The sequence below is a fragment of the Somniosus microcephalus genome, chromosome 8 (genome assembly GCF_052327205.1).
Source record: "Somniosus microcephalus isolate GS21.2 chromosome 8, FLI_Smic_1.0, whole genome shotgun sequence".
NCBI classification, from domain to species: Eukaryota; Metazoa; Chordata; class Chondrichthyes; order Squaliformes; family Somniosidae; genus Somniosus; species Somniosus microcephalus.
Window position 1 is genome coordinate 180,330,142 of NC_140994.1, and position 144,179 is coordinate 180,474,320.

The 144,179-nt window shown below is 46.7% G+C and overlaps 1 protein-coding gene across 3 annotated transcripts; it reads right to left on the bottom strand.

The window, feature by feature from the left end:
• Positions 1-8,478: 8,478 nt before the first annotated feature.
• LOC147113959 (alpha-1A adrenergic receptor-like) lies at positions 8,479-64,645 on the bottom strand. 3 transcript variants are annotated; one of them, XM_085995417.1, is made up of 2 exons: positions 63,424-64,645; positions 8,479-9,356 (listed from the first exon to the last, which is right to left on the bottom strand). In XM_085995417.1, exons 1-2 carry the CDS (start codon positions 64,388-64,390, stop codon positions 8,782-8,784), a joined length of 1,542 nt encoding a protein of 513 aa, XP_085851543.1. In that variant the 5' UTR covers positions 64,391-64,645; the 3' UTR covers positions 8,479-8,781. The 3 variants fall into 3 exon arrangements, 1 of the variants encoding a protein (XP_085851543.1); XR_015079322.1 differs by lacking the exon at positions 63,424-64,645 and adding an exon at positions 9,463-11,308 and having other exon boundaries at positions 9,234-9,356; XR_015079323.1 differs by lacking the exon at positions 63,424-64,645 and adding an exon at positions 9,740-11,308 and having other exon boundaries at positions 9,270-9,356.
• Positions 64,646-144,179: the final 79,534 nt, after the last annotated feature.

Consider the following 144,179-nt stretch of genomic DNA (forward strand, 5'->3'; position numbering starts at 1 on the left):
CTCTTCCCCCCCACTCACTCTCTCTCTTCCCCCCCACTCGCTCTCTCTCTTCCCCCCCACTCGCCCTCTCTCTTCCCCCCCACTCGCCCTCTCTCTTCCCCCCCACTCGCTCTCTCTCTTCCCCCCCACTCGCTCTCTCTCTTCCCCCCCACTCGCTCTCTCTCTTCCCCCCCACTCGCTCTCTCTCTTCCCCCCCACTCGCTCTCTCTCTTCCCCCCCACTCGCTCTCTCTCTTCCCCCCCACTCGCTCTCTCTCTTCCCCCCCACTCGCTCTCTCTCTTCCCCCCCACTCGCTCTCTCTCTTCCCCCCCACTCGCTCTCTCTCTTCCCCCCCACTCGCTCTCTCTCTTCCCCCCACTCGCTCTCTCTCTTCCCCCCACTCGCTCTCTCTCTTCCCCCCCACTCGCTCTCTCTCTTCCCCCCCACTCGCTCTCTTCCCCCCCACTCGCTCTCTCTCTTCCCCCCACTCGCTCTCTCTCTTCCCCCCCCACTCGCTCTCTCTTCCCCCCCACTCGCTCTCTCTCTTCCCCCCCACTCGCTCTCTCTCTTCCCCCCACTCGCTCTCTCTCTTCCCACCCACTCGCTCTCTCTCTTCCCCCCTCGCTCTCTCTCTTCCCCCCCTCGCTCTCTCTCTTCCCCCCGCTCGCTCTCTCTCTTCCCCCCGCTCGCCCTCTCTCTTCCCCCCCAGTCGCTCTCTCTCTTCCCCCCCCCAGTCGCTCTCTCTCTTCCCCCCCAGTCGCTCTCTCTCTTCCCCCCCAGTCGCTCTCTCTCTTCCCCCCCCAGTCGCTCTCTCTCTTCCCCCCCAGTCGCTCGCTCTCTTCCCCCCCCCAGTCGCTCGCTCTCTTCCCCCCCAGTCGCTCGCTCTCTTCCTCCCCAGTCGGCCTCTCTCTTCCCCCCAGTCGCTCTCTCTTCCCCCCCCAATCGCTCTCTCTCTCTCACACTCCCAATCTCTCTTCCCCCCCCAGTCGCTCTCTCTCTCTCACACTCCCAATCTCTCTCTCACTCACACTCCCAATCTCTCTCTCTCTCTCTCTCTCTCTCACTCCCAATCTCTCTCTCTCACACTCCCAATCTCTCTCTCTCTCACTCCCAATCTCTCTCTCTCTCTCCCAGTTTCTCTCTCACACTCCCAATCTCTCTCTCTCTCACACTCCCAATCTCTCTCTCGCTCACACTCCCAATCTCTTTCTCTCACACTCCCAGTCTTTCTCTCTCTCACACTCCCAGTCTCTCTCTCACTCCCAGTCTCTCTCTCTCTCTCACACTCCCAGTCTCTCTCTCTCTCACTCCCAGTCTCTCTCTCTCTCTCTCTCACACTCCCAGTCTCTCTCTCTCTCACTCCCAGTCTCTCTCTCTCACTCCCAGTCTCTCTCTCTCTCTCTCTCTCACTCCCAATCTCTCTCTCTCTCACTCCCAATCTCTCTCTCTCTCACACTCCCAGTCTCTCTCTCAGACTCCCAATCTCTCTCTCTCACACTCCCAATCTCTCTCTCTCACACACTCCCAATCTCTCTCTCTCTCACACTCCCAATCTCTCTCTCTCTCACACTCCCAATCTCTCTCTCTCTCACACTCCCAATCTCTCTCTCTCTCGCACTCCCAATCTCTCTCTCTCTTGCACTCCCAATCTCTCTCTTACACTGCCAGTCTCTCTTTCTCACACACTCCCAGTCTCTCTCTCTCTCTCCCTCACATTCCCAATCTCTCTCTCTCTCACTCCCAATCTCTCTCTCACACTCCCAGCCTCTCTCTCTCTCTCACTCCCAATCTCTCTCTCTCACTCCCAATCTCTCTCTCTCACTCCCAATCTCTCTCTCTCTCACTCCCAATCTCTCTCTCTCTCACACTCCCAATCTCTCTCTCTCACACTCCCAATCTCTCTCTCTCTCCTTCCCCCTCTCTCTCTCTCTCTCTCTCTCATTCCCTCTCTCTCTCTGTCTCTCTCTCCTTCCCTCTCTTTCTCTCTCCTTCCCTCTCGCTCCTTCCCTCTCTCTCTCTCCTTCCATCTCTCTCTCTTTCCTTCCATCTCTCTCTCTCTCCCTCCTTCCCCCTCTCTCTCTCCCCTTCCCTCTCTCTCTCCTTCCCGCTCTCTCTCCTTCCCTCTCTCTCTCTCTGCTTCCCTCTCTCTCATTCCCTCTCTCTCTCTCTCTCTCCTTCCCTCCTTCCCTCTCTCTCTTCCCCCCAATCGCTCCCTCTCTCTCTTCCAACAACAACATGCCCTCAAAAAGCCTCGGCACCGCCGGGCTCCCCCAGCTAGTCTATATATATAAAAGAGCTCTTCTGTCTGTCCCGATGTCTGTCTGTCCCGATGTCTGTCTGTCTGTTCTCTATACGTTTGAAAGTTATAGAGCGTACCGACGCGCGCGTCGCCTCAAAAGAAAGCTTGTGATTCCAGACCGGTCATAGGCGTATTCACGTTTCGGCCGGACAAAAAACGCGCATGCGGTATCCGAAAAACGTTCAGCCTTCCGCTCATTAGCATCTCATTAGCGACTGTGTGACGTCGAGGTCGACCAATCGGACGGCGGGTTCCTTCCTACAGTTGAGTGTCGAGTGACTCGACGATTGACCAATCCTACGCTTCGGTGACCTGACCGGTCGACCAATCGGTGCGTGTGTGGGCGGGCCTTATCCTTCTGAACCGAGGTGAGTGGCTGCCATCTTGATTTTTCACAATTTTTTCCCCCACACTTTCTGTGTGTTAGGGAACTAAGGTAAATATTTTATGATGTGTTAGGGAATTAATAACAATTTAATAGGGGGGGGAGAGCCTCGGGAAATCGCGGGGGGGGGAGAGCCCGGGAAATCGCGGGGGGGGGGAGAGCCTCGGAATACGCGGGGGGGAGAGCCTCGGGAAATCGCTGGGGGGGTGGGGGAGAGCCTCGGGAAATCACGGGGGGGGAGAGCCTCGGAAACCGCGGGGGGGGGCGAGCCTCGGGAAATTGCGGGGGGCTCGCGCCGCCCGCGCTGACCGCGCATGCGCCGCCGCACTGACCGCGCATGCGCCTCCCGCACTGACCGCGCATGCGCCGCCCGCACTGACCGCAGCATGCGCCGCCCGCCCGCCCACAGTGGCCCGTCCATCAAGCCCCCGCGATACGCGGGGGACCTCAGCTCCGGACCTCAGGCACTAGGCAGGGGGAGGGGCCGGAGAGAGGGACGCGGGGGAGTGGGGGAGGGGAGGGGTGGGGGAGGGGCGGGTGGGGGTGGGCGAGGGGAGGGAGGACAGGGGAAGGGAGGGAGGGAGACAGGGGAAGGGAGGGAGACAGGGGAAGGGAGGGAGGGAGACGGGGAAGGGAGGGAGGGAGATGGGAAGGGAGGGAGGGAGACGGGAGGGAGGGAGACAGGGGAGGGGAGGGAGGGAGAGGAGGGGAGGGAGAGGAGGGGAGGGGAGGGAGGGATAGGACAGGGAGAGGACATGACAGGGAGAGGGGGGACACACAGGGGCAGGGAGACCAAGCGCCCCAAAATTGCCCTCGCAACGCGGGGCTCCCCAGCTAGTATAATAATATAAGAAAGGTCTTGTTGACTGCTTTGCACTCTGTAGCTACTGGTTTCGGACTGGTATAACCTCAGCCGAAAAGAAAGCATGTGGAATAAATGATATGAGGAGCAGAGCTACATGGAATGGTGCACCACTTATGATTTGATTGACCTCATAGTTCACTTGTACCTCAGCCTGTAGCATTTGAGTAATTGAGCACACTGTCACTCAGAGGGATATTTTTCATGCACCACTGCTCCCAGATGTGCTCATACTATAAACTTTACCGACATATAGGGCGTGATTTTCCCATTGGAGGTGGGTTTCGGTTTGGTTGGGTTCCAAACCCGCCTCCACTGTCGGAGGGAAAAATTTGCGATTTTCCCCTAATTGGGCAGTTACTTTCAGAGGTGTGGGTTCCCCTGGGCCAATTAGCTTTTGGGACTGAAACTCGCCTTTGCTGACGTCACTTATCCAGCTTCATTTAAGGGCTGCTTGCTGCCTTGGCTCATTCCACTGGTTTTTGGTCGATGCTGCACCTCCTCCAAACTTTCATCACAGAGACGAATGGCCAGCTCCAAGGCAAGGGCCTCCCCGAGGTTCTCGGATGAAGTGCTGGGTATGCTGGTTGAGGGGGTGAGAGCTAGCAGGGAGGTGCCCTTCCCCTGATCTGGGAGGAAGAGGCCGCCCAAAGAAACCAAGGCTGTGTGGGCCCAGCTGGCAAGGGCTATAACCTCCAGATCTGTGTGCAGATTGGGTGATTGTTTCTGTTTATTGATGAAATGCCATCCCTGTGTGAATGTATTAAAATTAGGTGATGGCAAACTGTTGGTGTGATGGCACCTGTTATTTCGGCTTAGGCAGCTCCACATTGTGAGCTCCGCGACACTTGCGTGATCATGTTGGTGGTCAGAGTGAAAGGAGGCCAGAGAGTCATGTCCATTGTCTATCATGTGTTAAGAAGGAGCCAAGCACATGTGCCACAATGGGTAACCTATGCAAATCTGGCCTGGATGGGTGCATCCCTTGCATCATGGGCAGCCATGTGCTCGCGTGCTGCCGCTGCTGCTGGTAGATGCGCCGCCGCTCAGTCCTCCTCTTCCTCCTCCTCATCTGAGGAGGCTCTGAACTGAGCCGCTTTCTCATCAGGAAGCTGCAAGCCATGACACTGTGCCATGTTGTGCAGTGCACAGCAGACGACGACCATTCTGGAGACCCTGGCTGCTGAATACTGCAGGGCTCCACCTGATCTGTCAAGGCATCGGAATCGCATCTTCAGCAAGCCAATGGTTTGTTCGATGGTGGACCTGGCTGAAGTGTGGCTGGCGTTGTAGCGCTCCTCAGCCTTGTTAGCTGGCCTCCTGATCGGCGTCATTAGCCATTTCTTCAGTGGGTAGCCCTTGTCACCAAGAAGCCATCCGTTAAGTTGGTTTGGCAGATTGAAGAGCGGAGGAACACTAGAGTTCTGCAGGATGAACGAGTCATGGCAACTACCACAGAACTTGGTGCAAACATGCAAAATCTCCTTCTTGTGGTTACACACCAGCTGTACATTGAGGGAGTGGAAGCCCTTGTGGTTGACAAAAATAGCTGGGTTTTGATGGGGTGCCCTAAGGGCCACATGTGTGCAGTTTATGACACCCTGCACCATTGGCAAGCCTGCCATATTTGAAAAGCCAACTGAACGCGTGGTTATACTTGCTTGATCCCTTGAGAAGTGGATGTAATTGTGGACCATTGCAAAAAGGGCATCGGTAACCTGCATGATGCAACTGTGGGCGGCCGACTGGGAGATGCCGCTGATGTTCCCTGGAAGGAGCCTGAGGCAAAAAAGTTGAGTTTGGTCGTGACTTTGACAGCCACTGGTAAGGGGTGTCCACCCGCTCCTCTGGGCCCCAGGTCTTGCTGCAGCATTGCGCAGATGTCTCCGACAACCTCTCACGAAAGTCTCAGCCTCCTTTGGCACTGCTGCTCAGTCATGTTGAGGTAGCTCATCCTCTGTAAACCTTGAGAGGGGGGTATCTCCTGCAGCAACATGCTTCCATGCGCTGGCGCCTTTTGCCCTGTACAGCATCAGATGGATGAACATGAGGTTGGCGCTCCTGCTGCTGAGCTGCCTGGTTCTGCTGTTGCTGGTCCTCATCCGAATCTGAGGTCCATGATGAAAGGAAATGAATGGTTCCCATGCTGCTGGCAGATACCTCCATTGGGGAAGCGCTCAGTCCAAGCGGGGAGAGGGTCTTCCAAGGAGGTTCCACAGTTGAGAGATAGAAGCTGCAGCACCTCTGACTTCGGTAGGCCTGCTAAAAGTGCTGAAAGACCTGTAGAACAAAAGTTCTGTCACCTGCAACTGCTCCCTGATGAAAGCTCTGTTTTAATGGTGGAGCTGCAGCTGTGAGGAGGCCACCCACTTGTCAACCCGCCAGGATTAGCTGGCATGGTTTAGGAGGGTCGTGCAACACGCACAAAATGTGGCAAAATAACAAAGGCCTGTCAAAATAGGATTATAGAGGCCTTTAACGACTATTTAAAGGTCTTAACTACCTCTCCCGACTGATGGAGGCGGGACCGAATCGCACCTATTAAACCCGCCTCCGGCAAAATTGCGTCCTCGGGTTTGGGAAAATCGCCCCCATACATGCAAATCCTTTCGCTTTTGCAAGCTATATGGGGATTTGCCAAACAATTTGTGGATTATAAAAGTCTCCTTCTTGCCAACTTACTTCTTTCTTCATTGATCTTCTTGTCTCGATAACTGGATAGTAACAGTTGACAGAGCATGTCTAACGTAAGTGGGTGACAGTTAAATCAAATAAAGTTGATCATTCATTTTGGAGGAACACTACTTTTTAAAGTATTTCTTTAAAGATTTTCAGACAAAAAGTGATGCATCATAAACACAGCTTGCCATATTTTATTATTATGATGAGTCTCCTGTAAAATTAATGGTAAAAAAAACTTTATTATTGTTCTCATTTTTAAGCTATTTTGAATCCTCCCTTTCCTTGGTTCTCCACTCCCTGATCAAAATGATGGGACAGGTAAGCTGTCTTCTCTCTCCAGCCTCTGCTATTAACAATCAGCAGCCAACTACTGGGAACTGTGGCTGGAGGTGATCCAGTGCCTTTCCCTCCCTTCTGGCCTGGTCTCCATTCACCACCATCTGCTATACAAACATACGAATTAGGAGCAGGAGTAGGCCACTCGGCCCTTCGAGCCTGCTCCGCCATTCAATAAGATCATGGCTGATCTGATTACTCCACATTCCCGCCTACCCCCGATAACTTTTCACCCCCTTGCTCACCAAGAATCTATCTACCTCTGCCTTAAAAATATTCAAAGACTCTGCTTCCACCGTCCTCTGAAGAAGAGTTCCAAAGACTCATGACCCTCTGTGAGAAAAAAATTCTCATCTCTGTCTTAAATGGGCGACCCCTTATTTTTAAACATAAGTTTTTTAAACCCTGGTTCTAGATTCTCCCACAAGAGGAAACATCCTCTCCAAATCCACCCTGTCCAGACCCCTTAGGATCTTATATGTTTCAATCAAGTCACCTCTTACTCTTCTAAACTCCATCGGATACAAGCCTAGCCTGTCCAACCTTTCCTCATAAGACAACCTGCCCATTCCAGGTATTAGTCTAGTAAACCTTTTCTGAACTGCTTCCAATGCATTTACATTCTTCTTTAAATAAGGAGACCAATACTGTACACAGTACTCCAGATGTGGTCTCACCAATGCCCTGTATAACTGAAGCATAACCTCCCTACTTTTGTATTCAATTCCCCTCGCAATAAATGATAACATTCTATTAGCTTTCATAATTACTTGCTGTACCTGCATAGTAACCTTTTGCGATTCATGCACTAGCACACCCAGATCCCTCTGCATCTCAGAGCTCCGCAATCTCTGACCATTTAGATAATATGCTTCTTTTTTATTCTTCCTGCCAAAATGGACAACTTCACATTTTCCCACATTATACTCCATTTACCAGATCTTTGCCCACTCACTTAACCTACCTATATCCCTTTGTAGCCTCCTTTTGTCCTCTTCACAATTTATTTTCCTATCTACAGGAAACTTTGTGCTATCCGGCACCGACGGGACCGAGCTGTTGCCGTCCCATCAAAACTGCCGGACAAACCAGCGCTAATGTTGAAACATACGGAGATTTTGAGCTCCGTATCTGGCAACAAACCCTGTTGCTTAGCAACAGCTTCTAAACAGTCGGCCGTACCTTGCAAGCATCTCTGTAGCGTCTCTGTAGCTTAGCAACAGCTTCAGCGAGACCTTGCAGAGCTTGACTGTTGAGAGAAAAAAGCAACGAAAAGAAAAAAAACCTAACGAAACGGCTCCTGATTTTTGCCGGTGGCTTGAGCTTGCCGGACATTTAGCCTCTGGATAACACAAAGTTTCCTGTATCTTTGTGTCATCAGCAAATTTAGCAACCATACCTTCGGTCCCTTCATCCAAGTCATTTATATAAATTGTAAAAAGTTGTGGCCCCAGCACTGATCCCTGTGGCACAGCACTCCTTACATCTTGCCAATCAGAAAATGACCCATTTATGCCTACTCTCTGTTTCCTGTTAGCTAGCCAATCTTCTATCCATGCCAATATGTTACCCCCTACACCATGAGCTGTTATTTTCCGCAATAACCTTTGATGTGGCACCTTATCAAATGCCTTCTTGAAATCTAAGTACAGTACATCCACCAGTTCCCCTTTATCCACAGCACATGTCAATTCCTCAAAGAACTATAATACAGTGCTGCTCCTGGAGAAATTCAAACTGATTTGATGGAAGGAGGGCACGTGAAAATGAAACAGGCCATTCCACTTCATGGTCCAATACAATCTTGCTACACAGAAGTATTTTTTTTTGAGGTAGAACACTGGTTAGTCACCTCTCTTCAAAAGCCTTTTTTTCATCCCAATTGCATCCATTCCCAAATGGTTAAGTTTCTTTTTCTATTTTTAAGGAAACAAATTATTTTATGTGAAACACTGTTTTATTTAACATGGAGTGAAACAGTTGTCAAATCACTGACCCTTTAAATGCAAACAAAACATTTTAGTTGAAGTGTGAACTGCATTGTAGCCAGTAGACATCTTCCTGAGGATATAACATAATATACATCTGAAACAATAAATTATTACACATACAGAAATGAGAGTAAAACATTTATGTAGCAATTATAATATTACATGCATTTATACTTTTGTAAACAATATAGCATACACCAACACAGCATTTTCACAGGTCTTTACAATTAGAAGTCTTGGTTCTTGTTTAAATATTTGTTTCTGGTACATTATGAGTCATTTTAAGAGGAACATTCTGTTGAAATTCCTCAGACATTTCTTGATGTCCAAAAGTCATGGTTCTCTTTGTATGGATGGTTGAACGAGTACAGATTCCGTACTCTCCGTTGATGATCTTTCCAGGAAACTCGCATTTTTCTTTTGGACCATTGGCCTGGAAGGAAGAGCGGCGAAAGGAAGAGAACAGCCTCCAGCCCCGCAGGCTGCACATTTCCATGCTCTGCGGCCCAGTCTTGTCACCGAGACAGGGATTGGGGCTCAATGGCGACCTCCTGTCGCTGCCATTGAACATGACGGAGCCTCCATCCGCCGAGTCTTTTCTCTGCTGATCGAGAGAATTCATTTTCCAGTTGTAATTGTAAACCCGCCAGACCGGTCGCTTTCTGCGGTGACACTGGCATTTCAGAATCCGGATAAAAGCTCTTTTGAATTCTTTACTGGAGCAAGAGTAAATAATGGGGTTTACGCAACTGTTAGAGTAACCCAGCCAAAACATTACCTTGAAGACAGTTTCTGTTGGTCTCAAAGAGGGAAACAATGAACCTGCGAAGGAAAAAGTTCATAGAAGTTATGTTCCCATATTTGTAAATAAACAGATTAATAAAAAATATGCTTTACTCAAATCTTAATATTTAGAGTACAGTGGTACCTGAAATTGTTATCCGCTTTTAATATTGCATCCCCTTTCAGTCTAATGCTAATAATTTTTTTTTTCAATATGGTGCATTTTTTGGTGAAACCTATTAAATTTATTCACTTTTGGCTCCCATTTGCTGAAAGAGTCTAAAGCTTTCCACTTTTTTTGTGCTATCTTGGGGTGGAACTTGCAAATCTGTTCATATATGTATACCAACTTAAATGCATTGAAAACGCTGATATCAGACTTTTGCCAATGTGAAAACCCATTTTAAAATGTTGAGATGTACCTGCAGTACCTGTTACGCCTGTAGGTGGCACTGCAACGGGCATGGACAGTGTTTATTAATCTGTCACGGTAATGGTAGGTGTAAAGCCCGTCTCTGGTATTTTGGCCCAGAAATTCGGGTCTCCACGGGTGAGTACGCGCTGGGTACTCACCCGTAAGCCCAATGGAAGTGCCGGTTTCCTGCATGCACTGCGCATGTGCGGGAAACCGGCACTTCCGTTCCCCTGAATGAAGGGGTTCAGAGTTCGAACACGTGCATGGGAGAGGCTGCGCGTGCGCATCGAACTTAGGTTTTTTTTGCAGGTTTTCCCGGGAGGGTAAGTCTGCAGAATTTACACATAAAAAGCAGGCATAAGGCCTGCTTTTTACAAGGTAAGTGCTGAATTAATTAAAATTAAAACATTTTTTCCACAGGTTTATTATTTTTAAATACTTTAAAGCAAGGTAAGTTTATTTTTAGCCCCGTTAGAAAATAAAATTATTTTTTTCAAAAATTTAAATTATTGTTTAAAATAGTTATTTTATGTAATTTATAGTTTATTTAAAAAATGTGATGTTTTTTTAAAATTTATTTGAAGATTTAGTGATGTTTTGGGGCCGTAGTATTTATAAGTTTTGACAGCTCTTCCTGTCAATCGTATGAATGGAGCATTCCCTGCTCCGATTGACTACCCATGGCCCACGTGATCCCAGGGGCCGCATCGAACTAACTGCGCCCCTGGGATACGCAAGCACTGCGCGCCGGCAGCTGGAGCAAGCCCAGGATCGGAATTCCATGTGGGCCCACAGCTCAACGGCCGGCGCGCAAGCCGGGGGCTTGCACCCACGGGAAGCCACCGACCTGAATTTCTGGGCCATTGTGTTTTGGGCTTGAAAGTCATCTTGCAATTCCACAACAAAGCCACTGGGTGTCAGCGCATAAATGTGATTGTGAGTAAGACAGGACATCAACATGTGGCTGAAAGATAATAATTTCATGCAAAAAAAAAACCTGAAATCTAAATATGTATTACTGAAATGGGACTCAATTCTGCTAGAATTAGAAACAAACTGACCCACCTATCAATCAGCTTATTGAAAAGGTTACCCTTACTCCCACATTCTCCACAGTTGCTTAATCTGCAGCTCAGCTGTCTTTGAATGAAAACATGTTCCCTACATATCACACACACACAGACCATTTGTGTATGAAGTGTACTGTTTTGCCAGTCATGTGCTATCCACCGATTTCCTCCTGTATTGTATAACTGTCCTGATCTGGCTGATTCATTTTGCTGGAGCTGAAGGATAGATTTGCTGTGGACATCATTGATTGAAGTTCTCTCTCTCTCTACTCTCTCCCCAAAAAGATGGTTTTGGGCCATGATTTTCCTTCATCATAACAGATTGTTGTTTCCTCTCCCGCCCCTCCTGTGGGATCTCGATACTTACTCCCCCGCCATCCTCGCTCTGCCCTTGTTAGCAGCTACTGTGCAATCTGAAATTGTTATCCGCTTTTAATATTGCACCCCCTGGAAAATGTAACCCAGGAGCTGAAGAATCACATGCTTCCCGAGCATGTCACCACACATTCTCATGGATTCTGGTTCCCCCCCCCTCCCCTCGCCCAACTTCCCACTCCCCACCACCCACAGTCCTGAGATGAAAATCGAGGCCTGCGAGAGTGAAAGGGAAGTTACTCCCTGCTGATCTGATAATCCTGCCCTGGAAGAAGAAAGAGTAGCTTTCCAGAATGTCCTCCTTTCCCCCACTGGCAGGGTTTGCTGCCCCCCACCGCCCCTCCCCCTCTGCTGAGGTAGCTACCTTGTCTTTCATACTCCCACCTCACCCACAATTCATCTGTCTCCTCCACCTCCTCTTCCTCCCTGTCCTCCTACACTTCTTCCCTTCCGTCTCTCCCTTTCCCCTCTCCCATTTTCACTTTCCCCTTCCCCTCCACTCTGCCTCTCCCCCACCCTTCCTGCCTCTCATCTGCCTCCTCCTTCTCGATCACCTGGGTCTAGTTATCTTCCTGATCTCTAAGTTTGCCTGACCTGAATATTGCATTCAGCCTTAACTCTAGGAGATAGTACTGGGGGCGAAATTCCCCTTGTTTGTGTCTCTGGTGGGAGGAGCTTTTTGCCCACCCCTCCCGAGGTGATAACCGCGCCTCCCGCAGGAGGTTAGCGGTGGCGCTACCGGGTATCGCCCCGAGCTTCAGCGCCTGGAGATTATGATGTCATCTCCAGGTGCAGCGCCCTGGTAGAAAATTTTGCACTCGCACCCCACAGCAGCGCCGGGCGATGTTGCTGACTGCTGCAGGGGTCGCGAATAGTGAGGCCGGCCGATCGCGGGGCGCAACTTACAGACGCGGTGGGCGGCCAGACAAAGGAAAATGCCGATTTTTACATTTTTTTATTTTCGGCCACTGGTCGCGGTGTCAGTGCCGCGATTGCTCAGCCCGGCACTCCCGCTCCCTGGTAGCCCAGAAATCTACAATGAAACCTGCGGAGCTCGCAGCGTGGGACCCTTCACTTTAATGCAGGGAAGAGCCCCTGCAATGTGGCAGCATGGCCACTTGTGGTGCTGCTGAGCACATCGCCCAGGATCGGGACATTCCCCGCCTCTTGTGCTCTAAGAGGCAAGTGGAGTGCTTGATTTAGTGCTCCACTTCCCTCTTGGAGCAAAAAGAGGGGATTTAACAAATGTTTGAAACGTTAGTGCCTGGCGCTAACTTTCCAAACATTTTTCACTTAGCGCCCCAAACGGCCCTCTTGGGGAATTTTTCCCCCATTGTCTTTTAGCTATGTTTGTTGTAACAGGTCAAAATGGTGGGCAGACCTGGGTGACTAATGGCAGCATATCACGAGGGCTAGGAAAAATAGAAACCCTACAGTGTTACCCGTTAAAAGTAATTCAAGTAGCCATTATCATTACACTTTAGCCATCACTTGTAGGCATTTCCCATGTCACAAAATCATTATCAACAGGAAATAAATGTAACCAATAGGTAGGGCTGGATTTTCTCAATGGGGATGCATTGGGGACGGGACTGCTGGTTGTCAGGTTTCAGTCCCGCCCCCAACGACGGCCAACCAACCCACGCTATTTTCCCTTGATTGACCTTGTTAAGCCCGCCCTGCAGGCTTAGCCGGCCAATTAAGGGAAAGCCGGTGACAGAGGACGTCATTTTTAACAGATGAAATGTCAGCATTTGACAGCTTTGAGAAGCTGTCAAACACTGACAATCTCTGTTCTATGGTGAGCCCTTGTACTGAAAACTCATCAAACCTCTTCCTTTAGCAGAAATCAGATGGCTGCTGCATCTGAGAATGCAGCAGCCATTCTGTCATCTCTGCCATTGAGATGAGGAGCCTCCGGATCCCCAAGGCTTGAAGCCTGCAGGAAAGAGCAAAGGTTAGTAAACTTTTTTCTAACACTTTACACTCACCTCCCATACTTACCTCTCCACACTTGCACCCATCACTCACCTCCACAGCGAACGTTTCGACCCCTCTCACCCCCGCAGACCCACTGCTCACCTCGCTGACCCTGGTGAGGTTCGCAGCCGTCGGGAAACCCGCACTTGTGTGGGTAAAATGGGGATAAACCTCTTAACTGTCTGTTAACTACCTGTTACCAGGCAGTTAATTGGCTGTAATTCCCTTCACGCCTCGAGGAGATGGGTCCCTGCGCGAGTCGGGGACCCACCTCCCGGGAAGATGGCACGGAGGCGGGTTTCTGCCATTTTCCCGGCAGTCCCGCCTCCATACCCGCCTCCCCAGGGCTGGCAAAATTCCCCCCGTAATCTCAAGAATTTAATATATATCTGTAAATAATATATTATGAACAGTCCATCGGCACTCCAGATGTCACACACTGTCAAATGCAAATTTCTGTATCACAGTTAATATTGGTGCCAGAATGCCTGTAGATTCTTAATTGTTTTTTACACGAACAAAGCTATGTTTCTAATTTGCACACTGATCTGTAATTGACCTGAGCGTTCATTTCAAGAATGCAGAGCAATTCTACCTTGTAGCCTTAATGGGACAAAAACCTACCCATTAGCAGTGTACAGTTCTGATCTCCTTACCTAAGGAGAGATGTACTTGCCTTGGAGGGAGTGCACGAAGGTTCACCAGACTGGTTCCTGGGATGAGGGGATTGTCCTATGAGGAGAGATTGAGTAGACTAGGCCTATATTCCCTAGAGTTTAGAGGAATGAGAGGTGATCTCATTGAAACACACAAAATTCTTAAGGGGCTTGACAGGGTTAATGCTGAGAAAATGTTTCCCCTGGATGGGGAATCTAGAACACGGGGTCACAGTCTCAGAATAAGTGGTCGGCCATTTAAGACTGAGATGAGGAGAAATTTCTTCACTCAAAGGGTTGTGAATCTTTGGAATTCTCTACCACAGAGAGCTGTGGATGCTCAGTTGTTGAGTATATGCAAGACAGAGGTTGATACATGTTTGGGAACTCAGGAAATTAAGGGATATGGAGATAGTTCGGGAAGGTGGAGTTGAGGTAGAAGATCAGCCATGATCTTGTTGAATGGCGGAGCAGGCTCGAAGGGCCAAATGGCCTACTCCTGCTCCTATTTCTTATGTTCTTATAATTATAATTATGGTTTACCTAGTGTAATATTCCTGTCCTTATAAAACAGTGCATCTTCTGATTTATCTTGTGCAACTCCATAGGAGCAGTGAGCTTTGGGCTAAGTGGTAGCAGTCCTGCTTCTGAGTCATGAGCTGAAAGGTTCAAGCCCCACTTCAGACAGCCCTAGTGAGGGGAGACTGGAATATGGTCTGTAAATACTGGGTTGACATCCAGTGGGGTAATCACATCCAGACGGAGAGACCACTGGTTCAGTGTCAATATTCCTACCTCTGAATTAGAAGGGTTGGATTTGGGCCCTACTCCAGCAAGCGTAGACTGGAACATCGGCTCTGAACACTGGATTGATGTTCAACAGGGGTACTTGCGTTCGGTGTGGGTGCCCCCCCGCCCCACCCCATTGTAAATGGTAGGTGAGGCCTTGGTTGTAGTCCTTCCTAGGAGAAGGTATGCCGAACAATTAAAAAAACCATGAAGTAGGAATCAATAAACCACCTCAGCTATTCTTCCCTAGTAAGGTGGCTCAAGAATCTCATTTACGAGACTTGAGTTAAGACTTGCCTTAGGGCAGAACACAATGCCTGGATGGACAGACATCATGGGTATCTGGGAGAAATCTGTATGTGTGTATATATAAGTTTTCATGCTTGTCCATCATACTTCAGGATCACACCTTGTTACAAATGCAAATTTTTGTGTCACAGTTTAAAAAGTATAAAAAAGAGAAAGAAAGCCAGTTTTCAGTCATTTCTTGCTGGTTTCTTTTGGCCACATGGAGAAGATAGGATTTACAAACATAAAAATATTTGGCACAATTAGTCTCTAATTGACCTCAGGGTGTACCCAATAGCAATTATCCTCCAATCGATCTTAGAAAATATCTGTTCACAGTAAGTAGACCTGTAGCATTAAAGGGAGATGGCAATTACACACAGCTCTACCTTAGCACAAGAATAATCCATAATGCATTACATAATGCTCCTATAAGAACATAAGAACATAAGAAATAGGAGCAGGAATAGGCCAGTTGGCCCCTCGAGCCTGCTCCGCCATTCAATAAGATCATGGCTGATCTTGGGCTCAAAGCCACTTCCCTGCCCACTCCCCATAACCCTTCACTTCCTTATCTTGCAAAAATCTGTCTATCTCCACCTTAAATGTATTTTATGACCCAGCCTCCACGGCTCTCTGGGGCAGAGAATTCCACAGATTTACGACCCTCTGAGGGAAGAAATTCCTCCTAATGTCAGTTCTAAAAGGGCGACCCTTTATTCTAAAACTGTGCCCCCGAGTTCTAGATATCCCCACGAGTGCAAACATCCTCTCTGCATCTACCTTGTCGAGCCCCCTCAGTATCTTATATGTTTCAATAAGATCACCTCTCATTCTTCTAAATTCCAATGAGTATAGGCCCAGCCTGCTCAACCTTTCTTCATAAGTCAACCCCCTCATCTCAGGAATCAACCAAGTGAATCGTCTCTGAACTGTCTCCAATGCAAGTATATCCTTCCTTAAATAAGGAGACCAAAACTGTACGCAGTACTTAAGGTGTGGTCTCACCAATATCCCGTACAGTTGTAGCAGGACTTCCCTGCTTTTATATTCCAACCCCCTTGCAATAAAGGCCAACATGCCATTTGTCTTTTTGATTACTTGCTGTACCTGCATGCTAACTTTTTGTGTTTCATGCACAAGGACCCCCAGGTACCTCTGAACTGTAGCATTTTGTAGTCTCTCTCCATTTAAATAATAATTAGCTTTTTTATTTTTCCTGCCAAAGTGGATAACCTCGCACTTTCCCACATTATATTCCATCTGCCAAATGTTTGCCCACTCACTTAATAAAATAATATATCTGCTGACTTAATGTGAAATCTGCTAGTGTACATAAAAAATTGTAACTCTGTAACTAATGGAGGTGGGATATGCAAAATAACTCACCCAATGTTACGGGAGCCTAAGGATCACATGCTTCATAATGTTCATAAACTCATTACATTCCACATCCCACCGCACTCAAAGTAACTGTTAAATCTATAACAAAGGCTGTGGTCCAATAATAAAATCAAATAATTTCCATTTAGTAATACCGGTGCTTGTTACATAAAGTCATGTGATGGTATCAGTGTTAATATAACCTACTGACTTTCATGCTGCACATGCGATACTAAAACAGGACTTAGCAAAATATGTAGTGCTTCTGATACCCCTCTCTTCTGCCTCCTACATGTGCCGAGAAAGGCAATTAGACCTGCTGTCTGCCTGTGTGTGCAGTATGAGGCGAGTATAAGTAGGCAGTATAAGCCACAAATTGAAACTGACATTTATACTGTACATTGGTTTTGATGAAATATGCTGAAGTATGTAAGGTTTGTGTGAAGCCCACTGATTTGTCTTTGAGTTTACAATAAAGGTTCCGTGTTATGCCATCAGCTGGTTGGAGTGTTCTACTGGAATGTGGAGCAGCTGTTTACAGTCACAATGTATCTAAATAATATCATAGACAGCAGTACAAACACAAGCAGGCAGCCCACTGCAAGAGAACAATGGAAACTGTTGTACAATGTAGTTGCAATTTTTGCCTCTCGCCCAATTTAAATGTGAGTAGAACATCAGGGCCTGGAATTTGCAGTCAGGATGACGGCGAACTGGCAGCGTTCGGGATTTGGCACGTATGCAGCCGCATGTGGAAATCCTGAAGCTGCGGTCTGTCATTCACTGTCCGACACTGGCTGCACTGTGCTGTGCCCCCACCTCCCCCTGCCACAGAACTGGCAATCAGTGGAATCACTCAAATCAAGGAAACTGACAAAAACTTTAGCTCTTCCACAGTAAGTACGTTGTTAAATTTCCCACTGAAAGTTAGACCCAAAGGGATTGGGTGTAACTGGGGTTTTAACAGCTTATTGATTGCTAAACAAAGGCTATGGGCCTGAAAAATGAATTTTAATTTTGTGCAGTGTGAAATTTATCCATTTTAATAAAAATTTAAAATGTTTAAAGTTTGTTTATCGTTATTTCAGGTTTGTCGTTCCCCCATATGAGAGCTGCAATCTTTGTTTTGCTCTCTCTAACATTTTTTAAAAGTTTGAATTTTAAGACCTTACCCCACTTCCTTGTTCGCTGTCTGTGAGAATTCTGCATTTTGATTGGCTGCTTAGACAGCTTGTTGACTTCACAGCAGCTCACACAAGGGGATCCCCACTAAACTCCTTGATTTGAATTGAACATCAGAAAACCCAAACTTCTCGACACAGAGATCATGAGATCTTTGTGCGAAGCGTACTGCGGGGCCAGTGGCGAACGCCTTTACTTCGCCGCTGACAGCAAATTCCGGGCCAAGATATTTGAAGATAATACATCCAAAAATAGAGGGGAACAAAATCAAATCTTCTATCATGATTAATTAGTAGACAGCCATAATTCACAGCTTTGCTTCTGTATGATTCAATACACGATCACTTCTAATGTTGTAATAATAAATTGTAATACATGGTCATCGGCAGATAGACAACTAAATGATGTCATATGCTCAATTATGTTATGCTGGCCTGTTTGCTCTAAGCAAGAAAATAATTGAAGTAATCGGTTCAAGTATGTGTTAAACATATTGCGCGCAAAATTCGGTAACGCCCCATTTGGGGCGCTAACTTTTAACTTTTTGAAAAGTTAGTGTCTGGCGAAATCCATTGAAAAATGTTGCAAAATTGGGCATTTTTCACCCCGGGAGTGAAGCGGGGCAGTAAATGAGGCGCTAATGGTCTGAGTGGAGCGCTGCAGGGGCGCTATTCCCAGAGCGCTACCCAATTTCAGCTGACTTGTGTTCAGCAATCAGCCTTCAAGCCTTGACTACAGCTTATTCCAGCTCTTAAAGGGGAGGTAATTTTAAGCTGCAGCTGCTCATTCTCAGCATTGCTGCACTTGAGTGCGACCTCTCAGCTACTGAGACAGCTCTGTGCCATGGCTGCTGCCAGGGAGAGGGAGAGGGCTACTCGATTCAGCGATGTGGAATTGGATATGTTCAGCAGCTTGTCTGACAATGTCTCAGCAGAGTTATGGTCGACAAGAAAGTTTCCCCAAGATGGCGCCTTTAAATAGCGTGCGCGGAGCCAACTCCTGACTGCAACTCGATAACTGATGCTGTTGTTGTTAGCGCCAGGCTGTAAGTGAGGGGGTGTGGCCGAATTTTGCTTTGGGGCGCTAACGGGGTGCTGCGCACGGCGATGATGTCATCATTGTCGGGCGCGGCCGAGTGGGGCGGCACCTACAGGAGCAGGGCTGTCCCAATTTGGTGCTAATATCGCCACGCCTGGGCAAAAGCTCATTAGCGCCCTATAGATGCGTTAACGGTAGGCGCAAAGTAGCCGAATTTTGCACCCATTGATTTCCAGTGGTGGGTGTTGTGTCTGTGTATAATAAGACAGACTGCAGGAGAAACGGTACAACAGGTGTTTACTCAACGTGGCTCACAGTGGAACTGACTGTACAGATTACTACTCAGTGCTATATACAGGTGTGGTCACTGCCGGTACTACAGTATACATGAGCTGTAAAAAGTAGTTCCCCCCTTAAAGGTCTATACATTACAATTCCTCCCCTTTTAGATTAACAGTACCATAACACTCATTTAACAATTAAATATCAAACTAATTACAATTAACACTTTTAACATGCAACATTAGCTGAAAATAGTCTATTTATATATACAGTCTTTGGGGAGGCTTCCTGATCCTTTCTGGATAGCGCCTTTCCCGAGTGTCTTGCTCTTGGTGCGGAGGCGATTCTGGCCCCCTGTCGTCGGTTGGTTCATCAGCTTCCGATGCTACTGTTTCTGGGGTAGATGCGACCTGTACGTCGGGTTCATCACCAGGTACGTATGGGCGAGGCATGGGATTGAGTTGTTCCTGTGACTCTAGGATCTGGTCAGCATGGCGTCTCACGAAGCTCTCCCCAACGTCCACTGTATACATTAGTGGGCCCTGCCGTGTGCATATCATTCCTGGCTGCCATTTTTCTGTTCGGTAGTCGCGGGTCAAGACTGGTTGCCTTACATTGAAGCTCCTTGTTGGCTTCTCGTGGATGTGCTGGAATTGCTTACTCTCAACATCTCTTCGTACGTTTGGTCTGAGCAAATCCAGGCGAGATCTTAACCTTCGGTTAAAGAACATCGTGGCTGGGGCCTGGTTGGTGACTGCATGTGTCGCATTCCGGTAGGCGAACAGGAAATTGTCCACCTTGTGCTGCAGCGGAATGTTGTCATTGTACATAGCCTTTATTGCCTTCTTAAAGGTTTGTACGAACCTCTCAGCCAATCCATTTGTGGCTGGATGATATGGGGCGGATGTGTAATGCCTTACCCCATTCTTTTTCAAGAACCTCCGGAACTCTTCGGACACAAACTGTGGTCCGTTGTCGGAGCAAATCTGTTCTGGCAAGCCATTCCTGGCAAAAATGGTCCGTAGGACTGCAATAGATTTCTCCGTGGTGGTGGAGGACATTTTGATGACTTCAGGCCATTTTGAGTGCGCATCCACGGCTATTAAAAACATTGAGTCCATGAATGGACCAGCAAAATCAATATGCACCCGTTGCCATGGAGATGAGGGCCTCTCCCATGGGTGTAGAGGGGCCTGTGGTGGTGCATTTTGGACTTTCTGGCATCCTGAGCAGCTCTTGGTCAGGTCCTCGATTTGTTTATCGATTCCCGGCCACCACACATAAGCCCTGGCTAGGCTTTTCATTTTTACCCCTCCCAGCTGATCCTCATGAAGCTCATTGAGCACTCTATCCCTTAACTTGGGTGGAATTACCACTTGGGATCCACACATCAAGGTCCCCCGGCACACTGACAGCTGTTCTCTCCTTGTCGAGAATGCTGGCAACAGTGAGTCGCCATGTGCTGGCCATCCCTTCACCGTCAAATCATATACCCGAGACAGTGTCGGGTCATTTCGGGTTTCCTTTTCGATACAAGCATTAGTTACCGGTAGGTATTCAACTATAGTCGAATGGAATATTTCAACAGGATCCACTGCTGGTGCTTCCTCCGCAGTAGGCAGTGGCAGGCGTGATAGCCCATCAGCATTTCCATTCTGTTTCGTGCCCTTATATTCAATCTGATAGTGGTGCGCCCCTAGAAAAAGTGACCATCTTTGTAGTCGTTGCGCAGTCATCACCGGAACGCCCTTCTTCAGATTAAAAATGGAGACAAGAGGCTGGTGATCAGTCAGCAAGGTGAATTTCTGCCCGTGCAGGTAGTGATTGAACTTTTTCACTCCCCACACTAGGCTGAGGGCCTCCCTGTCAATCTGGGCATAGTTACGCTCGGCTGAGGTTAGTGACCATGACGCAAAGGCTATTGGCCTCTCTGAGCCGTCCAAGAATTTGTGCGACAGCACCGCTCCAATGCCGTAGGGTGACGCATCACATGCCAACCGAATTGGTAATGCTGGGTTGTAATGGGCCAATACCTCTTTCGATGTGATTAGTGTTTTGCTCTTCTGGAAAGCTCGTCTACATTCGTCACTCCACTTCCATGGCACCCCAGTTTGCAGTAGGTTGTTCAGTGGGTGTAGTATTGTAGACAAATTTGGCAAGAACTTATGGTAGTAGTTTACCAGCCCGAGGAACGACTTCAGTTGTGACACATTTTCCGGTGCTGGAGCCTTGACTACTGCCTCAATCTTCTCTGGGGACTTATGTAACCCCTCATTATCGATAACGTGGCCACAGTACGAGATCTGTTTTCTAAAAAACTCGCATTTGGGGCGGTTAGCTCGGAGCCCATATTCCTGCAATCTAGTGAGCACCTGCTCCAGGTTGGCAAGGTGATCACTGTCATTTTCGCCCGTGACCAGGATGTCGTCCAAATAACACTGGGTCCCTGGGATCCCTTGCAGGACTTGTTCCATTGCCCTCTGCCAAATAGCCGGAGCTGATGCTACCCCGAATACCAGCCAGTTGTATTGGTAGAGACCTTTATGGGTGTTGATTGTGAGGTATTTTTTTGATGCTTCTTCTACCTCCATTTGCAGATACGCCTGGGCCAGATCAATCTTAGTGAAGCATTTGCCTCCAGATAGCGAGGTGAAAATATCTTCAATCCGCGGAAGTGGATATTGTACGATGTGAAGGACCGGGTTCACTGTTACCTTAAAGTCCCCACAGATGCGAACCTTCCTTGGTTCCCCAGGCGTGCTGCTCAACGACTTTTGCATCACAGGGGCAATGGGTGTAGCCTACTCGCTCCAGTCTACCTTGGACAGTACACCTGAACGTTCCAGACTCTCCAGCTCTGCTTCGACGGCTGGGCGGATGGCATGAGGTAACGGCCTGGCCTTAAAAAATTTTGGACTTGCATTTTCTTCAATTTTAATCATCGCTGTCATGCCTTTTAGTGTTCCGAGTCCTTGCTGGAACACTTCTTTCGCGTCAGTTAGGATCTTTGACAGTTGCCCAGGTGTGACGTCGTCATCCTTTTTGTCAGCCACAGTCAGTGCCTGTATGGAATGCCAATCCAGTTGTATTTTCCGGATCCATTCACGTCCCAGTAATGGTGGTCCTCCATCTTGCAATACATACAGGTCTAGTTTGGTGTTTCCTTACCACTATATATAACGGTCACCCTTATTTTTCCTTTAGGGTAGACTTTTTGCCTCGTGTACGTCTTCAAAATAATTTTTGTGTCTCTCAAGGGTATGTGTGAGAATAGCCGCTTGTAGTCCCGTCGGTTTATGACTGTTAGGACTGATCCTGTGTCCAATTCCATCTTTACCTGGACTCCAGCTACTTTGAGAGTGACCCAAATGGTTCGGTGATCCTCCGTTGTGATCACATTATGTAGTTTCAGACAACTCAGTTCCCTGCTTTCGGAGTCGTTATCACTCTTTTGTTCATCTGAACTATTCTCCGTCATCTTATGTACCTTCTTGTACTTTCCTTTGGTAGGTTTCTTATTGCTGGTTTTCTTTCCCGACCTGCAAACTCGTGCTATGTGTCCTACTTTTCCACACTGTCTGCACACTTTGGGCTGGATTTTGCTAGGGCCGGGGAGGCGGGATTGGAGGCGTGTGGGGGATAAAAATCGCAAAACTGGCGTGCGGGCCCAAACCCGCCTCCATCCCGCCTCCACGCAATTTTTCTAAATTCGTGTCTGCTGGTCCCGACTCCGTCCCGCCTCCAGGAGGCGGGATAGGCCCTTAAGGCCCTTAACAAGCCCTCAATTGGCTCTATAATCCCATTTTCCTAACCACTTGCAAGTTTACTTGTTTTCCCACGTGAAACACGCCTGGTGGGAAACACACATCTGAAACCTGGCGGGAGCACAACTGGTTTGCGGAGTAGCAGCTGCAGCTCAACCATTAAATGGCAGATTTGAACAGGCTTTAATTGCAGGTGGCATAACTTTGCTCTCTCAGGTCTGGGGGATCTTTCAGAAGGCATACCCACAGCTCTGGAAGTTTGCAGCCTGACAACCATCTCCAGTGTGACCTCCTGGGAAACCCCTCTCGCCACCTTCACTGAGCGCTTCCTCAACTGAGGCATCTACCAGAAGCATGGGAGCCATTTTTGTCCTGCCCTTCTGGATATTACATGAGGCCGCCCAACAGCAGCAGCAACAACAGTTGCGCCAAGCTGCTGCTGCCCCACATGAGGATGCACAGGCCAGAAGGGGCCAGCGCATGGAAGGCCGTCGGCGCAGGAGAGACCCCCCAAACAGGGTCGACAGACGCAGGGTCAGCTACCTCAACATGTCTGAGCAGCAGTGCCAGCGACGGACTCCTCCATTCGCTCCACACTCGCAGCAACCCTGGAGACAAAACCTGCCAGAGACTCCTGCATATTTTCCTGGAGTGCCATCACCGCTGATACTGTGGATGGACCCAGAGGCAGAGGGTCGACATGCAGCTGAGCCGAGCTGGGAGAGTGCTGCGCCCTCCGACTAGGACTCTCCACTGCTGTCCCTGTCTCCACCATCTGCTGAGGCTCACTTGTGAGCTGTGATAGACCAGGTGACAACACTACTCTATGTCCCGAAGGTCCCACCGAGGTGTGAGTGTCTGCGCTGGTGCTGGGTGCGTTGCCTTCTGCTGACGCTGTGCCCTCAGAGGTTGCAGCTTCCTCTGAGGAGTCTGGATGCTGAGGCTGAACCTCCTCCTGCGTCCTGGAGACGGGAGCTTGCGATGGTCCTGTGGGGGAGTAAAGGAAAGTGTCAGAGATGAGAGGCCAGGGTTACCTGCACAGTGCTTATTGCAGATGATCAGAGGTCCATCTACTAGAGCTTCCAAGTCATTATCAGCGAGTCATGCAATGCAATTGAGAGAGTTGGAAAACTCTTCTGTCACCGGCTTGCTCTGCTGCACCGATCTCTCCGTCCCCCACTTGTGTGTCGTCCTGGATGCCGACGATCTCCAGGATCGCCTCCTCCCATGGGGTCAGCTGGGCTAAGGAGGCTGCCCCTCCACCTGTCCTGGCTCGCTCTCTTCGGTTGTGAGCTCTCTTTTCCTGCAATGGGGGAGACAAGTGGAGTTTGAGCGAGAATGAAGGAGTGAGTGTAGAGAATCGATGGCATAGATGCTTAGGAGAGAAAGATGGAGTGAGATGGCAAGACCAAGGGCCCTCCCTATGTGATGTAAGTTGTTTTCATAGCATGACAGTGATAGGGAGTGTGAGGGCTGCATAGTCCATTAGTTAGGTGAATGTGACCATAGAGAGAGAGGGAGTGGGAAAGGGTGCATGGATGTCAGTGTCAAGTGGGATGTGGAGGAAGAGATTGGTAAAGCTGAGAGCTGGTGAGGAAAGGCAATAGGGATCAGATTAAGAGTGATGGGAACATCATACTCACTTTTCCAGTGCGCAGAAGGTCATGGAAGCGTTTCCGACACTGGATCCATGTTCTGCTGGTATTCGAGCTGGCGTTCACCTGCTCTGCCACCCTCAGCCACACAGCCTTGGTTTGCTGGGGTGGCTTCTTCCTCCCCGAGGAGGGGAAGAGCACCTCCCTGCTCTCTGTCGCTCCCTCCACCAATGCCTGGAGGGCTGCCTCGTCAAATCTGGGGGATGCCTTACTCCGATGTGTCGCCATGATTGATGATGGTAGCAGCAGCTGCCAGGGCCAGAAGCTTGGCAGTCTGCTGAAGTGAGCAAGGCTTGTGGAAGCCCTTAAATGAAGCAGCAGTGATGATGTCATCGGAGGCGAGCTTCCCACCTGAAAAGCTCACTGGCTAGGGGTTCCCACACGTGGGGAATCAATTGGGCTATAAAATCAAAATTGCATCAATTTCCCACATCGTTCAGGATTCGTGTGGGAAACACGAAATGTGGGGAACACGACCCCAACCCGCCCCCGTAGCAAAATCCAGCCCTTTGTCTTTGAACCAGCAATCATTCTGGTCGTGTGTTGTTCTGCCTCAGTGATAGCACTTCTCTGTTCCATATGACATTTCGTTTGTGCCATATTCTTGCGGTCTCTGTTGTATCTCTGCAGCGCCCCGTGCTGCTGCTTCATATGATACCGCAATGCTGAAAGCCTTTTTCAGCGTAAGGTCCTTTTCAGATAAAAGCCGTTTCTGGGTTCCTTCACTTTGAAGCCCACACACAAACTTGTCCCTTAAGGTATCTGCCAGTCCCGCTCCAAACTGTCAGTGTTTCGATAGTTTGCGCAGTTCTGTTAAATAATCAGCATTGCTTTCATCCTTATGCTGGTTCCGTTTGTGAAACTGGAATCTTTCTGCGATCAGCAGCGGTGTGGGGTTTAAATGTCCCTGTAGTATCGTTACTATGTCTTCAAAACTCTTTTCCATTGGCTTCGTTGGGGTTACTAGATTTCATAATAAACTATACGTCTTTGCACCCATTAAATTTAACAATACCGACACTTTCTTGTCATCTGACACCTCATTTGCCTTGCAGTACACCTCTATTCGTTCGACATATGTAGTCCAATCTTCGACTTCATTGTCAAATGCGGTGATACTGCCACTCTTTGGCATTTTGGGTGTGGTTTAAAATGGCGTCTCCCTATGGCTTAAAATGGCATCTCCCACGCTTTCCTTCCTCCCCCGCTGCTGCCAACGCCGCTCCCGGCGGTTCTCGTGGCAATGGCGGCGCCCTGTAGGTTTCGCGCGCTTCTCCTGCGCTGCTGCCAACGCCGCTCTCGTCGGACCTCGTGGCAATGGCGGCGCCTCGCGGGTTTCTGCGCGTCTCTCTCTCCCTCTCTTCGACGCTGCTCGGCCCCTGAACACCGGCTGCGCCCTGTGCGCTCTGCCCCCTCTCTCTCTCCCCCGTCGACGCTGCTCAGCCTCTTGCTGTGCCGCTCGGTCAGGCTCTAGCCCGCCGCTGTCCGGGAAGGGTCTGCACACTAGCTGTTGCCAGCCCGTTTCGCTGGACCACCTCGACTGGAAAGCCAAGCCTGGCTCGCGACAGCCTCCCCCGCAATTCTCGAGTCTCTGCTGGATGACTGGGCGGTTGCCCATGGTCGACGCCCGAGTCTCTGGCCTTGACCTCCAATCTACTGATCTCCAGGAACGAATCCCCGGGAGGTGATGCAGAGTTGCAGGTAGGTTCGAACTTGCCTCGTCGCCAATGTTGTGTCTGTGTATAATAAGACACAGACTGCAGGAGAAACGGTACAACAGGTGTTTACTCAACGTGGCTCACAGTGGAATTGACTGTACAGATTACTACTCAGTGCTATATACAGGTGTGGTCACTGTCGGTACTACAGTATACATGAGCTGTAAAAAGTAGTTCCCCCCCTTAAAGGTATATACATTACAGTGGGTGCCATTGCTTTAAGGGGCTGGAGCTCTTGGTTTTTGTTGGGTTAGTGCTGCTGCCTACAGTACTGCATCCGTGCCACCTACAGCATTATGGTAAAGTTACCCATTGCCACTTAAAGACATGTACCAATCTTATAAATACAGCCAGGATATATTTTTGTAGTGAGTACATTACATACTAAGAGAAGATAAATCTTTTGTTAATTTTTGCATTTAAAGTTATAAATAAAAGATTTAAACAATATCTTTATACCTGTAGAAATGGGGAAAATATGCAACTTCTTGGCTGTTGAGAGCAGGAAGACAGCAGAAAGACTATTCAAAAGCAGGAATCTGGTCTGGGGAGAGGGAGGGGGAAGGGGAGGACATGAATTTGTCCTCAGTGGGGGAGAAGAAGATTCTGACTGGAGCTAGATCAATTTTTCTCTCTAATATTCTACATTAGGATTTGTTATATAATAATAGGGGGAATCAGTGGATATCACACAACTGGCAAAACAATACACTTAATACACAAATGGTCTGTGTGTGTGAGACATGTGGGGAACGTGTTTTCATTCGGCGAAGAAACACTGAATGTGCTTGGCCATGAAATAATGTGATTGCTTCCCTCCTTTCTGATTTCATTAGTGTAGATATACAGTTAGCATTGATTTTGCAGTTAGATTACTTAAAGTAATAGTCCCTCCTTATTTTAAAATGCAGTAACCTGTACCATAGGCAGTGAAGAGCTATTTACATTCCTGGCTCACGTACTTACTTAATGTCTTAACAACTTGATATTTCTCAATAAAACTTAGAAAGCTGGTGTTTGAATTAGGGTTGATCTAAGCTATTGATTTTAAACTTGTTTTATTAGCAAGTGCTTTGATGTTCAATTAAAACTGTACTACTCCTTTGCCACGAATATATTTATCAACTTTAGGTCTAATTTATAAACAAAAACAGGAAACCCTTTGAGGAATAATCATATAAATCATCAAATCGTACAGCACAGAAGGAGGTTATTCGGCCCAGTGTGCCTGTGCCGGCTCTTTGAAAGAGCCATCCAATTAATCCCATTCCTCTCCTTTTTCCCCACTGCCCTGAATTTTGTTTCCTTTTCAAGTATTTATCCAATTTCCTTTTGAAAGTTACAACTGAATCTGCTTCCACAACCCTTTCAGGTAATCCATTCCAGATCATAACAACTCACTGCGTAAAAAAATTCTCCTCATCTCCCCTCTGGTTCTTTTGCCAATTATTTTAACTCGGTGTTCTCTGGTTATCCACCCTCTTGCCAGTACTGGACAGTGTTCCTTACCCAGTGCTTAGCAGCTTGTTACAGAGCAGCATTCACACTGGCCTGGGAGCAAGTCATCCACTGGCTTCTCAGGGAGGGACTGGTGTGTTGGAAAGAAGGAACCTAACAAGAGGGATAAATAGCTAAAACATGGAAAAGGGAAGCAGTGTTCTGTATATTGTACATTCTTCTAATTCTATTTTATACCATTCATATTATAATCATACAGAAAATCCCATTTATAGGTGTTATATGACAAGTAAAAGGTGCTTACGTTGAAAGCTGCAATGATCTTTCTATACTGGAAGGGTAAGACTTTCAGAGAGAAGCTTAATGTGCTGTAACAACATTTAAATAAATGAATTACAGGGTATAGTCAAGTTGATCTTTTGATAGTTTTCCATATATGGTAAATGGTGCCCTGCATCAAAAGTATCAACTGGCTCAGTGGTACCACTCTTGCCTGTGGATCAGATAACCATAGGTTCAAGCCCCACTCCAAGACTTGAGCATCTAATCTAGGCTGACTCTTTAGTGCAGTACTAAAGGAGTGCTTCACTCCACAAACATACCAATTCTACAGCCCCTTCTCTGTGAATGGCAACCCACAAAGCTTCCATTCATGACAAGTAATGAAACTTCCACACATTTCCAAGAACAGTGGCTGAAATTTCAATGCCGCCATAATTTTCTTCCAAACATATTAGCTCACTTTATCTATGTTGACTGGGACTACCACTCATTCTGCTAGACTCTCTTTGCCTTCATATAGTTTTCAGAGTACTCATCAGAATTTGCTATAGCCTCCAATTTGGTATCAGCTTCAAATTTCAATATTGTTCCCTCAATTCCTTAGTCCAGATCATTTATGTATATGGTAAATAAGAACAGCCTCAACAAAGACCCACGTGGAACACCACTTATTATATCTTTCCAATTTGAGAAACTTTCTTTTACCCTTATCCTTTGCTTTTATTCCTCCACCCATCTCTCTATCCATGTGGCTACACTCTCCTTAATTCCATGTGCCATTATCTTTGCATAAATCTCATTTGTAGAAACTCATCAAATAATTTTTGAAATACATATAAACCTCATACATTGATTCCCTACCTGATACCATCGCAGAAGCACCATAATCACAATGATTGCAGAGGTTCAAGAAGAAATCCCATCACCAGCTTCTCCAGAAAAACTAGAGATGGGCAATAAATGCAGCATTGTCCACATTCCAAGAATTAAAAAAATGATTTCCTTTATCCATCCACTCTTGCTATTTCTTCAAAACATCCTCTCGGTTAGAAATTTGTATGGGCCCTTAAGTCGGAGTCATCTTTTTGATAACATTTGCATTTGAATAATAACCTCCACTAACTATTTTACACTCACCTCTGAAGGCTCAACTAACCTAATATCCATCTCCTCTGTGAAGACTGAGCCAAAGTACTCAGTCTCCACGACAAGTTTACCTCCTTCATCTCTTAGTGCTTCTCTGCTTCCCTTGACTATTCTCTTACTATTAATGTGCCTATAGGAAGACTTTTTATTACTCTTCACACTTTTTGTTAATTTCCCTCATAGCCTTTCTAGGTTCTCTTTTTGTAACTTTCCCATATTCTTCATAGCTGTCCTGCCTTCCATATTTTAAACTTCCCTCTGAGAACTAAATGCTTCTTTCCTTAGTTGAAAATTTGATCTAACCTTCCTATTCATTCAGCTTTTGATACACTTCCTTTTCCCTTACTACAATGTATTTGATTTGTATCCTTTCCATCTCCTGTTAAAATATATTCTAGTGCTTATCTACAACTTCATTTCGTAATCATTCCTTTCATTTAATCTGGTCAAAGTATTTTCTTTAATCATCCTATCATTTGTTTTCCCCCCCCCCCGTCAGGTACCCTTGCCCTTGACTTCTCTCTTTCTTTTTCTATTCTTACATAGAATCTATATTATGGTCACTGATTCTTAAATGGTCCCCTACTTTTAAGTTACCTATTTGCTCCTCTTCATTACATAGAACTAAGTCAATCAGTGTTTCCTTCTTTGTTGGATTAGCAACATATTGACTGAGCAAAGAACCCTGAGTTTCTCACAAAAAATATTTTCCTTATCCCAGTCGATTTTTAGGTAATTAAGATAGGTAGAGGAAGGATTCCATTGTAGGTGTGGGTGGCAAGAAGCCTACTAATATTGCAGAATGTACCATGTGGAAATGCATGGCTCTGGCTGTCAATGCTACCTACCTAACTCCCAGGACCCCCTCCAATGCAGGGGGAAGTTTAATGATCTGTCAAGGGCAGTAAAGGTAAATGATATGGCTGCTAACTGCCATAAATGCTTAATTTCTACTTCTGAAATAATTGACCAATATTCCCCCTAGAAGTTTAGCCAGCACCCAACAGGTCTCATCTCAAGCACAAACTGAACTATAGTTACACATTCACATCCCAATTATATAGCAACAACATAGTGTAATACATGCACAGCCATTAAAACCTCACCTTCCCTGTGAGAGCTCAACAACATGCATGATAACTCTGCATGATAATTGAGAAACTGAACCAAGTATAAGAAAGAATTAGGCTCTGAGACTGACAGTAAGATGCATTATTTTATCATGTGGGAAAAATTCCTTCCAATACAAGAGAATGCCAGGCAACAGGAGGAGGAACAGCAGACCCAGCAGGTGAAAGAGGCAATTGCGAACCTGGGCACTCATTCAACTAATAATATAGGTGATGGAGATGTGGTGGATCTGCACTCATAGTGGGTTTGTAGTTGCATTCAATTATCATGAAAAATAATGTTCTCTTTCTTGAGCCAAATACTCTGAGGAGACCCTCACATGAGCTGAACAGTAAAGTAAAAGTGAACAGCAGTAAACTGATTCCATGCCTGATTTTTTTTTGATGTCAACAGAAGCAAGAAGATGGAAAGACGTTGAAGAAATAGAAAAGAAATAGATGCCAGGATCTTCTATTTTGGGCACAGACAGCAGAAACTTGCCTATTCTGCCATCCACCCTATCACTTGTACTCAGCGGCCCAGGCAGATTCACTCAGGGTGATAGAGATAGTCTAGATGATGAATTGAGTGATGCACAATGCACAAGGAAGCCAGAGGATGAGGTACTGTAAGTGGAGAATGATGTTCCAGCATGGAGGCTTAAGACATCTCAGCACCTGGCTAATCAACATTTGGATGCTGATCTCAGGGGTTCTGCAAAGAAAAATGAATGCTTGCAGAGCATCAGACAGGTAAAGGCAATGCAAAGGCTCTCAGAAGATGTACAGCAGATGGCAAAGTCCAATGCCATCCTTTGTGGCGCTATCAGAGAGGGGTTTTCAACAACCTAATACATCCTGGAAAGAGTAGCAACTGCAAGAATATCTACAAATATCTCACACAATACAGATACCTGCAGGCAAGTAAGCACCTCAAAAATGGATGTTGGTCTTCAGGCCCTAGGTGACTGAATGGAGAAATGATATCTATCAGGTTCCAATATATCTGAGGCCACATCTTGGAGGGCATTGAGGATAGCCAATGTGCCTTCTTTCAGGGTTTGAGATATATAAGTGGTTCCATAAGGTTTGTTCTCCTACAGATCAATGTCCAACAATATCCTATTCCTAGTGAGTGTGCAGGATAGTGCTCCTAAGAAACTGCTTTTCCTCAAGACAGCCTCTCTGCTCAGTCCTGTATCCTTATCAGATCTATGCTCCTTGGCCTCAAGGTATTCAACTTCGGACTCTTTATCCTCCTCAGCAATTTCAGTTTTGAGGCCTTTTGGAAAAGAAAAATTGTAGCGAAGACAACAGATCACCACAATTCATGACCCGGTTCTAGGGGGCATACCAATGAGAACTCCCGACCTATCTAAGCACCTGAATCTTCCCTTCAGCATTCCTATTGTCTGTTTAACTTTAATTTGAGTCTGGATTTGAGTCTTGTTGCAGTGTTCCTCCACTGCGCTGGTGTTCCTTCGCAATGGTGTTAGCAGTGTAGAATTGGATACCTCTTGAAAACCAGCCAGCACTTTGCCCTTGATTCTGAAAGAGTGCAGGTACACTAGACTACTGAAGAATGAATGCGATATGGCAGGTCCCTGTACACTGGACATTAACATGTAGGAATCCGTGCCTATCATTGCACGCTAATTAGACATTCAAGGTGTGAAATCCCTTTTGGTTCAGAAGGTGAGACCTATTGCTTCCAGCACCGGTAGAAAATTCAATGAATCAGTAAAAATTAATGGCACACTCTGTCATTTGTCTTGCTCTGCATTAAAATTTAATGAACTGAGCTGCCCTTGCAAACGGCATTAATTACTTACCTATGTAAGAATGGATAGCAAATTGACTGACCTGGAAGAAGTCACTAATTACCCTTTGGAATGATCTGGTGGCAAGAAAATGAATTTCCGTTGTGACTTTCTCAGTCACAGTAAGTGCTGCCTAGAATAAGTTATGGCATTTAGAATGGGTGATGTCATCTCATTCTATATCTGTCATTTGCATGGCTGCAATAGTTGGAGGGTGTGTCATTTCTTCACCTTACCCTCAATTCTGGTGGAGTTTTTGGCAGAACATAAATGGGAGGAAACCTGGCAGATCCAGGTTCCAACCCAAATTTCGGACTTATCTGATTGATCTGTTGGGTTTCCTCCCATTCATTTGATTAGGGTATCAGGCCCTACAAAATCACCAGTGCAAAGATTTGAGCAACAATATATATAAATTGATTGCAACCACAGCTAAAGAATTAATTGTCAGTGCTTCTCTGATAGCTTGTTGGGTAACTGCATTGCTTCATGTTGAACTGAGCCATACAGAACAAAGAGCAACATGTGTGAGACCCCAGTCTGTGCCAAGTTAACTGATCTCAGCAGGGACACCAGGAGGAGTACATGGGCAAGGGAGGTATCCTATTCCTTGATGTTATTCAGTGACCCTTCCTAGAAAGTGCAACCTCTGGTGATGACAGGCACAGCAATGATGTGCCAATGGCCAGATAGCCTGACAACACTTGTCAGGGTTGATTGAGGTAGAAAATTGTAACCAGCACTCATAGATTCATACCCCATCTTAAATCACTGCCTTCAGGAGAGGAGGGGAGAAAAACTGCAGGACAGATAAAACATCTAGAACAGTGGAAAGTTTACAACAAAGGCAGCGAAGACTAATCAAAAATCCCATGCAAAAGACAAGCAATGTGCACATTAACAGTTCCATTGGACAATTAAATACTTATTTGACACCTTACAACTAGAATTCAGTTGTGTAATGCTGCCTATGTCAGTGAAAAATATAATTTGCTAAACTGAATTAGTGGGTAACAATCAATTAGTGGATAACAGTGGAGTCTAGATTATTTAATGTTTAAGGCAACAGCTAAAACTTCCATTTATTAGATTAAATGCAGCAAGCTCACGCTGGTCTACAATTTCAATAAAGAACATTCACATAGTGCCCTGGAATGACAATGATTATAGATCATAGATCATAGATACTTACAGCACAGAAGGAGGCCATTCGGCCTGTTGTGCCTGTGTTGGCTCTTTGAAAGAGCAGTTGTGCTTAGTCTCACATCCCCATCTTTTGTCCGTAACCCTGTAAGTTCCTCATCATCAAGTATCTGTCCAACTCACTTTTAAAATGATTTATGGAATCAACTTCCACCACCTTTTCAGGTAGAGCACTACCTTGATCAACCTTCTCTGTTACCTCATCAAATAATTCAATCAAGTTAGTCAGACACTTTTACCTTTAACAAATCCATGCTGGCTCTCCTTGATTAACCCATGCCTTTCCAAATGAAAGTTTATTTTGTCCCTGATAATGGTTTCCAATAACTTCCCCACCACCAATGTTAGGCTGACTGGCCTGCAGTTTTCTAGTTTATCCCTCTCCCCTTCCTTGAATAGTGGTATAACATTAGCAATCCTCCAGTCCTCCGGCACCACTCCTGTATCCAATCAGGATTGAAAGACTGTGACCAATGCCTCTGCTATTTCTACCTTTGCTTCTTCCAGCAACCTAGGTTGCAGTCCACCTGGACCAGGTGACTTACCAGCTTTCAGTAATGCTACTCTTTTTAGTATGTCTTCTCTATCTATTATTATCCTCTCATCTTTTAGTGTAACCTTCACATCATCTGCATCCTTTGTGAAGACAGATGCAAAGTACTCATTAATACTTTTGCCATGTCCTCTGCCTCTACATGAAGATTTCTGTAGTGTATGTACCTTTAAGAGGAACTATGTTTTTGAAGCCCCTGTATACTGTAGTACCAGTAGTGACTACTCGGGTATATAAGCCTGTGTAGCGTCTTGTGTTGTTAGTTCACCTCCAGACTTTGTTCAGTAAATACTTGTTAAATCAACTCCTGCATTCCGTGTCTCCATTAACACACGGATCTAACAGTGGCGAAACTACTGAAGCGCTATAATAAAAAAAGTCGCAGAGGGTCTGTTAAGTCTGTGTGTTATAGTGATAATTACTACACAGACTACAAGAGTAAATTCAACAGGTCTTTACTGGTTGGAGGTAGGGACTATACTGAATACAATACTACTACACAGTGCTTATATACCGGTGTGGTCACCACCGGTATTACGTATACAGCAGCCAGAGAAAGTAGTACATCTCTTAAGGTGGAACAGGCTTAAGTTCTCTTAAGGTGGAACAGGTTACATACACCACAATCCTCCCTTTTTAGCTTAACAGTCATATCCCCATTTAACATAACATAATAACATATATACATATATAACTTCAGGTATAACAGTTCAAAGGTTCAGTCTCTCAGGAGGCTTTCTGATGCGGCTTGGATAATGCCTCTCAGTAGTCTCTGATTCTTGTTGTTGAGGTGCCTCCTCTATTTTCCTTGCGGTGACTTTTTGTTGCTGGTCTTCTTTCCTGACCGGCATACTTTAGCTATGTGGCCAAGCCTGCCACACGTTCTGCATTCTTGGTTTTTAAACCAACACTGGCTCTGATCGTGCGTTGTCTTTCCACAATGATAACATTTGACAGAACTCAAACCCAATCTGTTTGTACCGAGTTCCGGTGACCGTAGCTGCATTACTGCTGTGCCTCTTGCTGCGGCTTCGTGTGCTGCTGCCATAGTGACCGCCTTCTCAAGCGTCAGCTCATTCTCCTCGAGCAGTCGCTTTTGTGTATCCTGTTTAAATAAACCACACACAAATTTATCTCGTAGTGCCTCTGTCAGTCCCGTTCCAAACTGACAATATTTTGCTAGCTTACGTAATTCCATCAAATATTCAGCATTGCTTTGATTCTGCAGCTGCCTTCTGTCGTAAAATTTAAATCGTTCCGCTAGCATCAGCGGCGTGGGGTTTAGATGATTTTTCAGGACAGTAACAATCTCCTCGAACGTCTTATCCGCCGGTTCATCTGGTGATACAAGGTGTTTCAATTGCCCGTATGTCTTCGCACCCATTAAATTTAATAATGTTAGTGCTTTATCTGCATCAGGAATTTTATTTGCCTTACAATAATTTTGTATGCGTTCTACATACATGGCCCAATCTTCGATGTCACTATCAAAGGTATTAATGTTCCCATGTTTAGGCATCGTTGCAATTTATTGTATTTTTATGTTATCCAAGATGGCGGCTTCCCGCTCTTGTCGTCGTCCTCCGCCCACAAAATGGCGGTTTTCCCGCGCTTGCCGGTCTTCAACCGTCCCCCGACGCTGTCTCCGCTTCACCGCGGCTCTCGCGCCTTCAGTTTCCGCAGACGCTGTGCCTTTTAGCCCGAATGCGGCCCTTATCTCCGGTCGCGATCGATGTCCCCACGCTGCGCCTCTCGCTCGAAAGCGGCCCGGCCCTTATCTCCGGTCGCGATCGATCTCACCGCCCTTATTCCTCCGTCTTCCCAGCCCCGTCTGTACAGCCAACGCGGTTGACTTTCTGTCGCGTCGCTGCCCGGCTTACCCACCACCGAGGTAGAAAGAAGAAGCTGACAGTCGCTGATGGAGGCTTCGAGGTCAGGATGTCTTCTGCACTCCGGTTTCTCGATGCCTGCCGCTCAACGTGTCTTCCAGTAGGGTGATGAGGGTGGAAACCTCTCTTCGACGTCCTGTCTGTGGACGAAGCCGCCGTGGAAATAACTGCCGCAGGGTAAGAATCGGACTCGTCGCCACTGTTAAGTCTGTGTGTTATAGTGATAATTACTACACAGACTACAAGAGTAAATTCAACAGGTCTTTACTGGTTGGAGGTAGGGACTATACTGAATACAATATTACTACACAGTGCTTATATACCGGTGTGGTCACCACCGGTATTACGTATACAGCAGCCAGAGAAAGTAGTACATCTCTTAAGGTGGAACAGGCTTAAGTTCTCTTAAGGTGGAACAGGTTACATACACCACAGGGTCCGCTCCACGACGGGAACGGTTCTTCAATTACGGAGAGAATATTGAAGCGATATATAAAAAAATAGAAATACCGCGAAAAGCTGCAGGTCGCAACGGGAACCACGGAGAACAGCATTGGCAGCAGCGGCAGCGGCGGGAAAGCGCGGGAGGCGCCATCTTAACTCGGGGAAGAAAGAAAAGCGCAGGAAGCGCCATTTTAGATTTTCAAGATGCCGAAGACTGGCAATATTACTGCTTTCGATAGTGATATAGAAGATTGGACCACATATGTGGAAAGAGTGGAAGTATATTGCAAGGCGAATGAAGTAGCGGATGATAAAAAGGCATCGGTACTTCTAAATCTGATGGGCGCAAGGACATACGGGCTGTTACGAAACTTGATCACTCCAGCCAAACCGATGGACAAGAATTTTAATGAGATTGTAGATACCTTACAGGAGCACTTAAACCCAACACCGCTGCTGATAGCGGAACGATTTAAATTCTTCAGGAGGAATCAGCACAAGAATGAAAGTAACGCTGATTACCTCACCGAATTACAAAAACTGTCAAAGCACTGCCAATTCGGGGCAGGACTGGCAGATTCTCTACGAGACAAATTCGTCTGCGGTCTCCTCAGCGAAGGAACACAGAAAAGACTACTTTCTGAGAAAGATTTGACACTGGACAAGGCTTTCAGTGTGGCTGTATCATACGAAGCAGCCGCAAGAGGAGCTGCAGAGATACTGCAAAAGCCACAGGACTTCGGCACCCATGAAATGACACGGGGTTTCGAGAGATGTTATCGCTGCAGCAGATCCACCCATGACCAGAAGGACTGCTGGTTCAAGGACAAAGCATGCAGGCAATGCAGAAAGATGGGACACATTGCACGTGTATGCAGATCTGGAAAGAAATCCGCTGACAGTAAAAAGGTCAATAAGGAAAAGTACAGAAAGGTACAAATGATGACGGACAGTAGCTCCGAAGACCAGAAGAGCGATAGCGACTCCGGAAACAAGAGACTAAGCTGTCTCAAATTACATAATGTAATTGCCAAAGAAGATTACCAGACCATTTGGGTTACCCTCACGATAGCGGGGTCCCCAGTCAAAATGGAGCTAGATACAGGATCAGCTCTGACCGTCATGAGTCGATGGGATTACGAGCGGCTATTTCCGCATATACCTTTGAAAGACACATCCATTGTCTTGAAGACATATACGGGGCAGAAAGTATACCCCAGAGGGAAAATAAGGGTGCCTGTTGTATACAACGGCAAGGAAATACAGAAGTTGTATTTATACGTTCTGCAAGATGGTGGTCCACTGTTGTTGGGACGTGAATGGATCAGAAAGATACGTTTAGACTGGCACTCCATTCAGACACTGACGGTGACCAGTAAGAAAAAAAACGATGATGACGTCATACCTGGTCGATTAAAAGAAATCTTGGCTAACGCCAAAGAAGTGTTTCAACAGGAACTAGGAACCCTGAAAAGCACCACCGCCTCAATAAAAGTGGAAGATGCGGCAATTCCCAAGTTTTTTAAGGCAAGGCCAGTGCCATACGCAATTCGTCCAGCCGTCGAGGCAGAGCTGGAGAATTTGGAAAAAGCAGGTGTGTTATCCAAGGTAGATTGGAGCGAGTGGGCAACACCCATCGTCCCGGTCATGAAGAAAACGTTGAATAATGATAAATCTGAAGAACAGAGAAAAGTTCGCATCTGTGGGGACTTCAAGGTGACTGTAAACCCGATTCTTCACACAGTACAGTATCCTTCCGAGGATAGAAGATATTTTCGCCTCACTGTCCGGAGGGAAACGTTTCACCAAAATTGACTTAGCACAGGCATATCTACAGATGGAGGTTGAGGAGGCCTCTAAAAAGTATCTCACGATAAACACACACAAAGGCCTGTACCAGTACAATCGACTGGTTTTCGGAGTGGCATCAGCTTCGGCTATCTGGCAAAGAGCTATGGAGCAAGTCCTGCAAGGGATTCCGGGGACTCAATGCTACCTAGACGACATCCTTGTAACAGGAGAAAACGACAACGAGCACCTTGCCAACTTGGAGCGGGTGCTCACAAGGCTGAGAGAACGGGGCCTACGAGCAAATCGCCCCAAGTGCGAATTTTTCCAGAAACAAATATCATATTGTGGCCATGTCATTAACGAAGAAGGGTTGCATAAGTCACCTGAAAAAATTGAAGCGGTCGTAAAGGCCCCAGTGCCTGAAAATGTCTCACAATTAAGGTCGTTCCTGGGATTAGTAAATTACTATCATAAATTTTTACCAAACTTGTCGATGGTTCTGCACCCGCTTAACGCACTGCTACAAACGGGAGTAGTTTGGAAATGGAGCGAAGACTGTAAACGTACCTTCCATAAGTGCAAAGGCTTGATCACGTCCAGGGAAGTGTTGGCTCATTACAACCCATCACTGCCAATCAGACTGGCGTGCGATGCATCCCCTTACGGCGTGGGAGCGGTATTATCGCATAGATTCCCTGATGGCTCGGAGCGGCCGATAGCTTTTGCGTCACGCTCATTGAACTCAGCTGAACGTCACTATGCCCAGATCGACAGGGAGGCACTCAGCCTGGTGTGGGGGGTGAAGAAATTCAACCATTACCTACACGGACAAAAATTTACCTTGTTGACTGACCATCAACCCCTCGTCTCCATATTCAACCCTAAAAAGCGCGTTCCCATTATGACAGCGCGAAGGCTACAGAGGTGGTCCCTTTTCCTAGGGGCACACCAATATAACATAGAGTACAAAGGAACAAAACAGCATGGGAATGCTGACGGGTTATCGCGCCTACCGTTGCCAACAGTGGAAGAGGCGCCCACAGTGGACCCAGTGGAGATATTCCACTCGACCATAGTGGAATGTCTACCGGTGACAAATTCTACCATTGAAAAAGAAACGCGAAATGACCCGACTCTCTCACGAGTCTACGATTTAACGGTGAAGGGATGGCCAGCACATGGCGAACCACTGTTGCCAGCATTCTCGCAAAGAAGAGAACAGCTGTCAGTGTGCCGAGGAACCTTGATGTGTGGATCCAGAGTGGTGATTCCACCCAAACTCAAGGATAGAGTGCTAAAGGAGCTTCACGAGGGGCATCTGGGTGGAGTGAAAATGAAGAACTTAGCCAGAGCGTTTGTGTGGTGGCCAGGTATCGATGGAGACATCGAAGAAATGACCAAGAGCTGTCTAGGATGCCAGAAGGTCCAAAACGCCCCACCACAAGCCCCTCTACATCCATGGGAGTGGCCCTCGTCTCCATGGCAAAGGGTACGTATCGACTTTGCTGGTCCATTTATGGACAACGTTCTTAATCGCGGTGGATGCACACTCCAAGTGGCCGGAGGTGATAAAGATGTCCTCCACCACCACGGAAAAAACCATCACAGTATTAAGGACCATATTCGCCAGGAATGGGCTGCCTGAACAGATCTGTTCTGATAATGGACCGCAATTTGTATCCGAAGAATTCAGGAAGTTCTTAAAAAACAATGGGGTTAAGCACTACACGTCCGCCCCATACCATCCCGCCACCAATGGATTGGCTGAAAGGTTTGTCCAGACCTTCAAGAAGGCCATAAAGGCCATGGGTAATGAAGACATAAATCTACAACATAAGGTAGATAACTTCTTGTTTGCGTACAGGAATGCAACACATGTGGTTACAAACCAAACCCCCGCCATGATGTTTTTCAATAGAAGACTTAAGATGCCGGCTGGATTTGGTCAAGCCAAACGTCAGAAGGGACGTAGAGAACCGACAATTTCAAAGCATGAATGAAAGGCCAACTAGAACCTTCCAGATAGGTCAACCAGTTTTGGCCCGGGACTACCATACCGAGAAATGGCAGCCTGGAACTATTTGCACACGACTAGGACCGCTGATGTATACCGTGGACATTGGAGAAAGCATAATAAGGCGCCATGCTGACCAGATCATAGAGTCATCCGAAAAAGGACAACCTACACCACAACTCTATACGCCTAGTGATGAAGCAGAGATACCCATAGTATCTACCTCCGATCCGGTGATACTGGAACCAGATGAACCCGGCACTGGCATTGAAGCCGAATCGACCTTGCCAAAAGAACCTACTACACCACCGAGGCGTTATCCGGACCGAGTCAGGAAGCCTCCAGAGAGACTGAATTTGTAATTGATTAACTTCAGCAAATGTGTATATTATTGTTCTTGTAAAAATGTTATTTAATGATTACTTAAAATGTTATGTACTATTTATCTAAAAGGGGAGGAATTGTAGTGTATGTACCTTTAAGAGGAGCTATGTTTTTGAAGCCCCTGTATACTGTAGTACCAGTAGTGACCACTCGGGTATATAAGCCTGTGTAGCGTCTTGTGTTGTTAGTTCACCTCCAGACTTTGTTCAGTAAACACTTGTTAAATCAACTCCTGCATTCCGTGTCTCCATTAACACACGGATCTAACAATTTCCTTTGGGTCCTTAATAGGCCCAACTTTTTCCCTAGCAAACTGTTTACATTTTATATGTTTATAAAATGTTTTAAGGTTCAATTTAATGTTGCCTACTAATCTTTTCTTGTAACCTCTCTTAGCCTCTCGTATTAACTTTTTCAATTTCCTCCTGTACTTTCCATAATCTTCCTGGTTATTAACTGAATCTTGCTCCTGACATTTGTCATCAGCCTCCTTTTTCTGTTTTATTTTAACTTTTATTTCCTTTGTCATCCAGGGTGCATTACCTTTGGATGCTCTACCTTTTCCCTTCAAAGGAATATGCCTAGTTTGTACCTGAACTATCTCTTCCCTAATGCCCTCCATTGCTCTGTTACTGCTTTACCTTCCAATCTACCTGTGCTAGGTCCCTTCTTAAATCACTGAAATTAGCTCTTCCCCAGTTGAGCATTTTTACCTTTGATATTTTTTGGTCCCTTTCCATAATTACTTTAAACCAAATTATGTTGTGGTCACAGTTAGCTAGATGATCTCCGACTGTATCTACATTACAACAGTGATGATACTTCAAAAGTACTTCATTGGCTGTAAAGTACTTTGGGACGTCCTGAGGTCGTGAAAGGCGCTAAAGAAATGCAAGTCTTTCTTTCTTCTTTCTTTCTTTGTAACACACTCCTCTTGCCTTACTTCATTTCCCAGAACCAGATCCAACACTGCTTCCTTCCTGTTGGACTGGAGACATATTGATCAAGAAAGTTCTAGAAAGAATCAGAAATTCTTCTCCTTCCCCACCCTTAGCAATATGTTTTTCCCAGTCTATATTAGGGTAATTAAAGTCTCCTATTATTACCACTCTATTTTTGTTACATGCCTTTGAAATTTATCAACAAATTTGCTCAGCTATCTCCTATCTCGGAGCTCTATAAAAAAACTCCCAACAATGCAACAGCTCCCCGACTGTTCCTCAACTCAAGCCAAATAGATTCAGTCCAAGAACCATCTAGTATATCCTTTCTATTTAGAACTGTAATATTATCCTTAATCAATACTGCCACGCTCTTCCTCTTTTTCCTTCTCTATCATTCCTGAATACTTGGTAACCAGGAATATTAAGAACCCATTCCTGGCCTTGTTTGACCATGTCTCTGTTAATACAATCACCTCATAATCCCATGTAGCAATTTGTGCCTGCAGCTCACCAACCTTATTAGTTACACTGCTGACATTGATGTACCTACAATTTAATAGCTCCTTTGTCACTTTTGCTATTTTCCTCAATCTGGTCCCTGCAATTCATGGGAATTTTACTGCTGTTTATATCTCTCTGTCCTCCGATCTTATTTCTGCTCCTCTCTGCTATTTTCTGGTTTCCTGCCCCCTGCCAAATTAGTTTAAACCCTCCCCAACAGTACTAGTTAACCTTTCAGCGAGAACATTGGCCCTGGCTTTGTTCAGGTACAACCCATCCATCTTGTACAGGTGCACCTTCCCCCAGAACCGGTCGCAATGCCCCAAGAATCGGAAACCCTCCCCCCTGCACCACTTCACATTGATACATTCACAAATGCTTTTAGTTTCAATAATAAATATGCACACACACGTTTGTAACTATAGTTATGGTTGGTTACAGCCATACACATTCAGACCAACACCTACTGGTCTAGAGTTCCCATTATACACATGCACATATGCTATCTACAGTTATGGTAAAACACACACATTGATACATACTGGTCTATAATTAATACACCTATGCCCCTCTGTAGTTTACAGTAATATATACTACAGCTAACACAATATATTGGGCCAGAATTTACTGTCAAAATAATAATGAGGCTAATGATGCTCACTTATTTATGTGCAAATTGAACAGCAACTTCAGGTTAGGGCAAATGTGTGGCTAAACACGAAAACCAGGAAATTACTGTCTGAGATACGCCACTCTGCCGTTAGCTTCCCAAAACGGCATCCTGCTGTCTGACTCACCATTCAAATGCATTGAACGGCGTGAAGTTCCTGTGTTTGCACTGCAGATATGAACTAAACTCAGCATAGAAAGTTAGGGTTTGTTCATTTCTGTCTTAGTATCTTTTTAACGGTGTGGTAAATCTTACTTACTGCCAAACAACCTCTCTGGAACTGAAAATTAACTCGAACGACTCTGGAGTCTCATTTCTTCAGGTTTTAATTGTTGTTGGAGATTTTTTTAATATTTGAATTACATTTTTTTTACTTTCTCTTTCTATCTCTTTTTTCTCACACTTTTAATCCAATCTTTCTTTTCCTCTCTTTATTTTGCTTTCTGTACCTGATTTGACATTGAATTCATTATTCTAACTTACACTTCCTAGTTCAGACTCTGTGCGGTTCATTATCAATGCTTGAATCTGATTGGTTAAGAAGATACACAGTTGCTTGCCCTGTTCACACAGGTCCCAGATACCATGTCGAGGGCACCATGCCATTTGCATCTCCCACTTACAGCAACCTACCGTGTAAAAGCTCATGGAAATTAAATGAGCAAGGGCAAGTCTAAGTTTGAGCATTGGCTACAGTAATTTCTGGCCCCATTAACACATACTGCAATGTACATTTATGCACACAGATACTGTTCTATTGTTACTGTAAACACATATTTGTCTGTAGTTGTAATCTATACTCACATACTATTCTACAGTTATAGGAACTGTATGCTGTAATATAGTTACAGTAATATACTTTCATTATAAATTGGTCTAGAGTTACAGTATTACACATTTCCCTATTCAGACTCATACATTGTTCTGGAGTAACACACACTGATGCAATTAATGCTTTGCAGTACCATTATGACATATTTATAACAATGTTGTTTCATAGTTACAGGAATCCACATTCACACCGACAGTTCTACTCTATGGTTAGAAACAGAGTACACTGGATTTCTAATCAATAAATCTTGCTGCTGCTTTTGTATATTTAAGCAGTACAAGAAAACAGTATCACTGCAAGATACAATCTAAAATTGGGAATTCTTTAGGTTTCTTTTTCTTAATGTTTTGAACTTGTATATTATTTCACATAGGCACACACACTGTTCTCTGACTAAAGTAACACACAGAACTCTACAGTTAAGTTGCTCTCACATACACTGCTTTATCATAACAGTAATATATATTAACAGAAACAACTCTACAGTTACACACTATAGCTCTATAGCTACAGTAATGCATAATCATAGCTATACACTGTTACATATTTACAATAACATGCAATATTTGACATTACAGCAATACACATGCATTGCATTATAGTGACAGTAATATATATTGGCAGACACAGCTATAGTAATACATACACTACTCATATATTCACACACTGCTCTATAGCTAAACTGATATAGCATCACATACATAACTACAATTACAGTAATTCTCACATTGCTGTTTACTTATACATTCATACACACACTGCTCTGTAGTTACAATAATATTCACACATACAGTTACAGCAATATATGCTGCTCTCTCGGTGCAGTAATACACACTGCTCTATAGTGATAGCAGCGTATATCAACAGGCACAACTCTACAGTATATTGAGACACACAATACTCTATAGTTACATTAATAATCACAGATAAACACTTCCATATTTATAGTATATGGAATACATGCACACTCATAACTCTACATTACACTAATACACATATATTGCCCTATAGTGATAGAATACATATTGATAGACAAATTTACAGATACAGTTATACGTACTGCATTATATATATTCATACACACTTCTGTAAAATTACAGTAATACACGCTGCTCTATAGTGGCAGCAATGTATATTGACAGACACTATTCTATAGTGAGAGTAATGTATATCGACAGATACTGCTCTATAGTGAGAGTAATGTATAGCGACAGGCACTGCTCTATAGTGAGAGCAATGTATAGCGACAGACGCTGCTCTATAGTGGGAGTAATGTATATTGACAGGCACTGCTCCATGATGACAGTAATGTACAGTGACAGACACTGCTCTAAAGTGACAGTATTGTATAGTGACAGACATTGCTCTATAGTGAGAGTAATGTATAGTGACAGACACTGCTCTATAGTGAGAATAATGTATATGGACAGACACTGCTCTATAGTGAGAGTAATGTATATCGACAGACACAGCTCTATAGTGAGAGCAATGTATAGTGACAGACACTGCTCTATAGTGACAGTAATGTATAGTGACAGACACTGCTCTATAGTGACAGTAATGTATATTGACAGACACTGCTCTGTAGTGAGAGCAATGTATAGTGACAGACACTGCTCTATGGTGACAGTAATGTATAGTGACAGACACTGCTCTATATTGCCAGTAATGTATAGTGACAGACACTGCTTTATAGTGAGAGTAATGTATAGTGACAGACACTGCTCTATAGTGACAGTAATGTATAGTGACAGACACTGCTCTATAGTGAGAATAATTTTTATGGACAGACACTGCTCTATAGTGAGAGCAATGTATAGTGACAGACACTGCTCTAAAGTGAGAGTAATGTATAGCGACAGACACTGCTCTATAGTGAGAGCAATGTATAGTGACAGACACTGCTCTATAGTGACAGTAATGTATAGCGACAGACACTGCATTATAGTGAGAGTAATGTATAGTGACAGACACTGCTCTATAGTGACAGTAATGTATAGTGACAGACACTGCTCTATAGTGAGAGTAATGTATAGTGACAGACACTGCTCTATATTGACAGTAATGTATATCGACAGACACTGCTCTATAGTGACAGTAATGTATAGTGACAGACACTGCTCTATAATGAGAGTAATGTATATTGACAGACACTGCTCTATAGTGAGAGTAATGTATATTGACAGACACTGCTCTATAGTGAGAGTAATGTATAGTGACAGACACTGCTCTATAGTGAGAGTAATGTATAATGACAGACACTGCTCTATAGTGAGAGCAATGTATATCGACAGACACTGCTCTATAGTGACAGTAATGTATAGTGACAGACATGGCTCTATAGTGAGAGTAATGTATATTGACAGGCACTGCTCCATAATGACAGTAATGTATAGTGACAGGCACTGCTCTATAGTGACAGTAATGTATAGTGACAGGCACTGCTCTATAGTGAGAGTAATGTATATCGACAGACACTGCTCTATAGTGAGAGTAGTGTATAGTGACAGACACTGCTCTATAGTGAGAGTAATGTATAGTGACAGACACTGCTCTACAGTGAGAGTAATGTATAGTGACAGGCACTGCTCTATATTGACAGTAATATATAGTGACAGACACTGCTCTATAGTGAGAGTAATGTATAGTGACAGGCACTGCTCTATAGTGAGAGTAATGTATAGTGACAGACACTGCTCTATATTGACAGTAATATATAGTGACAGACACTGCTCTATAGTGAGAGTAATGTGTAGTGACAGGCACGGCTCTATAGTGAGAGTAATGTATAGCGACAGACACTGCTCTATAGTGAGAGTAATGTATAGTGACAGACACTGCTCTATAGTGAGAGTTATGTATAGTGATAGACACTGCTCTATAGTGAGAGTAATGTACAGTGACAGACACTGCTCTATAGTGAGAGTAATGTATAGTGATAGACACTGCTCTATATTGAGAGTAATGTATAGTGATAGACACTGCTCTATAGTGAGAGTAATGTATAGTGACAGGCACTGCTCTATAGTGAGAGTAATGTATATCGACAGACACTGCTCTATAGTGAGAGTAATGTATAGTGACAGACACTGCTCTATCATGAGAGTAATGTATAGTGACAGACACTGCTCTATCGTGACAGTAATGTATAGTGACAGGCACTGCTCTATCGTGACAGTAATGTATATCGACAGACACTGCTCTATAGTGAGAGTAATGTATAGTGACAGACACAGCTCTATAGTGAGAGTAATGTATAGCGACAGACACTGCTCTATAGTGACAGTAATGTATAGTGACAGGCACTGCTCTATAGTGAAAGTAATGTATATCGACAGACACTGCTCTATAGTGAGAGTAATGTATAGCGACAGACACTGCTCTATAGTGAGAGTAATGTATAGTGACAGACACTGCTCTATAGTGAGCATAATGTATAGTGACAGACACTGCTCTATCGTGAGAGTAATGTATAGTGACAGACACTGCTCTATCGTGACAGTAATGTATAGTGACAGACACTGCTTTATAGTGACAGGAATATAGGCATTGCTCTTTAGTTATATTAATACATCTTTGCAGACATAACTCTATAATGACACAAAATGCTCTACAGTTATATATTTGCACACATAGTGAAATAGTAAATGTGTTTGTAAAGATTTCCTCTCCTGTGTATTCATAGGCAAATAGTAAATGTGTTATTTTAAAAACATGCCCATGATTTTACTAGAAATACCAAAGGAAGGAATTATTTGACCCATTTACAATATGGCTATGCACTCCAGCCAGAGGAATTCTTACCCGAGTGCGATTCAGTGTGGTGATGTGTGCTCTTGCACATCTCTTTTTATGACACAATGGGTAAATGAGGGCATTTGGCAAACAACCCATTAACCTCTCATCTGGGATTACTGATAATGCATTGTCTCTTTTCCAATGGATGCATGAAATGGTTTACAAATGTTCAGCTTGTATTACAACAGTTGCTGCCGCCTAACTCCAAGATACAATTAACTTTCTAGTGATGTATATTTAGGTAGGTAAATGTCAGGCTGAACCTCGTTCTGTAAATGCTCCTCTTCCTCCATTTCAGTGGATCTAGTTTGGAGTTCTTCCAAGAAGAACTTTCAGTCAGCCAGTATGGCACCAAACATATCAATGCAATCAAGTTTGTAACTTAAGATGATTTAATTTAAATTATTTCTATTAAATTATCCACCAACTACAGAGATACAAAGAAGCCAATAGACGTCTACATAAGTCTCGGGAAATAATGAAATAGCAGCCTAGAATGTGATTATATAAATGCTGACAATCATAAATTAAGCTTATTAGACAAGATTTTAATTCAAAGGGATCCTGTATATAGTTACTATTAAGTAGTTTCTGAAATGACACATTGCATAAAATAGTCTCAATAGAGTGCTACAGAAAAGAAGGAAAGAAAAGACAATGGTTGTACACAGTCCTAATTATATGTCCACTATTACAAAGTTGACTTCATTTTGTATAAAGTGAACACTGCAACTTTATGTGCAATTTGATTCCTAGGTTTGCAAAAATGAGCGCACTTTACCCAAGCTTATATCCCCTCATTAATACAGATTGATTTAAGGCACTTACACAATTGTGCCTAGTTATTTATGGTTTAGACAGAACAGCACCCTGTTGCTCTCTAACAGCTGTACGCTATTTCAGTACAGTAGCCATACACATTTCAAACATTTACTGTCATCACTAAAGCACCATTCCAAACAGACCTCACCCCGGCTTGAATGGATTGCATGCACTAAAACAAACTTAAAAATAAAAAATGAAGTTCAGTGAATGAATTAATAAATAAATATCTTGCCAATGCAACACCTACTTGCAGAATATCTGTTATAAGGCTAGTTTGTTTACTACTTTCTTTTGAACCGCTTTGTGAAATAAGTGTTTAGCGCATGTAAAAAGAAAACCCATTCAATTACTGTATGGACTGTGGTTTTACAGTGAATACAATATTTACAATGTGTATTAACAGTTTACAAATGAAATACACAGGAAGGCAGGAATGTGCAAGACCAGGAAAAATAACTACTGGGGTTTATCTAGCTGCCTCAAACCTGGCTGTTTAAAGTATATTATGCTTTTTAGTGGATGTTTGTCTGCTAGTAACTCACTTATGGGCTGACATGAATCTTGCCATTCATGTAGAAATGACTTATGGAATAATACTGAGCGGCCTGTTGGTGGCGCTGTCCAGGGAGAGTATAAATACTCAGGCATGGGCCCAGCTTGCTCAGGACATTTTGTAAACAGGAATTAGTGAAGGACAACTAGACCTCCATGTTGTAAAACAGTTGATTAAAGCCTTGTTTAATACTCAGACCAAGTGCCTAGTAGTTTTCTTACGTCAATTTAATCAACTGGACCTGCTCCACGCTCTGAGTGGTTTTGGGAACAAACGGCTACGGCTCAAATGGTAGAAGGGAACCAGAGGTAGTAATCAATCCATCTTGGAGAAACTACTCCGACCCGCCCGTCTTGACCTGGACCCGAATTCACCTACAACTGCTAAGATATGGAAACACTGGTATCGTACCTTCAGCAACTTCCTCAAGGTGTGTGGTGAGAATGTTCCTGATAAGTTAGAGATACTTTCCAATTATGTATCCCCTCATGTGTTTGACTATATCGAAGACTGTGTAGACTATGACTCCGCTATCCAAATACTACAGCAACTATATGTTAAGGCCCCAAACGAAATTTTTGCTTGGCATCTACTGACCACCAACTCTTCCGGCTTTTGTCTTGTTGACCTTATTCACAATGGCCGCACTTATTTCTCCACCCGGCTCAGGGTGCTCAAAAACCTATGCAGTGATGCGCTCCTGGGACAGGATTTCCAGAAACAACACAAAAGACTCACTTTCGAGTTTGGAGGGTCAAAGCTGGAGCTTACGATTTCCAAAGTACCATTTTGTGCGCTTTTGGCGGCTTCGCTCGATGAGCCCTCCTTGTTTGCCAATCTTTCCCCCCGATGTAAGCCCATAGTCACTAAATCACGACGTTTCAGCCAAGATAATCTATCCTTTATTGAGGCAGAGATCTCTCGCCTTCTAGCTGATGGTATCATTGAGCCATGTTTATCTTCCTGGCGGGCTCAAGTCATCGTTGTTAAAAATCCTCTGAAGCAACACAAGAAACGTCTTTACATCGATTACTCACAAACTATTAACCAGTATATCGACCTGGATGCCTACCCACTACCACGCATCGATGACATGGTCAATAACCTTGCCAACTACAAGGTATTTTCAACTTTTGACTTAAAGAGCGCATATCATTAAGTACCGTTAAAGGACTCTGACAAAAAGTATACAGCCTTTGAGGCCAATGGTCGGCTTTACCAGTTTTGTCGCCTTCCATTTGGGGGTCACCAATGGGGTGGCCATCTTTCAACGGGCAATGGATAGCCTAGTCAAACAGGAGAACTTAACGGACACCTTTCCATATCTGGATAATATCACCATTGCTGGTCATGACCAGAAGGAGCATGATGCCAACCTCCAGAAATTTCTTGATGTTCTCCGTCATCGCAACTTAACCTTAAATGAGTCCAAATCTGTGAAATCAGTACCATCAGTCTACATCCTTGGCTACTGGGTGGGCAATGGTGTCATCAAACCGGATCCGGAGTGACTTTGTCCGCTTCAGGAGCTCCCTCCTCCTACGAATCTCGGCTCTCTTCGTCGGGCCCTCGGCATGTTCGCCTACTTTGCGAAGTGGATACCCCACTTTTCCGACAAGATCCAACCCCTGCTTCACGCGAAGTCATTTCCGTTGGAGGCAATAGCTATTTCAGCTTTCAACCTCCTCAAGCAACAACTGGAAAAAGCCACACTTCGTTCCATCGATGAAAATCTTCCTTTCGTGGTCGAGTGTGATGCATCGAATGTGGCGATCTTTGCTACCTTGAATCAAGGTGGCCGACTCGTTGCATTTCTGTCCAGAACTTAGCAGGGTAGTGAGCTCCATTATCCTCCTGTCGAGAAGGAGGCTACGGCCTTCATCGAAGCGGTACGTAAATGGAGTCATTTTCTCGCTCGTCGCCATTTCACGCTTATAACCAATCAGCGCTCCGTGGCCTTTATGCTGGATAATTGGAAATGCACTAAGATCAAGAATAACAAAATACAGCTCTGGAGGATGGAATTGGCCGCCTTTGGCTACACCATACATTATCGACCCGGCAAAGAGAATGTGGCCCCGGATACCCTCACATGTGCATTCTGCTCTTCCATGTCAACTTCGACTCATGTGGATCTTCATACTGACTTATGCCATCCTGGCGTTACCCGTATGTTGCACTTTGTGCGATCTAAAAACCTCCCATTTTCTACGGAAGACGTGAAAAGAACATGCTCCACTTGTAGAATTTGTGCAGAATTAAAACCGCAATTCTTTTGTCCGTCGGATGGCTTGCTCATACACGCTACACAGCCTATGCAGCGACTCAGCATTGACTTTAAAGGGCCACTGCCTTCTTCAATGCAAAACACCTACTTGCTTACTATGGTGGACGAATATTCACGCTTTCCCTTTGCTTTCCCCTGTCCCAATATGCTTACTTCCACAGTGATCAAATGCCTTGATCAGGTCTTTTCCCTTTGCGGTATGGCCAATTACTTCCACTCTGGGTCCCTCATTCATGTCAAACGAACTCAAAAGTTGTCTTTCCAAACGGGGAATTGCCACAAGTGAAACGACACCGTATCATCCTATTGGAAATGGACAGGTTGAGAGATACAATGCTATCATTTGGAACGCTGTCCATCTTGCACTGAGGTCACACAATCTACCAGACTAGCAGTGGAAAACTATGCTCCCTGACGCGTTGCATTCCATCAGGTCTCTTCTTTCTACATCCACCAATGTTACTCCTCACGAACGATTCTTCAGGTTCCAGCATCGCTCCACTCATGGGACATCCCTACCATCATGGTTGGTAGCTCCCGGGCGTGCTGCGCAGAAGATTCGTCCAATCCTCCAAGAGTGATCCCCTCGTCGACGAGGTGGAACTAACGGACGTCAATCCTACATACGCATACATGCGGCACCCTGATGGCCGGGAGTCCACAGTTTCACTTCGGGATCTGGCTCCCTGTCCAAACGGTTCCACGGACCCAATCGATAGAGGGATCCACGTGAATGACGCCGATACTCTGCACTCCTCCGAGGATGACGCCCTACCCAGGACATTAAGGGATCTGCCAGCTACTCCACCAGATCAACCTGGGGAACAGAGCGCTCCCCGCAGGATAGCCACCCGAAGCCAGGACGCCGGTCAATCACCAGCTACTGAGCAGGATGAAGCCAGCTCTGCGCCTGTGGGGACCCGCACCCAGAGTCATGATCTCTCCAGTCCCCCTCAGGTCGATCAAAGTGACACGGGCCCTGCCAGCGTGCCGGTACGAACCAAGCGACCCAGGGACCAAGACATGGTCCGAGGAGACGTGCCTTCCTGCCACAAGCGGAGATCCAAATGACTGCGGCTATTCGTAGTCCAACTAATTCGCTAGAAGGAAGTCGCCGGACTTCCAATCCCTCAGGCGGGAAGACATTCATGTAGAAATGACTTATGGAATAATACTGAGCGGCCTGCTGGTGGCGCTGTCCAGGGAGAGTATAAATACTCAGGCATGGGCCCAGCTTGCTCAGGACATTTTGTAAACAGGAACTAGTGAAGGACAACTAGACCTCCATGTTGTAAAACAGTTGATTAAAGCCTTGTTTAATACTCAGACCAAGTGCCTAGTAGTTTTCTTAAGTCATGTGCCTTGTTTTTTTTTATATAGAACTACATAGAGCCTAACAGCACAGAAACAGGCCATTCAGCCCAAGTGGTCTGTCCTAGTGTTTATCTAACCCTTTCAGCATAACCTTTTATTCCTTTCTCCCTCATGTGCTTATCTAGCTTTGCCTCCAATTTCCACCCTTCCCTCACCTTCACATGGTCCATCTCTGACTCTTCCCTTCCCTTCCTCGACTTCTCCGTCTCCATCTCTGGGGATAGGTTATCGACCAATATTTACTACAAGCCCACTGACTCCCACAGCTACCTGGACTACACTTCCTCCCACCCCGCTTCCTGTAAGGACTCTATTCCATTCTCCCAGTTTCTCCGCCTCCGCCGTATCTGCTCCGACGATGCCACCTTCCACACCAGTGCTTCAGACATGTCTTCCTTTTTCCGCAACCGAGGATTCCCCTCTACCGTGGTTGACACTGCCCTCGACCGTGTCAGTTCTATCTCCCGCACCTCTGCCCTCACCCCTGCCCCTCCCTCCCGGAACCACGATAGGGTTCCCCTTGTCCTCACCTTTCACCCCACCAGCCTCCACATTCAACGGATCATCCTCCGGCATTTCCGCTACCTCCAAAGTGATCCCACCACCAAACGTATCTTCCCCTCCCCTCCCCTTTCAGCATTCCGCAGGGACCGCTCTCTCCGAGACACCCTAGTCCACTCCTCTATCACCCCAAACAGCCCTTCCCCTTCGCCTGGCACCTTCCCGTGCAAGCGGAGGAGATGTAACACCTGCCCCTATACCTCCCCCCTCCCCACTGTCCAGGGCCCCAAACACCCCTTCCAGGTGAAACAGCGATTTACTTGTACTTCTCGCAATCTAGTATACTGTATTCGCTGCTCACGATGCGGTCTCCTCTACATTGGGGAGACCAAACGCAGATTGGGTGACCGCTTTGCGGAACACCTCCGTTCAGTCCGTAAGGGTGACCCCGAGCTTCCGGTCGCCTGTCATTTCAATTCACCGCTCCATTCCCACTCGGACCTCACCGTCCTTGGCCTCTTGTACTGTTCCACGGAAGCTCAACGTAAACTCGAGGAACAGCACCTCATCTTCCGATTAGGCAGTCTGCAGCCTTCCGGTCTCAATATCGAGTTCAACAATTTCAGATCATAACCTCGGCCCCTATTTCATTTTCACTTATATTTTTCCACTCCTTTCCTTTCCCCCCCCCCCTTTCCTTTTGTTTCTCTCTCACACCTGGCAGCTATCTTTTGCCCTGCCAGTACACTTTACACCTAATCACAGCCTATTACCATCTCGTCTAGCTTCTAATCTCTTTTACTTCTTTTGGTTCTTTTATTCTTTTGTCCGATCGCAGCCCTGCCTTCGATCTAGTTCCTTTTCTCTCCAGTTTTGAAGAAGGGTCAAACCCGAAACGTCAACTCAAATTTCTCTCCACGGATGTTGCCTGACTTGCTGAGTTTTTCCAGCATTTTCTGTTGTTATTTCGGATTTCCAACATCTGCAGTATTTTGCTATCGTACTAGTGTTTGGTTCACTGCCACACCTCTTCTAGGAATGCCTACCTTGAAGAAGTTCTGCTCTTCTCTGCGACGGGATCTCCGTTTGGCTCTTCAACCTTGTTCATCTTCATTACTTTCAGTTTCCCTTCTCGTGTTTGATCAGGTATCTGCCAAGACTCGGTTTCACAGCCACATCATTTTCCTCAGCAACTGTCTCCGGTTCCGACTTACTCCACGTGGATTCCAACTAAACTTCCACCCTTCGTGCTTCGGATCCACCCAGGATTACAAATATCTCCAAGATATTCATCGTTCCTCGAACTACTGCTCTCGCCGCATCCTGAGATCCACGCTCAACGCCATGCGGCGCCACATGAACACACTCGACTTCTCTCTTCAGCAACACCGGCGCACTCTATCTCAAAGCTGTCCGGGTCCTCAGTTCCACTTCATCCTTCGACTCATCCGACGCTTCAACAAAAAACTTTTCTTCTTCCTTTCCGATGTCAAGGATCGCAAGCTTCATCAACTCTTGGACACCAACGCCCCTCCGGAACCTTCTTCCCCTTCACTTTCCTCTGACCCCCCTTCTCCCAATCTCACCCCCTGCCGTGTGTTCACTATCCCCTCTGACCTTCCACTCTCTGACCCTGAACGATCAGTCCTCAGCAAAGGCCTGAGCTTCATCCCCTTACGCCCCCACCTCAATGAATTTCGAGCTCGGCACGATGCTGAGCTCTTTTTCCGCCGCCTTCGTCTCCGTGCCCACTTCTTTGGCCAGGAGTCCTCCCCCCGCACAACTGACCCTTTCTCCCGCTTGCAGAATTCCCATTCTACCTGGACCCCTCCCCCTGGCCTCTTACCCTCTCTAGATCTTTTCATCGCTAACTGCCGCCGTGACATCGGCCGTCTCCATTTCTCTGCTCCCCTCACTCACTCCAACCTACCTCCCTCTGAACTTGCAGCACTCCATTCTCTTAGATCCAACCCTGACATTGTCATTTAAACCCGCTGACAAGGGTGGTGCTGTTGTTGTTTGGCGTACTGACCTCTACCTAGCGGAAGCTGAATGCCAACTCTCCGACACCTGCTCCTACCTCCACCTGGACCATGACCCCACTACCGAACATCAAACCACCGTTTCCAAGACTGTCACTGACCTCATCTCCTCTGGAGATCTTCCCCCCGCTGCCACCAACCTCATAGTTCCCCAAACCCGCACAGCCTGCTTCTACCTCCTTCCCAAGATCCACAAACAGGACTGCCCTGGTAGACCCATCGTTTCAGCCTGTTCTTGCCCTACGGAACTTATCTCTTCCTATCTTGACTCTATCTTTTCTCCCCTTGTCCAGTCTCTTCCCACCTACATCCGCGACTCTTCGGACGCCCTCCGCCACTTTAACAGTTTCCAGTTTCCTGGCCCCAACCGCTTCCTTTTCACCATGGACGTACAATCCCTCTACACCTCCATCCCCCACCCGGATGGCCTGAGGGCACTCCGCTTCTTCCTCGAACAGAGGCCCGACCAGTCCCCATCCACCACGACCCTCCTCCGCCTGGCTGAACTTGTTCTCACATTGAACAACTTCTCCTTTAACTCCACTCATTTCCTCCAAATCAAAGGTGTTGCCATGGGTACCCGCATGGGTCCTAGCTATGCCTGCCTTTTCGTGGGCTATGTGGAACAATCTTTGTTCCAGTCCTACTCGGGTCCCCTCCCTCACCTCTTTTTCCGATACATTGATGACTGTATCGGTGCCGTTTCCTGCTCTCGCCCCGAACTTGACAATTTCATTCACTTTGCCTCCAATTTCCACCCTTCCCTCACCTTCACATGGTCCATCTCTGACTCTTCCCTTCCTTTCCTCGACTTCTCCGTCTCCATCTCTGGGGATAGGTTATCGACCAATATTTACTACAAGCCCACTGACTCCCACAGCTACCTGGACTACACTTCCTCCCACCCCGCTTCCTGTAAGGACTCTATTCCATTCTCCCAGTTTCTCCGCCTCCGCCGTATCTGCTCCGACGATGCCACCTTCCACACCAGTGCTTCAGACATGTCTTCCTTTTTCCGCAACCGAGGATTCCCCTCTACCGTGGTTGACACTGCCCTCGACCGTGCCAGTTCTATCTCCCGCACCTCTGCCCTCACCCCTGCCCCTCCCTCCCGGAACCACGATAGGGTTCCCCTTGTCCTCACCTTTCACCCCACCAGCCTCCACATTCAACGGATCATCCTCCGGCATTTCCGCTACCTCCAAAGTGATCCCACCACCAAACGTATCTTCCCCTCCCCTCCCCTTTCAGCATTCCGCAGGGACCGCTCTCTCCGAGACACCCTAGTCCACTCCTCTATCACCCCAAACAGCCCTTCCCCTTCGCCTGGCACCTTCCCGTGCAAGCGGAGGAGATGTAACACCTGCCCCTATACCTCCCCCCTCCCCACTGTCCAGGGCCCCAAACACCCCTTCCAGGTGAAACAGCGATTTACTTGTACTTCTCACAATCTAGTATACTGTATTCGCTGCTCACGATGCGGTCTCCTCTACATTGGGGAGACCAAACGCAGATTGGGTGACCGCTTTGCGGAACACCTCCGTTCAGTCCGTAAGGGTGACCCCGAGCTTCCGGTCGCCTGTCATTTCAATTCACCGCTCCATTCCCACTCGGACCTCACCGTCCTTGGCCTCTTGTACTGTTCCACGGAAGCTCAACGTAAACTCGAGGAACAGCACCTCATCTTCCGATTAGGCAGTCTGCAGCCTTCCGGTCTCAATATCGAGTTCAACAATTTCAGATCATAACCTCGGCCCCTATTTCATTTTCACTTATATTTTTCCACTCCTTTCCTTTCCCCCCCCCCCTTTCCTTTTGTTTCTCTCTCACACCTGGCAGCTATCTTTTGCCCTGCCAGTACACTTTACACCTAATCCCAGCATATTACCATCTCGTCTAGCTTCTAATCTCTTTTACTTCTTTTGGTTCTTTTATTCTTTTGTCCGATCGCAGCCCTGCCTTCGATCTAGTTCCTTTTCTCTCCAGTTTTGAAGAAGGGTCAAACCCGAAACGTCAACTCAAATTTCTCTCCACGGATGTTGCCTGACCTGCTGAGTTTTTCCAGCATTTTCTGTTGTTATTTCCCCTTAAAGGCATCTATGCTATTCGCCTCAACTATTCCATGTGGTAGCAAGTTTCACATTCTGACCACTCTCTGGGTAAAGGAGTTTCTCTTGAATTCCTTTTTCCTTATTTTGATTAAAGATACATCCCCAGATGTTCAATGTATGTATTCTTACGCCATAAATGAACTGTTAATACCCAAATGGGCTTTGTAGCTTAGTTCAACACGATTAGATATAAAGGGTTTGCACATTCAATCAGAAATGACCACTGAGTGAATGTTGTTCAATTAAAATAGCTACGGAAACGTTTGACATGCTTTCTAATAATGTGACAATATGTAACAGCATAAAATAAGCAGGCCCAGCCTCAAATATTTTTTCTTAGTTTATTGGATGGGAGGTCGGTGAAGACATGTCCTGCGGAAATGCAGCAATTCGCATATTATAATATTAAAAGTTGTGGAAGTCTCTGCCTGCTGGCTCTTTAACTGAACACTATAGCGTTCTGGGGACTGGGAGAAGAGGCGTTTCCTGACATGCAAAATCTGCAAAAATCATTCCCTCTAAATTTCCGCAACTGAAAGGCTACAGAACCATCGAAATAGTTCACTCGTAAAATCCTTCGATTAAATTAAAAAGTAACATTTTATTATTTTATTGCCGATATTTTATTTCAGTTCTCCAATTATTAAAGTGACATTCACGAAGCAGACTTTACCTTTATTTTTCATATCATTTTCTTTAAAACCAGAACCAACTTTTAACTTGGGGAGCCATTTTCACAATATTATTAAATGCAAGGCTAATAGGGAACTGTCGCCTAACAACACTAGAGCGGCAAGAAAATGGCAGGATAGTTCATCCGAGCAACAACTATCTCGCACACTAGTAAAGAAACTGTTAGTTTATTATTATTTTGCTCCCTTTTTTAACACAACAGCCGGGGCTCTGCAGCCGTGAAGTGTTTTGCAAGTCCAAAGTTGGTGGAATGTTTTGACAAAATATTCTTAAATACCAATGTGTCCTGTGTTAGTGTATTACAGAGCCGTTCAAACCCTCACGAGTTTTACCTCTAAATCCCTGCACAGTATTTGGCGGTTATTTACACAAACAGAGTTAAAGAGAGGTTGGGAAACATCCCCGTCCTGTTTGTAATATAAACCATGACCAGATCATAACTAAACAAACAAATCGCTGCTGGGAAGTGAATCAAATAACATATCAACCCTCATGGAAGCTAAAACTTATGTCATTTCTATGACTGTGTAAAAAAAACTTTACAGATGGGATGGAACATAACATAGACCTATGCACTGGACTAGTCTCCGGTGCAGTGTTCATAGAGACCCTGGTGGAGTTTTCTCACTGAAGCTGTGAGCTTGCTAGATCTACAGGATTCCTTTCAGGGTTCCGCCTAACGACTGCTTAGTAATAAACAGGCAAAATCCCGACAGTTTATGGAATAAGGTTCTGGTTTCCCATTACCAAAGCCGGACTGTTTAATGGTTATATCTCCCTCTACAAGTTCTAGCATTTCTGCACCAGATCCAAAGGCAATTTAGTAATATCATTCTCTGTGGTCTCTGTACATAGACATTCGCCCGCTGACTATAAATTAACGATGCTTCTCCTTTAGATTCGTAAGTATCTCTCCCCACAACCTTTTGCTCCCCTTCTGTGGTGTTTGGTGGGATTTTTTGAGGAATATTATTCTCGAGATAAAATATAACTCCCATAGACTTGAAATAGGGGCAGCAGTGCACAAAGAGTTAAAATAATTGAATTCTACCCAAAACATAGGAACAGCAGTAGATTCAGCTCCTCCAGCTAGTTCCGTCAATCAATTGGATCATGGCTGATTTGTACCTGAACTCCATTTACCTGCCTGGTTCCTATCCCTTGGTACCCTTATCTAACAAAAATCTATCAATCTCAGTCTTGAATATTTCAATTGACATTGCATCCAAAGTCTTTTGGAGGAGAGAGTTCCAAATTTCCATTAGTCTTTGTATGAAAAAGTGCTTCCTGATTTTTCTCCTAAATGAATGGCCTACCTCTAATTTTAAGGTTATTCCCTCTTGTTCTGGATTCCCCCACTAGAGGAAATCGTTTCTCTGTATCTACTTTATCGAATCCTTTCATCATTTTAAGCACTATGCGTAATTCTGTCATTTTGAACAATTTACATTTTCTTACAGGATGGTGGAAAATAGGTTAGCACTCATTAGATGAGAGAAAGGGAGTGATGATGAAGAGGCAACAGTGCAGTCAAAGACAAGGGTCTTTTGGTGGTTTTTGAAAGATACAAATGGAAGATTTTGAGGGTGGGAGTTCTGGAGGGCAGGGATATACTGGGTGAAGAAAAGGCTGCTCATGATGGAGCAGGGAGCAGGAGCCAAGACTTAGGCTAGTGTAGGAGGAGTGGGGGTGGGGTAACAGGGCCAGATAGCTGGAGGATATTTCAGGGGTATGGGGAAGTGGACCAGGGAGGGATATAAAAGTGAGGATAAAAATCTTAAAGTCAATCTTCTAGGGCATGGGCTGCAAGTGGAGCTTGCCAAGGATGTGGTGATGGTGATGCAGGCCTTAGTGTAGATGCAAATGTATACATGGGGATCTTTGTAGATTATGAAGCATGGAAGAGGGCAGGCGAGAGAGATGCTTAATTGAAAATGTATGTATTGAGCAGAACATCCTTGGTATAATTTGTCTTGCACCATGTATGCAAAGGAAAATCTTGTAGCTGTGATCACAACAACAACTTGCATTTATATCGCTACTTTAATGTAAAAAAACCCACAAAGATGTGGGCCTAGAAATTCGGTTGTGGGTCCGCCAGGGCTTTAGCGCCCGAAATTTTGTGCCGGCGTTAATGCCGCTGCGCCCGACGAAAATTCGGTTGCCCCGGGCCCAGACGGCGGCGGGCGCTAATGGAGGGTTTTTGCGCCTCACTATGGGCGTTCAGTGCAGTTTTCAGGCGCTAATCCCCCGCTGCGGCACCCGAGGCGGTGCGGCAGGCTGGGGTACTGCAGGCCTCCTCCTTCTGTTAAGGAGGAGCTGCCTGCAGCCGACCGCTGGCCGGTCGATTCGCCCGACAAATGAGCCCGGCACCTCGGGGAAGAGCCGGGCTCGCGGGCCACACACATCAGTGCCGCGGGGGGGTGGTGGAGGAGTCCGGGGAGGGAGGTGCGGGCAGGCGGCCGCCGGGAAACCGGCCGGCCGCCGCTCCACCTTTATGCGCCAGCGCAAAGGTGTGTAACATCCCTTTCAACAATCGTTGGTTGCGGCTGCCACGGGCGAGGCGGCCGCAACTGAATTTGGGCTTGGGGCCGGGTTACCACGGCAACCGGGACGCTGCGCACACCGATGACGTCATCGGTGCCGGCGCAGCGCTACCGGCTAACACCGATGGTAGGGCCCAACGCAATTTCGTTACCAGCTATAATTCCGGCGCAAGACCCTCTAACGCCTCTAATTGGGCGCTAACCCCACCGAATTTCTAGGCCGTGGTTTTTAAGGAAGATGTTAAAGGAGGTGGACAAGCAGAGGGTTTAGGAGGGGAATTCTGGTGGCTGAAAGTGTGTCATGGGTGCACAAGCAGATGGAGTGAGAGGAACAGAGAGTTTGGGACGCTTGTAGCAGTGTAGGAGGTTACAGATATAGGGAGGAGTGAGGCCATCGAGGAATGTTAACACAAGGAGGAGAATTTTGAGCCTGAGGTTTTGGGGAGCAGGCAGCCAATGTAGGTCAACAAAAACAGGAGTGATATGCAAGTGGGACTTGGTGCTGGATTGGATACAGGACATACGTTTTGGACGTGTTCAAATTTATGGAGATTGGGGAATGGGGTGCCAGCCAGAAAGCATTGGAGTAATTGTGTCTAAAGATAAAGGCATGGACCATTTGTTTCAAATGCTAATGTAATAACACAGGAATGTACACACTCTTATCAAACATTTTCTTATTTAAATATGATGTTGACATCCTCACTAGATTCTTCACATGCACTACTAATATTGTTCAAGCAGATTACTAATTGATGCCTGACTACATAGATAACAATGTTTTCTTTGGAATTTAGCTCAATATTCTATTCTCTATTTGCATTTACAAATAAGATTGAAGTTACAATCTGAAGGTACACATTACTGTAATATAACGAACATTTTAGCACATTCTAAAATGATTGGATGTTAGTCAGTTTCAAGAAACTGACACTTGTAGCACATCCTAATTAGGAATGAAACTGATAGCATGTAATGGATCAGTTAAGTACTGTAATCCTGCGATGCTAAGTGCTGAGATTCAGGGTTATAGTTTTTGGCTACCTACCTCATCTGCCACCTCCTTCAGTTATTCACACTTTACCCGTGTCTTGTAAATATTTTTGATTTCTCTCATTATGCCTCCTATTGTCTTGTGTTTATATCAGTTATGCCATTTCACAATATCCTGTTTTCCACTTAAGCCCTTTACAGGTTATTCTATTTCTTTTTTAGTGTGTGTGTATTTTCCTTCCCCCTTTCCCTTTGCTCTATTCCTTTTTAAATGCTGTTCATCGCTAATATCCTTCAGTTTTGACAAAGGTTCTTCCCAAAATGTTAACCCCTCTGTTCTCTCCCCAGATGCTGTCTGACCTGTTGAGTTTTTTCCTGTTTCTGTTTCAGATTTCCAGCATGTGCAGGTTTTTTTTACACTGTTGCTTAGACTCTTTTTGAATATACTTTGCAAGCCTTTGCCAGTTCCATTTTTTTTAAAGAGAAAAGGCTGTACCCCGTCATTGTTAGCATGGCACACAAAACCGTGTCACCAAGCTCAAGATCATTATTGTATCAAAACCGTGTCACCAAGCTCAAGATCATTATTGTATCAAAACCGTGTCACCAAGCTCAAGATCATTATTGTATCAAAACCGTGTCACCAAGCTCAAGATCATTATTGTATCAAAACCGTGTCACCAAGCTCAAGATCATTATTGTATCAAAACCGTGTCACCAAGCTCAAGATCATTATTGTATCAAAACCGTGTCACCAAGCTCAAGATCATTATTGTATCAAAACCGTGTCACCAAGCTCAAGATCATTATTGTATCAAAGCGACAGCGTAATAGCTGATTAGTTTAATACGCTTCTTAGGTTATAATCAGACAGCTTAACTTTATCAGACTGCAAAACGTTTCAGCTCACATTGCACAGCGCTGTAATGTTCCCGCTGTACTCACTTGTATCTTTAATAGTGAACAGGAACAAGAGCAGGAAAGGAACTAAAACATCCCTCGCAGCAGATCGAGTTTATCTTTCAAAGGGCACCGGAATCAGTCCTGCAACAGGGCAAAAACTAAATATGGCAGCATCTGGCTAAATATACAGTCACGTAGCTCTCTGAATGTCTTGTTGGAAATATTCTTAATATTTGTTAATGACGTGAGTAAGTTAACAGCTTAGAAACATCTATGTAGATATCTCCGTGTTGGTTCCAACTTGAGGGTGTGCCCTCTTAGCGACCCTTGGAAATCAACAGGATTATGCATTACCTGTTCTGTTTTACTTATATTTATTCCTTTTTGTAATATATTCTGGTTAAACAATATCATCAAGGATGTGTTCAACCATGGTTAAGTGAATAAATAGTAGTGAAACAGTTATAAAATCCGTTACGATTCCGTATTAACCGCTAATATTAATTCAGTCCCATCTCACTGTCTGATTCAGCAACTATTCCAAGTTAGAATTCCCTCCTCAGTGGCATTAGCTATCACTGTATAAAGAATATATTCTCACGGTATTAAGAATATATTTTAAACATTATTTAGATGGAGAGTATGAAATGGAAGGACTTTTAATGCTAATCGGTTTTGAAATGGGTTCTGCTGAAATCGACATCTTCAATGAAAACTATTTCCAGTGTGTTACCAATCTGCACTGACCTTGCCTCCCTCCAGAAATTGTTACTTCAACTCGCTCAGTCTTATTACATTTTAATGAAAGTGCTGTTTCAATAGAGACCGTGTTCCCTACATACACAGAGGGGAGTTCCAGGGGCCCCGACACAAATCAGTCAAAATAACAAAGCATGAATCTCAGGTCTATGCCCCTGAACAGGGCACAATGATATAGCTGTCTGCATGCTGTTTATTCATTGATTTCGGCATGGTGCAAGTTTCGGGCAAAACAGAAAACGTTACCCTTAAAACTCACTCCCTTTCTTACGCTCCTACAGTAAACACGTTTGTTTTTGAAATATATAAATGCATGTTTTTATCTTGATGAAACTGTAACAATAAATTAAATATTTTATTCGCATCAGAATGCAAAAATCCTTTATTTAAAACCGGGCGCTAACCGAGGAACTGTGAGCGGACTCATGCACAAAACTCTTTTTTTCCAAGTTGAACCAATTTGCAAAAGAAAAGTATTACTGTAAAATTTTAGATTTTCGCAAAGACTGATGCAGCCATTTTGTGAAGATTCTCTGACCTGTGAAATAAACCATCGCTGTGTGCTCAGAAACTTTGGTCCGAATAGCTAACCAGACGTGGGCACGTGGCAGAATTTGAACCTTTTTTAAAAAGCGCGAAAAGGGAGATTGGGGACATAAATGAGATCAATATATAGAGATAATAATCCACTAGACTTATACTTGCGCTGTTTCATTTTACAGGTTCAGCAAACCTCCTCTGAAGTGGCAGCATCCAGTCTGGTAGGTGCATGGACTACGCGAAACTTCAAAAGTTAACACTGCACAATACATTCTCATTCATAAGTCTCGGGGAGCGATAGTAATGTATGCACTATATATACATTTGTCACCACGGTCCCTTTGAAAGACCTTTAAGGTGCTAAGTTAAATATTAAATGTTAAGGAATTTGATGGCACTTTGTCCCCAGGCTGATCTTTGTTACAAAGTATGTCCACGTGGTGGTCATTAGATTTGCCGCACAACTCAATAAAGAACAATAATAGATCATGTTTGTTCAAATGGTGAATCCAGACCATGTTAATATTTACGTCAGCTTCTACTTACCAAGGGGAAGGGCGATGAAGAATGGCAGCCAGCAAAAGATGAACATGCCCATGACGATGCCGAGGGTCTTCGCTGCCTTCTTTTCTCTGGAGAACTTGAGAAGACGCACAGACAATGAACTTCTTATATGGTGCCCTTTGGACTTGGAGACAAGTGACTCGTCCTGAATGTTCCTACAATGGATGCGCAAAGTCAGCTCCCTGGAGTCCGATGTCTCCTTCATCACCCCAGCCTCCAGGTTCTTGGTAGTCCTTTTGGCCACAATGTAGACCCTGAAGTACATCACCAGGATGACAGTTAGGGGGATGTAAAAGGACCCCAGTGAGGAGAAGAGAGCGTAGCCAGGTTCTTCTGTGATTGGGCAGTCCGTTTCGTCCGGCGGAGCTGGCTGTTTCCAACCCAAGAGGGGACCGATAGAGATGACTATGGACAAGACCCACACCCCTACTACAACCAACACTGCCTTTTTCTCGGTTACAATGGAGGGGTAGCGCAGGGAGTAGCGAACCCCTATATAACGGTCTATTGAAATGGCACACAGGCTCATGATGGAGGCAGTACAACAGAGCACGTCAACTGCCGCCCAAATATCGCAAAAAATCCTCCCAAAAATCCAGTACCCTACGATCTCCAGTGTGGCTGAAAAGGGCAGCACTGTTGTACTTAAGAGCAAGTCTGCGATCGCCAGGTTTATGATAAAGTAGTTTGTGGTTGTCTGCAAGTGTCGGTTGAAAGCTACGGAGAGGATGACTAAAATATTACCGACCAGCGCGAATAAAATAAAGAGACCGAGGACCAGCCCTAGAACGGCTCCCCTGGTCGGGTTCAGCGGCGGCAAAGTGCCATTTTGGATGGTCCCGTTTGAGATGTTGGTCGTCAAGTTCTCATCGTAGAAAAGGGGGTCTGGAGATGATCGATTGTCACCGAAACCTCCACCGGGGTGCGCGAAATTCATGTTAAGGATCATTCTCCATATCAGCTCATGTGACAGCCAAGCGGTGAAGTCCCATCACAAGTGGCCATCCCAAGTCAGGAGAGTGCAGGGAAGTTGTTCGGTGGAGAGGAGGGGCGACTTTTTCACTGCGAACCCCACACTCATCGGTCGAGCTTCCTGAAACCCAGCCCGGGAGAGAAGGGGGGAATGATCTGCCAGTGAGCCAGCCAGGATCGCTGGTTACCTCGGAGAGCCGGGGCTTGTCCTTATCTGGGGCAGGGATCGCCGCTCTGCGCCGAGCCGCTCTGCTGGTGCCTCCCGCCCGCTCTCCCTTTTATACAATCTGCTACCAGCAAAAATCAAATATGTCAAAGGTGCTGGATCAGAGTGACGTCAGGATCCGGTCTGAAGTGGTACTGAACGTTTTGCCGAAGATCAGAGCGAGTCAGCACCCGGGGAAGGGGAGAGAGACAGGGTGGGTGTACAGCACCCACAGGGTGTCAGTGAGAGGAGGGGAGAGAGGCAGGGTGGGTGTACAGCACTCAGGGTGTCAGTGAGGGGAGGGGAGGTGAGAGAGGCAGGGTGGGTGTACAGCACTCACAGGGTGTCAGTGAGGGGAGGGGAGAGAGGCAGGGTGGGTGTACAGCACCCACAGGGTGTCAGTGAGGGGAGGGGAGAGAGGTAGGGTGGGTGTACAGCACTCACAGGGTATCAATGAGGGGAGGGGAGGGGAGAGAGGCAGGGTGGGTGTATAGCACCCACAGGGTGTCAGTGAGGGGAGGAGAGAGGCAGGGTGGGTGTACAGCACCCACAGGGTGTCAGTGAGGGGAGGGGAGGGGAGAGAGGCAGGGTGGGTGTACAGCACCTACAGGGTGTCAGTGAGGGAAGGGGAGAGAGACAGGGTGGGTGTACAGCACCCACAGGGTGTCAGTGAGAGGAGGGGAGAGGCAGGGTGGGTGTACAGCACTCATAGGATGTCAGTGAGGGGAGGGGAGAGAGGCAGGGTGAGTGTACAGCACCCACAGGGTGTCAGTGAGGGGAAGGGAGAGAGGCAGGGTGGGTGTACAGCACCCACAGGGTGTCAGTGAGGGGAGTGGAGGGGAGAGAGGCAGGGTGGGTGTGCAGCACCCACAGGGTGTCAGTGAGGGGAGGGGAGGGGAGAGAGGCAGGGTGGGTGTACAGCACCCACAGGGTGTCAGTGAGGAGGGGAGAGAGGCAGGGTGGGTGTACAGCACCCACAGGGTGTCAGTGAGAGGAGGGGAGAGAGGCAGGGTGGGTGTACAGCACCTACAGGGTGTCAGTGAGGGGAGGGGAGAGAGGCAGGGTGGGTGTGCAGCACCCACAGGGTGTCAGTGAGGGGAGGGGAGGGGAGAGAGGCAGGGTGGGTGTACAGCACCCACAGGGTGTCAGTGAGGAGGGGAGAGAGGCAGGGTGGGTGTACAGCACCCACAGGGTGTCAGTGAGAGGGGAGAGAGGCAGGGTGGGTGTACAGCACCTACAGGGTGTCAGTGAGGGGAGGGGAGGGGAGAGAGGCAGGGTTGGTGTACAGCACCCACAGGGTGTCAGTGAGGGGGGGTCTGCAGATACTCCAGCAAACTTTACACAGCAGCCAAGAGACGGTAAGTTACAGCCACTCATTAAAAGGGCGAAGGTTTCAATATCCTAATAATTTATCTTTGTGGGATAAAATCCCTGGGATTGGGGAATTTTTAAAAACCACAGGTACAAGAACCCGATAGAAAAACAAATGGAATTAACAACACAAACAACAACTTCCAGGAAAATCTCTTTCTGATAGATTTCTGACGGTTGAAATCTGCTTGAATTTTGAATATCGCAGCTTTATCAGGACAGGACAAATAGCCCGGCGAGGAATCCTCTGTTCGCCTGTGGCAACTGCACTTCAACTTGTTGCAATAAATACAAACTTTACATTTCAAGAGATTTATGTCTGTTAAAAACAAGATTAACGACACAGAGCACAGTTCCAGCAGCGCAGCGGTGAATTAGGGTATCTGTATCCCAGATTAAATCAATACCTCTAAAAATCTTACCTTATCCCTTCAAACCATGCTTGCTGCCTGTTGCTTCACACACGCTGATGCGGTGACAATTCAATTAGCCGGACTGTAATTTTAAAATAATTTTAAATGTGCTCAAACGCCCTTATTATTGCTAGGAAGGACCACACCGTTGCTGTAGTTACATTTTGGGGGTTAGACAACGCCTTTCAGCCCAGAGAGTAAATCTCAGACCGCGGCATCTTCAGCACGCCGTTTCTTGAAATGAACAACTTGTGACCGTTCCTCCCAACCCTCAAACGATGTATAGTTCATACCGCACTCGGAACGGCCAGCATTAATTGCCATTCAGAATTAAAACGGATACTGTCAATGGGTAATTTTTAAAACAAACACGCTAAAACTGTGAGGGGACATTGTCAATGTCTTGAGTTACAGTCTCGGTTCCAGTCCGGCAGTGGTTTACAGTGCATGGCTCGAACTGGAATTGGAGAATCCTTCACATGTGCTTATACAGGCGCACAGAGCTATGGTCCTGGCCCCAAATGTTTTGAGAACATGATGTCGAGTATGGGTATTCTCATTCTATATCTGATATATTAAAAATCTTATATCTGCGTGGACTTCCTATCTGCCCAACGTGACTTCCTGTCGTCACATTTTTGTCACACTTTTTGTGTCGACCTTTTGCCATAATAGGTTCATATGTCCACATTTGCAATAGGTTTTGCCTATATAAACTAAAAAAGGTTATCTTGCCACCTTCTCCCCACAAATGGTTCAAAATGCTTTCTGATTTTTTTTCAGGTCATTTTTTCTCAGTAACTGAACATTTTAATTTTCAAAATAAGAGTTGAAACAAACTGAAAAAAATACATATTTACCAACAATATGATTACATGGGGCAGATTTTGCGGTAGGTATGACGGCGTACTCTTCTGCTAGTGATGGCGCTGCACACCTTCAGTTTGCATCTCTCAGCTCCTCAGAGAAACTTTTGTGCTCCAACCAATGCTATCTCTCTGCTTACCACCTGTATTATAGTGTTTGCTGAACTTGACCTTCCATATAATGGATGCTGATTTTTTCAGCTTTTCGGTGTGATCCACACACCTCCTAAACCACGCCAGGTAAACCTGGCGGGTTGACTCGTGGGTGGCCTCCTCATTGCTGCAGGTCTAACAAGACATCATTTATTGCAGCAAGGATTACTTGCAGGTGCCAGACCTTGGCTTTAAAAGGTCTCTGAGCACTTTTAGAAGGCCTTCTGAAGTCGGAGGTGCTGCAGCTTGACTCCATCAACTGTGGAAGCTCCTTGGAAGACCCTGTCCCCGCTTCCAATGAGCGCTTCCCCAAAGGAGGCATCTACAAGCAGAATGGGAACCATTCGTTTTCTTTCTGCATGGACCTCAGATGAGGATGATGATGAGGAGGAGGAGGATCTGGAGGAGGAGGAGGAGGAGGAGGTCAGAGCCCAGGATGCAAGGGATGAACTTATCATGGCCAGATTTGCATAGGTTGCCCAAGTTGGCACATGTACTTTGCTCCATCCTAGGACATCATTGACAATGGATTCTCTGGCCTCCTTTCTCTCAGGCCACCAACCTGACAATGCAAGTGTGGTGGTGCCCGCAATGTGGAGCTGCCTAAGGTGAAAGAACAGATGGCATAACACCAACATTTTGGCTTCAAGTCATTTTAATGCTTTCCAACAGGGATGGTATTTTATCAATACACAGAAACAGTCTCCCAATCTGCACACAGATCTGGAGGTTATATCCCTTGCCAGCTGTATCCAAACAGCCTTGGTTTCTTTGAGAGGCCTCTTCCTCCGAGATGAGTGGAAGAGCACCTCCATTATCCCCTCCAGCAACATTTGCAGCGCCTCATCCGAGAGCCTCGGGTAGGCCCTTGTCCTGGAATTGGACATAGTGGTTTTTCAAAAGATGTTGGAGGTGGTGCAGGAGACGCAGAAATGCTGTGGAATGAGCCAAGGGAGCAAGAAGCCATAAAATCAGTCTGGAAACGTGCTGTCAACAGAGGCAAGTTTCAGTCCCAAAACACTAATTGACCAAGGGCACACCCCTGAAATCAAGTTGCCAATCATAAGAAAATCGCAAATTTTTGAAACCTATCAGTGGAGGCGGGTTTCAAACCCACCCAAACTGAAACCCGCCTCCATCTTGCCTCCAGTGGGAAAATCACCCCCTTTGTGTATTCCTCACAACTTTCATTCCCACCTATCTTTGTATTGTCAGCAAATTTGGCGACAGTACACTCGGTTGCTTCATCCAAGTCATTAATATAGATTGTAAATAGTTGAGGCCCCAGCACTGATCCCTGCGGCACACCATTAGTTACAGTTTGCCAACCTGAAAATGATCCATTAATTCTGACTCTCTGTTTTCTGTTAGTTAGCCAATCCTCTATCCAATCTAATATATTACCCCCAACACCGTGAGCTCTTATCTTGTGCAGTAACCTTTTATGCAGCACCTTATCGAATGCCTTCTGGAAATCCAAATACACCACATCTACTGGTTCCCTTTTATTCACCCTGCTCGTTACATCCTCAAAAAACTCCATTAAATTTGTCAAACACTATTTCCCTTTCATAAAACCATGTTGACTCTGCTTAATTGTATTATGATTTTCTAAATGTACTGCTACCTTAATAGCCCAGAAATTCGGGTCAGGGGCTTCCGACCTGCACTTACCTTGCGCGCCGGCCGTTGAGCTGTGGGTCCGCGTGGAATTCCGATCTTGGGCCTGCTCTAGCTGCCAGCGCGCAGTGCTTGCGTATCCCAGGGGCGTAGTTAGTTCGATGCGGCCCCTGGGATCATGTGGGCCATGGAGAGCCAATCGGAGCAGGGAATGCTCCATTCATAAGATTGACAGAAAGAGCTGTCAAAACTTATAAATACGACGGGCCCCAAAACATCACTAAATCTTCAAATATTTTCTTTTTTTTTTAAATCACATTTTTAAAATCTATATATATAAATCGGTACTTCTGTCATTCTGTCTTTCTGTCTATCTGTCTTTCTGTCTTTCTGTCTATCTGTCTATCTGTCTGTCATCGCGTGTGCGTTGCGGGTATGCACTCGAAAGTTACAGGGCGTACCTACGCGCGCGTTACCTCCAAAGAAAGCTTACGCTTCCGAGACGGTTATAAGCGTATTTACGTTTCGGCCGGGCTAAAATTGCGCCCGCGGTATCCCAAAAACCTTCAACATTCCGCTCATTAGCATCTCATTATCCGCTCATTAGCGACAGAGTGACCGACAAAGTGACCTCGAGCTTGACCAATCGTACGCCGGGTTGCTGGCGTGTGCCGCCGGGCCAATTGGTGCGTGTGTGGCCGGGCTTTATCGTTCTGAACCGAGGTGAGTCGCCGCCATCTTGATTCCAAACTTTTCCTTTCTTTTTCCCGCTTTCTACGTCTTAAAAAAAAACGTTGCTTTTACAACACATATTGTTTTAAAAAAAAATGATTTAGGAAGTAATTAACTTATCTAATCTCATTAATTTTCCTACCTTTCCCCGTTTTTCCAGGTAGGCCTAGAAGCCTCGGCGTCTCCTCCGCACCCACGCCCGAGCTAGGCACCTCCCGGCCCCACTCGAAGGCTGGAGGGCCAGCCTCAGCCCAGCGCCGCTAGGGTGCGCAGGAGCTGAGACCCGCTGTCTCTCTCTGGCTGGCCGGGGGGCGGGGCTTGCTGAGCGTCCAGCGTTACCCTGGCAACCGGGCCCGCCGGACGTCTCGCGCAGCCGCAATCGGCGGTCTTTAACTCCGGGGGGGGGGGGGGGCGCGACCCTCGGGCGGGGGGGGGTGGGGGGCCGCGCGCGCAGCAGGAGCAGCTGAGACGCGGCGTCTCTCTCTCTCTGGCTTGGTCAGCGTCACGGTTACCCTGGCAACCGGGCCCGCCGGCCGACAGTCTCAGCTCCTGCTGCGCGCGCAATCGGCGGTCTTCACCTCGTGGGGGGGCGACCCCCGCCCTCCCTCCCCCCTTCCCCCCCTGCCCTCCCTTCCCCCCCTCCCTACCTTCCTCCCCCCCGCCCTCCCTTCCCCGCCCTCCCCCTCCCCTCCCTTCCTCCCCCCTCCCCGCCCTCCCCCTCCCCTCCCCCCTTCCTCCCCCTCCCCCTCCCCTCCCCCTCCCCGCCCTCCCCCTCCCCCCCTCCCCCGCCCTCCCCCTCCCCCCTCCCTCCCTCCCCCTCCTTCCTCCCGCCCTCCCTTCCCCTCCCCCTTCCCTTCCCCTCCCCCTCCCCTCTTCCCCCTCCCCTCCTCCTCCCCCCTTCCCCTCCCCCTCCCCTCTCCCCCTCCCCCCTCCCCCTCCCCTCCCTCTCTTCCCCCCAGTCGCTCTCTCTCTTCCCCCCAGTCGCTCTCTCTCTTCCCCCCAGTCGCTCTCTCTTCACCCCAGTCGCTCTCTCTCTCTCTTCCAACAACACATTCTCCCCGTGTTTGCGTGGGTTTTCTCCGGGTGCTCCGGTTTCCTCCCACAGTCCAAAGATGTGCGGGTTAGGTTGATTGGCTATGATAAATTGACCCTTAGTGTTAGGGGGATTAAATACGTGGGGTTACGGGGATAGGGTGGGATATGTGTTGGTGTAGGGGTTACGGGGATCGGGTGGGATATGTGTCGGTGCAGGCTCGATGGGCCGAAATGGCCTCTATCTGCACTGTGGGGTTTCTGTGATTCTGTGATTCTGTGAACAACATTCCCTCGAAAAAGCCTCGGCACCGCCGGGCACTTCAGCTAGTAAACTATAAATTACATGAAATAACTATTTTAAACAATAATTTAAATTTTTGAAAAAAATAATTTTATTTTCTAATGGGGCTAAAAATAAACTTACCTTGCTTTAAAGTATTTAAAAATAATAAACCTGTGGAAAAAATGTTTTAATTTTAATTAATTCACCACTTACCTTTTAAAAAGCAGGACTTACACCTGCTTTTTATATGTGTAAATTCTGCAGACTTACCCTCCCGGGAAAACCTGTAAAAAAAAACGAAGTTCGATGCACACGCACAGCCTCTCCCGCGCAGCCTCTCCCGCGCACGCACTCCAACTCTGAACCCCTTCTTTCAGGGGAACGGAAGTGCCGGTTTCCCGCGCATGCGCAGTGCATGCAGGAAACTGGCACTTCCATTGGACTTACGGGTGAGTACCCCATGCGTACTCACCCGTTGAGACCCGAATTTCTGGGCCATTAATGGATTCCAGCATTTTCCCAATGACAGATGTTATGCTAACTAGCCTATAGTTTCCTGCTTTCTGTCTCCCTCCTTTCTTGAAAAGGAGTGATACATTTGCGGTTTTCCAATCCGCTGGGACCATTGCAGAATCCAGAGAACCTGTCCTGTGGCCACTGCTTCTTTCCTGTTGCTGCTATTGATTGATGGAGCAATAACATTGGCCCACATAGAGTATTTCATTCGTTTGGATGGTGGATCAGAAATAATTCATTGTCCTCCATATAACATACAGGATATGATGAATATTTTTAAATGGGTTTGCGATTAGTCTTATCGTTTTTTATATTAAATCTCATTCCTATCATCTCCATGGCATTGATAGTTTGTGTAAGATCCAGGTGCACACAGTGGGCTAGAAATTCATGGCCTTAGCGCTACTCCGTAGTGCCATTAAATGGTGGTAAAATGCCGGCTGCTGCTTTTTCGCCAGCTGATGGTGGGTCACGTGGCGGCTGCCATTTTGGTCCTTACCTTTGCACAGCCGGTAACTTACAGCACTATGCTGGATAAAATAGCGGCGTTGTGATGTCAATCAGCATGCAACGCCGACTTAATGTCACAAACGCGAACGTCAACCCTAGCGCTGAATTCAGTGCTGGGTCATAAGTAATGGTAATGTCAGCACCTCTTAAAGGGACACACACATCTTTCAGGTAAGTTTGTATTTAAGCTTTTGGACCAGATTTTTTGAATTTATTGAAGTAGTGGCTTGCTGCAATAGATTTTAAAAGTTTTTAAAGTGTGTAGGGAGTGCTGCTGGGCTCAGATGGTAAATGAAAGCCTTTAAGAAGACAGAAAATTCTGCAAATACTCAGCAGGTCATGCAACATCCGTGGAGAGAAAAACAGAGTTCGCATCTCAGGTTGAGATGCTGCCTGACCAGCTGAGTATTTCCAGCATTTTATGCTGGCATTTCAGATTTCCAGCATCAGCTCGCAGAGGGACGAGGAAGACACAGAAGAGGAGAAAGCTGAAGAGGAAGAAGCAGAAGAGGAGAAAGCAGAAGAGGAGGAAGCAGATGGAAGGATGCTTTCCAGACAGCCCCTTTCTGGCCAGGATATCCGGGATGGAATCATCCGCCTGCGGTCCCAGTGACCACAACCTCAATTCTCCTTTCAACATTAGTCCCACACCTCACCTTCCATCTGTTACTGACCATCACTATGTCCTCTCGGCCATGATGCTGAATTAAAAGCCACCACAAAGCAAACTTTCCAATCCAACTATATACATTTATCCATCCAATGCAACATCAAGAAATTAACTCATCACCCAAATGCATTCTCTTAGTGACTGTCTTGTGTGTGCCTTTGCCTACCCTACTGATGTCAGGTAGTGCAACGCTAGTGGCTACAGCATGGCTGGTGGAAGGCTGCTGACTTTCAGTGGGAGCCACTGCAAATGGCCTTGGTGGTTGTCCTTGAGGAGCTGGTGGCTGGGAGTATCAAATCAATCTTCTTCTTGTTCTTCTTCACTCTCCTCTCCCTCTTCTTGGTCACCCACTGGCTGGGCAGGCTGCATTTCTTGGGTGTGTGAAATGAGGAAGGCACAAGGGTGCAGTTGTGGTGACGGGAGGGTGGGAAAGCATGAGGTGCATGCCAGAAGGAGGATAACGTATGAGGATACCAGCATTTTGTAACCTTTCAGTCCCGCCGCTGGCCAAGGGCTCAGCCATGCCTCTGCCAAGAATGACCAGCGCCATCTCCTCCAAGGGGTGAGGTGAGGCAAGGAATGGGAGATGTGCCTAGTGATTTGTGTAGATTATTGGTAGGTGAGTGATTGAGGGTCGTGCATTGAGCAGTGTGTGAGGCTAGTGGTGCAGTTGGAAGGAGATGGCTTTTGAAGATACATTCACTGACTTTGACCAGTGGTCTGAGGATATGAAGCTTCTTTGGGCACTGGACCCAGATGTTGGGGGCGACACTGCTGGCAGTGACGGCCTTGGTGATGTAGTCCCATATCCTTCTTTCTGAAGGGCCTCCTGGCCCCTGTAGGTAGAGGGCCACTCTTGCAGTGTTGACCCCCTGCACAAAGCTGGAGCACTGTGTGTGAGATCCTGGGTGCCCCTTCCCTGGCTTGCTGAGCCATTTGTGTTAGTGCTGAAGCATTTTTCCCATTTTATTGAGGTTAGGAAGGGAAGCTTCACACAGCCTCGCTTCCAGAGGGTGTGTGAAGCTTGAATGCTGCACCTGGACAGAAACATCGGGTCGGATGCCACTAAGATGGCGTTGCATGGAAAGTAAGCGCTGCGCCACCAATCTGCAGCCCCCCAGATGAATTTTGTCCCATAAGCATTGTGGCCATTTTCAGCGGCCATTAACTCCAGTTGCTGGTGACACCCGGCAACTTTCCTGGTGAACACGAATTTCTCTCCCACAGAGCTTTGCTATAGTTGGAATTTTGGCATTGAAATTCCCTATGCGCACAAATTGGGAAGGAATATTCAGGTGCACTGTAGCTTAGGGGTAATTATAATGAGCTTTATTATTCATTGACTTGATTCTTTCACCTTTATCTCCTCACAAGCCCACTTTCCTCCAACCAGGAAAGCAGGACAATTCAAGCCAGGACATCACTCTCACTATCAATACTGTCCTGTGCCAAGCCATCAGGAGCTGTAGGCATTCTTGCTACAACATTAATTGTCCCACCAAAGCAACAAAACCAAATCAGTAACAAATTTACTCAAAATTGTAGCAGGTTTGCTCAAGAGAGATGCAAGATTGAAATCTGTGATCATCTGGTTGATACACTTAGGGCACAAAATCTGGGGGCGGTAACCGAGTTAAGGCCGGACATTTAGCACCTGGTGTGGAAGTACCACCCCGGCCGCTAAATTTGGCTTACTGCCCTGCACAGGAAGTGGAGCGCAATCTTAGGCGCTCCACTTCCTGTTGGGGTGGTAACTGAGGCGACGTTGGGGCATGATCGGCGGCGCTCCGCATAGACTCCGTGGAGAGCTGCCGTGTTTTAACGCCCCTCCCTTTCAGTTAGAGGGGAGGGCCGTTGCGCCCTCTGCAGGGCCTCTGATGGCCCACACTAGGCCACCAGGGCGACGTGGTGCCACTGCCGCAGCCCAGCGCAGAAACACTGTGCCAGGCTGAGTGATGGCAGCCAGGACCACGCCATGGCCCACCAAGGAGGGCAGACCTGGAGGTCGGCTATAAAGGGAAAATGGCGGCGCAGGTTGCGGCCACGCCTCCCCTTTAGATACCGCCCTGCAAGCGGAGGTGAGCCTGGTTTGCGACCCGGGAGGCTGGCGCTGACATCGCCCGCGGCAGCCTCACGGGGTGCAGCCGGATTTCTGCCGTGGGGTGGTAAGGGGACATGGCTGAGCACTAAGGGGTCATAGCGCATGGCGATGACATCAACGCCGGTGGCGCGGCGGCGCAGGGCGCTACCGGCAGGGGCGCGGTGCTATTGGGTAGCGCCTCAGCAATGCCCCGCTGAATTTCTCGGGAGGTGCTTTTTTTGCCCCCCCCCTGGGCAATAAGCCCTCTGCACCCCGTTAGCACCCCCTGGAGGTGCTAACAGCAGGCGCAAAGGAGCTGAATTTCTAGCCCTTACATCCTTTTACTAATACCGTACTGTCGGGCTCACCCGATTGTGATTGACAATTTGAGCACGTTAAAATGCTTCTAAGTGGCATAGGCGAGTTATTTTCATCAGACCCTAAGACCAAAGAAAGGTTGTAATGATTTACGTAAGGATTTATAGTCACAATTGTCTTCTACTGGAATCCCATTATCACAACAGCTGTAAAGCTCCATAAAGGGCTATTAATCCATATTTATTAGTGCAAATGCTGATGCACTTCCCATCTTCCCACCTACATAGCAGTTGATGTAGTACGTTAAATGTTAATTTAACATCTAATAAAATAATTAATAAAATGGAGCAGTGAAGTTTGTTTGCCAGAGAAAGCATTACTTTAAGCAAAGAATTCAGGCTTTACTTGAACAAAAACAAAAACTTCACTAAAACAATGAAGGGCAACTCTCTGGAATGGCTACTAATTACAATGAACTGGGTTATGTATACAAGACCTATTATCAGTGCATTGGATGGAATAAGTGGTACAGTATTGTAGCATAATATTTCTTACGTTAGTTCCTTCACTCGACTGGAGAACTGTTTACCCGGTACTTACATTAATATCCAATTAACCACTCCAAAAATAGTTCAGCAACATAATTCTGATGAACATAACATGCCACAGCTGATAAAATAAAACAAACTCAAAAAATCATGGATCAGAAAACCGCAGAGCCATTGTTCCCAAGTCTAACTAACTCCCAGAACCTAAGGCTAAACAAGCTGCCTTAGTCCCGACCTGTATTGCTCCTAGTGTAAGCACACTCATGCCAAGAAGACTGAATGTGAAGATATATTTCTCCCACAGGCACTGTGCAGTCAGGACTTCTTGAACTATAGATGGGAATGTACATGCTCCTAAAATATGTGTGAGTGTACAACTGGATATACAATGACCTCAGAAAAGATCTATGTGAATGTACCCTAAATCATACAATGACTTGATAAAATACATGTGTGAAGTTACAACAGCGTCATAAAATGTGAATGTACATTCTTGAGATCCCAATAAATAAGTGAAAAAAAAGAAAACTTCATTGAACAATGAACAAAGGACATTTTAAAAATAATCATTAGCTATAAACATGTATGTCTCATGTGAAGCTTCAAATTCAGACTGCAGTCCAGTAGACAGCAGCATTAGTAGTTGTCAAATGTCGGCAGCTATTTGCAACTTAGGCTGCCAGTCTGGTAACTTTATAAACAAACTCAATTATACAGTACACAATGCAATAAAGTACACATTGGCATAAAAATGTATTCATGGGGCACTGGGACCAATTGTAGGGAAGGAGGGACCTGTACAAGCCAGATGGGTTGCACCTGAACAGGGCTGGGACCAAAGTCCTTGTAAATGTTGGGGAGGGTTTAAACTAAATTAGCTGGGGGAGAGGCACCAGGACAGAGCAGCAGAGAGGAGAGAAAAGGTACATAGCAAACTAGGAGGGACAAACAGCAACAGAATAAAGAATAGTCTAGAGAGAGCAGGAATTAGAGGAAAAAAAAGCAAAATACATATGGGGCTGGATTTTCATTGAGGAGTCGGGTAGGAGGCGGGACTACAACTTTCAGGGTTGTAGTCCCGCCTCCATCGAGTTCTAGCCAACCCACGCGATTTTGACTTGATTGACCTTGTTGAGCCCACCCAGCAGGCTCAGCAGGCCAATTAAGGGCCACCCAGCAACAGGTGACATCACAGATTGATATTTCATCTGTCAAGACCTTTTGACAGATGAAATATCAGTGTTTCACAGCTGTTTGAAACTGTCAAACACTGACAATCTGTATTATAAGTTAATTCCTTCCTCTCAGGATGATTTAGAGATCTCCCCGGAACAGAAAGCTGAATGCTGCAATTTTTGACAGCTCGCAGCCATTCTGCTTTCTGTGCCGGTGAGATGGGGGACTCCCGAGACCTGAAGGAAGGAAGGCTGTAAAGGTAAGTAAAGGTATGTAAAACTTCTTTAAACACTTTACACACACCAAACACACTTACCTTTGCACTCATGCACCCATCACTCACCTGAACACCGGACATCTTGACCCCTCCAAGCCCTTCATCCTGACGGTCCACCTCCTCTAACTTGGCGTGGTTTGGGGCCGTCGGGAATCCCACACTTCAACATTAAAAATAGGGATTAGGCTAAAAACTGCCTGTTAACTACCTGTTAACAGGCAGTCAATTGGCACTAATCCCCTTCCCGCCTCAGGGAGGCGGGTCCCAGTGCAGGGCGGGTACCCGCCTCCTTTAAAACTGGCATGGAGGCGGGTTGGGGGCGGGAAGGGTTCGTGCCCCCCAATTTCAGGATTTTAACCAATACACGCCTCCAATCCCGCCTCCACGGCCCAATGAAAATCCTGCCCATGGTGTTGGAATGCATGTGTGCTAATGCGAGGAGTATTACAAATAAGGTTGATGAGTTACAGGCGCAAGTTGCCAAACTGGGGTTATGATATAATGGCTATAACGGAGACCTGGCGTAAATGTGGGTCGGAGTAGTAACTAAACATTCCTGGCTTCAATGAATTCAGGAGGGATAGGGAAGGAATAGTGACAGGAGGGGTTTGGCAGTATTGATAAAGGATAATATTACAGTTCTACATAGGGATGATGTACTAGAGGGTGCAAAGACTGAACCTATTTGGTTAAAGTTAAGGAACAGAAAAGGAGTCGTTACATCATTGGGTGTTTACTACAGACCTCCCAAATAGTGAGAAGGAGCTGGAGTAGCAAATCTGTAGGCAAATTTCAGAGAAATGTAAAAATAATAGAGCAGTAATAGTAGGGCACTTCAATTACCCTAATATAGACTGGGGGGGGGAAACAAAGTAAAGGGCAAGGGGGTGAAGAATTCCTAAACTGTGTATAGGAGAACTTCCTTAATGAGTATGCTTCTAGCCCAATGAGGAAGGAAGCAGTGCTGGATCTAGTTATGGGGAATGAAGTAGGGCAGATGGAGTGTGCTGCAGTGGGAGAACATCTGGGTAATAGTGATCATAATATAATTAGGTTTAAAGCAGTTATGGAAAGGGACAAAGAAAAATCAAAAGTGAAAATACTCAACTGGAAGAGAGCCAATTTCAATGATTTGAGAAGGGATCTTGCACAGTTGGACTGGAAACAAAGATTGGCCAGGAAAACAGTAAATGAGCAACGGCAGACCTTCAAGACAGAGATACTTCGGGTACAAACTAAGCATATTTCCATAAGAAGGAAATATAGGGCACCCAAAGCTAAAGCTCTCTGGATGACAAAATAAATAATGGTTAAAATAAAACAAAAAAAGGTTGATGACAAATGTCAGGTAGAGAATACAATAGAAAACCAGCAGAATACAGAGAGTGCAGGGGAAATTGAAAAAGGATACAAGGGCAAAGCGAGAATATGAGAAAAGATTAGCAGGTATCATAAAGGGGAACCGAAAAATCTTTTATCAACATATAAAAAGTAAAAGGATAGTTAAAGGAATGGTGGGGTTGATTTGGGACAGAAAGGAAATCTCCTTGTAGTGGCAAAGGGCATGATTGAGGTACTGAATGAATACTTTGATCTGTCTTCACAAAAGAAGAGGATGAAATTAATGTTGCAGTAGAGGAGGGGGGAGTAGAGATATTGGATAGGATAAAAATAGATAGAATGGAGGTATTAAATAGGTTGGCATCACTCAAAGTTAACAAGCCACCCAGTTCAGATGGGATGCATCCTCAGTTGCTGAGGGAAGCTAGGGTGGAGATAGAAGAAGTTCTGACCACAATCTTTCAATCCTCCTTAGATATGGGAATAGAGCCAGAGGTCTGGAGTATTACAAACATTACACCTCTGTTCAAAAAAGGGGAGAGGGATAAACCTGGTAACTACAAACCAATCAATCCAATGTCAGTGGTGGGAAAACTACTGGAGACCATTACCAAGGACAAAATTATTTCCCACTTGGAGGAGCTTGGGATAGGCAGTATGGATTTATAAAAGGCAAATTGTGTCTGACTAACCTGATTGAGTTCTTTGATGAAGTAACAGAGAGGGCTGATGAAGGTAGTGCAGTAGATGTTTTATACATGGACTTTCAAAAGGCATTTCATATAGTACCGCATAACAGACTTATTCAGAAAATAGAAGCACATGGTATTACAGGGACGATAGTAACTTGGGTACGAAGTTGGCTAAGTTGGCGTGGTGAATGGATGTTTTTCTGACTGAAGGGAAGTATGCAGTGGGGTCCCCCAGGGGTCGGTATTAGGACTATTGCTTTTCTTGTTATATATAAATGACTTGGACATTGGTATAGGGAGTAATATTTCAAAGTTTGCAGATGTTACAAAACTTGGCAACTTCGTAAATAGTGAACAGGATAGTAGCAGACTTCAGGAGGACATAGGCAGTCTGGTGAAATGGGCAGACACATGGCAGATGCAACTTAATGCGGATAAGTGTGATGTGGTGCATTTTGGGAGAAACAACATGGAGAGGCAGTGTAATCTAAATGGTACTATTTTGAGGGGGGTGCGAGAGCAGAAGGACATGGGGTGCATATTCAAAAATCTTTGAAGGTGGCAGAGCAAGTTGATAAGACAGTTAAGAAAGTGTATGGGATACTTGGCTTTGCAAATGGGGCATTGAATACAAAAACAAGGAAATCATGCTAAACCTTTACAAATCACTGGTTAGGCCTCAGCTGGAGTATTGTGTTCAATCTGGGCACCACACTTTAGGAAGGATGTCAAGGCCCTGGAGAGGGTACAGAGGAGGTTTATCAGGATGATACCAGGGATGAGGGAGTCCAGTTATGTGGAGGTTAATGGGAGACCTAATAGAGGTATTCAAAATGATGAGGGGTTTTGCTAGAGCATGTAGGGAGAAGCTATTTCTGCTGGCAAATGGGTCAGTAACCAGAGGTCATAGATTTAAAATAACTGGCAAAAGAACTAGGGGGGAAATGAGGAGAAATTTCTTCACACAGCAGGTTGTTAGGATCTGGAACGCACTACTTGAAAGTGTGGTGGAATCAGATTCCATAGGAACTTTCAAAAGACATGTACTTGAAGAGGACTAATTGGGCATGGGAAAGAAGCTGGGACGTGTGACTAAATTAGGTAGCTTTTTCAAACAGCTGACACAGGCATGACAGGCTGAATGGCCTTCTTTTGTGCTGTAAGATTCTATGATTCTACAGTTATAAACACACTTCTATTGTCTTTCATTAATTATTAAATTTGTTGGTCTTGACCCAGTGTTAGTGAAGAGCCTTGGAAAAGTAATTAAAAAAAACCTTGAGATCATTTTGCGCAGAACTTAGTTAACAGGACTAAACACAGATTACAGACAGAATTCATTTTTTTGTAATATTAACAGATCTTCTATGACGTTGCTCCTGATAAGCCAAGAAAGACACAGTTTTGTAAAGGCAGCAGTGTTATACCATGTAACGTAGAATGCATTATTATATAATATGCAATGTTTACCATAGCCCTTTCCTAATAGACCTTGAGGAAAGCTGCCAGATGTGAAATTGGCTGGTGTTTAATGTGACCTGTCTTTTTAAGGACACAAAATGTAAATAAGCAGAACAGAAATCTGATCTTGTACTTGCTCAGGGGGGAAGCACTCTAAATAGATACACCCTGAGGCCAATTAGAAGCTAATTTCTGTTGCTCCTCTCTTTTCTGGGAGAGGCCAAGTTACCGTTGTCATCAAAAATCAGCCGGAAATGACTTTTTAGTACTTAACAAGACTTTCCATTTGTGATTTGTTTCTGTTTTATGAAAATGATATCAAGTTAATCAGGTGAAAGTGTGACATACACTTTGCATGTGTGACACTCTGAGGTGCGATGGATACACTCAACAAAATAATTTTAATATATGTACATTTGTTGGATGAAAGATAAGGGAAATGAAGGTAAAGTTCTAACATCCTCAAAAACCGTTTATAAACATTCAACCTGTGAGCATGTAGATAAGTGACATTTATTACTATCTAAAGTAAATATGATTTATTAATGCCTGAAACCAGTCATCAATTCTGAGCAAAGAATTTTGTTTTAAATAAGCCATCAGTTTGCAAGGCAGTAGGTAACTAATGGGAGAATGTCATTCCTTTTATTTTGCAACTTAATGAAACTGACATTTTAAAAGAACTGTTCTATCAGTTCAGACAGGAGTCCGACTGGGAAAATTATGTCTTTATTATTTTTACATGCTATCTGTTGAACATGAGTTGCAAAAATTGTATCACAAAGTTTCTCAAAATTTATTTCCATGTCATTTCTGTTCTTGAAAATCATTGGGCAAGAGTTTGTTGGAGCGGGGCATTTTGCAGCATGCCCTGTTAATTAGAGTTGTTCGTGCATGTTTAGGTTTTGAAAATCTTTGCCCACAAGGTTGCTGGAAGTGCGAGTTGATAATGGTACAGTGAGGGCAACAGGGCATTGGGACCTTGGCAAACAACTGAGCAAACAGCGTATCTCCTTAACCAATGGGATTGAAGGATTAAGAAATAAACAGAGGAAGGATTGAGAAGGAGGGTGAATTAAAGTGGGTGAATTAAATGTCAAATCAGGAAGAGAAATAAAGAGAGGGAAAGAAAGATTGGATTAAGAGAGAAAAAGAGACAGAAAGGAAAAAAAATTGTAAAATTTGACATTTGTACAATCTCCCAAAACAATTTGCAACCTGAAGGAAGGAGACTGCGTACTTTTAATTGTTTACTTTCTGGCCCAGAGAGGTTGATTGTCAGTCATTAACAATTATCACATTGTTAAAAGGGTACTTACACTGTTAATTACTAGACTTAACTTTCTGTGGTAAGTTTAATGGGCAATTAATGTGCAAATGCAGCAACTTCATGAACATCACAGGGAGGGAGGTTAAGGGCGAGATGTCGTTTTCGTAAAGTTAACGGCAGAGCCGCACAAATCAGCCAGCAATTCGTGGCGATTCACAATTCATGGGGTATCTCTTCCTTGCTCCAAGCTGCTGGTCAATTTGCGCATTAATAATGGTGTGAGTTGTTCAGACGCTGTTATTTTTCAGCCTGACTTCCATGAGAAGACAAGAACAGCCAATTCTGAATCTTCATTTAAGTGGACGAATTACTGATTGAAATACCATGAAAGAATCTCATGCACTTCTCTCCTGCAGTTACTGATTCCTGTTGCAACATGATTCCACAGGGACTGCAGCCCTGCTGCATCTTAACCAATAAGTATCTTAGATTACAGGGGGCATCATAACCAAGCCCAGTCCTAACCATAGCTGACATTCACACATAAGAACATAAGAACATAAGAAATAGGAGCAGGAGTAGGCCAATCGGCCCCTCGAGCCTGCTCCGCCATTCAATAAGATCATGGCTGATCTGATCCTAACCGCCAATCTACGATCACAGAACCATCTCCTGAATCTAACAGAATTAGACACACGAAATAGGAGCAGGATCAGGCTACATGGCCCCTGGGCCCGCTCCGCTACCCACAGGGCCATGTCCGATCCGAACCTAGACTCATGTCCAAATTCCTGCCCGCTCCCCGTAACCCTTAATTCCCTTTACTTCTAGGAAACTGTCTATTTCTGTTTTAAATTTATGTAATGATGTAGCTTCCACAGCTTTCTGGGGCAGCATATTCCATGGACCTACCACCCTCTGAGTGAAGTAGTTCCTCCTCATCTCAGTTTTGAAAGAGCAGCCCCTTATTCTAAGACTATGCCCCCTAGTTCTAGTTTCACCCATCATCGGGAACATCCTCCCCGCATCCACCCGATCCAACCCCTTCACAATCTTATATGTTTCAATAAGATCGCCTTTCATTCTTCTGAACTCCAATGAGTAGAGTCCCAATCTACTCAACCTCTCCTCATATGTCCATCCCCTCATCCCCGGGATTAACCGAGTGAACCTTCTTTGTACTGACTCGAGAGCAAGTATGTCTTTTCTTAAGTATGGACACCAAAACTGTATGCAGTATTCCAGGTGCGGTCTCACCAATACCTTGTACAACTGAAGCAATACCTCCCTATTTTGATATTCTATCCCCCTAGCAATGAAAGCCAACATTCCATTGGCCTTCTTAATCACTTGCTGCACCTGCATACTAACCTTTTGAGTTTCGTGCACCAGGACCCCCAGATCCCTTTGTACTTCAGTACTTTCCAGTTTCTTGCCATTAAGATAATAACTTGCTCTACGATTTTTCCTGCCAAAGTGCATAACCTCACACTTTCCAGTATTGTATTCCATCTGCCAAATCTCTGCCCACTTACTTAGCCTGTCTCTGTCCCCTTGCAGGTTTTTTATGTCCTCCTCACTCACTACTTTCCCTCCCATCTTAGTATCATCTGCAAACTTTGATATGTTACACTCGGTCCCCTCCTCCAAATCGTTAATATAGATTGTAAAGAGTTGGGGACCCAGCACTGACCCCTGCAGAACACCACTAGTTACTGATTTCCAGTCTGAGAATGAACCATTTATCCCAACTCTCTGCCTTCTGTTAGATAGCCAATCCTCTATCCATGCCAGAATATTACCCCCAATCCCGTGATTTTTTATCTTAAGCAATAATCTTTTGTGTGGCACCTTGTCAAATGCCTTTTGGAAGTCTAAATACACTACGTCCACTGGTTCCCCTTTATCCACCCTATATGTTACTTCCTCAAAGAACTCCAGCAAATTTGTCAAACATGACTTCCCCTTCATAAAACCATGCTGACTTTGTCCTATTAAATTATGATTATCCAAATGTCCTGTTACTGTCTCCTTAATAATGGACTCCAAAATTTTACACACATGCACTTTTGAGTAGGAGCCATAAGGACTTGTAAGAAGAGGAAAAGGCCATGACCCAAACAAACTTGTATCTTTTTCACAGATCAACCTATCTACCTGCCTTCCCACCAGATCCCTCAATCTATTCTCCCTCTGTAAACTATGTTTAGAACACATTTAGGCTATTTGCTTCAGTGGCCTTCCCTGGTAACTTATTCCACAATTTTGTTACCCTTTGATTGAAAGCATTGTGCCTGATTTCCCATCTTATTTCAAAGCTCCTAATGTTTTAACTTGACATTTGAACCCTTCACCATCGTGAACAATCTGCTTTGATTATTTTTCTTGATCTATTCCTTTCCTGATCTTGAAAACATCAGCTGAAATCTCTGTCTTTTCAAGGAAAGCAAGTCCAACTTGTCCAATCTTTTGTCTCAACTTAAATTTACAAAAGGCCACAAAACTAAGTATAGATAAGGGAGGTCATTCATCACATCTCTCCCATCCTCTATAGAAACCCACAGTCCCTCTATCACAGCATTCAGCTGCTTCTTGAATGATTCCTGAGTATTGTGTTCACTGCCCTATTTGGAAGACCATTCCAGCTCTTTATTACTCTATGTAAAGAAGTGCTTCTTGACATCAGTCTTGAACTTGCCTTTTACCACTCTGTACCTACGTTTCCTTGTCCTACAGTTTTGATTTTACTTGAAATAGTGCTCCAGATGAACTCTTTGATTTCACATAGTGTCTTAAGTATATATTTGATGCCCCTATAAAGTCCTCTCTTATTTGCCTCCTTTCAAGGCGAAATAATCTAAGATTTTCTAACCTTTACTTGTATCTCCTCCAACAATCGGGATCAATAGGGATTCCTGATATGCAGAGTCACCCTTGCTACTAAAAAGAGTGAACCTTGGCTGATTTTTTTCTTTCTCACTCATGGGCACTGGGCCAGCTGTAATGCCCTTACTATGCCTTGGTTAAGGTCAACTAACTCAGCACAGACCAGGGTTTGAACCTGGAACTTTCCTGGCCTTTATGGCATGGTACCACATCAAGCGGTGAATCTATCATGAAGAGGTAGTATCATGCAGTTTAAATAACAGCAAAGAATCTGATTAATAAGGGCTGAATTCTGAAGCTAACAATCATCCCATTACAGCAACAATTCAGCAAAGCTGCTTAAAACAATTAAAGCACAGGCGATAACCTACAGACCTAACAATGTTCCTAACTCGCAAACTGATATCAATTAAGCATGTTACATTATAAACTACATTAGAAATTGTTCAAGCCACACTGAGGCAGGTGTCCTTTCTTCCCATTGGAAACTAGTGAAGGTACTTTATATTAGTTGCATTGTACTTAGTATAATATGGATTCAAAGGTTTGCAAAACAACAAGATACAAAGCAATGCCAATGAACATTATTAATAAAAGAGGTTTTTTTGTAATTTCTTAATTTGGTGATTATGTAGGAGTTAGGTTATGGCCAATCAATATATTAGTCGAAGGAAGTGGATTGAAATGTTTAATTTGGATGCAGCAAAGATGAGCTAAGCGCAATGAAAATCCTTATACAATTGTTCAAAGTACATCACAATATATAGCTCAAAATTAAATCTACAAATATTCAAATGTTTGGAACCTCACATTGCACTGAGAGAGAAGCTGGGGCTATGATCTTTCTGGGCTTCGAACCAGGTAAATAAATCTTGTTGTTGGACTGCTCATATTTATGTTGACAATTTGGCCAGTTCTCTGAGAAGCCAGAGCCATTTGTGTCTTATTCCAGCTTTCTTTCTAGTTGATTAAAAATTTGGAGAACAGTTCTTCCAACCTAAGAGCTGAGGATTCAGATTATTATCTTCCAAAATAGTAAGTGTAACCTCATTGAACCATTCACTTTCAATGCAAAAGGAATAAAAGAAAGACTTGCATTTACATAGCACCTTTCACATTCTCAGAACATCCCAAAGTGCTTCACAGCCAATTAATCCCTGTTTCTCTTTGAAGCATAGGCAATGTTGTTTTGTAGGCAAACATGGCAGCTAATTTGCACATAGCAGAGTCCCACAAACAGCAATGAGATAAATGTTTAGGCTGGTTTTGATTGAGAGATAAATGTTGACCAACACACTAGGTGAACGCCACTGCCTCCTTCAAATAGTGCCATGGGACTGTTTACATCAACCTAAACAAGTAGACTGGGTCCTCCAACTGGAGGCCGCCATTTCTGTTCAGTGTAGGAGCTTGATCCGGAGAACTGTTCATACTGTTGTAGTATTGGAATTATGATGGGTTAAAAATACATTCTCACTCTGCAGCAAGGTGCCTTTCTAGACAACTGATTTAGATGCAGGAAAATATTGGGCCGGATTTTCCGATTGGAGGCTTCCCGCGTGCGGATGCCTCCGATCGGAAAAAATCTACGCACTTACCTGCAGGCTCAGTAGGTCCCGAGATTTGCGATCCTGGGCCTCTGCTCTACGAAATGCGCAGAGGCTCAGGTACCCCAGGGGTGCATGCAGTTCGCAAGCGCCCCTGGGATCACGTGGGCCATGGGGAACTAATCAAAGAAGGGAATCCTCCTTCACACTTTTGACAGGTCTCTACGCACGGATCTGTTAAAAGTATGAATGGGGATCACTTAAAAAGTTAAACATTAAATAATTTTTTTAAAATCACGTATTTAAAATTAGTTAAAATTACATTAAATTAAATATTTTAAACAAAAATTTAATTTTTTGAAAAAAGTAATTAAAGTTTTTTACAGGGCTAAAAATAAACTTACCTTTTTTAAAAGTATTTTTAAATTATAAATGAGTGAAAAAAATTATTTTTTAATTTTTTTAAACTCTTATGCTGGTAAAAGCTGGCCTTATGCATGCTTTTACCAGGCATAAGATTTTTAAAGGTTTTCAGCGGGCAGAAGTCATGCAGAAAGCAGAACTCCCTGCCCGCAGAGGCACATTTCCTGGGCAGGCGGATGACCCGTCAAGAGGATTCTTGACAGATTGGAAGTGCCGGGTTTTAGCGCATGCACTTCACATGCCTGAAACCGGCACTTGCGAGGCCCCTACGGGTGCGTATGCACCTTGTACGCACCCGTGGGGATCAGAAAATCCGGCCCAATATACTGTGAACAAGGCACAGCATTGTGACACAGTAGGACAGATATCCTGTTTACTGTACTGATAGCTTTAATTATATTGGCCGGGATTTGCTCACATTGGCGGGTCCGGTGCGGGCGATGTTGGTGGCGGGTCGCGGCCCTGCTGCTGGCTCCATCCCGCTGTCTAAAATGAACTTACGTTGATAGGACTTGTTAAGCCCGCCCAGCGCATTTCCCAGTCCAATTAGAGGAAGCGGGTTTGGTGTCATCATTCATGACGCGTCATCAGCCGATTTCCTTAAAGGGACCATGGCCAACTTTCTTTTGAACTTTGTGCTGTCAGTGTTCTACAGCATTGAGGTGCTGCAAACACTGACAATCACTGCACAAAGGTGCAGGGCTGCACCGAGGCACTCCCATGAATCCCTCCATATGCTTATGGAGGGAGTCACAGTACGCAGGGAGGTCCTCTTTCCATCCTATGGGCGGAAGAGACCTCCCTAGGAGACCAAGGCCGCCTGGTTGCACATTGCAGAGGAAGTCTCAAGCAGGGATAACCTGGGTGCAGTGGCGCAAACCTTTGAATGATCTCATTAGATCATGAAACATTAGTACAAAGCCATTCACCTTCATCCTGCTGTGCCTCTCATCACATAAGAACATAAGAACATAAGAAATAAGAACAGGAGTAGGCTACACGGACCCTCGCGCCTGCTCCGCCATTCAATAAGATCATGGCTGATCATCAACCTCAACTCCACTTTCCTGCACCATTTCCATATCCCTTGATTCCCCTAGAATCCAAAAATCTATCTAGCTCAGCCTTGAATATAATCAAAGGGTTCGATTTTAACTCAGGTGCGGGCTGTTGTCATGCTATCCGAATTTCGTGTTTCCCACACAAATCTAAATGGATGTGGGAGATTGATGCAATTTTAACTCAATTGGCTAATTATTTCTAGCGTGTGGGAAGCCTTTGCAAAGGAGTTTTTCATGACTGAAAGTCCCCTCTGATGATACATAGATACATAGATACATAGAAGATAGGAGCAGGAGTAGGCCATTCGGCCCTTCGTGCCTGCTCCGCCATTCGATGAGATCATGGCTGATCCTTTAATTCAGTATCCCGTCCCCGCCTTCTCTCCGTAACCCTTAACCTCTTTTGCCCGTAGAAATATATCTAATTCCCTCTTAAATATATTTAATGAGCTGGCGTACACTGCCCTCTGTGGCAATGAGTTCCACAGGTTCACCACTCTCTGAGTGAAGAAATTCCCCCTCATCTCTGTCCTAAATGGTTTAGCCCTTATCCTTAAATTATGTCCTCTAGTTCTGTTCTCACCCGCCAAGGGAAACATTCCTTCTGCATCCAGTCTGTCTAGACCTGTCAGAATTTTATACACTTCTATGAGGTCCCCTCTCAATCTTCTAAACTCCAGTGTGTACATCCCTAAACTACATAGTCTCTCCTCATAGGTCATTCCCGCCATTCCTGGTATCAGCCTGGTGAATCGCCGCTGCACCCCCTCCATGGCAAGAACATCCTTCCTCAGATGAGGCGACCAAAACTGTACACAGTACTCGAGGTGTGGTCTCACCAGTGCCCTGTACAGCTGCAGCAAGGTATCCCTGTTCCTGTATTCTAACCCTTTTGCTATGAAGGCCAGCATACCGTTTGCCTTCTTGACCGCCTGTTGCACCTGCATGCTCGCCTTCAGTGACTGGTGTACAAGAACACCCAGGTCTCTCTGTACTTCCCCCTCTCCCAATCTATTGCCATTTAAATAATAATTTGCCCTCCCGTTCCTGCACCCAAGGTGGATAACTTCGCACTTGTCCACATTATAGTGCATCTGCCATTTATCCGCCCAATCGCCCAGTCTGTCCAAATCGCTCTGGAGCTTCCTGGTCTCTTCCTCTGAGCCCACCCCCCCTCCTAGTTTAGTGTCGTCTGCAAATTTGGAAATGCTGCATCCGACTCCCTGATCCAGGTCATTAATGTAAATTGTGAACAGCTGGGGGCCCAGGACAGATCCCTGTGGTACCCCACTTGTTACTGCCTGCCATTCAGAAAATGAGCCGTTTATTCCAACTCTCTGTTTTCTATCTGACAGCCAGTTCCCTATCCACGCCAAAACTTTCCCCTTTATCCCATGAGCCTCAATTTTCCATGCTAATCTTTTATGTGGGACCTTATCGAAGGCCTTTTGGAAGTCCAGGTACACCACATCTACTGGCTCTCCCCCATCTATTCTACCAGTTACTCCCTCAAAAAATTCCAATAGATTAGTCAAGCACGATTTACCCTTTGTAAATCCATGTTGACTCTGTCCTATCCTGTCCCCATTTGCTAAGTGCTCCGCTATTTCATCCTTAATGATGGACTCCAGCATTTTGCCCACAACTGATGTAAGGCTTACAGGTCTGTAATTACCTGCTTTTTCCCTACCCCCCTTTTTGAATAGTGGGGTAACGTTAGCTACCCTCCAATCCATCGGCACTGTTCCCGAGTCTAATGAATTCTGAAAAATCATCCTTAGTGCATCCGCTATCTCTAGGGCCACCTCCTTCAGTACCCTAGGATGCATGTTATCAGGCCCTGGGGATTTGTCCACCTTCAATCCCTTTAGCTTCCTTAACACCATATCCTTAGAGATATTGATTTGCGTCAGTTCCTCCTTTGCCAATGTCCCTATTTTTCCCGATATCCCAGGGAGGTTTTTTGTGTCTTCCTTCGTAAAGACTGACCCAAAGTATGCATTTAGTTGATCTGCCATTTCCTTATTTCCCATTATATATTCCCCCGTATCTGACTGCAATGGACCAACTTTGGTTTTCACCAGTCTTTTCCTTTTGATATATTTATAAAAGCTTTTGGAGTTAGTTTTTATATTTTCCGCCAGCTTGTTTTCGTAAGCTATTTTGCCCCTCTTGATCATGCCCTTTGCCCTCCTTTGCTCTATCTTAAACTGTTCCCAATCTTCCGCTCTGGCGCTTTTTTTGGCTATTTTATACGCCCTATCTTTGGATTTTATGCTGTCTCTAATTTCCCCTGTTATCCACGGTTGAGTCACCTTTTTAGATTTCCTTTTATGCCAGATTGGTATAAACAATTTTTGCAATTTTGTCATTCTATCTTTAAATGTTTGCCATTGTTTATCTACCTCCAGTCCTCCCAGGAACGTTGTCCAATCAGACCTACTCAGTTCCCGTCTCATGGCATCATAATTCCCCTTGTTTAAATTCAGGACCTTAGTCTCTGAGTCAATTTCTTCGCTCTCCATTTCGAGTGAGAAATCGATCATGTTATGATCGCTCTGACCCAAGGGTCCCCGTACAACAAGATTACTGATTAGTCCCTTCTCATTGCACAGTACCCAGTCCAATATAGCCTGTTCCCGAGTTGGTTCCTCGACATATTGATCCAGATAACCATCCCTTAAACACTCAAGGAATTCCTCCTCCTCATTATTTTTACTGATTAGGCTAGTCCAATCTATATGTAAGTTAAAGTCACCTATGATGACAGCTGTGCTCTTATTGCACGCTTCTCTAATTTCCCTCGTGATGCCCTCCCTAACCTCTATTTTACTATTTGGAGGCCTATATACCACTCCTATTAATGTTTTTCGCCCCTCGCTATTTCTTAGCTCCACCCATATAGATTCTGTATTAACTGAGTTAATATCCTTCTTTTCAATTGCATTTATCCCCTCTTTTACTAGCAATGCTACCCCTCCTCCCTTTCTTTTTTGTCGATCCTTCCTAAATACTGAATACCCCTGTATGTTAAGCTCCCAGCCCTGCTCACCCTGCAACCATGTTTCCGTAATCCCAATTAGATCATAATTATTAACCTCTATTTCCACAGCTAATTCATCTACCTTGTTCCTGATGCTTCTCGCATTAAGGTATAAAACCCTCAGGCTTTTTTTATGCTCACATTTTTTATGAATTAGTTTGGCCCTTTGTTTTTTGTTCCTCACCCTTTTACCATTTATTTCTGTCTGCCTTTCACTTTCCTCTATTTCACTACATAGGTTTCTAGCCCCCTGCCATACTAGTTTAAATGCTCCCGAACTGCTTTATCAAAAATTACCCCGAGAACATCAGTTCCATCTCTGCACAGGTGTAGACCGTCCCTTTTGTATAGGTCACACCTACCACAAAACTGGTTCCAATGCCTCAAAAATTTAAAACCCTCCCTCTTACACCACTGCTCAAGCCACGTATTTAGCCTAACTATCCTGTTCTCTGTACTCTTACTAGCACGTGGCACTGGTAGTAATCCAGAGATTACTACCTTCGAGGTCCTACTTTTTAGCTTGGCTCCTAACTCCCTAAATTCTACTTGTAGGACCTCTTCCCTTTTTTTAGCTACGTCGTTGGTACCAACATGTATCACGACAACTGGCTGTTCCCCCTCCCCCTCCAGAATGTTCTGCACCCGCGCCGAGACATCCTTGACCCTTGCACCAGGGAGGCAACATACCATCCTGGAGTCTCGGTCGCGACCACAGAAACCCCTATCTATTCCCCTTACAATCGAATCCCCTATTACTATAGCCCTGCCACTCTTTTTCCCTCCCTTCTTTGCAACAGAGCCAGTCATGGTGCCATGAGCCTGGCTGCTGGTGCCTTCCCCCGATGCGTCACCCCCCCCGACAACAGTACCTAAGACGGTGAACCTGTTGCTAAGGGAGACAACCCCAGGGGATTTCTGCACTACCTTCCTGCCCTTGCTCTGCCTTTTGGTCACCCATGTACTGTCTACGCTGGCCTTAACCTGCGGTGTGACCAACTCACTAAATGTGCTATCCACACCCCTCTCAGAATGATGTCATCATTGCTGCTGCATTTAAGGTCCACAGAAAGCCTTGCTTCTTCTGCAGGCTTCTAAGCGTCCTCCATTTGGTGTCAGAGGGACCTGCAGGAAAGATGACAAGCGGGAGGGCAAGAGCAGCTCCTCGCTTTGACGAGGCGGTACAGCAGGCATTGGTGGATGGGGCTAGGACCAACAGGGAGGTCCTGTTCCCCTCATCAGGGAGGAAGAGGCCTCCCACTCAGACCAAGGCAGTGTGGATGCAGGTGGCTGAGGAGGTCAACTCCTTGGGAGTTACCCGCAGAACCTGGATACAGTGCAGGAAAAGATTTCATGACCTTCAGCGCACTGGAAAAGTGAGTATGAATTTCCCATCACCCTCAATCTGATCCTCATTGCCTTTCTTCACCAGCACTCAGCTTTAGCAATCTCTTGCTCCACATCCCACTTGACACTGACATCCACGCACCCTTACCCATTCCCTCTCTCTCTATGCTCACATTCACATAACTATTCCACCATGCAGCCCTCACACTCCCTATCAATCTGATGCTTTGAACACAACTGACAACACACAGGGAGGGCCCTTGGTCTTGCAACCTCACTCCATCTTTGTCTCCTTCGAAGTATCTATGCTATGCAATATCTACACTCACTCCTTCATTCTCACTCAACCTCCACTTGTCTCCCTCATTGCAGGAAAAGAGAGCTCACAACAAAAGAGAGCGAGCCAGGACAGGAGGAGGTCCACACTCAATAGCCCACCTGACCCCCTGGGAGGAGGCCATCCTGGAAATCATGGGCATTGAGGATGATTCGCGCATGGGGGATGGACAGATGGGTGCAACACAGCAAGCTGGTGACAGAAAAGTTTCCCATCTCTCTCTTTGACATTGCATGAGTCGCTGATAATTATTGTGAAGCTGTAACAGATGCACTTATGATCATCTGCAAAAAGCTATGTGCATGTAGCCTTTGCATCACATCTCTGACTCTTTCCTTTACTCCCCCACAGAACCATCACAAGCATCCGTCCCCCCTAGCCAGGAAGAAGAGGCTGAGCAGCCAGACTCCTCAGAGGAAGCTGCAACCTCTGAGGGAGCAGCGTCAGCAGAATTCAGCGCACCCAGCACCAGTGCAGACACTCACACCTCGGTGGGACATTCGGGACATAGAGTAGTGTTGTCACCTGGTGTATCACAGCTCACAAGTGAGCATCAGCAGATTGTGGAGACAGGGACAGCAGTAGAGAGTCCTAGTCGGAAGGCGCAGGACTCTGCCAGCTCGGCTCAGCAGCATATCGATCCTCTGCCTCTGGGTCCATCCAAAAGATCAGGGTGATGGAACTCCAGGCACAGATGCAGGAGTCTCTGGCAGGTTTTGTCTCTAGGGTCGCTGCAAGTGTGGAGCGAATGGAGGAGTCCATAACGAACATGAGCAGAGCCTTTGTGGAGTCATTGGCGCAATTAACGCATCAACACGGAAAGGATGGCTACCTCCGTGGAAACGATTGCTACCTCCATGGTAAGGCTGGCTGCCGTACAGGAGAGGATGGCTACGGTAGAGGAGAGGAGGACTTAGTCGCCAGGGTATGGAAAACATGGTCATTGTTCAGAATAGAATGACATCTCTTGAGGAGCGATGGGCATCTATTGAACAGAGAAACCAGACATTCATGGAAGTCCTTCTGAGTAGATTCGGGTCCCCATGGCCCCCCTGATGTGCAGCAAGGTGCTCTCCAGCCACTTGCAGGCACGGTGGGGAACCTGACCCATGAGAGGGAGGTTGGTGGCAGACCTCAAGGAAGTGGGGGTTCCTCTCCAAGTGCTCACACTTCCATGCCACTGCAGAGCCCTTGGTCAGAGTCCCACCGGAGTCCACACCCAAGTGAGATAGATGTCTCAACACCTGCACAGCCGCAGGAGCAGCAGACTGTTGATGAGCCCTCACAGGCTCGCAACCCCAGAGGTCGCCCGCCAAAGGTGTCGAGACAGGAGCAGCAGGAAAGTGAGCAAGAGGCCTCCACATCTGCTGAAGCCACAGGGGAAGCACTACATAGGAGCATGCATAAGAGGAAGATAAAGCACAAGTAGTCAGAAGGGTAGTCACTTGTTTAGTGTAAAAATGCCATCACGTCGTAATTGTGCATAAAAATTCTGATGGCAAATGTTGCAGTTGTGGCGTCTGTCATTTCGCTATTGGGACTTCCCCAGTGAGGCCTTAGGAATACTTGCAACTGTCGGTATGGTGGTTAGAGTGCTAGGAATCCTCTGGTTCTTGGACATTGTCAATGCCCTGGTAAGAAGCTGCGATGCAAAAGTGTTTGATTGACTAGGCTAAGCAAATCTGGCCAGGATGAGTGCGTTCCTTGCATCCCGGGCAGCAATGTTCTCGCGTAATGCTGCCGCTGGTTAATGGGCCTCTGCAGGGTGTTCATTTTCGCCCTCCTCCTCATCTGAGGAAGATATGTGAGGAGCCACTTGCTCCTCAGGAATCTGCAAGCCACGACGCTGTGCCATGTTGTGAAGTGCACAGCAAACCATGACGATTCTGGAGACCCTGGCTGCTGAGTACTGCAGGGCTCCACCTGATCTATCCAGGCATCTGAAGCGCATCTTCAGCAAACCGATGGTTTGCTCGATAATGGATCTGGTGGAAATGTGGCTGGAGTTGTAGCGCTCCTCAGCTTTGCTGGCTGGCCTCCTCAATGGCGTCATTAGCAACGTCCTCAGGGGATAGCCCTTGTCTTCAAGTAGCCATCCGTTAAGTTGGTCTGGTGGGCTGAATAGTGGAGGCACACTAAACTGGTGCAGTATGAAGGATTCATGGCAACTGCCAGGGTACATGGCACAAACATGCAAAATTTCCTTCTTGTGGTCACACACCAGCTGAACATTGAGGGAGTGGAAGCCCTTGTGGTTGACAAAAATACCTGGATTGCGCTGGGGTGCCCTAAGGGCCATATGTGTGAAGTCAATGACGCCCTGCACCCTTGGAAAGCCTGCCAGATGAACTAATCCAACCGCTCGCGCCGTGACACTTGCTCGATCCTTGGTGAAATGGATGTGATTGTGCGCGAGGGCAAAGAGGGCATCGGTTACCTGCGTGATGCAAGTGTGTGCGGCCGCCTGGGAGATGCCGCTGATGTCTGCTGCTGATCCCTGGAATGAGCCTGAGGCAAAAAAGTTGAGTGCGGTGTGTAGTGTATGTGCCTTTAAGACAGAACTACTTTTACAGCTCCTGTATACTGTAGTACCGGCAGTGACCACACCTGTATATAAGCTTTGCGCATGCCTCTGTACCCCCAGTCTTGAGACTACCCTCCTCCAGTAAATACCTGTTTATTGTTAAGTTACAGCATCTGTGTGGTTATTGAATAACAGCTTACCCTCAGAATCACGGATCTAACAGTGGCGACGAGTGTCGATTCGAATCTACCTGCAACTAAAAAAAAAAGTTGAGGCCAGGAACATGGGCGTCGACCATGAGCAACCGCCCAGTCATCAGGCAGAGAGTGAACATCGCAGGGGAGGCTGTGGAGAGCTGGGCCTGGTTCCCCAGCCACAACGCTCAGCAAGAGACTGACGACAGGTCCAGCGCAGACCCTTCCTGGTCAGCGGCAGCTGGAGCCGACCAACGGCGGAGAGAAAGCCGAGCAGCGTCGGCGGGGTAAGACAGAGGGTGAAGCGCACAGGGCACAGCCGGGGTTGAAAACCGAGCGGCGTCGAGAAAAAAAAACCAAACCGGAGAGAGAGAGGGTAAAGCAACAGCCGGGTTCAAGACCGAGAGGCGTCAAAAAAATAAAAAAATATAAAGAAGAACACGCAGAGCACAGCCAGGGCTCACGGGCTGAACAGGGTCCGCGGGGAGAAGAAGGGAGAGCGCGGGAGACGCCATTGAGCCGCGGAGAAGAAGGAAGAGCGCGGGAGACGCCATTTTTAGAAGCCACAGCGGAGAAGAAGGGCGAGCGCGGGAAGGAAGGAAAGCACGGGAGACGCCATTTTGTGCCAGCGGAGAAGAAGGGGAAGCGCGGGAGACGCCATTTTTGACAGTTAAATCACACCCAGGGATGCCGAAGAGTGGCAGTATCTCTACGTTCGACAATGAAGTCGAAGATTGGGCGACATATGTGGAACGTATTGAGGTATACTGCAGGGCGAATGAAGTGCCAGATGCTAGTAAAGCACTGGTTTTGTTAAATTCCATGGGTGCAAAAACTTATGGGCTACTGCGAAATCTAATAACCCCAGAGAAGCCGGTGAACAAGAATTTCGAAAGCATAGTAGAAATCCTACAGGACCACTTAAACCCCACACCGCTGCTGATAGCAGAACAATTAAGTTCCATAAAAGGAACCAACACAAAGACGAAAGCAATGCTGAGTACCTAACGGAACTGCGCAAGCTATCGAAACACTGCCAGTTTGGAGAGGGACTAGCAGATACGTTAAGGGACAAGTTTGTGTGTGGGCTACAAAGTGAAGGAATCCAGAAACGGCTTCTATCAGAAAAGGATCTTACGCTGGACAAGGCTTTCAGTATGGCAGTATCCCACGAAGCAGCCGCAAGGGGCGCTGCAGAGATACAATGGAGACCGCAAGAATATGGCACCAATGAAATGTCCTATGGAACAGGGAAGTGCTATCGCTGCGGCAGAACAACACATGACCAGAAGGATTGTTGGTTCAAGGACCAAGTGTGCAGACAGTGTGGAAAAGCAGGACACATAGCAAGAGTCTGCAGGTCTGGGAAGAAAACCAACAGTAAGAAATCTCCACAGGAGAAGTACAAAAAGGTACACCAGGTGATGGACAGTGGTTCAGACGAACAGAAAAGTGACACAGACTCCGGAAGCAAGGAGCTGGGTTGTCTGAAACTACATAAGGTAACCAAAATGGAGGATCACCAGACTATCTGGGTTACACTCAAGATAGACGGAGTCCAAGTGAAAATGGAATTGGACACAGGATCAGCCCTAACAGTCATAAACCAAAGGGACTACAAGCGGCTATTTTCACATATACCCTTGAAAGCTACAGAGATTGCCTTGAAGACGTATACGGGGCAAAAAGTCAACCCCAAAGGAAAAATAAGGGTGAAAGTGATATATAAAGGCCAGGAAATACCTAAAATGGATATATATGTATTGCCAGATGGAGGACCACCACTGCTAGGACATGAATGGATCCGGAAGATACAATTAGATTGGCATTCCATACAGGCACTGAAGGTTGAGGCCAAAAAGGATGACGACTTCACACCTGGACGACTGTCAAAAATGCTAACTGACGCAAAAGAAGTGTTCCAGGAGGGACTAGGAACACTAAAAGGCATAACAGCAACGATTAAAATAGAGGAAAATGCAAGCCCAAAGTTTCTTAAGGCCAGACCAGTGCCTTATGCGATCAGACCAGCTGTTGAAGCAGAGCTGGAAGGGTTGGAACGTTCAGGAGTACTGTCCAAAGTGGACTGGAGCGAGTGGGCTACACCCATCGTTCCTGTAATGAAGAGGTCGTTGAGTAATACGCCTGGGGAACCAAAGAAGGTCCGCATCTGTGGGGATTTTAAGGTGACAGTGAACCCAGTCCTTCACACGGTGCAATATCCGCTTCCACGAATTGAGAATATTTTCGTCTCGCTATCTGGAGGTAAACGCTTCACCAAAATTGATCTAGCCCAGGCGTACTTGCAAATGGAGGTAGAAGAAGCTTCGAAACTGATGTAAGCCCCCAAAGTGCGGACCAAGTGATATACATAGTCGACGTCACTGGCTTGTTGTAAGAAAGACAGACCCAATAATTGAAGTCAAAGCGGTTTATTCAGGCCTGGGGAGCTGTGGCTCTTGCGTCCCAACACAAGGCTCCGACTCCACCGAATCTCTTGAGGTTCACACAGTTATACACATATTACGAGACCTCCTACTACAAGAGGTCCAATCGATTTAAAAGTCTATACATTAATCACTAACTAGGTGTGTCTAACTTATACAAGGTAGCCTATAACATAAGTTTCACTTTTCACTGCAGGGGCCTGTGGACCCTCTGATTTCTTGGAAATGAGTCATCAGGACATGTGATTTCTGAGAAACGAGTCATTCGCTCTCTTGACCACTACTAAGTTTCGTTTTTCCAGAAAAGGGTTATGTCAGTGTCTCTTTTTGTAAGTTTCATCTCTCTAAACTGGTATGGTCATTTCTGCAATTAAACATACGAATAATTAGTACATTTCATCTTTAAACATTTTGCTGCCGCAATTGCGTTCTACTAAACATGCCCTGTTACGCTCATTTTTAAATCTTACTTCAGTCCCTCCTTTTGACTTTTTGGACAATTGTTCCAAAACAGGTCAACATGTATTTCCACTGCCTGGTGTCTGCCAAAGTGTGCACTCCCTGGCCTTCTACCAGTCTAGGTTATACATGTATATGTCTTATTAATTTGGAGGCCGACTTCGCCCCGCTGTGGTATGGTGGTCTTTCCTCTACGGTGGGCTTTCCTTTAGGGTGGGCTTTCCTTTATGCACTCCTTCCGGTGTAACCATTCCCGGGGCCCCTTAGACCCTGCACTAATGGTTGAGGCTTTTCTGCTCAAGCCTGTCCCTCATTCCCACGTGGGGTGTGTGACGTGCCAATTCGAGACTGTCATCACACACCAATCCTCATTCACCACCCTCCTTCTGCCACCCTCCTTCTGCCACCTCCATCTTACGGTTGGCCGGCCCGGTCTTTAATTACCATGCCCAATTAATCCCATATAATTCCAGGGCTTCCCATCGCGTCTTACACCATTTGCCTTGGAGAGGCGGGGGAGTTGTCCATTCTTAACATCGCTACCTGCCCCTCCTCAGGCTCGACTTCTTTCACCGCACCAATTTCGGCCTTACTCATTCTGGTACAGAGGCACTGGAGCAGTAAAAGTACACAACAGATCGTAATAACAATCATGAGGAATATCATTATGCCTTGTATCACTGAGGCGCCCAAAGTCCCCGACCATCCTGATCCCCAAATATCAAAATAGGAGGAAGTGGGTGAGTTTCCTCTAATGTTGTACTAATGTCTTTCTGTTGTCTTCTTTAAGTCTTCTTCTATTTTATGATAAGGTACTTTAAAATGTCCTTCGTGTCCTGCCGTAACTTCTGCCAAGCTTCCTCTAACTTAGGAATTGCCTTGGGCTCTGGTATGACATAAGTTTCAACCCTTTTTAGTAAGTCTCATATTATCAAATGACCAGGTTTTCCTATCTGTATAGGTATCTTTAGACCAAAACAACGGTTTGGTTGGGGAATGGTGTAAGCCATATCTTGATATTGATATTTCTGTTCAATTGTGGTGACACAACATGTCCCATTGTTCCTTGGTGCTACCCTTGTCCGGTGTTTCCCCCTTGGGTGTACCTCGAGGGTGCAATTGGTAATTTTTGCAAATCCGCACTCGGATGTGTCTCCCTCGGTGGGGGGGTGAGTGCACACCCATGTCCTTCCCTTGTGGTGGCACCCGTCCACTACCACCCCCCTTTAGGTTTCATTCTTCTGGTTATTATCTTCATCCCTTTCCCAAAGCGCCTTGGTGGGGACATCATGATATTTAACCCACTTTCCCTTTGTACCTCTCCTATATTAATCACGTCGTATCGGAGTTGTCCCCCTTCTGGGAATTGTGGGATGGCCAGTACAAAGCCATCTTAGTCCATGGGGTCAGACAATCGCCTGCCCGGTATACATGTCCCATTTTACATCCTTTGCATAGGCTTTTATTTGTGTCAATCCAAGGTTCCAGATCCTTATTAGTAATCCAATCAGGGATCTGTCCATTATTCATTTGCCTCATGTTATGCTGAGCATTCGACAATAGCCATGAGCCCTACGTGGCACATATTAGTTCCTTATTGGTTTGGTGAGAAGCATTATTAAGTCTATCAATAATTGTATTGATTGTTTCTGCATGGGGGGCTACTATCTCTTCCACCCCGGACAATTGCATTATTGTTTGGTTTCCCTGCCAGTGTCAATTGCTGGCTATTTCCAGCAGCTTGTTTTAGTAACTTCTCTATTTTTGCTTGTAATTCTTCTACTCCTTCGTTTACTCCTTCTATGTCCAAGCTATTAACTGTTGCTAACCCGACCGCATACCCTGCTCTGGTCGTTTCCAATACTCCCTGTTTCTTACATCTTTGTAAGACAGATTTTTCCTGTGGATCCTCTAATTGTTTTACCCACAGGGAGTTCCAGGTTTGTTTTGTATCTCAAAAGTACTCATATTAATGGCAAGCTTAGTAACTCTATGTGCTACACTAAAATACACCTCATCCTGTGTTCTCCTTATTACTAATCCCCCTTGATAATGGCAATACTTATGTTCATCCCTAGGATCAAGGCGAGGACGCTCCATCTCATTCCGGACGTCCAATGTTCCTGTAATTACAAAAAGGGGGCTGGTCGTCACCAGCCAGTTAGAATTATTCTGCTCTTATCCATTTTATCAGTTCAAAATGCTGTACATCTGGTTCATTTCTTGTTCTGTGGCTCTGTCCCCAGACATACCTGAAGATGCAAACTATGGCATATAATATTATCATCATACACAGCCCATTATCATCATACACAGCCCTATCATTGATATATGTAGTAACTCCCCTTCCCATTCTTTATATCTTCTAGTATACTCCTCACTCTGTCAAAAAGGGCACCATCTCTGGTTTACTCATTGTCCTTATATATTTTTAACTGAGTCCAGTGTTTCCACCTTCCTTTACCCGTTCCGGACCCATCTACATGAGCACATGTGTCACTATTCATTAATACTTCATAAAGTCCTGACCATCTAGGTGCTAGCCCTGATTTGGCTGGTATTATTTCTGCTATCACTTTGCTATCTATTGCTAAGACCTCCTTCTGGTCATCCCGTGTATCCTGTTCTCAGTCCCGTATAATCTGTTGGTCTTTGGCCTCATGTCTCTAACTATCTGTCCAGATTTATCTTTGGGTAACAGGACAGCTTCCCAAGCAGTCTCCCGGCCGTTTGAGACGGTGCTGCAATTAGTTTATAAGATAACTTCCATTTATCAAATCCTAATTTTCCTTCTATCACTGTGGGGAAATATCAGCTTAACATTAAGAAACTTAAATTTAATAATGTCCGATATCTTTAAATTCTATTCAGTAATACTGAAGTTGTTGCTTGGTGAACTCAAACAACTGTCAGTGGAAAGGGTTAACTCCTTCGCAGGCTTTTGAAGGTGGAGCTAAACATTATTGCGTCACTTCATGCAACCCAAAACACATCCCTGACTGAAAGACAGTTGTGGTTTCACACTTTGATTCAACATGAACATTTGGGCTTCATTGGTCAGATTCCCTCTCTCAATTGCTCGTTTAGCTGCCCATCCTCTTGTGTGCTTTAATTTATTATTATGCACTCCTTTGGGTAGGAGAGAGGTTCCTACTCATTCCTTGATTATATTCTTGTCTCTTACAGGTCCTCCTCCTGGTGTCATATATCCCTGCCTACTCCTGCTATCATGTAATCAGACACCACCCCAAAGGCATTCCGACTATCTATATAGGTTTACACTTTTTCCTTTGGCTACCCCCCTTTGATCAAATCCTGTATAGGCTGGGCCATTTCTACTTTGTTTCCCGGGTCTGCCTGTTTGTTTGACTTATAATCTGGGGGCCAGTACACTTCATTCGCTTTAGGGTCGTCTAAAGCTCCTACTTCTTGCAGTATATCTATCCCTAGGATTGTTCCTTCGGTGTTCTCGCATACCCACAACTGGGTAGGTATTATTATACATCCAATTTCTAGTAAGACTGCTTCGCTCTTATAAGTCCTGATTCTTCGTCCACCGATTCCTGCTATACTAACTGAAAGTTTCGTTTGGGGTAAGGGTAAGTCTGTCAATGAGATTGTGGCTCCTGTGTCTATTAACATTTTTCACTGTCGGCCCCCTACCAATGCGTCAACAAACATCCTCGAATCCCCCTCCCCTCTCTGGGGATCTCTGCCATCCCTAGAAGCTTGTGAGCAATCAAAGCACGCAGCCAGTCCTAATGCCCCTCCCATCTGTTTTGGGGCATTTGTCTCTTCCCTTGTGTCACTATGTATCCTAGGTCGACTACTTCATCCTTCCCTACCTATACCTTTCTAAGGTTTAACTCTAGTCCCACCTTCTATACGGCTCCCAGTACCATAGTCAATTAAACATTGTAGAGGGACCTACCACTATCGGATATTCTTGCGGAGTTGAGTTATCTTATTCAATTTGGACTACACCAATTTACATCAACCAGAATTTCACTGTGGCCACAATGAAAGTCTGGTTTTAATAGGTTAATTTACCTAATAACTCCAAGGTTAGAACTTAGACTGAAACTTAATCTCTCGTTAAACAAACTTTTTGTTGCTCTTCTCAGTTTTTACACTCCAGCTTAACTTAAATTGTAATAGGTTTTTTCATTCTGAGGGCACAATCTTATTTGCACATTCTTAAACTTCCAAAATCCCAGACAAGACAAAAGGGTTAAATGCTTTTTCTTTAACACAGAGAAGTGGGTGGAGCTACAACACACAGCAGACATTTCTTTTTCTTAACAGACAGATTTTCAGACAAAGGAATATTGTATCCTCTTAAACATTCCTAATCAGGAAAACATCCACACTCACACATTTTTATACAAACTGTAATTCCAGCATATGTCTAAGGTTCCTTTCATTCAGCAAATCTCTTGTTTTACTTGTCTTGGTACAGATGCTAATAACTTCCATGTTGGTAAAGCTTTAAGTTTATTTTTTCCTTCCTTTTTAAATCTGTGACTCAAAGCTTTCCCTAGTTTCCAAATCCCTGTTTGTTTCTTTTTTTTTGCTGGGGTTTCAAATTGGTTCGCCTGCAAATTAGATCTTTTTCCTTCTTTATCTCTCCCTTCTGTTTCAATTCCTTACATTATCTGTTGCCTCTTTATCTTTAGCTCCTCCCCACCAAGCCTTTGGCTCTCCGCACTGTTTTTTTTTCCAGGAGTCGGGTTATAGAATCCAGGTCCCTTGAGGATTCTTCTTCCACCCTCTTAGTCATAACTAACTGCTATGTTTAATGCTTAATTCACGGTATTGGTGAATTAGGTTTGTACGCTACGTTGTTCGCCCCTATAGCATCACCTTAGTTAGTTTCTTGCTTTCTGTTAGTCACTTCATTTTGTTAGACACACACCAACCCTTTAGTCCCGAGGTTTTGGTACTGTGGGGTCTGTAGCTCCCGGCGTCCTACTTGATCCTGGCTGTCACGTGGGACTACTGTCCTCTTAATTCAGGCTCAGGCTAGGTGCTGGGGACAGACCTCACCCTTGTCCGTTCTAACCTCTTTATGACTGTAGGGTTTTATCTCATTCACTCACCACGGTACACCCATTCATTCAATTGTTGAGATTTTGCCGTCTCACGGCTTTTAGGGAACTACCTGCCCCTAACGGAGGTTTCACCGCCTCATGGCTTTTAGGGAACTACCTGCCCCTAACTGAGGTTTCACCACCTCACGGCTTTTAGGGAACTACCTGCCCCTAACTGGGGTTTCACCGCCTCATGGCTTTTAGGGAACTACCTGCCCCTAACTGAGGTTTCACCGCCTCACGGCTTTTAGGGAACTACCTGCCCCTAACTGAGGTTTCACCGCCTCACGGCTTTTAGGGACTTACCTGCCCCTAACTGAGGTTTCACCGCCTCACGGCTTTTAGGGAACTACCTGCCCCTAACTGCAGTTTACTTTTTAACCGCCTTCAATTAAAGGTGTCATTCTTTATATAGTTCTTTTATATGTCGATTCTGACTTAACGTCTCCCCAGCGATTAACCCCTAATTTTACAGGTGGTAATTAAAACATACTCACCCGTCTTAGGTTAACGCTGTCCGAGAGTCTTGTTCAGATCGTGTATCCCATCCTCGTCGCCAATTGATGTAAGCCCCCAAAGTGCAGACTAAGTGATATACAAAGTCGATGACACTGGCTTGTTGTAAGAAAGACAGACCCAATAATTGAAGTAAAAATGGTTTATTCAGGCCTGGGGAGCTGTGGCTCTTGCGTCCCAACACAAGGCTCCGACTCCACCGAATCTCTTGAGGTTCACACAGTTATACACATATTACAAGACCTCCTACTACAAGAGGTCCAATCGATTTAAAAGTCTATACATTAATCACTAACTAGGTGTGTCTAACTTATACAAGGTAGCCTATAACATAAGTTTCACTTTTCACTGCAGGGGCCTGTGGACCCTCTGATTTCTTGGAAATGAGTCATCAGGACATGTGATTTCTGAGAAACGAGTCATTCTCTCTCTTGACCACTACTAAGTTTCGTTTTTCCAGAAAAGGGTTATGTCAGTGTCTCTTTTTGTAAGTTTCATCTCTCTAAACTGGTATGGTCATTTCTGCAATTAAACATATGAATAATTAGTACATTTCATCTTTAAACATTTTGCTGCCGCAATTGCGTTCTACTAAACGTGCCCTGTTACGCTAATTTTTAAATCTTACTTCAGAAACAATACCTTACGATTAACACTCATAAAGGTCTCTATCAATACAACCGGCTGGTGTTCGGAGTAGCCTCGGCTCCGGCTATCTGGCAAAGGGCAATGGATCAGGCCCTGCAAGGGATTCCAGGGACCCAGTGTTATTTGGATGACATCTTGGTCACGGGCGAAAATGACAGTGACCACCTCGCCAACTTGGAGAAGGTGCTCACCAGATTAAAGGAGTATGGGCTACGAGCTAATCACCACAAGTGCGAGTTTTTCCAGAAACAGATCTCGTATTGTGGCCATGTCATCGATGAAGAGGGGTTACATAAGTCCCCTGAAAAGAATGAGGCAGTAGTCAAGGCTCCAGCACCGGAAAATGTGTCACAACTGAGGTCGTTCCTCGGGCTGGTAAACTACTACCACAAGTTCTTACCAAATTTGTCCACGGTATTACACCCACTGAACACCATACTGCAAACAGGGGTACCATGGAAGTGGGATGACGAACGTAGACGAGCTTTCCAGAAGTGTAAAGAATTGATCACATCAAAAGAGGTGTTGGCCCATTTCAACCCAGCACTACCAATTCGTTTGGCATGTGATGCATCACCCTATGGCATTGGAGCGGTGCTGTCGCACAAATTCCCAGACGGGTTGGAGAGGCGAGTAGCCTTTGCGTCTCGGTCACTAACCTCAGCCGAGCGCAACTACGCCCAGGTTGACAGGGAGGCCCTCAGCCTAGTATGGGGAGTAAAAAAATTCAACCACTATCTGCATGGGCAGAAGTTCACCTTGCTGACTGACCACCAACCACTTGTCTCCATCTTTAATCCTAAGAAGGGTGTTCCAGTGATGACTGCACAACGGTTACAAAGATGGTCCCTGTTTCTAGGGGCGAATCAATATGAAATAGAATATAAAGGCACGAAACAGCATGGGAACGCTGATGGGCTATCGCGCCTGCCACTGCCTACTGTGGAGGAAGCACCAGCAGTGGACCCTATCGAGATATTTTATTCGTCAATAATTGAACGATTGCCAGTAACGAACGCGGATATAGAGAAGGAGACCCGCAATGATCCGACGCTGTCTCGGGTATATGATTTGACGGTGAGGGGATGGCCAACACATGGCGACTCACTGTTGCCAGCATTCTCATCCAGAAGAGAACAGCTGTCAGTATGCCAGGGGACAGTGATGTGTGGATCCAGAGTGGTGATTCCACCCAAGTTAAGGGAGAGAGTGCTAAATGAGCTACATGAAGGTCATCTGGGAGGAGTGAAAATGAAATGCCTTGCTAGGGCTTATGTGTGGTGGCCGGGAATCGATCAACAAATCGAAGACCTAACTAAGAGCTGCTTAGGATGCCAGAAGTTCCAAAATGCACCACCACATGCCCCTCTACACCCATGGGAGTGGCCCTCCTCTCCATGGCAACGGGTGCATATTGATTTCGCTGGTCCATTCATGGACTCAATGTTCTTAATAGCAGTGGATGCTCATTCAAAATGGCCTGAGGTGATAAAAATATCTTCAACCACTACAGAGAAAACGATTGCAGTCCTACGGACCATATTTGCGAGAAATGGTTTGCCAGAGCAGATTTGCTCTGATAATGGACCACAGTTTGTGTCCGAAGAGTTTGAAAAATTTATGAGAAGGAATGGGGTAAGGCATTACACATCCGCCCCGTATCATCCAGCCACAAATGGATTGGCTGAGAGGTTCGTACAAACCTTTAAGAAGGCGATAAAGGCCATGTGTGATGATGAAATTCCACTACAGCATAAGATGGACAATTTCTTATTAGCCTACCGAAACGCGACACATGCAGTTACCAACCAGACCCCGGCCATGATGTTCTTTAACCGTAGGTTGAGATCTCGTCTGGACTTGCTCAGACCAAATGTGCGAAGAAATGTTGAGGACAAACAATTCCAGCACATCAATGAGAAGCCGACAAGGAGCTTCAATGTAGGACAACCAGTCTTGGCCCGTGACTATCGAACAGAGAAATGGCAACCCGGAACGATATGCACAAGGCAGGGGCCATTAATGTACACAGTGGATGTCGGGGAGAACATTGTGAGGCGCCACGTCGATCAGATCTTAGCGTCACAGGAACGCGTCAACCCCATGTCTCGAGTACCTGGGGATGAACCCGACATACCGGTAGCATCTACCTCAGAACCAGTAGCAGTGGAACCCGATGAACTACCCGATGAAAAGGGGTCAGAATCGCCTCTGCATCAAGAACAAGAACCTCAGGAAAGGCGCTATCCCGGAAGGGTCAGGAAGCCGCCGCAAAGACTGAATCTATAAATGGACTATTGTTGTTAATGTACATGTTAAAGTGTTAATTGTTATTTGAATATTAGGGGTACTACTAATCTAAAAGGGGAGGAATTGTAGTGTATGTGCCTTTAAGACAGAACTACTTTTACAGCTCCTGTATACTGTAGTACCGGCAGTGACCACACCTGTATATAAGCTTTGCGCATACCTCTGTACCCCCAGTCTTGAGACAACCCTCCTCCAGTAAATACCTGTTTATTGTTAAGTTACAGCATCCGTGTGGTTATTGAATAACAGCATACCCTCAGAGTCACGGATCTAACACGGTGGTGACTTTGAAGGCCACTGGTAATGCTTGTCCCCCTGATCCTCTGGGCAGCAGGTCTTGCTGTAGCGTTGCGCAGATGTCAGTCACTACCTCTCGCGAAAGTCAGAGCCGCCTTTGGCACTGCTGCTCAGGCATGTTGAGATAGGTGACCCTGCATTTGTAGACCCTGTTTAAGGGGTATCTCCTGCACCGACGGGCTTCCAGGCGCTGGCCCCATCTGGCCTGTGCAGCCTCAGGTGGGTGAGCAGCAGCCTGGCGCTCCTGCTGCTGCTGTTGTTCCTGGTTCTGCTGGTGCCGCGGCTGGTGCTCGAGCTCCTCTAATGCTCAGATGGGAAGGAAATAGATGGCTCCCATGCTTCTGGTATATGCCTCCGTTGAGGATGCGCTGACTGAAGGTGGCGAGAGGGGTTTCCCAGGAGGCCACACTGGAGATGGGTGTGAGGCTCCAGCCTTCCACAGGTGTAGTTAAGCCTTCTAAAAGTTCCCCCAGACCTGAGACTACAAAGTCCTGCCACCTGCAAATGATGGCTGATCAAATCTCCTCTTTAATGGTTGACCTGCAGTTGATAGTCAGCAATCCAATAGTGCTCCCGTCAGGTTTCACATTCGTGTTTCCCACCAGGCGTGTTTTACGTGGGAAAAGGGTTAAATTTGCAAGGGCCTGTTAAAATAGGATTATAGAGGCCATTTAGTGGTAATTAAGGGCCTTAAAGACCAGTCCTGCCTGTTGGATGCAGGACGGAGTTGGGACCATCAGACACGCCTGAGTTAAAATTGCTTCGAGTCAGGAACAAGGCGGGGGGCGGGGGGTCCCGCCTGCCAGTTTTTGCGATTTTAACCCCCCGCATGCCTCCAAGCCCGACTCCATGGTTCAATGAAAATCGAGCCCAAAGGCTCAGCATTCACAGCCCTCTGGGGCAGAGAATTCCAAAGATTCATAACCCCCTGAGTGAAGAAATTCCATCTCATCTCAGACTTAAATGACCTACCCCTTATCCTGAGACTATGTCCCCTAGTTCTAGACACTCCAATCTGGGGAAACAACCTCTCAGCATCTACCCTGTCAATCCCCTTCAGAATCTTGTATGTTTCAATGAGATCACCTCTCATTCTTCTAAACTCCAGAGAGTATAGGCCCATTCTACACAATCTCTCATCATAGGACAGCCCTCTCATCCCAGGAATCAATCTAGTGAACCTTCGTTGCACCGCCTCCAAGGCAAGTATATCCTTCCTTAGATAAGGAGACTAAATCTGTACACAGTACTCCAGGTGTGGTCTCACCAAGGCCCTGTACCATTGTAGCAAGACTTCCTTACTCTTATACTCCAACCCGCTTGCAATAAAGGCCAACATGCCATTTGCCTTCCTTACAGCTTGCTATACCTGTATGCTCGCTTTCTGTGTTTCTTGCACGAGGACACCCAAATCTCTCTGAACACCAACATTTGAAAGTTTCTCACCATTTACAACATATTGGCCTAGAAATTCAGTATCGCCACGTTTGGGGCGCTACAGTTGAGCGTGCGCTAAATTTAGTGCCCGGCGCAACTTAGCGCCACCTTCACCAAAATTGAGTTGTATCGCCCCAAGAGGTTGTTGCTGCGCTAAAGCAGGTGGTGCACGACTATCCTAAGATGCTAAGCCGGTGAGCCGAGGCGCTACCACCGAGGGCGGGCGCAGCGCAGCGCAGGTGCGGCCAGTTAGTGATTGCAGGCAGACATGCTGGCGCCGGTCACCTCTTAAAGGGGGAGGGTCGATTTGGCTTGCAGCCACGCCCTGCACATTGGAGCCCTGATTCTAGGCCTGGACAGACCTGCTGCGACATCGTTACGCCTACGACCATGGAGAAGGCCAGGGAGCGAGCGCAGCGCTTCAGTGAGGGGGCCCTGAAGGTTCTGGTTGGTGCAGTGGAGCACAGGTGACCTATCCTCTTTCCTGACAGTGGCAGGAGGCCGCTGCCCAGCGAATATAGAAAAGCTTGGAGGGAGGTGGCACACAGAGTGACCTCCAGCAGCATGGTCCCTAGGACCCCAACGCAATGCAGGAAGAAGTTCAACGGCCTCACTCGGGTTGTCAGGGTGAGTACCCTTTTCAGTATCCTCTTCAGCCCTGCATGTGCACCTCACTTTATGGCCAAAGGGTCCTGAAAGCCCCAATGCCCAACCCTCATCCAACACCTATGGGACTCTCATGAAAATCACATGCACATTCACCACTTTACACACTGTCAGGGCTATTTGACAATGGGAGGCAGTGCAGCCAAGATCAGGGCTTGATACTGTCAGGGCTATTCGACCATGGGAGGCAGTGCAGCCAAGATCAGGGCTTGACACTGTCAGAGCTATTCGACCATGGGAGGCAGTGCAGCCAAGATCAGGGCTTGACACTGTCAGGGATATTCCACCATGGGAGGCATTGCAGCCAAGATCAGGGCTTCACACTGTACTCAGAGCCCGTCCTTTCTCTTGCAGGGCAAGCTGGCCCACAATAGGAGGCAGCAGCAATGGACCGGGGGAGGCCGTCCTGAACTTAAAGACCTCAGTGATCTGGAGCAGCGAGTGGAACGGATTATGGCAGGCCGGCTGATTGGCCCCGTCGCCACTGGAGATGCCGACCCCGTCCTGGACAGCAATGGTAAGGTCATCACCTTTTTGACCTCTCTCTTTCCACTTGTGCCTCACACCAGCATCCTTTGCCACTATCGAACCAATGCAGTGCACTGCAGCACTCATGCCTCCCTAGCTGCCGCCCTGTCCTCACACTAAGGCAACTCTTGTACCTCCCTGCTTTCAGATGCTGATTCACCAGTTGAGGAGGCAGGCCCTCAAGCTGGCACTGTGAGTGAATCGGAAGGCGAGGAGGAGGAAGAGGAAGCTGGAACATCAGTGCCACCCTCAGCCGAGGCAGTCCATGGCCATGATGTGGACACGTCTTCCCTGGAGGGGAGCAGGGGGGAAGGGTCTGAGGAGGGTGAAGCTCCGGGGCCCAGCAGGCTGCAGCAACGCGGGGGGTGGGTAGGGAAGCTCGGCGGCCTTCTCCCCGGAGGAAGAGTGTGGCCTCCAATCCTGCTACAGTGAGCGCAGAGGAGGTGCGGCTCCTTGGTGAAATGGGCGCCCAGGCGGAGTGCAGGCACACTGAGCTCATGGCTGCAGTGGCAAGGATGCCTGACTCCATAGAGTCACTGGCAAGGAGTGTACAGGACTTTGGGGCAGCACAGGCAAGGAGTCAGCAGGACGTCGGTGCAGCACAGGCAAGGAGTCTACAGGACTTCGGAGCAGCACACGCGGCTTCCAGCCAAGTGCTTAGTCGTGCCATGCAGTCACTGGCTGCTCTGATGCAGACACAGATCAGGGCCACACGAGCACTAACTGCTGCCACCCTCGCTGGATCGGCCAGGATTCGCCGGGGCCCTCGGCGTGCCGCAGCAGGCCAGCAGTCTGTGCTTCAGTAGATTGCTGCGCATGCTTCAGTGCTGCCCCGTGCGAGTGCCAGTGTCTCGTCCGACCAGGGAGTGCCTGTGCTCTGTCAGGTTGGCAGCATTCCTGCTGCCAACACTGTCACTCCTCCACTGCAGCTGCCACCACCCATAGGACAGACTGCTGCCGCCCAAGCAGAGTTGGAGCAGTCAGCAGCCGAGCCCTCCAGGCCCAGAGCTGGTCCAGGCCGCCCCCCAAGGGCATCTACCGACTCACTATCTGACCCTCAGCAGCCTTCCCCCAGCCTTGCTGCAGCCACTGGTGTCCCATTGCGGAGGAGCTGCAGGGCGGGAAGGGGCCAATCTCACAAGCGAGGCAGATCACCCTCGCAGACCAAAACGTAGGAGGTCTGGCAAAATGTTGTGTTTTTTTTTGTGAAGGCCGAGGATCATGGTCATTTTTGTTTAACTCTTTTGTTCATTGTCTCCAGGTTGTGAGAGCCAGTTATGTGTCTGACTGTTTTTTGGGGGGTTTCTCTGTATTTGTTTGTCATGTGGGAAGGGCACAGAGTTTGTTAAATAAATAATTGTCTTTATTCGGATTGTACATTTTTGCACTTTGAACTATTTGTTGCCTTGACCGGCTCAGGGTTTGTGGAGCGGGTCCATTCATGTTCTTTCAATGGCACAAGCCATTCCCTGAGAGGGGGCCTAGAACCGACTTGCAATAAGCCGCTGACGGACGGCCCTTGCACTTTGTGCCTCCCTCCCATCTTGGTGCTCCTCCTCCTCCTCCTCCTCCTCTGGTGGTCCTCCAATGTCTGCTGGCAGTGGCTGAGTCCTGAGGATAGCCAGGTTGTGCAGCATGCAGCACACTACAACAAAATGGGAGACTTGCTCAGGCGAGTACTGTAGGGCTCCCCCGGAATAGTCCAGACAGCGGAACCGTTGCTTTAGCACGCCGATTGTGTGCTCAATGATGTTCCTGGTCGCTTGATGGCTGTCATTGTATCGCGCTTCAGCAGGGGTGGTGGGCGCACGGAGCGGGGTCATCAGCCAGGTGCACAAAGGATAGCCCTTGTCCCCGAGAAGCCAGCCTCCTGGGTGAGCTGGGGCTTCGAAAATGTCTGCCACAGAAGTCTGGCACAGTATGAAGGTGAAGTGGCTGCTGCATGGAAAGCGGGCGTTGACAGCTAGTATCAGCTGCCTGTGGTCACACGCCAACTGCACGTTCAACGAATGGAACCCCTTCCGGTTGTGGTAATCCTTGGCATTTTCTAGAGGCGCACGCAAAGCCACATGCGTGCAGTCAATGGCGCCCTGGACCATGGGGAAGCCCGCTATTCTTGCAAATCCCATTGCACGCTCTTGCTGCTTGTCCAGGGTCATGGGGAAGGAAATCTACTGACGTCTCCTTTTGAAGAGGGCATTCGTGACCTGGCAGATGCAGCAATGCACCGCGAACTGGGAGACGTTGGCAATGTCCCCAGTAGCGGATTGGAAGGAGCTAGTGGCATAGAAGTTGAGAGCCACTGTCACCTTCACTGCCACCGACAGAGACGTCCTGCTCCTCAGCTGAGGCTGCAGATCTCTCTGAAGCAGGTGGCAGATCTCAGTGACCACCTTCCTTCTGAATCGAAGCCTCCGAATGCACTGCTCCTCAGACCTGTTGAGGTAGGAGAAGTGCTGGCGGTATACCCTGGGAGGGTAAGGCCTCCTGTGCCAATGCCTGTTGGCCCTCCTCCGTCTGGCCATGATTGGCACTCTCGGCATCTCTGAGCCCTCTCAATGCAATGGAGAAACCCAACGTTTCCACCCATTGCAGCCCCCATTATATGAGGCCACTCAAGGCTATGGCACTGAAAAATAAATCCAACTGCAAAGCTCTGGGCTGAAGCCAGAAGTACCTGTGCGAGCACTGAGTCAAAGCAGAAAGCTCTCTGCCTTTGTCTCTCTGCAAATCTCTCTCTCTCTCACACAGAAGGAATGGTCCAAAATGGCTACCACAAAGAATGCAGGAAGAGCCCCCTTTAAATAGCTTCCCCCCAGCCCCACAGCGACTGGGAACCGTTCCACTCAACCAGTCGCTGGGAGCGCCAGGCGGAAAGAAAGGGGGCGCCACTGAAGTTCCGGTTCGGGGCGCACCAAGGGCGTTGCACCATGAAATGACGTCAGGATCTGCGCGCGCAGCTGAGCGGGCATTGTGGTTTTGCGCTGCCGCTAAACCTTCACTCAAGTTCGCGAGAGGCGCAGATCGTGCCACGCCCGGGTGCTAGCTGCTTCGCGCCCCACTTATCGCCCTCTTAAGGCGCTAGCGGCTGGTGCTACCAACTGAATTTCTAGGCCATTCTGTTTTTCTATTCTTCCTACCAAAGTGAATAACCTCACATTTCCCTACATTATACTGCATCTGCCACCTTACTGCCCACTCACTTAGTTTATCTATATCCCTTTGCAGACTCAATGGGCCAGAAATTCAGGTCCCCACGGGTGAGAACGCGCTGCGTACTCACGCATAGGGCCAACGGAAGTGCCAGTTTCGTGCTTGCACTGCACATGCGCTGGAAACCGGAACTTCCGTTCCCTTGAAGGAAGGGGTTCACAGGTCGAACGCATGCGCCGGAGGGGCAGCGCGTACGCCTGGAACTTCCTTTTTTTTACAGGTTTCTCTGGGAGGGTAAGTCTCCAGCAGCTACACTTTTAAAAAGCAGTCGCAAGGCCTGCTTTTAACAAGGTAAGTGGTGAATTAAGTAAAATTAAAACATTTTTTCCACAGGGTTATTATTTTTAAATACTTTAAAGAAAGGTAAGTTCATTTTTAGCCCCGTTAAAAACTGTAATTAATTTTTCAAAAATTTAAATTATTTTATGTAATTTATAGTTATTTTAAAAATGTGATTAAAAAAATGTATTTGAAGTTTCAGTTAGGTTTTGGGGCCAATCTCTATTCATAGATTTGACAGGTCTTCCTGTCAAATCTATGAATAGAGATTCCCTGCTACGACTGGCTCTCCATGGCCCACGTGATCCCAGGGGACGCTTCAAACTAACTGCGCCCCTGGGATGCGCGAGCACTGCATGTCGGTAGCTGGAGGAGGCCCAGGATTGGAATCCTGGCCCACAGCACAACGGCAGGCGTGCTAGGTAAGTGCAGGTTGGGGGCTTGCACCCACGGGAAGCCTCCGACCTGAATTTCTGGCCCTTTGTGTTCTTCTCTCAGCTTACTGTTCCACCTAGCTTTGTAGCATCAGCAAACTTGGATACATTACACTCGGTTCCTTCATCTAGGTCATTAATATAGATTGTAAATAGCTGAGGCCCCAACACTGATCCTTGCGGCACCCCACTAGTTACAGCCTGCCAACATGAAAAAGACCCATTTATCCCTACTCTCTGTTTTCTGTCCATTAAGCAATCCTCTATCCATGCTACTATATTACCCCAACCCCATGAGCCCTAATCTTGTGTAATAATCTTTTATGTGGAACCTTATCGAATGCCTTTTGGAAATCCAAATATACTACATCCACTGGTTCCCCTTTATCTACCCTGCTAGTTACATCCTCAAAAAACTCTAATAAATTTGTCAAACACGATTTCCCTTTCATAAAACCATGTTGACTCTGCCTAATGATGTTATGATTTTCTAAAGGCGAACTAGTAGATGTCGTGTATTTGGATCTCCAGAAGGCATTCGATAAGGTGCCACATAAAAGGTTACTACACAAGATAAGAGCTCACGGGGTTGGGGGTAATATATTAGCATGGATAGAGGATTGGCTAACTAACAGGAAACAGAGAGTCGGGATAAATGGGTCATTTTCAGGTTGGCAAACTGCAACTAGTGGGGTGCCACAGGGATCAGTGCGGGGGCCTCAACTATTTACAATCTATATTAATGACTTGGATGAAGCGACCGAATGTAATGTAGCCAAATTTGCTGATGATACATAGATGGGAAAGCAAATTGTGTGGAGGACGCAAAGAATCTCCAAAGGGATATAGATAGGCTAAGCGAATGGGCAAAAATCTGGCAGATGGAGTTTAAAGTGGGAAAATGTGAGGTTATCCACTTTGGCAAGAAAAATAAAAAAGCAAATTATTATTTAAATGAGGAGAGATTACAAAATGCTGAGGTACAGAGGGATCGGGGGTCCTTGTACATGAATCACAAGAAGTTAGCATGCAGGTACAGCAAGTAATTAGGAAGGCAAATGGAGTGTTGGCCTTTATTGTAAAGTGGATGGAATATAAAAGTAGGGAAGTCCTATTACAACTGTATAGGGCGTTGGTGAGACCACACCTGGAGTACTGCGTATAGTTTTGGTCTCCTTATTTAAGGAAGGATATACTTGCATTGGAGGCAGTTCAGAGAAGGTTCACGAGGTTGATTCCAGAGATGAAGAGGTTGCCTTATGAAGAAAGGTTGAGCAGGTTGGGCCTATACTCACTGGAGTTTAGAAGAATGAGAGGTGATCTTATTGAAACATATAAGATACTGAAGGGGCTCGACAAGGTAGATGCAGAGAGGATGTTTCCCCTCGTGGGGAAATCTAGAACACGGGGGCACTGTTTTAGAATAAAGGGTCGCCCTTTTAGAACTGAGATGAGGAGGAATTTCTTCTCTCAGAGGGTTGTGAATCTTTGGAATTCTCTTCCCCAGAGAGCTGTGGAGGCTGGGTCATTAAATACATTTAAGGTGGAGATAGACAGATTTTTGAAAGGTAAGGGAGTCAAGGGTTATGGGGAGCGGGCAGGGAAGTGGAGTTGAGGCCAAGATCAGATCAGCCATGATCTTATTGAATGGCGGAGCAGGCTCGAGGGGCCAAATGACCTACTCCTGCTCCTACGTCTTATGTCTTATGTCTACTCCTGCACATCCTTACTCACACCAACATACCTTGCACCTCCACCCATCCCTCTCTCTCGATCTACATTATCACATCCCCATCTCACTAGCCACCACCTCACACTCACCCTCATCCGAGTGCAATCATACCAACTAACAACACACAAGGGTAGCCACTTGGGTGTTTTATCCAATGTTCATGTAAAGTTTCTGTTAATGTGGTGTCAAACATTGAAACCTTTATTTTCAACACTTTCCTTTCTTGGACAGGTTTGTGTGCACCTTTAGAAGTGGCTTAGTGAGTTGCAGTGAATGGTGAGACATAATGATACCCCCCGCAATGGTGGTGACTGTGAAAGGAATGGCTTAGAAACATAGAAAAATAGGAGCAGGAGTAGCCTATTCGGCCCTTCAAGCCTGCTCCGCCATTTAATATGATCATGGCCGATCCTCTATCTTAATACCATATTCCCGCTCTCTCCCCATACCCCTTGATGCCTTTTGTGTCTAGAACTATTGTAGGGCTGCTTTATGGTGTTGGTGTGGGGTGGTGTCAAATTGGCGCATCATGTGACAGCCAGGGTGTACAGCGTCAAGTGAAGTAAATCTGGCCATGATGAGGCCATCCCTGGCCTCCCGGGCAGTAATGTGCTCGGGTGCTGATGCTCTCTGTCCTGTGCAGCATCAGGTGATTGCGGAGAAGTTTGGTGTTGTTGTTGGTGCTGCTGGTGTGCCTGGTGCTGTTGGTGTTGGGGCTGGTCGTGATCGGATTCTGAGGACCAAGGTGAGACAGTATAAAGGGCACCCATGTTGATGGAATAGATGGCAGGGCAAGTAGAGATGACAGAAGCATTCTGTCAATGGTGAGAGAGTTCTTCCAATGAGGTGTGAGTGGATGGAGAGTGGAAAGTGGAAAGCCTGCAGAATCTGTGCTGGAAATGGACTGAGAAACAGCCTGTGGCTGAGGAAAGTGATGCTTTGTGAGGTGGGAGCTTTTACTGTACATTTGAAGCTGTCAAGTAATCAGCTGGAACAATGGCCACTGGTTGACAGACGTGGTCTCGAGCAGTGTGGACCCCATGGGCGAGCAGTTAAAGTTAAAAGGTAAGGTTAAAAGCATTATTAAGGGTCTGTCAACAACCCAATAATTGGCTTAATTGGGTCACCCGCCTCTGCAGGTCGGATCGGAGATCATACACGCACTATTGGGAAAGGCATGTTTTTTTTAAATTCATTGATGGGATGTGGGTGTCGCTGGCTAGGCCTGCATTTAGTGCCCATCTCTAATTGCCCTTGAGAAGATGGTGGTGAGCCACCTTCTTGAACCGCTGCAGTCCATATGGTGTAGGTACACCCACAATGCTGTTAGGAAGGGAGTTCCAGGATTTTGGCCCAGCGACAGCGAAGGAACGGCGATACAGGTCCAAGTCAGGATGGTGTGTGGCTTGGAGGGGAACTTGTAGGTGGTGATGTTCCCATGCGTCTGCTGCCCTTGTCCTTCTAAGTGGTAGAGGTCGCGGGTTTGGAAGGTGCTGTTGAAGGAGCTTTGGCGAGTTGCTGCAGTGCATCTTGTAGATGGTACACACTGCAGCCACAGTGCGCCGGTGGTGGAGGGAGTGAATGTTGAAGGTGGTGGATGGAGTGCCAATCAAGCGGGCTGCTTTATCCTGAATGGTGTCGAGCTTCTTGAGTGTTGTTGGAGCTGCACTCATCCAGGCAAGTGGGGAGTATTCCATCACACTCCTGACTTGTGCCTTGTAGATGGTGGAAAGGCTTTGGGGAGTCAGGAGGTGAGACACTCGCCGCAGAATTCCCAGCCTCTGGCCTGCTCTTGTAGTCACAGTATTTATATGGCTGGTCCAGTTCAGTTTCTGATCAATGGTAACCCCCAGGATGTTGATAGTGGGGGATTCAGCGATGGTAATGCCATTGAATGTCAAGGGGAGATGGTTAGAGTCTCGCTTGTTGGAGATGGTCATTGCCTGGCACTTGTGTGGTGCGAATGTTACTTGCCACTTGCCAGCCCAAGTCTGAATGTTGTCCAGGTCTTGCTGCATATGGACACGGACTGCGTCAGTATCTGATGAGTCTCGAATGGTGCTGAACAGTGTGCAATCATCAGCGAACATCCCCACTTCTGACCTTATGATGGAGGGAAGGTCATTGATGAAACAGCTGAAGATGGTTGGGCCTAGGACACTGCCCTGAGGAACTCCTGCAGTGATGTCATGTGATTGAGATGAATGACCTCCAACAACCACAGCCAACTTGTTGTGGCGGCTTGACAGTGGGGTCCCGATCTGCTGTCAAAAAAATCAAATTTCCCACTCGACCCACGCTGACCCCCCCAGAAAATTCTGGCCATTATCTTTAAAATAGCACAAAATATTTCAGAACAGAATGCCTCCTTCTGTAGTTATTGGCCTGGATTTTGCAGTAAAAATAACGGTGAAGCTATCAGTACTCACCATTATTAAAGTGTAAATTGGACAGCAACTTCTGGCGATTGCACATGTGCAGTTAAAGCAGAAACCAAAAAGTTGCTCTTCAAGTTGCCCTGCTCCTCCAGAAGCTTTGCTATACCCATTTCCCACTGAGAGACTTGGCACTGAAATACATGACACAGCGTGAAGTTGCTGTGCTTAAGTGATAGCTATCCACTAAACTCACCAGGAAAAAGTTAGGGCCTGTCCATTTCAGTGTAAGTAAAGTTTTAACGATGTGATAAGCCTTAATTACTGCTAAACAATCTCTCTGGCACAGAAAATTAACTTTTACAGGTTGGGTACTGCAAGGATCAGTGCTTGGGCCTCAGCCATTCACAATCTATATCAATGATTTGGATGAGGGGACCCCAATGTAATGGCCCAGTAATTCGGGTCCCAACGCGTGAGTAAGCACCGTGTACTCACGCGTGGGCCCGATGGAATTGCCGGTTTTCAGCATGCACAGCGCATGCGCGGAAAACCGGCATTTCCTTTCCTCTGAACCAAGGGGTTCAGAGGTGGAACGCGTGTGCGCAGGAGTCTGCGCGTGCGTGCTGAAATTCCTTTTTTTTTACAGGGTTGCCCGTGCGATAAGGCCTCCAGTTTTTACGCGAGAAAAAAGCAGACGTAAGTACTTAGTTTTAAAAGGTAAGTGGTCTATCAATTAAAGTTAGAATTTTTTTTCCACAGGTTTATTATTTTTAAAGACTTTACAGTAAGGTAAGTGTATTTTTAGACCCGATTTGTTAAAAAATTATTTTTTTCAAAAATTTGAATAATTGTTTAAATTAGTTTTTTTACAGTTATTAATAGTTCATTTAATTAGTAGGATGTTTTTTTTAACTTTTATTTGAAGTTTAAGTACTATTTTGGGCGCCCGGAGTTTTCATGAGTTTGACAGTTCTTACTATCAAACTCATGAATGAACTTTTGCAACCTCCGATTGGTTGCCCAGTGCTCACGTGATCCCAGCCGGCTCATCGAACTAACTACGCCGCTGGATCACGCAAGCACAGCGCGCCGGGAGCTGAACCGGGCCACTGACAGGAAATCCACGCAGGGCCAGGCTTCAACTGTCGGCGCACTATGTAAGTGTAGGTCAGGGGCTTGCACCCGCGGGAAGCCCCCGACACCAATTTCTGGGCCATTATATCCAAGTTTGCTGATGAGTTGGGAATGTAAGTTGTGAGGAGGATGCAAAGTGGCTTCAAGGGGATATAGACAGGTTAAGTGAGTGGGCAAATGGAATATAATGTGGACAAATGTGAAGTTATCCACTTTGGTAGGAAAAATAGAAAAGCAGACTATTTTATAAATGGTGAAAGATTGGGAAATGTTGGTGTTCAGAGGGTGTCCTTGTACATGAATCACTGAAAGTTAATATGCGGGTACAGCAAGCAATTAGGAAAGCAAATGGTATGTTGGCCTTTATTACAAGAGTATTTGAGTCTAAGAATAAAGACGTCTTACTGCAATGGCCGAATGGCCTACTCCTGCTCCTATCTTCTATGTTTCTATGTTTCTATTATATAGGGCCCTGGTGAGAGCACACCTGAGATTTCTTCCATCCTTTTGTCTCCCAGAAGGCTTTGCATGGGGCCGAGACATCACTTCCTCTGAAGTATTCATGGGGGTAAAATTGGGTCGTGCCCCCTTTGGCGCACTAACTTCGCCGGGGTGCTACTTTTAGCGCCCCGAAATAGTTAGCTCCCCCGTGCCCAAAATTCACCGGTAGCGCCCCAAGAGGGAGGCAGGGCACTTCTGGAAGCACCCGTCCTCCCTCTTGGGGTGCTGCGAGTGAATATTGCGGCATGTCATGACACGGTACTGCAGGCCTTCCTCCCCTTATTAAAGGGGAGGGGCCTAGCGCAGCGTGACCCGGGGCCTAGCTGGGCCACCAGGGATTGGAGTGCCGGAAATCTGCGGGGGGGTGGGGGGGCTGCTCAGAAGGCCGGGGACGGCAAAGCAGGCAGGTACTGGCAGGTGGCCAGCAACAAAAATGGCTGCCTGGCACCTTCCCTTTAATTTGCGCCATCCCAGCCGCAGGTAGGCCCCCCGACCCTGTCGGACATAGCATCTGGCGGTAAGTCAGGGGGTGCTACTGAAGATCGCAGCCGGGGCGTGAGCGGGGCGCTGCGCATGGTGCTAACAGTTACCACCACCGCTAACCTCCCACTGAATTCCACAGGAGGCGTTAGCGGTGCCACGCCCAGGCGCTAGTTGCTTTGCGCCCCTCTTAGGGCACTAACAGGAGGCGCAAATCAACCAAATGTTCCCCCCCATGTCGCTTTCTCCTGCAGCAGCTGGTGCTGCTCTGCCTGGCCTTATCTCCTACTCCCATTCCTCCTGCAGACCAAGGGAGACCCCTACCAATATGCCCATGACCAATAGCCCCTTAATGATCCTCCGGTGGTTGTTCCTAGCCTACATTTCAACTCCTTTACCAAGATGGCGTCCTGTGCTAAATGCAGGCTAAATCGCCACTGCAGCTCAAGAGCCTATTTTGACCACCTTGGAGACTCTTTTCTGCCTAAAGCATCCAGGGAAAAGTGCCCCCACACAGTTAGTTGCCCTGTTCACACAGGTCCCAGGTTCCCTGTTGAGGGCGCTGCACCGAATGGCTTTCCAATCACAGCAAGTTCCAGTGCAAAACCTCAGAGAAAGTCTGTGGATTAGTGTAAGTGTAATGAACGGCTAGCACCGTTTGTTCGCCGCTGACCGCAAAATCCGGGCCATTATGTGTATTTTTGTGATGTAATGGGGATATATTACATTTCAAGGGTTAGTGTTCTTGTTCAACATAACCTTTTCCTTAGATTTTGATACAGTGGAAGACAGCATTAATGCAAAACACATGACATTATCCCAAGTGGCTATTCATTCGATCAACACTACAATACATGGCACAGGTACAGGCTCTTATTCTAAACCTTAGGGCTGCCAATGGCAGACTGCTCACACACTACCTTCTCCTGGCCGTTTGTATATTCTGTTACTATTACACCATGCTTACTTCCAAGAAATTAATATAGCAATCCAATTTTTTCCAGCCTTTTGTCTCCCAGCAGGCTTTGTATGGGGCTGAGACAGCACTTCCTCTGAAGTATTCATGTGAATGGTATTATCAGTACATCATTGTCCAACCTCTCACCAGGTTGCATGCGTACATTCCTGTAGTAAACATCAGATCATTTGGTGAGGATATATATGAGGAACTAACACATACACAACAGAAATTCCTGTTAATTCTTATCATATAGCCCAGAAATGAATATGCAAAAATTCAAATATCGTTGGTAAATTATATTCTGAATTCTTAGAAAGGGTACAGAGGTGGTTTACCAGGATGTTACCAGGGATGAGGGACTTCAGTTATGAGGAGAGGTTGGAAAAGTTAGGACTGTTCTCCTTGGAACAGAGAAGGTTAGCAGGTGACCTAATAGAGGTTTTCAAGATGATGAGAGGTTTTGATAGAGAAAATAGGGAAAAAATATTCCCTCTGGCAATTCCCCTAACTTCCCCCTTGGGTGCCAAGCTGGATTAGAACCATAGAATCATAGAAGGAGACAGAACGAGGCCATTTGGTCCATCGTGCCCGTGCTGGCTCTTTGAAAGAGCAGCCGTGCTTAGTTCCACATCTGTGACCTCCCAGAGGTCATAGATTTAAAATCATTGGCAAAAGATCTAGACGGGCGATGAGGAGAACCTTTTTCACTCAGAGAACTGTCGGGATCTGGAACATTGTACCTGAAAAGGTGGTGGAAGCTGATTCCATAAATAATTTTAAAAGGGAGTTGGACAGGTACTTGAGGATGAGGAACTTTTACAGGGCTATGGAAAAAAACAGGGTTGTGGGACTAAGCACAACTGCTCTTTCAAAGAGCCATCACAGGCACGATGGACCGAAAGGCCTCCTTCCGTGCTGTAAGTATCTATGATTCTATGGGGGCGATTTTCTGAGCCCCGAAGAGGCGGGTTTGGAGGTGGGAAAGGCGGGAAAATCGGAAAAAATGAGAGCGGGTTCGGAACCCACCTCCAACCCACCTCCGCGGGATTTTGCCAGTGCCGGTTTTGCAGGGTGGGAAACGGTCCCGCCTCCAGCTGGCCAGCGAGGTTGTTAAGAGCCTTAAATGGTCGTTAAGGGCCTCTCTAATCCTATTGTGAGAGGCCCTCATTATTTTTCGACCATTTCAGCGTGTTCCACGACCCTCCTAATCCACGCCAGCTAAACCTGGTGGGTTGATAAGTGGGTGGCCTCCTCACAGCTGCAGCTTCCCCATTAAATCGGAGATTTCATTAGGGATTAGATGCAGGTGGCAGAACTTTGCTTTAAAAGGTCTTTAAGCACTTTTAGCAGGCCTTCCGAAGTCGGAGATGCTGCAGCTTGTATCTATCAACAGTGGGACCTCCTTGGAAGACCCTCTCCCCACTTGCAATGAGCGCTTCCCCAATGGAGGTATCTGCCAGCAGCATGGGAACTATTCATTTCCTTTCACCATGGACCTCAGATTCGGATGAGGAACAGCTACGGCAGCAGAACCAGGCAGCTCAGCAGCAACAGCAGCAGGAGCCCCAACCTCCTGCTCACCCACCTGATGCTGCACAGGGCAGAAGGCACCAGCGCATCGAGGCACCCCGCCGCAGGAGGTACCCCCAACAGAGGGTTTACAGACAGAGGATGAGCTACCTCAACATGACTGAGCAGCAGTGCCAAAGGAGGCTGAGACTTTCGCGAGAGGTTGTCCGAGAGATCTGCGGACTGCTGCAGCAAGACCTGGTGCCCAGAGGAATAGGTGGACACCCCTTACCAGTGGCTGTCAAAGTCACCACCGCACTCAAATTCTTTGCCTCAGGCTCCTTCCAGGGATCATCAGCAAACATCAGCGGCATCTCCCAGTCGGCCGTCCACAGTTGCATCCCGCAGGTTACTGATGCCCTTTTCACAAAGGTGCGCAATTACATCCAGTTCTCAAGGGATCAAGCTAGTATAACCGCGCGTTCGGTTGGCTTTGCAAATATGGCAGGCATGCCAATGGTGCAGGGCATCATAGACTGCACACATGTGGCCCTTAGGGCACCCCATCACAACCCAGCTATCTTTGTCAAGCAAAAGGGTTTCCACTCCCTCAACATACAACTGGTGTGTAACCACAAGAAGGAGTTCTTGCATGTTTGCACCAAGTTCTGCAGCACTCTAGTGTTCCTCCGCTTTTCAATCCACCAAACCAACTTAACGGATGGCTACTTGGTGACAAAGGCTACCCCCTGACGAAGTGGCTAATGACGCCGGTCAGGAGGTCTGATAACGAGGCTGAAGAGTGCTACAACGCCAGCCACAGTTCGACCAGGTCCATCATCGAGCAAACCATTGGGTTGTTGAAGATGCATTTCCGATGCCTTGACCGATCAGGTGGAGCCCTGCAGTATACACCATACAGGGTCTCCAGAATGGTCGTGGTCTGCTGTGCACTGCACAACATCACACAGTGTCGTGGCTTGCAGTTTCCTGATGAGCAAGTGGCTCAGTTCCAGCCCTCCTCAGATGAGGATGAGGATGAGGAGGCTGAGGAGTTGGAGGAGCTGGAGGAGGAGGAGGTGCAGGAGGAGGAGGAGGAGCAGGAGAACAGAGCGCCGGTCTATCGACAAGCAGAAGCGGCAGCACGTGAGCACATGGCTGTCCGTGATGCAAGGGATGAACTTATCCTGGCCAGATTTGTATAGGTTGCCCAAGTTGGCACATGTCCTTGGCTCCAACCTAAGACGTCATAGGCAATAGACATGACCCTCTGGCTTCCTTTCACTCTGGCCACCAACCTGACAATGCAAGTGTCGCAGAGCCCGCAATGTGGAGCTGGCTAAGGCGAAAGAACAGATGCCATCACGCTAACATTTTGGCATCAAATCATTTTAATTCTTTCCAACAGGGATGGCATTTCATCAGTAGACATAAACATTCACCCAATCTGCACACAGATCTGGAGGTTATATCCCTTGCCAGCTGGACCCACACCTTGGTTTCTTTGGGAGGCCTCTTCCTCCCAGATGAGTGGAAGAGCACCTCCCTGCTAGCTCTCACCCCCTCAACCAACATTTGGAGCGCTTCATCCGAGAACCTTGGGGAGGCCCTTGCCTTGGAATTGGACCTAGTGCTTTCTCAGAATATATTGCAGGTGGTGCAGCATCGACAGAAATCCAGTGGAATGATCCAAGGCAGCAAGCAGCCCTTAAATCAGGCTGGAATAGTGATGTCAGCAAAGGTAAGTTTCAGTCCCAAAACACTAATTGACCAAGGGCAATCCACACCTCTGAAATCAACTGGCCAATCAGGGGAAAATCGCAATTTCTTCAAAACTATCAGTGGAGGCGGGTTTCGAACCCACCCAACCGAAACCCGCCTCCATCCCGCCTCCAGTGGGAAAATCGCCCCTAGATTCTAATCCAGCTTGGCACCCAAGGGGGAAGTTAGGGTAATGTTCCTCTGGGGATCTGATAAGGTAAAGTAGTCTTCCTGATAGTGCGGATGACAATTTGGCCATCTACCTTAAGTAACTAGAGTTGTTTGAGTCTTATTCTGTATTCCTTCCCAATTGATTAAAACTTGAAGAGAATTATCTTTTGAAATCTTAGCTTCCATTAAAAATGAAGTAAAAATTAAAACATTTGTAATACCTTGATGCAACTGCATCACTGTTTTCTTGTCTAGGTATCAATGTGATATGGTATCTAATGAGATATTTTTCCACAGGGTCACTTCCCTTTAAGGCGGAACACAGTTCCTGTAGTGTACAAGGGATATTTTGATTATTCCTTTTAAGTTATGCAGCAGCACATGAAATGGAACAATTCGGAGACTGTACTTGCCAATTCAATTCAAATTATAAACATTACCAAGTTTCAATTTCTACAATTATAAACTGTCAGAAAGCCAAGAGCTGCGATAGAAATCTGGAACAACATCAACATTTCTTTGGTCATAATTTATGATTTCGGTCATCAGTCAACCCTATTCCAAAAACTGGTGTTTAATATTATGCAACTAATGACAGTTCCCTCTTGTATTCATGCAACTTCATCATTGAAAATGAATGATAATCAGTCTACCAAAACAAACCCAACATCTGTGGGAAAGGTTTCATGTTCCAGTTATTGTGAAAAACACTGTAAATCTCAAAGGAAAATAATGACGGCCATTTCGAGAAACATTTTGAATTTGATGGTTGATAATCATCTTTAGAGTTATACTGGACTGCGTGTCAGTCACTGGAGAGTCCTGGAATGTTAACCTTGCAATGTAATTCACCCTCTACTACCAGCCCCTGTGCCTATTTTGTGAATGTGCACCAAGGTCACATCATTTCAGTTCCATTCACTGTAATAAGAAGATTAGTACACAACAAGCATTTCAGAGTTAATCTTTAGCCTAGGGCATCCGGGTGGAAGTGGGAAAGGGAGGGGAATGTGGCATTTGTGTTATGTTATAATGGCCCAGAAATTCGGGTCAAGGGCTTCCCGCAGGTGTAAGCCCCTGTTCTGCACTTACCTTGCGCGCCGGCCGTTGTGCTGTGGGCCCCCGTGGATTGCGATCCTGGGCCTCCTCCAACTGCCGGCGCGCAGTGCTTGCGTATCCCAGGGGCGCAGTTAGTTCGATGCATCCCCTGGGATCACGTGGGCCATGGAGAGCCAATTGGAGCAGCGAATGCTTCATTCATAAGTTTGACAGGAAGGGCTATCAAACTTATAAATACTATAAGCCCCAAAAAATCACTAAATCTTCAAATAATTTTTTTTTTTAATCACATTTTTTAAATAAACTATAAATTACATGAAATAACTATTTTAAACATTAATTTAAATTTTTGAAAACAATAATTTTATTTTCTAACGGGGCTAAAAATAAACTTACCTTTCTTTAAAGTATTTAAAAATAATAAACCTGTAGAAAAAATGTTTTAATTTTAATTAATTCACCACTTACCTTGTAAAAAGCAGACCTTGCGACTGCTTTTTACATGTCTAACTTCTGCAGACTTACCCTCCCGGGAAAACCTGCAAAAAAGCGTAAGTTCGATGCGCAGGCGCTGCCTCTCCTGCACACGTGTTCGACCTCTGAACCCCTTCTTTCAGGGGAACGGAAGTGCCGGTTTCCCGCACATGCGCAGTGCATGCAGGAAACCGGCACTTCCATTGGGCTTACGGGCGAGTACCCAGCGCATACTCACCCGTGGAGACCCGAATTTCTGGGCCAAGTTAATGGACCAACGACGAGATTTGTTAATGTTGAAATATCTTCACATGTGGTAGCATTCAGCAGCTCACTGCTAGCTTACAAATTTATCTTACAGACTCGTTGACCTCTTCAGTTTGGGTCTAACTGGTTGTTTAAATGACACTCTAGTGAACATCTCTATTATGATCATAAGCAAACTGAAATATTACAAGCGAGTTGGGGAGACTGGGTCTTCATTATGGCTAGTTTTTCCCATGTCTATTGTTCCCCTGTTCTTCACAGGCCTATCGAACCTTAGGCTGTGTGGATACTGTAGCTACCGGTGTGAAACCCTTTCTTTCACACCCCATACAATAGATCCTTCCATATTATTTACTTTTGCTCTGCCTTGTGTAAGTCCCTCTCCACTGAGTCACACTGCAAAACATCCTCAACCGAGGCAACCTCCAGAAGTAAGCACTGTTGCGGCCATATCTCAGGAAACTGTCTTTAGATGGAAAAGAGTGAGTTTTAAATCGCAGTTGACAGACATGACTGGCTAGTGACCTTATTGCTCCTGACTCTCATGTTTCTTTTCAACTGAAGATGTAAAACATATCTTATGATTCCCCATGAGTGCCTAATCTCAACCAGCACAATGTGACAACACAAATACTTTCCTCTGGGGACGGAGGGAAAATTGAAGGTCAATGATCTCAGGATGCTTTTGTGCAGCTTCTGTGCGCATGGTGCTAGGAGACTCCAAACAGGGAATATAACTTAAAAAGAAAAAAACAAGTTGTATATCGCTACTTAATCTATATCCTCTATATCTGAGCAGTAGCAGTTCAATGGAGTTTTGGTGCAGTATAGTTAATTGATTAATATCCAATAAAGTAAATATAACCGTAGATCAATGTAATAGCCGTAGCTTTGGAACTTTTCTGAAATATAAATGCCTCAATGCCTCAAGCCCATGACAGTCAATTGTTTAAGATACACAAGTTCCATCTGAATTTTATTACTTTTAAAAAGTCAGCTAAAGAGGGAATTTTATGCTGCCTTCAACCAAGCTGATTTTAATACCAGAGACCATTTGAAAGAAAAAACTGTCCTCATTACTAAGTATTCCTGGTTTAACTCTTTGCATATCATTGCCTTCAACAGTTTTGAATAATTTACACTCCGTACTCGGGCTCTTGCATTGTTCCACGGAAGCTCACCGTAAACTCGAGGAACAGCACCTCATCTTCCAATTAGGCACTTTACAGCCTTCCGGACTCAATATCGAGTTCAACAATTTCAGCTCATAACCTCGGCCCCATTACATTTTTACTTATATTTTTTATCCACACCTTTGTTTTGGCCCTTCCCCCTTTTTTTCTCTCCCACATGGCAGCTGTCTCCCATTCTTCCAGCGCATTTCACACCTAATCTAGAGCCGTCTTTTGTCTCCACTAGTCCTATCACCATCTCATCTCGTTTTGAATACCTCTTAATGTCTCTTCAATTCTCTTTTGTTCTCTCCCAGCCCCCAAACTGGCCTTTTAATCTGTTTCATTTCCTGAGTTTTTTCAGTCTTGACAAAGGGTTTTGACCTGAAACGTTGACTCTATTTCTCTCCACGGATGTTGCCTGGCCTACTGAGTTTTTCCAGCATTTTCTGTTGTTATTTTGGATTTCCAGCATCTGCAGTATTTTGCTATCCTCTTCCACCAGCTTTATTAAGGATACTTACCTTTAAGTGCTAACATATTATTTACTCTCAGTGTCTCGATTACTGTGAAACACTTCTGATTTAATATCCATTTTCCCTAAAGACTCCCTTGACACCCAAACATCTTGATTATGATGTGGGCACAATTATATACATTAATGTGCCTGTGCTGATACCACCATTAGATGGTGTTCCATTACCACAGCTGATTTTTGACTTCTACATGTTGTATTACAGTGCCCTTTGCAACATAAAATGGAGTTCCTTCACTTGTTCATCTTTATTGGACAAGACTGCGACTGGTTCCCAGTCAAACTGGGAAAAAATGGAATCTTTTCCTGTAATAGATCACCACACACAGTATACAGAAAGTTGAATTGACTAAGAACTGGGGAAATTGCTATGCCTTTACCCCATGGGCTAAAAATTCAGTTGCGTAGCGCCCATTGTTTGGGCGCTTTGTTTGCCGAATTGGGACCAAAATGGCATCCAAGCAGTGCCTGCACACATCTGGTGTGGGACGCACTGGGCGCCATCTTGGTGAGGGCGGTAGGGTGGCTGTTAGGAGTGTGCGCTGGAAGTATGGTAAGTAGGCAGATCGTGACGTCAATCAGCATGCAAGGCTGATTTGACGCCAGTGCTGCCATTTTCATCATCATCACTGGAGCTAACGCCCTCTCTTAATCTTGCACAGCTGAACATGCGTTCAGCAGCAGGAAGGGCCCGTCACCAGCGCTATTTAAAGGGATCAACAGCTTTCAGGTAACTTTGATTTCTACTGGCTCTGTGTAAGTTTGTGGAAGTGTTTGGAGCTTTTTCGAGTTATTTAAAGTTGGTGAGTTGAGAGGGAATAGTGTGGCAAGTGGAGAAGGCTTTGCTTCTGACTTTAGGATCCTGGTCAGCCTACTTGCTCTCAGTCATGGGTGCTCTAGTTGTCAGCTCCCTTGGCCTGCAGCATGATGGAGATGGAGCAGTGGCAGCAAAGAAGAGGACAAACTGCTTGCAGAGGGAGGAGGAGGAGGAGAGAAGGGCTTTCAGCAGGAGGCCTTACCCACTTACGGTCTTCTGAGAGCAATTCTCTTACCTCAACCTGAACCAGGAGCAGTGTGTGAGGCGTCTGCGCTTTACGAATGGAGGTGCTCACAGACCTCTGCCATCTCTTGCAACCAGACCTGCAGCCTCACTCCAGGGCAAGGACAGCGCTGCCAGTGGCTGTGAAGGTGACCGTGGCCCTGAATTTCTTCACATTGGGATCCTTCAAGGCTGGAGTGGGTGATACCTGTAACATCTTGCAGTTCGCTGTCCATTGCTGCATAAGAGAGGTGACAGAAGATCTTTATGCCATGAGAGGGGAATTCATTGTCTTCTCCCTGACCAGAGAGAAGCAGGTGGAGCATACATGTAGTTTTGCCAGGATAGCGAACTTCCCCATGGTGCAGGGCGCCATTGACTGCACTCGTGTGGCTTTGCAGGCGCTATATCTAAATGCTGAGATGTACTGCAACTGCTAAGGTTATCACTCACTGAATGCGCAGTTGGTGTGCGACCATGCTAAGCACATCATGATGGTGAATGCCCAGTATCCTGGCAGCAATTATGATGTTTTATTCCGCGCCAGTCCGCTGTTCCCTCAGTCTTTTAGTCCCCAAGACAAACCAGAGGGTGGCGACTGGGCAACAAAGGCTATCCCCTGACCACCTGGCTTATGACTCCACTCCACAACCCAACCACACGTGGGCAGCATGCGTACGAGAGCCATGCTGCCACACAAAACATCATCGAGCTGACCATTGGGGTTCTGAAGCAATGGTTCCGCTGCTTGGACTGCTCTGGAGGAGACCTACAGTATTCACCGGAGCGTGTGTCCCGATTCGTCGTGGCCTGCTGTATCCTCCAAAACCTGGCCATCATGAGGGCACAGCCCTTGTCACCAGGGATACAGCCACCAGCTTAGGAGTAGGAGAAGGAGGAGGAAGAGGAGGAAACAGAAGAGGAGGAAGCAGAAGAGGAGGAGGAGGTAGCGGAAGGAAGGAGGCAACCCAGACAGCCCCTTTCTGGCTGGGATATCCAGGATTGAATCATCCGCCTGCGGTACCAGTGAACGCAACGCTAATTCCCCTTTCAACATTTGTCCGACACCTTACCTTCCCTCTGTTACAGACTCAATATCGAGTTCAACAATTTCAGATCATAACCTCGGCCCCTATTACTTTTTTACCCATAATTTTTTCCACCCCTTTGTTTTGGGTCCTCCTTCCCCCCCCCCTCCTTTCCTTTTGTTTCTCTCTCTCACCTGGCAGCTGTCTCTTACCTGCCAGTACACTTCACACCTAATCTCAGCTGCCTTTTGTCTCCACGGGCCTATTACCATCTCGTCTGGCTTCGAATACCTTTTATTGTCTCTTTTGTTCGATCGTAGCCTTGCCTTCGATCTATTTTCTTTTCTTTCCAGTTTTGAAGAAGGGTTTCGACCCGAAACGTCAACTCAAATTTTTCTCCATGGATGTTGCCCGACCTGCTGAGTTTTTCCAGCATTTTCTGTTGTTATTTCGGATTTCCAGCATCCGCAGTATTTTGCTATCGTAGCCCTCTTCTGTAGGCCGTCCAATCGAAGTCCTCATCTGAGTCCTGTGCAGCAGCTCTCGTGTTCGACCTGGTCCTCTAGGGAGCTGGCACCTGCGCTACTGTTTCCCCCTGCCCTGGCTGCAGCCCACTCGTGCCCAGTGTCTCACGTCTAACCTATCCTCTAAAGTACCTGTATCTGTGCTGGTGGCTGCGAATGTGAAATCGAGTGATGGTGTTTCTTCTTCACTCTCCTCTCCCTCTTCTTGTTCAACAGCTGGCTGGGCAGGCTGGATTTCTTGGGTGTCTGAAATGAGAAAGGCACAAGGATAGTGTTATGGTGAGGGGAGCAGGGGGGTGGGGTGGAGGGTAGGGGGAAAGCAAGAGGAGAATGCTTACACCATGTACTGCTTGTAAGTCAGAAGAGATTGTGGGATGAGGGGCAAGTGGGATGTGAGAAGGAGGATAACATATGAGGATACCGGCATCTTGTATTCTTTCAGCCCCATTGCTGCCCATGGGCTCAGTGATGCCCCACCAAGAATAGCCAGCACCTTCTCCTCCAAGGGGGTGAGGTCATGCAGGCGAGCCTGCCCCCCTATGGTTAAAATCTGCTGGCGCCAGTTATGCGTCACCTTTTCCTGCAAGAGAAAGGGAAGTGTGCCAGTGAGTGTGGTGTGATGTGGCTGTCATAGTTGAATAGCTGACAGTGTGTTCAAGCCATGAGATGTGGGTGTGAGGCTTGCAGCAGTGATAAGTGTGTGCAGGTGAGGTGAAGCTATGAATGTGAGGTGGGAGTTGTGTTTGGTAGAGATTGTTGGTAGGTGAGTGATGGTGAAGTAAGATATTAAAAATTGGGTGTAACAGGGCAAGACAACCAGAATTCAATTGCAACATCAATATACAAGGTGGAGGGAATGCGTTAATTCATACTCTGAGTAGAACAATAGAGGTCTGTACATTACATGAACCCAGCTGAGTTTTAAACATGATTAAGGGACTTCAAATGCTGAGAGATTAAACTGCAAGAACAACTCCTGGAAAGATTGAGAGAGATGTGTGTGTTCGGTCAAGCGGGCCGACACCTATGCACTTAAGAGTCTGTTTGTTGTAATTCACAACAGGGTTCCATTCTTCAAAATATAGGGGGCTAACTAAAGTGTGTTTGCTTTGCAGAGATGACCCAAAGGGAGACAGAAAGTCTGCGGTTTGCCCGCTTTAACAAGGACTGATATCTTAAGAAAACACTTAACAAGCCAAACCATCTGACTACGGGCAAATGGATGGTTGTAAAGTAATTAAGATGAGGCCCATGGTCACAAGAGGTGACGGGACCAACTGATAACGAAATGTGGGATTTGAGGTCAGTAAGAAGATGAACTGTCATGGTTTTATAATTACAATTTAGCTATAACTCTGTATATGCTAATAAGCTTATCCCCGCTTCTAGGGCAGGGCCTTAATTTTTGTATAACTGTGTGGACTTTGAGAGGCTTGTTGGAGTTGGATTCAGATGTGATCTGAAAGGTTCTCCCCAGGCCTGATTAAACCGTTTTGACTTCAATTAGTTGGTCTGTCTTTCTTTCAATAAGCCAGTGACGTCGACCTTGTATATCACTTGGTACGCACTTTGGGGGCTTACATCAATTGGCGACGAGGATGGGATGCGCGATCTGAACAAGACTCTCAGCCAATGATAACCTAAGATGGGTGAGTATGTTTTAATTACCACCTGTAAAATTAGAGGTTAATCGCTAGTGAGATGTTAAGTCAGAATCGACGTATAAAAGAGCTATAAAAAGAAAGACACCTTTAATTGAAGGCGGTTAAAAAGTAAACTTCAGATAGGGGCAGGGCGTTCCCTAAAGCCGTGAAGCGGCGAAACCTCAGATAGGGGCAGGGCGTTCCCTAAGCCGAGTGGCGGCAAACCGAGAGGGGCGGAAAGACCCCTACCCCGGGAGGCATGAAATCCTTTTAGCCGAGAGGCGGCGAAACCTCAACAAATGAATGAATGGGTGCACCATAGTGAGTGAATGAAATAAAACCCTACAGTTAAAAAGAGGTTAAAACAGACAAGGGTGAGGTCTGTCCCAACGCCTAGCCTGAGCCTGGATTATGAGGACAGTAGTCCCACGTGATGGCCAGGATCAAGTAGGACGCCGGGAGCCACAGACCCCACAGTATCAAAACCTCGGGACTAAAGGGTTGGTGTGTGTGTTTAACGAAATGGAGTGATTGACAGGAAGTGAGCAACCAATTAGAGTAACGCTATAGGGGCGAGCAACGTAGTGAATAATCCTAATTCACCAACACCGTGAATTAGGCACTAACCGTAGCAGTTAGGTATGACTAAGACGGTGGAAGAAGTATCCTTGGGGGAAATTTGGGGAGACCCGGGAACTGTAACACGCTATGTCTTTGACAAAAGTAAAAAGCTCATAGAGCAAATGAAGAAGGCAGGGTGGGACCCGGACGATAGACCAGAGGTACAGAGAGAATGGTGGAAGAAACAGACAAAAGACAAATTAGGAAAGGCACACATTATTGTAGCAGCATGTTATAACTGGGAATGCCTGTTCCAGAGAGAGGAGCATAAACAGTATCCAGTAGCCGCAATAGCCCCTACCCCGGATGACTCTCGGGAAAGGCTATACCCAGAACCAACGGAGCGGGGGGCGACCGAATGCCCTCCCCCATATATAGGACATGGGTCGGCAGCCCAGGGATCGGTTCCAATGGCACCGATAGCCTTACAGTATACCCCACCAGTCCCGGCAGTCCAGGCGGTAGGTGGGAACCCAGCAATCCCAGGCAGGCCGGCTGCAACAACGCTGACCTATACACCATTGAGCTTGCAGGATCGGGTAGCTCTCCTCAATGAATTACCAACTTTAAGGCACCGCCAGAACAATCAGATGTTTTGGCACAAACTGCGCGAGATACGCATAAATCATTCCCTGCATAATATAGATCTCGATCAATTGGTACGAGCTAAATGTCCCGAAGAGCAGTGGAGATTAGTAGTGGGAAATCACGGTAATGGTCTGTGGGCCACTGCCACGGGACAAACAATCCAACAATTAACTATTGAATTTGACCAATTCAAGGCTGCGGTGGATGCCGCAATGGGACAAGCCCCCGTAAATTGGGCAGCTATAAGTGGGATCACACAAAAAAAGGGAGAAAGCGCCATCGATTATGGGAAACGAAAGTGGGCAGCTTTTGAGGGGAACTGTGGAATTCCGGGCCCCTTAAATAAAGACAACGCTTGCTTTCTGCAGACATTTAAACAAGGACTAAGTTCGATGCACCAGAATGCAATAAAGATGGGGTTAGTGGTCCACAATACTTGGGATGATTTAATACAGTGGGCGTGTGAAGTAAATAATCAGACCCAAGAACAGGCTAAACTGAAAATAGCTGCCCTAAAGACAGATAGCGATGATGAAGGTGCAGTACGTGTAGCGGCGTGTTTTGGGTGCGGGCAGGAGGGTCACGTGAGAAGGGATTGCCCTAAGGGAGGTAATCAGATATCACAGCAACAGGGATCCTGCCGTAATTGTGGGAAACCAGGGCACAAGCAACAACAGTGTTGGAGGAAAGGAGGAGGAAGGGAAGGTCAGGGACCTAGACAAGGAGGAAAGCTGGGGTCTAACACTGGAGGGACAGAGGCGAGTGTGGGAACCATGGCAAAATTGATCAAGAAGGGAATACAAGAGTGGGAAGATGAGAAGGAGTGAGAGAAAAAGAGAAGAAGAAAGAATAGGAGGTATAAAAGAGATGACTCTTCAGATACCTCAGAGGGAGAGGACATAGGGGAACTGGCGAGGAAAGTGGAGAAGCTAGTCAAATAAATGAAAAAGGGCAGTGCCTGAAGGGTAGCGGCCCTCGGAGACCCGGCAAAGGGAGACCCTAGAATGTTTATTGGTGCGCTGGTAGGGGGCCGACAGTGCGAAATGCTGATAGACACAGGGGCCACTATATCTGTGACAAATTTATCTTTGCCACAAACTAAGACGAACATGTTTATCTCCGGCATAGGCAGAGTTAAAATTAAAGCATGGAAAAGTGAGACAGTATTATTAGATTTAGGAAAGATCGCTATACCTACAAGTTTTTGGATCAGTGAAAATACTGTGGGAACCATTATGAGAATAGACATATTAAGGGAAGTGGGAGTTTTAATCGACCCCAAGCGGGACAAGCTGCTATGGCCCGATAACCACAAGGAAGAGAGGAATAAATCCAGGGGACCCAAGACGGCGTGTGCCATCAGCGCTATCAGAGTGATAGACCCCAAGTGGGAGGAAAAGGGAAGATGGGAGGAATTGTGCCATCAATTCCCCGAAATATGGGCCAAACATAAACAGAACTGCGGGCTGGTTAAAATGAATCCCATTAGAGTCCCCGGACCATCTCACCGACCCCATAAACAATACCCACTTAAAGCGGAGGCACAGACAGCCGTGCGGGGTATTGTACTGGAATTAGTTAACCAGGGAATCTTGCGAGAAACAGTATCCGACACCAACTCTCCAGTGTGGCCCGTAAAGAAACCTGACATGTCCTATCGACTCACAATCGATTATACAGCCCTGAATAAAGTAACTCCCAAAGAATATCCAATTGTAGCAAGCCCAGCTACTATCTTTAATGGCTTAAAGCCCGAACATAAAATATTCACCATGTTAGACATTGCAAACGGATTCTGGTCTATTCCTCTGCATGAGGAATCACAAGAAAAGTTTGCTTTCACCGTAGACAACAAACAGTATACGTGGACACGGGTTCCACAGGGATTCCATAATAGCCCCGCCATCTTTCACCGCCACATGGCCAAAGCTTTGGAAAACTTAGATTTAGAGGATGAAAATAGTACCCTCTTACAGTATGTAGATGACCTCCTAATCGCATCAGACACACACGAGGGACATAAGGACGCCCTAACAAAGGTTTTCTCAGCCCTACGGGATGCGGGTTTTAAGGCAAACCCAGCCAAAGCTCAGATAGGGAAATCAGAAGTCATGTACCTGGGGTATAGGGTCAGTATGGGAAAGAGGGCTATGCCAGAGGAGAGGAAAGAGGCAATCAGCCGAATGCCCAGACCCGTAGACGTGAGAGGAGTACGGCAGGTAATCGGTCTCTTTAACTTCAGCAGGAACTTTATAGAGGGCTTCTCGTGCCTGGCAGCACCCTTGTATGAATTAACAAAGGGGGGTAGGGCAGCAGAAGAACCCATTGAGTGGACGGCAGTACAGGAAGAAGCATTTTCAAACCTTAAACGTGCCCTAACCGCTGCTCCCGCGCTAGGATTACCTGACCAGGGAAGACCGTATCACATATTCTGTCATAACCATGACGGACACTATAGCGCCGTAGTAGCCCAGGAGCACGGAGGAAGCATGAGATCGGTAGCCTATTATTCCACCAGACGATCCCCCATCATGGCAGGTATGCCCCGCTGTGTGGCCGCTATAGATTGTGCCAGATGGGCAGTACAAATCAGTGAACCGATCGTAATGACCGGAGATATTGTGCTGCACACCCAGCACACCCTGGTAGAACTACTGAATAAGGGACGACTAAAGTCTGTCTCGACCGCTCGACGAGCAGCTTGGGAGGCGGTACTATTACCCAGGAACAAGTCAGTACAGATAGTCAGGGACATGGGACAGAACCTCACCTCCATGATGATCTTGGAAGGGGAGGACCACCAATGTATGAACGAGGAGGAGCCAGAAAATAACGTAGATAGAATAAAGGAAATACCCCTGGCTGAGGCGGACTTAGAGTTATACGTAGATGGATCCCGGAGGTACGTGCAGGGAAAGCCGAGGACAGGCTGGGCGGTAGTGGATGTGGATGGGACAGTGTTACAAGCAGGGACCCTCCCCGAGGATAAATCCGCTCAGGTAGCAGAATTGACCGCTCTGACAAACGCCCTGAGGATGGCCGCAGGAAAAAGGGCCAATATATATACTGATAGCCGCTACGCCTTCGGGATAGTGCACGACTACATGGCCGCCTGGAGTCGGAGGGGATATGTCACTTCCGGGGGAATCCCCATCCAGCATTTAAACATAGTAAAATCATTAGTGGAAGCTGCGCACGAGCCAACTGAAGTAGCTGTAGTAAAGGTCAAAGCACACAATAAGGGAAAGACCCCCCAAGAACAGGGAAACAGGGCAGCAGATTTAGCCGCCAAAACCATGATTGAAGGGTCCTATGCCAGCGCGAAAGCAACAGAAAGTGCCCCAGTACCCCTTGCGCCTGTTGAGTATAATATTGTCAAACTGCATCAGGACATACCAGAAGCCGAATTAAAAATCTGGGAGGAAAAGGGAGTGGCACGGTCAAGGGATGGGGTGTGGAGGAAAGAAGGTCGAGTCTGTGCACCTAGCTGTATCCAACAGGAATTACTGAGGTTGTACCATGGGCAGGCCCACACCGGGGCCAGCCAAATGACAGATAATCTAAGCCAATGTTGGTGGTGGCCCGGACTGTCAAACAGTGTGAGAAAGTACTGCAAGGATTGCTACATTTGTGCACAGGGCAATACTGGGAAGCCGGTGAAAGTAAAGTCGGGTAGACAGCCGAGGCCAAAGGGACCCTGGGAGAAAATACAAATTGACTTCACGGGGCCCCTAATTAAAAGCAAAGGAAAGATGTATTGCTTGGTGATAATTGACCAGTTCACCCGGTGGGTGGAGGCTTTCGCTACCCGAAACTGTACCGCAGGTACAGTAGCCCGGATCATGGCAGAAGAAATAATACCCAGGTGGGGAGTCCCTTTACAAGTAGATTCAGATAACGGGACACATTTTACTGGAAAGGTAATGAAGGAAGCTTGTGCTCTGCTAGGAGTTAAACAAAGGTTCCATATATCGTATCATCCAGAGAGTTCAGGCATGGTAGAGAGGATGAACCGGACACTCAAACGGTCCCTCACTAAAGCAATTGAAGAAACAGGACAAGGCTGGGCAGAGTTGCTACCTGCAATTTTAATGCGGCTGAGGGCTACACCAAATAGGACAACTGGATTAACCCCTTTTGAATTAATGACCGGACGGGCAATGGCACTCCCCGAGGGAGTAGCCACCGGGGAGGGGGACGTAGGACCTTTGAAAGACCGAATTGGTAGGTTTGTGAAACAATTGTGCACAGAACTACATGGGTTAAGACAGGAGGCCAGAGACCAGCAGATAATTAGGGACCTAGAAAAGGACACAGAGGAACAAAAGAAAGTGTTACCCGGGGTGGGAAGCCAGGTAATGTCTAAAATCCTACCAGTAAAACTGGGACTAAGGCTCCGGTGGGAAGGACCATACGAGGTGTTAATGACCAGTGATACATGTGCGTGTATAGACATACACGGCACGGGAAAAGGGAGATGGAAACACTGGACACAGCTGAAATTATATAAAGAAGCCAATGAGTAGTCCAGAAATCACACATTACAGAGAGAGCGAGGATTACCGGGACAGAGCCCAGCAGGAAAGAGATGACCTCATATTCGCAGTAATAACATCGTGCTGTATGATGCTAGTAGTATTCTTTGTAGTGTGGCAGAACCACTGAATGACTCTGGATAACTGTATATAATTCCCTTTAATGATGTTCTAACACCAGCCTAAACCTGTACCATTGTGTTAGGCATTACTGTGTTTTGTATATAGAGTTTGCATGTACGGGCCGTGGCCCCTTTAAGAGCGCGGGAAAACGCGGGCAAACGCGATGACGTCACGTCGCAAACCACGGGGCTGCCCAGACAGTCCCTGTGGCATCTCCTTTGAGTAAAGACCTGTTTAATTGCTCTCCTGCATTGATCTCAGTTATTCGTAGGAATTCGTTAATTCCTACATTGGTGACCCTGTTTTTGTGAACGTTTTCACAGAAGAAGAGCACAGCATGGAAGCAAACGCCGTTACACTAAAGCTACCGCAGTTCTGGGAGCAGCAAGCGCCCTCGTGGTTTATTCAGGTCGAGGCCCAGTTCGCCCTAAGGAACATCGATGCGGTTCAGACCAAATATCTTTATGTGGTCTCCGCACTCGACAGCTCTACTGCCTCTCGGATCGTCAGCCCCCTCGAAAACCCCCCAACGGAGCGCAAGTATGAAACTCTCAAAGCGCGGTTACTGCAGGTTTTCGGGCTCACAAAATCGGAGCGTGCCCGTCGATTACTCGCTATGCCTGGGCTCGGGGACTCCAAGCCTTCAGAGTTGATGAGCCAAATGCTCACACTCCTGGGCTCAGAACGGGAATGTTTCCTCTTCCGCGAGATTTTCCTCAGCCAACTGCCTGAACAGGTACAAGCTGCCCTGGCCAGATCTGAAATAGAAGACTGCGCAACACTTGCTGTGGAGGCTGACAAAATTTTCGCTGTAACTCGGCAGTACTGCACCACCACGAGGCACCCATCCCCCGCAGACGCCGCCCCAGCTCGTCAGCCTGCTGGGCTGTGTTTCTACCATGCGCAGTTCGGCGCGAAGGCGAAGTGTTGCCGCCCTCCCTGCAGTCTTCCCCCAAAAAACCAACAACTTACACTGCGACCACCGAGGAACGGGTCTAATGGGCACCCCGCGGCCGCGATGGCGGTCGGCAACGCGGTAAAATTGCTGTTCATCACTGATACTCTCTCCGGTCATCGTTTTCTGTGCGACACCGGAGCGCAGTGCAGCATTTTACCCGCGTCCGCCCTCGATGTGCAGACGGGGAATCACGGCCCCGCCCTTGAAGTGGCCAATGGTGGAACTATTCGGACCTTCGGCAGACGGCGAGTGGAGTTGTGCCTCAGGGGGCAACATTTTCACTGGCAGTTTGTTACGGCCAAAGTTTCCCAGCCCCTCCTCGGCACGGATTTCCTGTGCACCAGCAGCCTCCTGGTCGATGTTAGGAACCGACGGCTGATCAATGCAGCAACTTTTAATTCTCTTCCGTGTTACCGCAGTAACACTACGTCACGCACCGTCTCCTGTGCGTTCCCGACTCCTGATGAGTTCACTCGCCTGCTCAGCGAATTCCCCAACCTGACAAGACCCACGTTCTCCTCCACAGCCACGAAACATGGTGTGGAGCACCACATCACCACCAACGGCCCCCCCGGTCTACGCGCGGGCCCGGCGCCTGGAACCTGGCAAGCTGGCAGTCGCAAAGGTGGAGTTCGCAACCATGGAAAGGTTAGGGATTATTTGCCAGTTGAATAGTCCCTGGTCTTCACCCCTCCATATTGTCCCGAAGCCTGGCGGCGGATGGCGGCCATGCGGCGACTATCGACGGCTAAACAACGCCACCACTCCTGATCGGTACCCGATCCCCCATATCGAGGATTTCTCTGCCCATTTGGCAGGGAGCACTGTGTTCTCAAAAGTCGACCTTGTCCGGGGCTACCACCAGGCCCCAGTCCATCCACAAGACGTCCAGAAGACTGCAGACATCATCCCATTCGGCTGATTCGAGTTTTTACGGATGCCGTTTGGGTTAAAGAACGCAGCCCAGGCTTTCCAACGCCTGAAGGACTCCGTGCTGCAGGACCTCAAGTTCCTCTTCGTCTACCTGGACGATATTCTAATTGCCAGTCCTACCAAGGAAGAACATACCTGTCACCAACGCACCCCTTTTCGACGCCTCAGCCAACACGGCCTGATTATCAACCTGGCCAAGTGTCAGTTTGGCCTGCACCAAATTGATTTCCTGGGGCATCACATCACCTCAGAGGGAACGGTTCCTTTACCTTCAAAGGTAGAGGCGGTGACATCTTTTCCACGCCCGCAGAACATAAAGGCCCTGCAGGAATTCCTAGGCATGGTAAACTTTTACCACCGTTTCGTGCCTAAGGCGACACTACTCATGCAGCCCCTGTACGAGGCCCTCAAGGGCAAGACTGGCAAGAACCTGGTAGACTGGACGGAGGACATGGCCCGAGCGTTCGCCGACACCAAAAGCGCCTTAGCCAATGCCACCATGCTGGCGCACCCGCTGCCAGGAGCCACCATCGCCCTCACCACCGACACGTCGGACTACGCAGTCGGTGCCGTGCAACAGCAGTGGGTGAACGGGACGTGGCAGCCGTTGGCATTCTTCAGCCGTCAACTACAGCAGAACGAGAGAGCATACAGCACGTTCGACCGGGAGTTGCTCGCCCTTTTTCTGGCCATCTGCCATTTTCGGTTCCTTCCGGAAGGACGTCCTTTCACGGCCTTTGTGGACAATAAGCCGCTGACCTTTGCCATGTCCAAGACTGCCGAACCGTGGTCAGCCCGACAGCAGCGTCAACTGACATACATATCCGAATTCACCACGGATATACGGCATGTGGCTGGTAAGGACAACCAGGTGGCAGACTGCCTCTCCCGCGCAATCATCAATACGGTTCATTTGGGCATCGACTACGCCCTCATGGCAGCGGACCAAGCCTCAGACCTGGAAGTCCAGGCTTACAGAATGGCCATCACTGGCCTCCAGTTAGCCAACGTCAAGTTCCATTCGGCAGGTACCACGCTGTTGTGTGACGTCTCCGTACAGGATCCTCGCCCTGTCGTGCCGGTCGTCTGGCGCCGCAAAGTGTTCGACGCCATACATGGGTTGTCACACCCTGGAATGAAGACCTCTCAGAAACTGATGTCAGCGAAATTCGTATGGCATGGCATGCACAAAGATGTCCACGAATGGGCCAACACCTGCGTGGTCTGCCAAAAAGCTAAGGTACAGCGCCACATCAAAGCTCCGTTGGCCACCTTCACAGTTCCGGAGCGACGTTTTGACCATGTCAATGTGGACCTGGTAGGACCACTCCCACCCTCCCATGGTTTTTCACACATCCTGACCATGGTTGACCGCACCACCAGATGGCCAGGGCGTTCATTTCCTCCTGGATCGCCCGTTTCGGAGTGCCCGCAGATATTTCGTCAGACAGGGGACCGCAGTTCTCCTCCGAACTCTGGAATGCAGTGGCCCAAGGACTCGGTGTCAAATTACACCGCACCACAGCCTACCACCCACAGGCGAATGGCCTCTGCGAACGCTTCCACCGTTCAATGAAAGCTGCCCTGAGGGCCAGCCTCCAGGACGCTGTATGGGCAGACAAGCTACCGTGGGTCCTGTTGGGCCTTCGCACGGCCCCCAAAGAAGACCTTCACTCTTCATCAGCGGAGCTTGTCTATGGTCAGCCGCTGCGAGTCCCAGGGGACTTCCTACCAAAATCGACAGAGCCATGGTCCATGTCTGCCCAGCTTGCTAGTCACCAAGAGGCGGTCAGATGTTTTGCACCGGTGCCCACTTCGCACCACGGGCCGCAGAGGTCACACGTTCCCATGGAGCTTCACAAGGCGGAATACGTTTTTATTCACCATGATGCACATAGAGATCCGCTCAAGGCCCCATATACCGGTCCCTTCCGCGTGTTGGAAGCAGGAGACAAAACCTTCACGGTAGATGTCGGTGGTAAACCAGACCACATTTCGGTCGACCGCTTAAAGCCAGCGCATTTAAACCTCGACCGCCCCGTCGAGACAGCACAACCGCCGAGACGGGGTCGACCACCCATCGTCATTACGGCAGATCAAGTGCGACCGCCCGCCAAATCGCCAGCCACCCAGCAGCCTCCGCCTCGAGAGTACAGGAGTCATTCTGACAGGCTTGTCAGACCACCTCACCATTTGACTTTGTCCATTAAAGTGAATTCTGGGGGGGCGCATGTGGCAGAACCACTGAATGACTCTGGATAACTGTATATAATTCCCTTTAACGATGTTCTAACACCAGCCTAAACCTGTACCATTGTGTTAGGCATTACTGTGTTTTGTATATAGAGTTTGCATGTACGGGGCGTGGCCCCTTTAAGAGCGCGGGAAAACGTGGGCAAACGCGATGACGTCACGTCGCAAACCACGGGGCTGCCCAGGCAGTCCCTGTGGCATCTCCTTTGAGTAAAGACCTGTTTAATTGCTCTCCTGCTTCGAACTCAGTTATTTGTAGGAATTCGTTAATTCCTACAGTAGTGTGTATATTTAAACACCTCTGGGAAGCTGGTCAAGAGCGGAGGGGCATGCCTCCACCAGCGGACCAACCGGGAGAAGGAATTGAATTAGTGAGGTTAAGTTGAAAACCAGAATAAGTGTAACCACTCTTCAAAAATCCATAGGAATTGAATGTAATATTATAATGTAGATGACTGTAGGATTACTGTGTGCATGTCAGGAAATATAGCGGGACGACATAGAGCCCGAACTGTTAGGAGTAGTAAGACTGGATTAATCAATTGCTGGTGATGGCCAGCTTTATATTTCTACAGAACCCATCAGAAGAGGAGCCAGACGCAGAGGCAGCCGACAAGCAACAAACAGCTTGATTAACAATTTGTTCTTATATGGCCTTTTAGGCCTAAGGGCGTTCGATAATGTGGAAGGGAATCCTGCAACGACAGGGAACAGTTACCTGTACATGTCATGGAAGTACGCCAGCCAGCTAAATCTCTCGAGTTGTTGAGTTTGCACCAGGGTCCCAACACACTCAAGGGGAGGAATTCCCTTGATGGCGGGCAAGGGATATGAGTATCCCGAGATAGTTGAATGGTTTGTAAGACAAAACGCCAGCTACGGCAACTATTCATGGTTAAACAACATGTGCACGAAGATGTGGAGGACAGCCGGATACCCAATGAACAAATTTGAGGGCTGGTACCTGACTTCTTTCGATGCAACCAGGCCACCTCCCTCGTTGATACTGATGGGGGAGCACCGGGGAGTATGGTGTCTAAACAAAACCAGGAGCGAGGGACAGTTCATGGGGTGGAGCATTTGTGATAACTTCATTGAAGTAAAGGCAAACTATAAAACCAGAAATAGAGTAGTCATTCCATCAGGTGATCTTATTTCCTTAAATTGGACGAATGTGATTAATAAAACAAGCGGAGAAAAGTGGAGTGCTGGGAAAACCGCACAGCATTCGTGGAGTGACATGTTCCGAGTCAATAAAACTGTACACGCCTACAATGGCACGTATTTCATATGCGGGGAAAGGGCGTACCCCTAGCTGCCACCTAACTGGAGAGGGTCATGCTACCTCGGCTTTGTACAGCCGGATGTAACCCATTATAGAACCCTAACCGACGCGCAACAAGAGGTCCCAACGGGCAGGAGCAAGCGGGCGGTGCAAACCTGGGAAAAGGTTATAGCCATAATGTGGCCTTTTTATGGGGTACACAGGGCCATTCATGAAACGGACCAATTAAATACATTATTGGAACAAGTCACCAATGATACAGCCGAGATAGCCAGATCAATCCATGAAGAACTGGTGGCCACGCGTACAGTATCAATGCAGAACCGAATGGCCTTAGATTACTTATTAGCTAAAGAAGGAGGGACGTGTGCTCTAATAGGACCATCATGTTGTACTTACATCCCAAATAACTCAGAGGAGATTGAAAATCTCGCCAATCACATACAGGAAGCGGCTAGACAAACTAGAGACTCCCCCACTTCCTCCTATTTTGATAATTGGGGATCAGGATGGCCGGGGACATTGAGCGCCTCAGTGATACAAGGCATAATGATATTCCTCATGATTGTTATTACGATATATTGTGTATTTTTACTGCTCCAGTGCCTCTGTACCAGAATGAGTAAGGCCGAATTTGGTGCAGTAAAAGAAGTCGAGCCTGAGGAGAGGCAGGTAGCGAAGTTAAGAATGGAAAACTCCCCCGCTTCTCCAAGGCAAATGGTGTAAGATGTGATAGGAAGCCCTGAAATTATGAGGGATTAATTGGGCATGGTAATTATGGACCCGGCCGGCCAACCATAAGACAGAGACTGGCAGAAGGAGGGTGGCAGAAGGAGGGTGATGAATGAGGATTGGTGAGTGATGACAGTCTTGAATTGG

What these genes read in the sequence shown, in the direction of transcription:
- LOC147113959 (XM_085995417.1), bottom strand. Translation starts at nt 64,390, where the DNA reads ATGATCCTTAACATGAATTTCGCGCACCCCGGTGGAGGTTTCGGTGAC. An exon ending in CTTCATCGCCCTTCCCCTTG is followed by an intron (nt 9,357 to 63,423) that starts GTAAGTAGAAGC and finishes TTTCCTTCGCAG; the next exon opens with GTTCATTGTTTCCCTCTTTG.